At 40.1% G+C, this 144,179-nt stretch overlaps 1 protein-coding gene across 1 annotated transcript; it reads left to right on the top strand.

The window, feature by feature from the left end:
* Positions 1 to 28,128: 28,128 nt before the first annotated feature.
* FBLN1 (fibulin 1) lies at positions 28,129 to 110,713 on the top strand. The gene is made up of 17 exons (XM_082485801.1): positions 28,129 to 28,430; positions 43,623 to 43,722; positions 51,592 to 51,727; positions 57,749 to 57,920; positions 60,423 to 60,482; positions 62,673 to 62,774; positions 64,055 to 64,192; positions 66,376 to 66,513; positions 68,885 to 69,028; positions 69,885 to 70,013; positions 70,519 to 70,644; positions 71,222 to 71,341; positions 72,206 to 72,337; positions 72,894 to 73,017; positions 86,592 to 86,734; positions 88,732 to 88,863; positions 109,506 to 110,713. The coding sequence occupies exons 1-17, from the start codon at positions 28,355 to 28,357 to the stop codon at positions 109,643 to 109,645; spliced, it is 2,112 nt and encodes a 703-aa protein (XP_082341927.1). The 5' UTR covers positions 28,129 to 28,354; the 3' UTR covers positions 109,646 to 110,713.
* The last annotated feature ends 33,466 nt before the right edge of the window (positions 110,714 to 144,179 follow it).

Raw genomic sequence — 144,179 nt, forward strand, 5'->3', positions numbered from 1 at the left:
TCACAAAACTGAGAGTATTAGTCATGTGTGATTCAAACAAGTGAGCTCTGGCAGTATATACCTATGTTTGTTGAAAAGGTATGCAATATGTGAAAACCTAACCCCTGAGGGGAACCAAAATTTCATCCAGTATCTCTCCCTGTTGTTTTTTGGTTTGTTCCACCCTGCTCCCCAATAAGCTCTACATAAGGCCTTCAGTAGGTATATTTTATATAAATAAGAAAGAGAAGTTGGCATTACTAGAACTTCATTTGTTAGACTGTCCCTGTCAAACGATGGAAGAAAACATAAAGAGTTAAAGACACACACAGAGGGAGAAGGCTGTAAACTTTTCCTTCCAGACCTATGTGACATTCTATGATCTGGAAAGAATAGGAAACATATCTAATCAATCAACAAATGGCAGTATGGTAAAAATGGAAGGATCTTTTGTAACAGATTAGTAAATGACAAATCCCTAGAGCTTTCAGAAAGCCACTGAATTAACATGAGCACTAATATTGTTAGTAGTAAAATATTTCTGTTACATAATATATACTTTGATTTTTAAAAGCTCAAGAATACTTCATTCTCATTTTAAAAGTGTTTAATGCACATTTTTAGTTAGCAAAATTGTGTGCAGACATGAAAAATATAGGTAAAGGGCTTGTGTTTCCTGAAAAATATTAACATATGATGTGGAGTCAACAAAACCCCGGGTTTTTTTCATTCCTGCTTGCCACCCTGTACTAGGATGAAAAGCTTTTGTTAGTATCTCGTATAGAATATAGCTATAGTTTTCTGTAAGATGATGGGATAGAATTTCACTGTTACAAAGGTTAGTGGCAAGGTTTGCCTTAACTAACTAAATCATCTATGTTTTCAGATATCTAACCAAAAAACAGAATGGAAAAAAAAATAGAAAAAGAATTAAGTGAATAATAATTGAAAAAACTCAGAAACAGCAAAGCATGGCTGTATGAAAATCTGAGCAAATTCAGAAAGTAACAATTGATACTTGTAATTTTTGCACTTTTGAGCCTCTTAAGAGGTAACTTAGGAACTAAATAGTCTGGGTGTGCACAAGAAGTTGGGAGGGGACACAGCCGGGGCAGCTGACCCCAACTAACCAAAGGGGTATTCCATACCATATGATGCCATGATCAGCATATAAAGCTGAGGGAAGAAGGAGGAAGGGGGGGGACGTTCGGAGTGATCGTGTTTGTGTTCCCAAGCACCTGTCACGTGTGATGGAGCCCTGCTTTCCTGGAGATGGCTGAACATCTGCCTGCCAATGGGAAGCAGTGAATGAATCCCTTGTTTTGCTTTGCTTGCATGCGTGGCTTTTGCTTTACTGCCTTTATCTCAACCCATGAATTTTCTCACTTTTACTCTTCCAAGTCCCTCCCACATCCCACTGGGGGAGAATTGAGCGAGTGTCTGTTTGGTGCTTAGTTGCCAGCTGGGGTTAAACCATGACAACACCTTATGCTTGGCTCTGATTGTCCTCTGCCAAAAAATTCTAAAGTAGAGAGAGGGGCATTTTGGAAATAAGAAAGGAAAAAAAGTTTGAATCTCAGAAAAAAAAATAGTTTCTGGAATAGTTTAGAACAATGGAGACCATGATTGCGTATCCTTGGTCTGCCACGCATTTCATGTCTGACCACAAGAGCATTCTTTAAGCTTTCTCCACTTTAATTTCCAGTCTGCAAAGTAAGAATAATTGTGTAGAAAATAATATAAACAAATACTTAGATTGGATCTACTTCTACTTTCTATGCTCACTTGAAGTTTGAAGACACTATTTCACAGCACTACTGTCAAATTGTAAGATTACATAATTGCATTAAATTATAAAGATAGCTAAAGTGGAAGAACTGCATAGAACAAGATATACTAGAGATTTTATGTCACCATAGAAATATATAAAAATACATAAGATAAATGGATAGGTACAATGGACTTCAAGTTGTAGTGGGCAACTCATAGGCCTGAGTATCTCAGCTAATACACACATACATCAAGTCATTACAGGTTTTATATTACTTGGACTTACTAGTTCTGTAGTTCTCGTGCGCATCTTCTCAGGTTTGCAGAGACTTACCTGCCTTCTGTGCCATGTTTCTGTACCAACTGCTTCCGAAATGCAGCCAACCTTGGAAGTAGAGCAATTGCATTCACAGAATTGCAGTCTAAATCGGTCTTGGTTTGGGCTAGCTCAGGTGTCTCCAGTCACTCAAGCTTTCTACAAACAGTATAGCTGAGGACATAGACAAAGTGAATGAGACATCTTATGTATTCCCTGATAACATAGAATCATTGAATCGTAGACATAAGACAGAAGGCAATGAAACTGGAAGGCAATATGCTTAAAATTGTAGAAGGAAATGTTAGAAAGCAACACATAATGTAAGGAAATAGAATCTTTGAGATGGTTTAAGAAAATCTAAAATAATTTGTTTATATGGTTAATGAGAGTCTATTGAACTACTTTGGGCACAGTGTGAAAATTATGTGAATAGTCATGTTTTGGGGCTTAAGCCAATTGTTAAGAACACCATCTGATAAATCACTAAAGTGTTAAGAACATGCATGGTTTCATTCAAGGCAATGGCATTCATGCTTAAAGATGGTATGCATTTAAGTGCTTTACTGACTCAGGACCTAATAGTTCATTGTTAGAAAGATAATATAACTATGCGCAGGTTCTTTTGAAGGTGTCTATTATGTCTTTCTTTTACTTTCCCCTAAAACAAATAGTATAAGTTACTGTCAAAGACAGGATATTAGGATAGATGGACTGATAGATGGTCTGATCCCATAGTTAGTTCACATTATTATGTTTTCCTGTAACTAGCAATTTTTAATGCTAGGTTTTTTTCTTTCCATTTTCTGCGATGCATAGAGGGAAAAAGAATTATGAGCCCTGTCTTCTGCACGATCTGCCTGACCTCTCTAAAAATAGAAGAGGTGTATCTACTAGGAAATGTGAGTTATTAGAAATATACATAATAGGAACAGATAATGGAGATTACCTTTTTTGAATATTACATAGCATCCACCTTTTTTTAAGTACATGGGAAAATCATTTCATTCTTCAGCAATGATGTCACAAAGCTTGTAGCCCAAATGGTGTTCTCATTCTTGGCAAGTAACATTAAACAAAGAATATATGGTTTTCAAATGCTGCTCAGATTCAGTAAAAAGCATTTATACAAACAGAAGCTGTTGTTGTGTCTAGAAGCTGTTGTTTATCTTTAGAATGGAGCCATGTTAATAGTTTGAACATGCTAAAACGTGAGGTCCTAGATGCACGGAATAATCAAATTCTGATCATCTGACTAAATAGCACTGTCATACTGTGATCTGAATTAGGACTATGTGCAAGAGAAAGAGGAGATTCGAATGCTGAAGCCTCAGGCCCTGAGTAAGTTGTGCACAAATTAGATACCATAGAAATCTTGTTTATTCTTGCTTTCTGTGGAAAGCATAGTTGGGTTTCTAAGTTTTAGCTGTATTTTCTTGAATGTCTAGAGAAAATACGTATAATAATCATGCTGCATCAATATACAGGTTTACTGATCTGATTAAACTGTTGTCTTTCTTTCCTGGAATCTTGGAGATGTACATTTCTCGTTCAAAGTGGTTAATGTCCACGTCTGAAATTATTAAATTCAATAGTGGGATCTCAGTGCTTTTGGTGTCCTCTATTTTCTGGTAAGTGCATATAATTTTATCAAAGGATATGATGGTACTGAGTGTGAATATATAGAGTTAATCCTTATATTCTTTTTACAGAGAATAACCAAGGACTGAAACTTTTGAGTTGAGAATCATCCCTAATAGTAGATACAAATATACAAATAGATATGAAGTAGAATAAGCAGCGTATTCTTGTCATTTGACTGCCAACATGAATTTTCAGTTTTAGCTTTTCTGGTTTTACCTAAACATTTGCATTTCATTATAAAACAGTGTATAGTTCCATTTTTGCATGGGCCTGCCCTTCGTACTTCGGATGGAAATCATTCCCATGAGGGTGACACACCACTGGAACAGAGTGCCCGGAGCAGTTGTTGAGTCTCCATACTTGGAGATGTTCAAAAGTTGTCTGGGCATGGTCCTGGGCAACCAGCTCTAGGTGGCCCTGCTCTGATTAGGGGGTCTCCAGAGGTCCCTTCTAACCATAATCATTCTGTGATTTTATTTCTTGCCTCCAAAAAAAAAGAAGGGAAGATATGTGTTGGTGTTTAGATGAAGAATTCTGTTTATAGTAGCATTCAGAGCTATCTTTGTGAAGGTACTCAGCATGTCACAGTGAAAAACTTTGAAAGTTTCCAATGCAGAAAAGTTAATATGGTTCTCAATTTTCTTCCTTGTCCTTCAGTTCTTCTTTACCTGTTATTTGTTGAGGGAGCAGAGGTAAATTACTCTACTGTACTTGATGTATCTATAGTTGGGACCTGATAAGGACTGAGCAAAAGAACAGGGGAACAGCCTTACTCCTCCTAATTGGTGGGTGCAACCAAGGAGAGTATGATATTCTAGCCAGGCGAAGATTTGGTAAGTGAGAATAAGAAGAATACAGAAAATAATTTACAGGTCTCCTTTTGGGGCAAAGGGTATACGACTGTTCTGTGTATCATTTTATCTGGATGGCTCCCCTTTTTTAAAACACTACTACAAAATTTATTTGGCGCTGTTTTTGTGGACAGAATTAATCATTCTACCTTAGTTGGCAATCCTTAGCCAATTTCAATCACACTTGACCAAATGGGAAAGGTCTCAGCAAGAAGTTCCCTGAAGTCTGAACTTAGGTAATGGAGAAGGATTCATTCAAGGTCTAGTTGTTGAAGAAAAGCCTGAAGCTGTATTCATCGCCAAAAAAACTACATGGCAGAAAAAAAATCTTAATTTCTTAAGCCACAGGAAACACTTCAAGTGGAGTTTGTATCTTTTTAAACATCTGCTTCAAATAATGACAAAAACCATCAGGAACCGAGTGTTAGTATTGATATTTTAGTATGACTTGTCTTAATATTTACCCAGTGTCCAGGAAAAATGAGAACAAAACAAGAAAGGAAGTGGAAGATTGGAGGAGAAAAGAAAAGAAATGGCAGCTATATGAAGTAGGTTGGTTTTTTTTTCCCTCTAAAACATTTATCTATGTATCTAAACATCTTTTCATCTCAATATCACTGTGACATTCAGTGGAACAAAGAGGGAACATCTATATGTCAGTTATGTACCATACAGTTGTAAAGCACAACCTCCAGACCATTTGGATAACTGTATAATTACAAAGGCAAGTAAGACATTATAAGCCATTTCTGAAGTAATACACAAGCAACATAGATTGTTAGTTTCCATTGCTTGGTTTCTCATTGCTTTCATTTGTTCTTCCATGTTATTAAATTAGTCTCAAAAGAACTTGGACAGAGGACGGAGAAAGGAAAAACATAAAATAACAAAAAAGTACAAGGTAAAAAATGAACTAAAATGAAAGAAAAAGGAAAAAACAAAGGTTAAATTAATACTGTAATAAAAGTAACAGTTACCCATTGAGAACAAAAAACTCTGATGGAGTAAAAGTCTTATATGCAAAACCAGGAAGTTTTAATCCCTTCTGGGAAGAGTTTAGGGTTCCAAAACTTCCTCAGTAGTGTTTTCAAAACTTCATCAGCACTGTTTTTATGGATCATTCTACCTTCATAATGAATCCACCCGTATACATATATGAAGTGTAGGTTTTACAAAGACTCAGAAATTATACATTCTTGGTAGTTGCAGGGAAGCAGAACCCATATTTTTCTCTCATATAAACTAGAAAAAGCACTCTAAGCTGCATAAGTGCTACCAACAGACTGCAACTGAAGCAATCCTATGGGACAGAGAAGGAAAGGTACCATTGTTTGGGAGACAGGGAAGGTGGTTCTTTGTCCTCTGCTGCTGTGAGACATTGCTCTCTCCCAGTTGAGGTAGAATATTGGAATATGAAGAGCAAATCTATGACTCAGTGGATTCTTGCCTTATCAAGAATATAAAAACCGTATCACTCACAATTTGAGGCAGCCATGGAGTTGGGTAGATGCCACACAACTTGCTGTTTAAGATGGTGAAAAAAAAAATTAAAATTCCATCTGTCTTCCGTCTTTCCAGATGATGTGTTTTTTCTTACTTAATGACAGAATCCAAGACCTGGTTGCTTAATTTTAGTTCTTACAGTAGGCCTATTACATACAAAAATGTATATTTGCCAATGTCACATTTCAGTTTACAGACCCACTCCCAGCGATTAAGAATTAATAGACTTTCTTACAGCATGATACAAAAATCTCTTTTATCATCTGTAACATAATCTTCCTCATATAAAATGGAAGTTAAGTAATCTCTGTGGATTATGTTTTCTGTTTCTAAGAATCTCTGAGGCAACTGCATGTGAAAATTTTGCAGTTTGCTATGCCAGTTACTGATGTATAACTAGTATTTTTTGTAAAATTATGTGCAAAATAACAATGAATGATGTTTGCTTCATATATATTTGTGTCTCATATTTGGAGTCTAAGAAGTTCTAGCTGCTAATTTAGCTTTGCCCAAGGTTGAGAAATTTGTGTTCTTTTGTCTCAGCTGCTACCTCTCATGTAATAATTCTCTGGCATCTAATTAAGTAGTGACCTGGGATCACATAAGGTCATTCTTATCCAAGTACCTATTGTCACAAGCCTTAATGGAAGTTAATAATCTTTCACACATTTATGTGTCTATTGAATTTGGCCCAGGCTGTGAAAATAATGTACAAGAGACAGCAGTGTGAACACACTAGGAAGACAGAAGAACAACTTAATTTAGTTTTTAAAAAGTATTTTAGACAATCTAACCTGCTTTTTGCCTCCCTTTTTTTTTTTTTTTTTTTAGCCTTTAATGGTTGTCCTGGAAGACTTTTTATCTACAAACGTGATAGCAGCTCAACTAGAAATCACGCAGAAGAGTTAAACGTAAAAGCTAATTGCAGTAATGCAGTTGGAGTAACACAGAGCAAGAATCAACTGCAGGCGGGAAGTTTTAACATGCTGAGGTAAAAATCGTTTTGCAAATTTGCCAGTCTGCTGCATAGACTGGTCTGATAGCTTGTCCCCTTACATTAGCTCCCTAAGATGTAACACAACCTGACTGTACCCAAGGAGGCAGCAGTTCACAGTGGGAAGTGTTTGCCATTCATTGGTAAGACAAGTCATGATCATTTACCTATGGGTTTCCTATTGTGTAGAGAATAGTCTTTATCTGATGCTGTGATGCAGTATTTGTACTTCAAATTACAGTGTTTGGACAGACAAGGGTGGGGATTTCTAATGGAATTCTTCACTTTTAAGAAGTTTCTTCTTAAGGAGAATCTTCTTTATTTTTTGAAAATTCTTGAATCTCACATTATGTGGTGCACTGAAGAGACAGGTAAATTGAATTTCAAACTTGCACTGGAGATAAGCCTCCCATATCAGAGACAGCTAAGTATTCCCAACAGATCAGTTTAGCTAGAAGTGCAACTATAGGTGCAGAATTATAGCTTAGGTTTTGTGCTCACAGGGTGTTGAAAGCAAAGGATTTCATTTCCCCCACCCAGTTCTTAAATCTAGTTACATAAAGGTTATAGGGTACTGAATGTCTACTTGCTCAACAGCAGATTGGGTGGGGAATGGACATTGGCCTGGCTATTTGAATTATTTGAAGTTGAATGGATGTTGGGGTTTGCTGCTATTTTAGAGAAAAAATGTGTTTATACTAAAGATGTTTTTTGTTTGAGATGCCCTGCAAACAAATCAAACCTACAACTCGTTACAGTCTCATAAGATTACAGCACATTGTAAGTTAAACCCCCAAAACCCACGCTTTTTTTTCTATGCAATAGTGTTTAGTTGTAACTATTATAATTATAACCACTAAAGGCCAAAAATTTCTTCACTCATGTGCACAGCTTCTATTGCCAAAGACCCAGCAATTGCCCCTAAAATATTCTGATTTTCATTTCATTGCTATAGCTGCCCCTTTCATCCATGCTGACGAAGCTTACGGTAAGAATGCTGTAATTGTAGCATGCTCCTTGCTGTCTCAAGTAGTTTTCACAGCCGTATTTTCAGAGTGTTTGTGAAGCTTACCATATGGTTTCCACACTTCAGTGCTGACCAGACTCTGGCTATTACCAACAAACATGAACAACACTTTGTCAGAAACTCATGTTCTTTCCTCCTTGCATCAGTTCATTTTTGCAAAAGATCTGTAATAAACTAGTCTTCACTAAAACAGGAGAAACTGAAATCAGTTATTCTATATATAGAAGCTGCTGCCCACACCCAGGATGCTAATCTGTGGCTGCTTTACTAGTGCTGTTTGTCCTTGTACGCCTCTTGAATTTACTTTACAGTTACTTTGATGAATGACTTATTGATAAAAGGAAAAAAAGCTCAAAATACTCAATAAGAGGGTACTAAGCAGTTCAACTATTATGACAAGACAACTAATTTATGTGAGCACTGCCATCTTTCTGTTAGCGTGTCCTCCATTTGTGTGTTCACCTCTTACTGTAGTTTTCTGTCCTAAATTTTAATAAGGACTATTTTGGCATACATGTGGTTTTGTTTGACCTCTAAAAAGAATTATGTTTCCCGTTTTTGTCATACATGGTGGAATTTTGAATATATTTAGGTGCTAATTCATGTTGAATTCAGAGATAATTAAATGCCTTAACAAATACCTTTACAAATGTAGCCACCTTTAATATAAATACTAATTAGATATGTATCTACTACTTTGGGAATGCTATGATCCAGGCAATATTTTTTTACCCATCTTTGAGTTTGCACCATAAGGAGTTTTCATGGATGGGCCTAGGAAACTGGTCTTCCTCCAGACAGTAGAAAAAGAAAATATTTCTGTTTAGATAGAGCTTTCTAGGGATTATGAACCAATGTCCTATATAGAGGATAGAGGGTAGTACAGCTGGCTGTGGAACACTGGCTGTGGGTATCGCTCAAAAGAGTAACTTTAGTTGATGCAGTTATCTTTAAATCAAATGCTATCATAGGGAAGGAACATATTCACAGTTAAATGCTGTATTTTTCTTTGAAGGTTTTCTTAGGTACTTTAAGTAATCTTTCGTTTCGTTGGCTAGAAAGGGTTCAAATAATAACTATATGAGTTTGCTTCCCAGACAACTTTAGCTTTCCAGGTTTCTAGGTTTTCACAATTAATTGTTTAGTTCTGTTCCTTCTCATGAATTAAAAAAAAAAAAAAAAGAATTAATCATCTGACTTTACATTGTTGGTAAAACCTGTGATTTTGGCTTACTGAACGGTACATTCCAATGAATGTAAAAGCCAAGCAATCCAGTTTACCACTGATGTCAATCAATACAGTTTCAACTGCTGCTTTTGCACACTAACAAATCTAATATTTTAGCAGTGTAAAGACTAGAAATAGCATGGCTATCTCCACTGCTAAGGCTTCAGTAGTATAGACTGAAGATAGCTGAGCCATTTCTCCACCCTGAAAGATGTTAGTGTCTTCTGTTTGAGCTGACTCTGTGGGTTTCAGAAGCACAGAATGGCAGATTCTGCTTTGTGAACCTTACTCACTGAGTAACAAGGTCTCCTTCATGTGTTCTCAAACCTGAATGGAAGTTTAGAAGATAACAATTCAGCTGTACATCTGTGCAAAGAAGTTAAGAGCAGTAAGACCATTCTACACCTTTCTCAACTTTGGGATCTGACATGCAAAAGTGAAAGGTGCAACATACTCATTTGCTCCCCTTCCAGACCAGGCAGCCTGAGCATAAATGAGGAGGATTAGACGTAGCTTTGGTGAGCTACTTGCTGAGTTCAGCTACTATTAGCAGATGATAGTGCAAATTTACAGCTAGCACAGCCCATAAGTCCGTTTGTATTCCTCAGAAGTGCCAAGATAGCAAGAAGGAATTTCTGATTTTCTGAACCATAATTATTTCCCCATCAATCTAGCATAAGGCATTACCTCGTCCTTTATACCTTGGGCCACTAGAACTATGGCAAGGATGCATTGTCTGACACTCCTTAAGTCACTGCATTTCCTTCTTTGCCTTATTGCCCCCATATTTGTAAAAACATTGCCAGTTTGTGTTTGGAAATACTAATTTGTTAGTGTTTATAATGTGCAGTCATCTGTTCCATGCAGAATTATAAATTCATAATTAAAATGAGTGGAAACCTAACTAAATATGATCTACATAAGAGACTCAATATGGCTTCTATAAAGGAAAGTTCTGCCGTACAGACCTCTGGGTGATCTTTCAGAGGATCAACACATTTGTGGATGACATTGTTCCAGGTAATATAGTTTGTGTAGTTAAGTAATGCATTTAATGAAGTCCCTCATTGAAAACTTTTAAAAAAATTAATCAGCCATAGAACAAAAAGGAGGGTCCTTGCATAGCTAAACAATTGATTAAAATATCAACTAAGAAGGCTAAGTGTAAAAAGTCAGTTTTACAATGGACTAGTCAGCAGTGGTCTGCGCTAGGATCTATTTTATCCAACGTACTCAGAAATAACCTGGAAGCAGAGGTGAACATTGAGATTAAAAGTTTGTGGAAGATACTAGGTTATTCAGGGTAGAAAGGAGAAGAGAAGACTGTGAAGAAGAACTTATAGAACTGAGTGGCCGGGGAATAAAAATGGCAGTTGAAATTCAGTGTAGATAGTCGTGGAGTGATGCATATGGTGAAAACAACTCTAGAGTTGTTGTATATGTAAAATTGAACCAGCTGTTACCACTCGAGAGCAAGATTCTAAGGTTATGATCTTTAGTTTCATAAAACATTGATTCATTGCTCAATTACAGTCGAAAAACCAAATCAACTGTTAGGCATTTTCCAGATTGAAAACAAAACAGACAACACCATTACGCCACACCATTATGCCACCATGTACATTTATAGTTCAGCTATGTTTTGAATACTGTGAACGTTCAGATCCCTTGACCTCAGAAAGGAGTATATTAAAACTGGAAAATGTTCAGAGAAGGCAAAAATGGTGATGAAGGTATGGAGTTTCTATAGAAGAGATGGATTAGCAGGCTAGGCATTTTTAACTTGGAAAAGGGTGATTTAGAGGGCTGATGATGGATGCACAGAATCCTGGCTTTCATGGGGACAGTTGATGCAAATCAGCTGTTCGCTGTCTCTTCTCATACAGAAACTGAGGACCATCAAATGAAGCTGGCTAAGCCAACTTCAAAAAAAATATGATATCGTAGTTCTTTATGCAAAGGGTAGTAGACCCATGGAAACTACTCGCCAAAAGGCATTGTAGATGATCATATTTATGTGTATTTTAGGGGACAGTGGACAAGTACTTACAAAAGAAATCCACTGAAGATTACTAAACAGAAAAACTCCATTAAGCTCAGGAAATGGCGTGACCTGAATATAAGTGGAGATGGAGGGACTATTGAAGGGAAAGTCAAGTCTGTTTTTTCTCTGCTGCTCTTCACTGAACATGCACTTAAGACTGCAGTCAGAAAAAAAATACTAGGCTAAACGGACTCCTGGTTTGAATCCATAGATGTATTTCTGATCTTATATGAGCCTTATTTCTTTTGCTCAGCTGCAAATGCTGAGCACTCATGCTGAGAATATAAGAACTGCAAATAATGTGTTTCTTTTTTTAAAAACAATAAAGACAAAAGTCACCCAGTTAGAGACTGTTGGGCATGTGGTGGTCTGTGTTATTAGGCTATTTTGATATCTAAGTAAGAATTTAGAGCTGATATTTTTGTAAAACTTTAAGGGAGCCTGGCTTCCAAATCTGACTGAATTGCAGTTGGGTTTAGATATTTCATAGTATATGTTGCCCTTGAAAACTGGGGCATAAACTAACATATAGGCAATATTGGAGAGTAATGATTCCGGTTAAAATTATGTTGGCTTTTGCACTTTAATTAGGGATCCATTTCTTTTCTTATTTAAGATTATTAAGCTGCCATAAATACTTTCCATGCAGGGTAAGTAGAAACTCATGTTTCTGTTTTAAATTTTTATCCCCAAAGCCTAAAAAGACAAAAACCCAAAGCGTTCAAAACCAAGCTAACGTTAATTATGATTTTCTAGGAAACATGACTGTTCCATAAATGTATTCTGTTGTTCATTCAAGCAGAACAGTGCTCTTCGCATTTGCTGATTCACTGAGGCTTCTATAACACTCCAGAATGTGTAACCCCTTAGAATGTCTTTTTCTGAAGAATTAGCTGGGGGTGGGGGGAGTGGGGGTAGTTCAGCTAAGACTCAAGAAAAAATTAGGTGGTTCCTTAATGCGTATATTTCTGAAAACCTCAAACTAAACAGTTTAAGATCTAGAAGAATATTGCTGTCCAAGATTATATTAATGCTTTCAAATATTCCATCTGAGAATTTATGTATGAATGGACATTCCCAAAGCATATGCATTAGATTAACGTTCAGTCCACCACAACTACAATGCATAACATTTTCTTTAATGAATTCCAGGGATTTAAGAAGAGTATATTTTACATTATTGACTTCAGCTTAATGCTATTAACAGCAGTTAATCCTCTTTTTTGTTCAACTTCATGAGATTTATGCAAGTTTAGGATTTTGAAAATAATATTGTTACATTAGCATAAAAATACTAATGAAGGGATAAATAGTGAAATCACTATTTACTGTCTATCTAGTGAAAATTCACTATCCAGATGCTACCATGCTGTCCATTATTAACATGCCTACTCAGTTCACAGTTAAGTCTTCTAGTTAGCACACTGTGACTCTGAATTCCACCTGAAGACTCCTGCTGACTGATTAGAAAATTAATATATGGGCACAAGTTAGAACACAGGAAGTTCCGTTCAAATACACGGAAAAACTTCTTTATGGTGAGGGTGACAGAGCACTGGCACAGGCTGCCCAGGGAGGCTGTGGAGTCCCCTTCTCTGGAGATTTTCAAGACCCGCCTGGATGCAGTCCTGAGTAATGTGCTCTGGGCAATCCTGCTTTAGCAGGGGAGTTGGACTAGATGATCTCTAGAGGTCCCTTCCAACTCTGAAAATTCCGTGATTCCGTGATATTTTCATATATATATATATATATACACAAGTATATAGTATATATGGCAATCTAGTACAAGATTTCTGACAAAATTAGGAATTTTCTTATGCTTGTATTATTGCTTGCAGTGTATTTTAAGCCTCAATAATCATAATCTTCTGTAAGGTTAGCACATCACTTTAGTTTGTAATGTCAGGTTTAAGTGGAGTAAAACAATATCAGGTAGTAGACAACTACATCTGCACATTTACTAATAATACAGTGAAAAATTTGAAATTTTTGATTTGGAATAAGAGTATTTTTTAAATTTTGAATGAAGGAGGGAAAAGTCCTTAAGAATTTTGCTACCAACATCAGTGCATCCAAGACTCAAGTCTAAAAATACAAGCAGTCTCGATAATAATTTTGTTGTTGTTTTTTTTTTTTTCTCATGCTCTAGCTCTAATAAATAATGCTATTAGCCAATTTGCTTGATGGCATTTAGAATTTTTAATATTTTAGCATATTACTTAAATCATAAGACAGAATGCATCAGTTCCTGTGTATTGGGCCTTAGTTCGGGAAGATGGTTAATGTGGTTCATCACTTTAAACAGGAATCATCTTGTTTGATTAAGAGCATTGTTCAGGTACTTAAAAGTTACAGCTGTGTTTAAATTCCTTGCTGCATAAGAGATTTGTTTCTTAAAGCAATGAATGCCACTTTTGACATAACCAAACAATTTCTATCTTGCCCACAGATGATATGTGTTTGGATTCAGGCAAATTGCCAAAAAAGGCTCCACTGTATTATCTTTCTCATATTGTTAAAAAAATTGCCCTTAGTACATCAGAGGGCCTGGTATGGGCAAATGTGTTTGAAATTCAGATTCCAAAGTGGTTGCAAATGGCTAGTTTAGGAGCAATGACAATTTTAGTCTACAGCAGAAGTTGCATTGCCTTGTTTTCTTTAGCCCTCTAGGGAAGATTTGAGACCGGTGCCTGTGTGGATATCTTTTAATACGAACTGAATGTAGTCTGAAAGTTATACTTCTGATCAGCATAGTAGATTTATTTTTTCTGTTCCTCACTGAGAAGCCAAACTGGCTGTTTGAAAGGAGACACAGCCGGTACAAAGAAAGATTTGCTTTTAAATTACTTTGGGATGTTACAGTCTCCTTCTTCCTCTCTTAGTACTTCTAGAAGAATGAAAGAATTATAAAAATGCTATAATGTTGATTTTCATTCTCATCGTGATCTCAGTGTTTGTATTTAATTTCCATAATGAATTTAATGTATAACTTATAACTAACAGTAACTATCAGTAATGCTTTGAGCACACTATGGGCATCATAAAACCAGAAATAGCATTTGTTCCTTTTGCCTCCAACTGACATTTTTCATTCTGACCCCTCCAAGGTCCGTGATAAAATCATGTTCCACTTCTGCTAGCACCTCAGGTGGGGACCTGTCTAGACTCTTACAGACTTGATCCAAACAGTCACAGAGCTGGAAGGGAAGGCCCCAAATTCCAGTGCAGCAGAGCAAGTACTTCAATGAGTTGCTCCTGTCCCTTTGTATACTTGCATTACTGGTTATAAGACACCAGCCTTTGGTTATGCTGGATATATGTGGCTATCCCTTCAAACAGCTGTACTTCATGTACTTCCAGTGTTCGGTCACATTGCATGTACATATTTACAATTTGATGGGAGCTGTGTAGCATATGTTGCTGTTTACCTGGTCCAGTTCAACGAGAAAAAGAATATTACTGCACTCTGTGGTGATGTTGCCACCGCAGTGTGTTTTGTTGTAAGAATCTGCTTTAAGTCTTCATGCAAGCTTGTTGCATGCATTGAAAATCTCTGTGGTGGTGCCTGCTTCTGTCCCAGTTTGGTGTGGAGATGTGTGACTATGTAACATAAGATACGGCAGATACAGCGATTCCTATCATTTTCTTTTTCTTGCTTCCACAAGCCAAAATTGCCACTCCTGCCATTGTTCAGGGTGGATACCATTTTGTTTCCGTACTAAATGTTGAAGATAAGACATTCTGAGCTCGCAAGGGTACTTTGGATACTTCCTTCAAGATCTTGAAATATCCTGTAAGACAGATTGGTGAAAACTTACTTGTGGCCTTTCTTGCCTGTTTCGCACAATTGTTATAAGAAGACAGCGGTTTGGTTTTCTCCATTTCATCTATGTTGTTAATCTGTCTGAGCTCTTTTGTTCGGAAACTTTATGTGAACCCGTTATAGAAACCAGGGATTAAACGAACAGAAAAACTACATAATCTTTTTAAACCAACAGGAAGATGACTCCACATTAGAATTCAGGTGCAGCTGCCAGTTGCACTAAGTGAAAAATTTACATCGATTTTCCTTTAAGTGAAAAACTCAAATGTTGTTGAAATTCAATTTTAAGCTCCATCTCCCCTTCTCCTGAGCTGAGGCTTCCAAAGGGGATACAATACACCTTCTTCAACGTTCAGTGGTTGTCTGGCTCCCACAATACATCACAGTATGTCAGTGAGAGTGAAGACTACCATAACAGGAAAGGGAGTCAGACTCTTTGTAATTATTCTGATATGTAATACTAAGCAGCTACAGATCCAGCAATAAAAAGCTACCACCTTGAAAAAGAAAATAGTATCTCACACTGGTTTTCAAAAGAAAGGTTTGAAATAGTATCTCAACTGCAATATTCAAATGCAGATCTTAATATTCACAAGACATTAAATTAAGAGTAAAAAGAATTTACACATTAATAAATGGTATCCTAGAATGATAGCTATATGGTTGATTAGTATATGTGTACATACCAACTGCCTGCTAGTTTTCATTTTCTTTGAAGGACAGAGTATGGCTAAAGTCATCTCCACAACATAAAATGTTTCACATAACTTGTATTGGAACCTATTTCCTATGAAGTCAAGGAGAATTTAGTCATAGACTTCAATGGACCTAACTCTTGCCCAGAGGCTTATATAGCCATTTGAGACAAAGCAAAGAAAATGAAAGAAAAACCCTACTGTTACTCTGATTCGCAATTAGCACCAGTGTTAATGAGTAACATGAGACACAGGACAATGGATAATAAGGCTCACAAAATACTGTAATTTGGAGCATGCCAGAATTTATATGTTCAATTATATTGTTACATTGTATTGTAGAAAAAAAAGCATTATATATACACTAATTCAACACTTTTAATTGAGCACAAGTACTAGTATCTTAATTAAATAACTAGCAGATAGTAATCCATATCCGGCAATTTCAACTGATATAATGTGTTAAGAATTATTAGTTGACTTCAGTGGTCTTTGGACCAAGCTTGCATGTACATGTACAAAACTGTCTTGATTTTGTAATTAGATGTTTTTATTTTTTTAAAGACTAGATTTCAAATTAAGTATGGTCTATTTTAACCCCGTGGGCAGTAAGTATTTCCGTTGATTTGTTTAGTGCAACTGTAATGTAGTTAGCTTGATCCTTCTACCCTTGAAATCAATGGCAAAATTCCTGATGATTCCGTCAGTAAAACCTAACCACAATTCCCACTGCTCCCCCTTCCCTCTCCAAATATCTTGTTTATTACAGAAAATTAATTTTAAAATGTTCTTTAACTAATGATCTGCTGAAAGACATTTAACTCTTTCAATTTAAATTTACTTTTTAAACATCAGAAGTTAAGAAACAGGTTGCTTGCTTTGAGAAACAAAGTACTTTGCTTAATTAATTTATTTTTCAACCTGTGCATATGCCAAACCTATGGATAGAAAGTACATTTTTACATGGTATATCATATATTGCAAACACTAAGAGCATTTAGAAAGACCTGTACTAATGCAATTTTCCTGTTTAAATGTATCCTCTGTGTTTTGCGTGGTATTAGTTAAAGCTTATTATCATACAAACTAAATGAAAGAGCCTAGTGAAATAGGCAGTTGTCAGATCCCACATGATGAATTGTAACTTCAGGCATCTCTGTTTAAATCTCTCTGCTAACCTGTTCCCAATTAGTGACATCTGGGACCAGATTTTCTTTTATTTGAAGCAGAGGCTTTAAGAAGTTTTGTCTCTGGAAAAAAAAAAAAGACATAAAAAAAGGAGACGGGAAATGTAATAACAGAAAGAACTTTAAATCCAAGTCCTATATATGATTTTACAAGCAGTGTCAGAATATTTTTAAGTATTACAGCTAAGTGTAGTGCTTTATACCATGATGCGTTAAAGGTCTGATTGGTATTTTTCCAAGTCTTAAGTTTCAAAACTTTGGCTAGGATTTCTTAAAAGGCTTTTCTTTTTCTTTATTTTTAATAAAGAGATGAACTAAAATATCTTTGAAGAAACAGTAGTAAACTTCCTATACTACATATGACATACAGAAATATGTAGGATACTACACCTTTTTTCTAATATTTGGAAATCCTCTTCTGTTGTAAATTGGCACAGTTTTGTTGAAATGAGTGGAGCCACAAGGATTTACACAGTTGAGAATCTTGACACATATATATTTATACTTGCTTTGCAATTTTGGTTATGATATCACTTCTGTTTTTCTTCATGCCATGGATGACTTTTCAGACTATGCATCTGTTCAGTCTTTCCCTGAAATTGCGGCTGGAGTACAGGAGTCCTGAGGCAAAAACATCTAACTTACTGAAGTGTACGAATTGTCTTTTAAACAAGAATTCTTAATTTTCAGAGGCACTAAACATTAACCTCCTGTGGAAATAGGGATGTGTTGATCCAAAAACCAGGCCAGAATGAAAATGCATGCATATATATGTATAAAAATACACAAACAAGCAAAGAAATACATGCTCAAACTTAGCATTTTTGTGGTGTTTCACAAACAATTAAGGGTGCTTTTCATATGTGTTAGTGTTCAAAGAGAAGGTGATATTTTAAGTAAATTTAAGTATTTTTGTGTGTGTGTCCCAGAAAATACATATCCTGTTCTTGTGATAACTAAGACTGCTTAAACAATTCATTGTATAAATGTAACTATACCTGCTATAGTGACAGCTCCAATCCCACATTGCAAAGGAAACGTCAGTCCAGTGTCCTATGTACAATGGAAAACAGCTATTCCTTTTACTTTTATTTCAGTCCTCTGAAGTAGAGAGGAGCACCATGAAAATGCCTCCAAATAAAATACAACCTGGGGGGTAAATGGGAATGCCAAAGCCAAAAGTGGTACAAACTGAGTAAAATGCAAGACAAGCTCACTCATATTAAAAAAAAAAAAAAAAAAAAAAGGTATACATTTTGAACAGTGTCACATGGGACACAGAGAGGTAGACAGACCGAAATCATTATGTGTGTATTCTGGTTCTCAAGCGGTATAAGGCCTTTGCAGTCATAATGTATAACTTAAAATTGCTGCAGGCTGCTGTATGTGTTGCTCAGCTGTGTCTGTTAATAAGAAAGAGATTGTAAACAAGACCTTTTTGCATTACTCTGAACAGAACAAAGGAACTTTAAAGTGACTTTATTAATCAGTGTGTCACAAAAGCAGATAGTAACTGTGGCATACAATGGTTCCATGACAGGCAAAGCAAACATCAAAATGACTCTAAAGAAAAAAAGAAAAAAAAAAAGGCAAAACCCCAAAGACTACCAGGTATGAAATAATTAAAACAACAGCCTGAGATGGAGGAAAAGCACAAATGACTTGTTCTTTGGCTGTATTCTTAAATGTAAGCTTTATAGACGGTTCTTCAGAGATATGATAGAAGCCTTCTCTAGGACCTCTATTAGTTAAAGAAAATTAATTTTAAGAAGAGGTATTTTGAGGTTCTGTCATCATATTTCTGGATGTAAGGGGACATAAGACCATACAAAACCATTTAGAAAATACTGTGAACTGTCAAAGTAAGCTTGAAAGAACCCATGCTGAAAGCAGTATAAAGGCTGATAAAGTCTTTCTGATATGTACTTTTTTGACTTTTCTATCTTGCTAGCATAATAGTGAGGACTGTATACAGTCACATACACAATTAAGTCTCATGTCCATCCTGGCTGTGCTCTTAAGACCAGACTTGTCCTTCCAGCAAGAAAGATCTCTAGTTAATCTTCCATCTCAAAAGCCCTCAATCTGATAAGAAGCTGTTAGCAATTTTGACGGCTTAAAGCTCAAGTATTTTAACTGGCGTCTAAGGCAAATATTAAGTATATTGTATAAGGAGGAGTCATGGAATGTAGAGAGAACAGATGAAAAGGGTTCTTTAGCCCATCATCGAAAAAGGGTTTCCCCTTGTTTTTTATTGACGGGAACAAGTCTTACAACACTCCAATAGAAGTATTACCATTTACTTCGGTGGTAGTTACCTGCAAAGTTATAGCTATTCTTAGCTTTGTTGGTTCAGAGCGAGCAATCAAATTTCTTTCACCTAGGAACAGAACAACAATACTTTAACATCTATTGGAAAACTTCCCAGAGTTCAAAAGAAAAATTAATCTAAGTGGCTAGAAAGTCTTATCAAGGGAACACAGAAATTTATTCAATGACCACTAACATCTATCTGCATTCAGTGTGTTTAGCAAAGCACTGTAAATATGAAAGATCCTCAGTATATTATTATAGAGAACTTTCCATGGTTGGGTTTTTAGGGGGCTTGTTGCACTATGACAATGGTGCTGGATTTTCTGTTACGTGTTGAATGCAGGGTTTCTCGTTATCTACCTGGTGACAGTTCGGGACCCAGCTTTCAATCCTTTTGTAGTGGTCAGGGAATGGGCAGAATGAAGTTGCACACAATGCATCATACGAAATATAATGCAACCAAACCAGTTGTGTTTGTAATGTATAGCTAAGTAGTAGAATATGCAGTGTAAAGTCCTGTTATGATTGATACTAATGCCCTGGCTTCAGTAAATGAAGCAAACAAAATGTTTTTGGCTTTTGATATGGCTGCTGCTAGGTGGAAGATATCTGAGGAGCAAGGCACCTTATAACTAAATGAGTATAGAAATTTCAGTAGATTACTGAAGTAAATTGCGAAGTGTTGGATGGAAGGTGTGCAAGTATTATCTGTATGTCTCCATACTTTGTGCATATATGTCCTTTAAGTGCTTTTTTTTTTCTATTCACAGCCATCTTTATATTTTGATGCGAACAAGCAAGCTGAAACATACCAAGCATAGTAATGAATGGTCTGGTGCAAACATATATTTAAATCAGCCTTTATTCTGATAGCTTCAGGAGATACAAAATAATATACTAATATTTCACCAAATTTCATATATTTTAGTGTATTTATAATGAAATCTTGGACCAGAGGGCAAAACACTTCATCAGCGTTCATTTAAGAAACATGAGTTTCCTTCTGGAACTAAGAATGAATTTTTTAATTTCTATGAAAGCAAAACTGTCAGTGAAACCATTGGAAGATGTAAGTCTGCATAGATGCTTTCACTTATGAAGTGAGAAGGTTTGTTTTACTCCAGGGTAAAAGTTTGGGGATAATTTATGATGCTAGTTTTGTCTTAAGGATTTGGCAAATTCTCAAGAATAACAGCCTTAGTAATTGTACAAGGTCAGTTCAACTTGCAAGCAGTCTGGATCGTGGTCTTAACAGAGGCAGGTCAGTTTCTTAGGCAATCTGGATTTTCCTTGTAGGGAAGAGTTAACAGCAGTATTGGCCCCACTGAAGTCCATGGGAATTTTGCCAATGATTTCTGTAGAGCCAAGATTTCATTCGTTTTTAGCAGAGCTATTAAATACAGTATATTGCATAAACTGAAGGAAAAAGTGAAAGCTACAAATAAAGTAAGTTCTTTTTCTGGATTCATGTTAATGATTCTGCAAATGCTTTTCTTACTAGCTATGCTTTATGAGAGTTAAGACACAATTTATATTACTCCCGAATACACCTATTTAATGGGAAATCTAAAACCTTGAAAGAATCCTGTTTTCTGACTTGCAGTGAAGCTATTAGTTATATGCACAAGTTAGATCCTCATAATGACTGGCCTGTATGTTTGTGGAACATTTCAAAAGTAAAGTACAAATTATGGAATAACTATCAAAGCAAATGTATATATCTGCTATTCAGCTGGAAATTTGGCTGTCTGTACTGTTCTAAGTTTAGAGAAAAGAATATGAGAGCTATTCTGAACACTAACATTATTCTAATATAGACGACTATATAGGTTCTGCTTTTAAACACAGGAAATAGAAGTTAAGCTAAAATTGGCCTAAATTACTTCATACCACATTCACGGGAAGTGAATGCCTCAAGGTTGCTAGTTTATAACAGCTAACTCTTATGCAGCTTGTTTAATTTTATGGAGCTCAAAACATTTTACAAATCAGGTTATTCTCATAGATAAAATGAGGCACAGAGAGGTAAAGTGTCTTGCCAAAAGACATCTCATAAGCCAGAGAGAGCGAGCTGGAAACAGAACCTCTGTTCAAGACTGCTCAAACTTGCTGTTTAGCAGGCCACATTTCTCCCTGATAATTAATTCCTAAATAGTTAGGACTTGCGGGGGGTGGGGGTAATTTTTGAGAGGTGACTGAGCATGTGTTTTCTTCCTCCCTTTGGTGTAAGTTGCTGCTGTCTGTCTCTCACATCCTCTTTTTTATACATTGCACTAGGGACTGATCTTCCCTCTCATAGGAATATCTCATTGACCCAGTCCCAAACTCTATGACTAGATCTAAGAACAGTTGTGAGATCACAGTTGAAAGAAATAAGAGTGGGAGAAAAGGGCTTTCTGGAATAAAAAGGGTAGTACAGGGCTGGTTGGTTCGAGTGTTTTTTTGATGGAACCTAAATTCTGTTGCTAGCTCTGCTTTAAGAGCTCAACCAGGAGCTAAAAAAGGAACGTCAGAGTAGTACCTGACACACAGAAAACTCATTTTTCATGCAAAACTTAAATTATACTCCAGCTCTTCTCCAAAGCCTCTGAGACAGTCTTCTCAGTCTCCTTATCTACGTGGGCTGTGGCTAATGAAATGAAATGAAGATGTCTGCCCTGAGACCTGGGAGCCACAGGGTATGTGCAGCACGGAACAGCTTAACCCATTATGCTAATCTGGTTATTTTTCCTTTTGCAGCTGTCCAAAGATATTCTGATCCATCCACCCTTCCAGTTAAGAGCCCGTGTCTACCAACTTCATGTATCCCAGATGTCAGCCAGTTTCTTCAGGATTGTGCCAGAAAATATGGTAAGTTTATAATACTTTTCTTCCAAACAGTTTGCTACACTACAGTAACTTTTAAATTAATTTGTATTAAGGTGCCCTCCCATAGCCACCACTCTGAATTGTGTAAGCATTGTGTAAATGCAAGCCCTACTCCCTGTGTGTAATATTATTAACATGTGTTTGTAGAATCAGGCCACCAAAGATGATCTTAGGTTCCTGGGACAAAGATATTACAGCCCAAGGCTTTATAGTCTAAAAGATGTGGTACATGAGTAAATAAAGTTTGGGAAACTCTGTTAAAGAAACTGAGCCTGAGGAAAAGAACAGAGGCTATCTACGAGGATGAGGGAAAAGGAGGAAACCCAGTATACATGAATTTGTTGTAGAGCTTTATCAGTGTTCATACTCTTTCTGCTGACTGTCTGCTTATATTATACTGAGTTTAAATCGCAGTTTTTACTGGTAAGATAAAAGTTTTCTGGCAGGCTGGGACTGTTTGCAGATGGATAGAATGGCTTCTCTATTAGACTTATGCAAAAACATTTGTAAATAATACAGCAAATTCATAAAACAATAATGAAATAGCACTGAATGAAGCAGATTTTAGGTAACCATGAGGAAGCATAGCAAACTGTGTGTTCCTGATTTTAAGCTATTAGATACAACAGACTCTGGAATCTTATTTATGCAAACCTGAAATGTCTTATATTCACTTGTATATTTTCTCTTTTCCAAAGATCATTTGGTCACATACTTTAATATTATTTTTGTTTGACAGGGATGGAGCTCAGATTTATCAGGGATGTCAGGAAGGGAAATGGCCTTTTGCCAGAATAGCCATTTACTTTATTGATGGCTTTCCCCCACCCTTTATAATGAGATTTTATTTTTGTTTGAACAGTGAAAATAACCATTGGTACAGATGCTAATTGACAAATTTAAGAGTCACCCTCTGAGAGCTTGCAGCTAAAATAATGACTGATCCCTGCTGTTGTTAGATTCGTGGAGGCCCCAGGCAGAGTCTAAGGCAGATGCCATTGTCCCCTCCAAACCATGTGTGCATGACTCACACTGTTCTCCAGCTTATCCAAATGGAGCCCAGCCTTCCTAGGTCTCAGGTCCTGGAAAACACCTTGCCTATTCACACATAAGACTAGCTCTGCCTGCAGTGACATGAGAGAGTCTAGAAAGGGAAAGGAAATTTATGGGACGGGAGAGATCTGAGAGACTGGGAGGATACATCTCTAGAAGGAGAGGCAGGAAATACCCCATGAATGTCAGACTGAGTTATTCCTGAATTCTACAAGTAATGCCACAAGGGAAATGACATGGATCATCAAAGCATTCCTTTATGCCCAAATAAACTCCTCCTTGTCTTAGAAGCAGACCCTATACATATTAATAGAAAACCAGTGTGTGTTTAGAGTGTCCAAGATAGCTATATATATATTTTTTAATCAGACAGGAAAGAAAAGAAAATGTAGGCAACACTTACAAAATGGATACAAACTCCAAAATGGGTAAAAAAATCTAAATGCTTAGAAGCAATTATGTTGAAAAGGGCTTAGGGTTATGAGTCGCAGTCTGGAATATTTACCTGATCCATGCAAAGAGGAAAAAAATGTTCAGAGATTAATGTACAGTGAAAGGCTTTGTCTGTACAAGGAAAGCTCTATAAAGTAAGACAAGCCTTTTCTACTGGTCTTTAGGTATTTGAAGCATAGAGCCCAGGTAGATGCCCTGGTTTGGATACAAGCATCTGTAATGCTACCTGTATGGTACAAGCAGCTTGGGCTATTGGCATCCACTTAATTATATATGTGCATATATGTAATATTACTTATATATGTACTTATATATGTGTAATATTATTTATATAAAGAGCAGTCCAAATTTAGGATAGTTATACATTTCATCTGACATTGTAATTATTCAGGAAGGAGTCCTGAGCCAGCTTCTCTGCCTGACTTTAACTACCAGATGACATCATAAGCCAGATGGCATAAAGTCAGTGGCTAGGTCAGCCTTCTTGACTAGTCTCAGAGGCACAGTTTCATACACACTAGGAAACAGAGGAGGCTCTCACTCCTCCCGTCTTCCCTTGCTTAACTAGGGCCTGGCACCATTAAGGCTGGTATCCATTTGGTGTGGACAGTCAGTAGTTTGTGATCTGGGAAAGAAGATGAGCCTGTGGTGTGGGGGAGAAACTGGCTATCTAAGGGGAGGTTTTATTCCAAGCTAATCCCTGACAAGGAGATGTTAGGTGCCTATGAAGTGTCCACAAGCCACACTACCCTAAGGAGCTTTGATGGTCACTGATGATGCACAAAGCACTGAGTACATAGTGACAGTAACTTCAACATAAGTACAAGTCCAGAGATATATTAAAAACTGAACTAGATTGATTTAGACTCAAAATAAGCAACAAATTGTTATCTGTAATACCATTACAGTTTCAGAAAATAACCAAGGATTATGGTGCATCCGTCTCTGAAAACTCTGATAAGGTTTTTTGTGAAAGGTGTGTTCTAGTTCAATCAGAAAACCTGCCCATACTATTCAGAAGGATGGGCAAGATAGCCAGAATGGTGTCCATAAACCTTAAAAATCCATTTCCAATATTAAGATGCTAAAACCTAAAAATTTCCCAAACTTCCAATATTAAAATGATTATGTGGCACAGTTGTTGCCACATGTCTTGGACAGAGGCCTTCCTGATTATTCTAATTATTTTTTAATTCATAAAAGATTCAAGTAGCGTTTTCTCCAGGAAAAAAGTCAAGTGCCAATTGTATTTTGCACATACTAGTGTCTGGAGTTAAGCTGGGTGGATTATTTGTATGACCATAGCTATGGATTTGCCTACTGTAGGCAGTAGGCCTACAGTAGGAGATGGTAAGATCCACTCAGCCTTTTCTTAATCCTTGTGTGTCCATAGCAGTCAGTGAAGTCCTCTTCTATTAAGAAAGAAAGAGGCCTTTTTATGCATCTTTGGTGTGGAATGTTACTTTAAGGAGAGCCAAAAAGTAGCTTCATTTTTTGCCATAGGGGCCAAGGAGTTTCCCTTCAAATGGGTGGATTTCATTTCTAGGTGAATGTATTTTCTTACTTGCAACATCCTTCCTGAAAACAGGGAAGATATAGCCATGTCTTTTCCCTCTCTTTTGCCCAACTTCTAGGACAGATGGGTGGAGGAAAAAAATATCAGGATTTGGGAGCTGCAGTACAGCTCCCAAACAGAGGAGCTGGGAGGCACAACAGCTGGGACTATGGGGCAGCTTTGTTCAGTAGGCAGAGGTTGATGTCCTTACATAGGCTTATTCAGTCCATCTCACGAATTCCCGTTCCCATGAAAACCAAGTAGCCAAATGACAACTGTGAACCTGCTGCCATAGATGGTAATGGATTTGTTAGAGTAATTCTAAATTCTTTGCCAGTTTACTTGCGTGTATCTACTCTCAACAAGACCCTTGGAAATGACTTGTTACGCTGTCATTACTCATTAATCTGAGCTTCTACAAATGATTTTTATTCTTCTGAAGTAAAAATAAAATCCTCATTAAAGAATTTGTTTGTTTTAAAAGCTACACAAAGGATTACAGGGCCTTTGCAAACAGATGTAAGAAAAAATGTGGTTATGCAAAATGTTCCCTCTCATAAGTCTTTACTTTCCGTTGACTTCCAGGAGCTTTGAATTGAGCCCAAAGTGCATGGCTTAGCTCACTACAAAGCTTGGGGTCAATAATTAGAATCACATGTACTCAAGGCCACTGAATCTGATTGTAGGTGAGCACTGATTTATTCTGGAAATGTGTATTAATGTTATGCAAAAAAACCCACCCCGAACCAAGGCAAACCCTATTATCAGATCTGCAGATGACCATAGCCATGATAGTTTCTAGAAATATTTCTTAAGCTGTTACTTGAATTTGCCTCATTTCTGGTAAACGGCTTGTGGTGGCAAACTAAACAGGAACAAAGAATTCTTACTCTGGAGTAAGAATGTCCACACATGGTGTTAATCAGGGTAACTCCATGTGTGGACAGGCTGTTACGTATGACTTTACACTGGTTTAGTCAAACTGGTGAACTTCTTTCTACCCACCGTTAAGCAATCAGGAGAGGGTTTAAAGTAAAGTGAAATAAGCCAATATTGAACTGAATCCAAGGTTTCTATAGAGGGTTTTCCACGGCTTCAGTACAAACTTCAGACAAGGTGTGATCTTTGTTAGCTGCCTCCTGCAGCTGTCTGATAGGTAAAAAATGGTAGCTTGGAGGTTGTGATGAAACACTGCCAAGGTCCCACTGTAACTGATGTAAGATCCTTGTAAACTGAGTTAGGGCATTTAAAGAAGACACAGAGATAGACGTGCACATGTAAAAAAAGGAAGCAAGAAATATCTCTAAATAAAATCAGCCTTCTATCCTCCTTCCCCTTTTCTAGCTGCCCCTTCCCAATAAAATAGAGGAAAAACCCCAAACAAACCAAAAAGAAACAGGAGTTGAAAAAAGATGACCTGGGCAGCATATGATAATGGCATTAAGAATATGGATAGGGGTCAGTTCTTTGATGTCTCTTCCTGCAGTAGAGTTAGGAGGCACCATCAGAAGGTTGGTGGAGCCAGGTTCAAAAGGAACAAAAGAAAATGGTGCTTCACACAGTCAGTGGTAGACCCATGAAACCTGTTACTAAAGGATATTTTGGATGGTAAAGGTTTACAAGAACTCATGGGGAGACAGGATAAATACCTGGAATAGAAATTCAGTGGGGGCTACTAAGTGCACAGAAACCACATTCCAATGCTCCAAACTCAAAGCAGCTGGAGGCTGGGAGAGTAGTTGGGAGAATTATCACATGTGTTTTCTGTGTTCATACTCTTCCTTTGGTGACCACTTATGATCATTGCTGAAAACAGGCTATTGGGCTAGTTGGACCCTTGGACGTATTGGCCATTTTTATGTTCTTGTGTAAGAAAAGAAAAGAGCAAGTAACCTGGTACAGAAGAGAACATGCACGCTTTCAACTCTTACTGCCTTAAGTACTTTTTCCAGTTGGACATTTTGAGGAGAGATATTAAAAAGTTGAGTTATGGAGTAGTTACAAGAAGGATAGCCCAATCAGAGTCCATGTGGCACAAGTACCAAGTAAACACAAAATAACTTCCAACTGTTTTTCTGAGTAAAACCGAGGGCAAAGTGTAGAGGGGTGACGAACTTTCCATTTGTTTCCATGTGTATTCGCTTGCAAATATCCCCCACATTATCTTAAGATCTTGGCAACAGCATAGGCAACTGGGTGCTTTCAACTCCAGCTCTTCCTTTGACCACTATCAGTGTTTGCGTTCCTGTTTAAATAAGATAAGGAGGTTAAAAAAAAAAAAAAAAGAGAGAGAGAAAAAAAAGATGGGAAGGGAGAGATAGAGCAGAGCTGTGTGCCTCATTTGGGTTGAAATTCTCATCCTAACTTTTGAAGAGGAGGGGGAGGAAAGAAGGGAATCTTTTTTCCAGTGAATTTCGTTGAAAGATTCTAGAATACCTCTCCTTTTAAAAATCCTTCTTATTGACAAAAATTGTGTTGGAGTAAAATCCACGGAAAGACCAAGAACAGGGGTTGAAAAATCTCCCCTCCAGAGGTTAAACCTTTCTTTCTCTTCTAGGTGGTTTCTTTTGTTTTGTTTTTCTTTGCTTCGCCTTTTGTTTGTGGCTTTCTCCTACTTGGCACCGAGAGAAGTCGCTGCATTTCTCCTTCACGGAACCAGTCACGCCGTCCCTAGGTTCACGCTGAGTAGATCTGTAAAGTTTTCCGAGCTAAAGGGAGTCACTTTTACAGCGTGCGTGGGGGTGGCGGGCAGAGAGGTTAGGGGTATCCGAACCAACAGGGTCTCTGCCTCCGAGCGGCGGCGGCTCTGTTCTGCTGAGCACTTGCAGGCTGTGTAATTAACCGGGTAGGCAGTGAATTAAATCTTTGTAAAGCCCACTGAGTGGGGGGTTCCTGCAAGCTCTTTTCCAACCGGTCTCAGGCGGCTGGGATAACATCAGAAACAGCAGCAGCAGCAGCGAGGAGAAAGGGGGGAGCCCGCTGGACGCCGCAGGAGAGCCAAGCCCCCGCTCGGTGCGAGCGCTCCCGTCGGCGGGGAGCTGCGGGCGGCCGATGGACAACCACCGCGGGGCCCTGCCGCTGCGGCTGCTCTTGCTCCTGGCGCTGGTGCCTTCGCTCCGGGGCCAAGGTAAGTGCGGGGGAGCGGCGCCGAGCCCAGCCGGTCGGCGGGCGGGCGGCCGCCGCGCCGCGCTCCCCCCTTCGCGCCGGCGGCCGCGGGCCCGGCTGTGCCCCCGGGGCTAAGCGGCGTGGGGTCCCGGGGTCCCCTAGTGTGTGTGTGTGTCGTTCCCCCCCCCGTGCCTCTGGACGTCCCGGGCAGGCTTTAAAGCGGCGCTGCCACGTTCAAGTGAGCAGAAAGGCGTGGCGTGCACCGGCTCCGTTGCGGCCGCCCGCTGCCACCGTCGGCTCCCGCTCCCCCCCCCCGCCCCGACCCCGTCCCGGGGCCGCTGCCACCCGAGCAGGTTAGCGCTGCTGCGGAGGGTCGATAAGCTCCGCCAGGACGGACTTTGCCGCTGGGAGTTGGTGAGTCGATCCGTCGCGGGGCCGGGCTGCGCTCTCCGCCCGGTACTCCCCCCCGGGGCCGGGTGACCGCCCGGGGGCTCCTAGCGGCAGGGCCGGCTGGACCAGCGGGTACGGCTCCGGGGCTTCTGCAGCTCGGTGTCCCGGGAATTGCGATATGTCGGGGCTGTGGGCGCTGCCGCCCGCCGCAACAAAGGCACCCGGTGGTGGGCGTCGGGTTAGATAGCACGGGGCGGAGGTGATGTGTCCCGACATCGGCGGTCGGGAGAGGTGTCAGGACTGATCTGCTGGGGACTGAATTATGCCACCCCCAAAATGGGAAACGGGACCAGCAGTTACTTGAAATCTCAGGGGAGCAGGAAGAATAGCGAAGCGGAGGGTGCAGGCTTTCTGAAGAGCAGATGTGAAACGTTTATGAATGGTATTGTGCGATGTGGTGGCTTTTGGGATTAGGGATCTGGATAAGGGCCATGAGACTCCCTTTCCATACTGTGCATTTTTTTCCTGTTCTCTTAATACTATATAAAAAGATGACATTAATTTGATTTAATTCAGTGTAGTAATCCAATGCAAATGGAACTGGTAAGATATGACAAAGAAACTACTTTTCATATGGTGATAATGAATTTATCATAGCTAACAGATAAGCGACTTTTTCTATTAGAGTAACCCCAAGGGGGCCATTCAGAGTTGAGGCTTGATTATGCCATACTCCAGGCAAACATTTACAAACATGTGGTCTCTGGCCTAGGCCTAACAATGGCAGACAAAAGCCAGTGAAGTAAATTATTTGTTACTATCACAGTATTTTGGCTCTTAGATTTTCATGTAGCAGAGCACTTGTCACAGATATCCTTCAAAATATTTGCTTTTGATAGAATGATGTTAGCCACTCCTTTTAAAGAAGGAGGAACAGAATAAAGAAGGTTGGAAAAGCAACATTTTGTGCCAGAGTCCCAAGATAGCTCCTACTTTCTCTCAGACAGCAGGGTACATCAGTAAAACTGTGCCTTTGATGTATCAGGGTGAACAGACGTAGTACTTTTAAGCATTTAACATTATTGTAAAACAAGGAGTAATTTCATTTTGTAATCTTAGTGTATATTTAAACAGCTGCTGGACTACTTTTTAGAAAAAAGGTAAGTAATTAGCTATATAAGTTCAGGTTTTCAGAGTTTTTTGTTAACACAAACTATAGCCAAATTTGGCAATAAAAGGCATATCAGTTTTTTATTCTCTAATAAAAATCCATACTCTTAATTTCAGCTAGAATTTCTACATCCTTAGAATTTTGAAAACAGTACATTGGATAAAATTAGATTTAAATGTCTAAAAGCAGATGAGGATCCTTGCTTAGGACGCTAACTTCTGACTAGTAGACTTCTCAGGTGAAATAAGTACTAGTAATTGTAACTAATAATTTAATAACTACTAGTAACTGTAACTGCTGTAAGAAATATTTTCTTTCTGCATTATTTCACATGGCCATCTGTGTTTTGCAGGCAAATGAAGTAATTACTTTGTGAGATCATGTTGTTTAAGTGCAGGCTCTTTGGGGCAGAGCCGGCGTTCTGCTGTGTGGCTAGTACTAAGGGCCTTGGGGCAAAGAGGAGCTCCTAACTGCTTTAGTGATACAGTTGCCAAGTTACTAGGAAACATATTTCTGAAGCACAGCTTCCTCCTAAGCTTGTTACCATCAGTTTTCTTAATTACTTTTTCTTACTAATGAATCACCAAATCATCAGTATCTAGTCATTAAAGTCTGCATTCTGAAAAAACAGAAGGGACTGCCTTCACTGGAACTGCCCGGTGCACGTGACTATAGATATGCACGTCATTCTCTGCAAAAGTAAAGGTCTTACAAACCTAAATTTTATAATGCAACTTTGGTTTATTGTAAACACTTAATTTTTTAGAAACTTTTTTTTTGCTTATGATGTAAACTGCCATCTATTGAATAAGATGAATTATGCACATCATTATGTCCAGTCAGTGTATGAATAGTTCATCCTCTAGCTGCGTCTTTGGCATGTCTTGGTACTACAGGCACAGACAGTTTAACTAACTAAACATCTGGAAACATGTCTTTTCAGGGTGAGCTTATAGTTTGTAATAAAAAAAGTGTTCCACTGACCTTGTGGAATGAGTTTTATTTTAGGATTATGATTTTTACATGTGCTTTTATAGCAGTAAATTTATAAGGAGTATATGGGTGGAGGTAGGACTTATAAAAGGCTAAATCTGTGCTTTCTTGCCTGCTACCATAGATAAAATCTCTTCAAAACTCACACACTACCAAGAAATACAGTTCTAGAATATGAGTGCTGTCTCTAAATTAGTTTTCAGTTGAGCGTCTTTTTAATAGTCCATTTTCAGACATGACATTTTATTGCAATCAGGGAAAAGCAAGATGTTAAACTCGTGTTTTTCATCTGTGTAATTGAAAGCAGACATGTTAGTGAAATCCAAGACGAAAATCCATAAACTAGCTTATCAAGTTACTGCTGTATATTTATACTGTTCTGTCAGATTTCAGGCATTATCTGATAGCAGGTCAATGCATTTTCAAGTTATTTATTTATTGTTGCACTTTAGCCCATTCTGCAAGTTTCATACCAACTTTACATGTGTTTTTAATAAATAGTTGTAAGACCAGCTTGTTCTACAATACTTTTATTAACATTTTCTAAAATGAAGGATGAGTCTTAGACCTCTGTGACTTGACAGAAATAGAGTTACCTGGGACCATAAAAGAATTTAAGTTTGGTTTTGTGAGTTATGAATAGATCTAAAGAAGTAGGTGGAAAAATCAATTCAGTAAACAGAGAATATGGGTTTACTAGATGTAGTAAAATACCTGTAGAGAAAAAAAGGGAATGAGACAGTGAAGGTCAATAAAGAGCAAGCTGAAATCCAAATAAAAGAAAAAATCAGGGCACAGGCAAGAACTTTAATGGTAGCATAGAGTGGTTTCATATGAAAGAGATAAATGAACAAAAGCTTTTGTGAAAAAGGTAGCAAAAAGTGATGGTTGACAGTGACAGAGAATAAGGAAAATGAGTAACATTAAGAAAGAACAAAATAAGCAGATCATTTTAGTCATAACAGGCAAAAGTTTTTATAAAGCACTCAGGAAGTGTCAAGCATATGTATTTATGTGTCTATTCGATGGAAGTAGGCCAGGTGTTAAGATTTTGATAGTTAAGTCATCACATGTAATTAAGCTAGGAGAGTAGATAACATTGCTCCAAGATAAAATGTAGAAGTGGAGGCAGAAGATTGAGAAGACTTCAGGGTGAGAAAGAACAGAAAAATTGTCCACAAAAGTCAATGAAGGAGTTGTCAGGAGCAAGAGGGAAAACAGTGGAAGAAGGCACAAGAAGCAAAAAGACCGAATATGAAGGAGGGGAAGGGTCAGCATAGATCAGTGAAGATCCCTAGAAGAATGTAAAAAGTTACAGGGTGTGATATTTTGTGAGTAAACATCAGGTGATGTCCTGGGTAATTTGCAGTGACAGGGAGAGTGTGTACAGTGAGGGAAAAATTGTGACAATAACCTGCCTGTTTATCAGACTGGGTGATGATTCTTCTCCTGCTGAAATCATCTCTGGCAAGACACTGGGACAGTCCAGTAAAAGTGTTGAAAGTCTTCTCTGATCAACAGTTTTAAAGAAGGATCTCCAGAGCTAATGCTTTCCTGAATACACTGGCACGTCTTCAGCTGACGCAGTTAATGAAGCTTCTTGCCTTCACTTTTTTGAACAGGTAGCACTTTTTTCCCTAGCACTCATGATTAGTTTGTCTCTGCTTTGTACTTAGTATAATCTACTTTAGACTTCTTAAAAGTTTTGAGAAAATGCCCTTTGGATTTCAAATATGTGCAGTTGGATCTTAAAAAGAAACTGAATTTCTAGATTCTCAGGAAGTCTTATTCAAATTCTTTTCAGTTAATCAAATTAATTTAAAATTTTCATTCAAAGAAATCTGAATGACATCTCTGAGTAAGTTTTGGGCACTTATCACACAAGTATAGGAAGTACATTATTTTCTGGATTACAGTAGCACCCACAAATGACCCGTGCTGCACAAGCATGTAAGATGTTCCCTTCTAAAGGGTTCACTTTGGGGGCTAATAGTGTCAATATCTGGATTGAGACCTTAAGCATATTAATAAAGAAAAATATATAAAAAAAATTGTTCATATCAATGCTGAAGTGTATGGATATAGAAATAGTTTGTCTGGTATATTCCAGCATTTTAGGTTGCTTCCTAGGATTTACTAAGCACTTGAAGGATATACTGTACAAATGCTACCAGCTGTACATGCATTTGAAATACTAGAGTCTTCCAGCTTTGAAGCTCTTACCACTGACTAAATTCCAAGCTCAGAGTACTGAGTACTTCTAATATCAATACTTTGGCAGAAAAACTGGAAGAGCTAGATATCAATTTGCAACACAGTTTACACAATTTCAATAATGAGGAAAGTCTCAAGGGAGAGTTTTAGTAATGTTTTCTCCAAAAGAAAACCTTTCCTAAATCATTGTTGTATGAATATGTACAAAAAATGGATCTTTATTTTCTCCCTGCTCTGTAAAGTCTGCAGTTCCTTCTGTGTTCATTAGTTACTTGATCCTTGTCCCATTATGCTATAGCTTTTATCCCATCTACATAGTGTTTCCAGACTATTCTTTAAATATCGCAGTAGTAGTCTATCAGAACCTTTCATCATCGTCTATCTCTTTTTGTTATTCAGCAATAAATATGCCTATACAGTAGATACTTGTCACTTAAGCAGTATATAAAAGCGTAGTTATTCTTGCTAATTTTCTGGTCAGATGAAAACAGAGAAATCCCAGTGTGAAAATGTTTTTCCTGTAGCCATTTCACATGAGCAAATATAGAAATGCTTGAGCATATATACATTTGATACTCTGAGATGTGCTGCTTTGTCATATTCTCATATACATTCTATTTCAATTGCCTTTATTTAAATATATATATATTTGGACTTGATCCAAAGTTCTTTAAGGTATGTCTAAAGACTGTCATTTACTACAGTACTTTTTGAATCATGGCCTTTATATGAATGAACAGGACTAACAATAGATTAATTGTAACACCTGATAGAAAACTTTCTAATCACACATTTTTTTAAGATTTGAAATGTGAAATCAAGAGAAGACAAAAACTTGTTCTTAAATGAGAAAGAAAAAGTGCCACTTCAGGCTATCAACACCCTGTGAAGTGATTTCATTATTTGCACAATTTTTTCACAGAGCGAGGAGTGAAGGACAAAATTTAGCGTGTTCTTGTCAGAAAGAGCAGTTCCTGTTCTTCCAATTATGAATCTTTTTTGTAGGTCCACCCATATCATCTTGGCGGGTCTGGGTTCTTTAGGCCACCTATCTCCATCAGAGCTGCAAATGTACCCTCTTTTTTCATGTTCTTGTGAGTATGTAAAGTCTAGGACAGCCATTACTTCTACTAAGCTGTTTATATGGTGCTGACTCAGTGGGCTCCAGTACTAAATTTCTCTCAATTTCGTCATGTCTTCTAGAAATCGTCAGAACAGCCTTCAGTCTTCTAGTCGTAGTATCTTTCAAACTCCAGCCTCCTTGTAGAAGACCAAAAAATAACCTAAATAGAAAGATGAAAAAAATCCTGTTAATTTGGAAAGACAGAAAAGACATTCACATGAAGTAGCAGTCCTTAGATAAGGGTTGTTGAAGTGTGTAAGAGCCTGTGTGTAAGAGGTAGTGACAAAGGAAATGGGTTTAAATGGGCTTTTGGGGCAGACAGTGGGGTAATATATTATTAAAAATTCTCTGTCATTAGGGTCATTGAAGCACAAGAGCACATTGCCTAGAGAGGTTGTGAAATCAGCCTCACTTGATATCGTTATGAACAACTAAATAGAAATCTACCTGGAACTGACCAAATTTAACAGTTCTGCCTGAGAGTAGTAGGTAGGACAAGATAACCTCTTGAGGGTTCCTGCATCCCTGTCTTCTGTCATATTTTGGTATGTATATAGGATGCCTTATAGTTTTCCTGTGATAGGTGGAGTCTTCATTTCTCTTTTTTTAGTATCCAGTTGCCTTTTTTGAAAGATTTTTTTTTTTATTAGAACTTAGACAAAATAAGAAACCCCACAGTAAAGCACTTACTTTCCGCACCAGGGAAAATAAGGCATGTTGTAAAAGACTGTTGCCTTCCTCAGACCTGTCCTTAGCACCAAACACACCTCATCACCACCTATTGCCATGAACAATTTTAAGAGCTTCTTTTATTAACTGCAAACAGACACCTCATAAAATGAGGTTTGACCATATCTGAAAAATTCCCCTAATTGTGTGATGGCCATTGCTGGTGCTACCAGAGCCACATTCCCCATAAATGAGTGTTCTCCAGACCTAAGAAAATTTCCAGTAAAACATTGGCTGTTTCAAAACCAACCACAAAACGCACTAACATACCAGGCATTTCCTTTAGGGTGCTGCTACTTTAGTGAGTGTGCTAACTGGGTTTCTTCAGTGATTTCAGCTATCCTGAAATAATCACACTCAGCTGAGAATTCATCTGAAGCTAAAGCTTCAAGCCCTTTAAGCCTGTTGAGGGAGAATGTCGTATTTCTTAGCAGCACATGAATTGTGAGTGATAGTCCATCCGTCCATAAAGATACGGTATGACCTCCACGCTTGGAAGGAAGAAGCACCATTGTCACAGGGCCCTCTTTGAGGGCAAAGAGTAGTCTAGAGCAGTACTGGAGAAGGACAGCTGGAGATGAACACAGCCTTTCAGGTTGCAACATATGCACTAGAGACTGCCTTCTGGCTTGTGCTGTTGTGGGGAGTATAAGAGAGGGCATCTTGGCTCCAAGTTTCATGCATTTATTATGAAGTTCAAGCTGATATATTCTTTAAGGGAACCTGTAAGAATCACCCAGTGGAAGGACTAAGAATAGCTTACTGTCAAAATGTGAGTCATGCCACAGCTCAGCTGTGTCTATTCATCTTACCCCATCAGTATATTACAATATTTGATGCATGGTTTTGAGGTAAACAAGAATGTGTCGCAGAAAAAGAAAAGCTCCTATTAACTTTACTTGTTTCGCTGCATATAAAATGGAGGAGATGCATCTTCATTGCAACTTCAGTTTGAAGGGATCTACCAAATACGACATCTCAGATGGAGAATGGCAATGCTTTCCTGCATCACTCCATTACTCCCAATTCAAAGCATTTGTTTCAGGGAATCATGAGGCCAGATTTTCTATTGTGTGTCTTTCTCTTCCGTAGTTCCAGGTCTCCTTCACCCTTTCCTCTGCTGTGTGCCCAATCCCCAGGCTTACACAAGAGATCAACGTGCAACAAGGCTGTACTTATCATGTTAGTCTATTACCAGTTGGACCTTTGAAGTCAGCTGGATTCCCTCTTGTCTAAACACATCTCTGCGTCTATTTGATGCCTTAAATAGCCAGCCAGAACGTATTTGCATTGCCAGCAAACAGCATTTCCACAGTTTGTTGTAAGGACAGCCAAAAAATCAAGACTACAAATCCTAGTTGCCAGCACTTGACTGCCATCTCTGCTACAAAGGCAGCTGACTTGTCCACCTAATATTAGCCAGGTGTCATTGTTTCAAGAACAGTTGGTTTGGCATAGCCGATCAGGCTAGGCACACTTTGCTCTGAACCTATAGCACGGTGGAGCCTTGGCCAAAGGGATATGCAGTTGCTCTGATTTTGTGTCAGGAGAGTGCAGATGAAAGGGAGGTTGGAAGACAAAGAATGTGACTCTGAATACTACGAATGGCCAATCTGTCATTTTGAGGATCAAATTCTGTATGTAAACTTGGTTTTTTTTTCAGCTGACAGTTAGATGGATGAGCATCACTCGTAAGACAGTTTTCTTGACAGGACAAGAAAGGTTTTGTCAGAAAGGTACGCTGTGAAAGTTGAAAGTATTTTTCTTACTGGAAACCTAAACCAATGCAAGTCTGTTGTAAGCATGACTTCCAAAAATTCTGGATGACATACTGTTACTGAAACGTGTTGGACTAGTGCTGAGTTTTCACAGAGTCCATCTGCTGCCTGTGTCTGCATATGCTAAGAAGTGATAATCGTGTTGTGTTTTCTCACATTCCATAGTGCTGAGTTTCTTACAGAGTAAATTGAGTGAAGGGCAAGACCTGCACCACATTTTACAAACTTTATGAATTAATGCACTTAAAAGTTTGATAACATCTTAATAAGGAGGTGTGACTTTGACAGCTTGACCTGGGCTCACTTCCAAATCCATAATTATCTATAGCTGGTTACGTGGTCTGGGAATTTGATGAATTAGATAGTCTCATCAATTATTGCACTGAAGAACTGGAAAGCTTTACTGGCACTAGCTTGATAAGCCCACCTAGGTTCAGGTGTAGCTTTCGTTTGATATTATCATCAGCTTTATAACTCTTCCATAGATCAGCACTGAGTAATGAACAGCTATCTAATCCTGGATTGTACATAGGCTTTTCCATCATCAGCAGCTGTACGGAATAGCTGCTATTGTAGATTGTTACTTAAAAAAATCTGTCCCTTTGTTGATCTAGCTGGAATGCTACTGCCATGCAAATTATCCAGTCCTTTTTACTTCTGCTTATTTTTTGCACAATTCCCAGAAACAATCCAGGGTTTCTCATTCCAGGAATCATGCTTTTGGGTAACATTCTTCAGCTTATCTTCCTTTTGCAGAAAATATTCACTGTAGCAGCTGAATAAGCAATTATTACATCATAGAAGTCTAAGGTTATACAGATTTTAACCACATTTCTTGCTTTGAACTCCCACACAGTATGGCAATTCTGTTAAGATTAGCAAACTACCTTTTTTTAAAACAACCATATGCTTGTACGCATTTTGCCTATGTAAGCATAGTTCATAGCTAGCACATGAACGCATCACGTGCACAAAATGTTTTAGTTTGTGTGACCTTTAATCGCTTCTTATCTGATAGGTCTTCATGACAGCTTTTGCGAAGTTAGAGATCTTGAGTTCCAGCTGTCTTTCTACTGTGCTCTTCCTGACACTCCCGAAATCTCTGTCAGAATACTACATATACCACCTTAACATCAGGGCAGGCATCCTTGCTGTTATCGTACTAACGCGACTCAAGTTGGATGCCCTGCTGCACATACTTTTTTACAGGGGCAAATTAGTGACGAAGCTGCATTTGATTTTATCCAAAATAGACTTGGATTTTCTCAATTAGTCAATTATCCTGCAAAATTACTGTATCTGAGTGAAAAGGAACTAAAGATGCTACCATCTTAACAGATCTCAGATTTCTTGTCAAATTTTTCTATCTCATGATACCAAAAAGCCGAACGATTGCTTCACAAACTGACAAAATGGACCGGACAGTGTATTTCTGCATGTTACAACTTTCCTGTAGGGTTTCTCCCACCAAATAAAAGGCCATGTTTCAGCTGAACACAGACAGTATTTTCAGCCTTTCCCAGAAGTGTTTTGTCTCTCAGATGCCTGAGATTTCTCCAGCTGATTTGCATGAAACATTATGCACTTGGCAAAATGGTTGAAGGGGCACCAGGTTCAGAAGAGCAGTACTGTAATTCCTATTTGGTCATCTTTGGCACTTCAGCTCTGAGGGGTGCCACGAGCCCATCAACTGCCGTAAGAGACACGCGGTCACATTCAGAGAGAAAAAAGAACCATCACTTTCTGCCCAGTAAGTGAGATTCTTCGAGATGTTGTAATCAGAGTAGTTTCTACCATCTGCTTTCCGCTACCCTTTCCTTTCAGACACCCTGCATTACAAACTTCTAGTTATGAGAAACTGAGGAGAGGCCGTGGCCCCCCCACGCTGTTAGTCCCCTGAGGAGAGTGTAAGGAGGCACAAATGGCCTCACTATGAACTGCTTGCCCAAAGATTTCCGACTGGGAGCCACATGAACAGTTGAATCCACAACACTGGAATAAAAAAAAAAAAAACAAAACCAAAACAACAAACAATAACAAAAAACGAACGCTTATGAGACAATCAGTCTGTCCTGTTTCTAAATACTCATTAACATCTCTTGATGCCAAAATAGTCTGAATTGATTCCAGTGCAATCAGAAGTTGACACCCAAAGCGTGAGACACGTACTTTCTGAGATTTTGAAAGAGTAGAGATTTGTCCACGAATAACCATTTTTAAAAGCAAACTGCAAATCCGAGCTAGAGAAAATGTTTTTCACTGTTTTATTGTTATGTTTTAGAAGAATGGCCTTGAGGGTGGAGTCCTTGCTTTACTGCTTGTTTTTCACTTCCCTCTATTCTCAAGAGATTTTTGGCAGGATCTTTGGAGGATATGAATTGTGATGTCACCAAAAAAAATGAGCCTGGACCACAGTTTTCCCTCAACAGACTATCCGAAATCCTTCTTTGTCTGGATGCACTCCTACAGACGAGATTGCTTAGCTTGGCCTGCTTTGATTCTTGAGTTATTTGGTTAGAGTAGAGGTGTGTTGCCAGCGCTGGGAGGGAAGAACTGGTGTCCAGAGCCAGGGATTGTCCTTCTGGGGAGAAACTTGGCTAAAGACCCATTTTTACAAAGCCCTGTGAAAACCTGCAGCCAGCTCTGCACTTCAGTTAAATGTGTGTCATTTTTCAACACGGTTAAGATTAATTGCAGACAACAGCACTAAAAATACAATTACTTGTAACACATTGTATGAAATTTGATGGATGTAATGTTTGTTAGCATTACACTGGCAGACAGAGAGCACCAGACAGGGTCCATATTCCCAAAGAAGAGATCAGATGCAAATTCACATCTTTCACCACAGGCAGATATTTATTTACAAGACTGATTTTCTCTGTAGCATTATAAACTACAGTTAGCTTTCAGACCCTGGCATGAATTCTGGACACACCGAGGAATTCAAGAGAAATATTGCCTTGACTTCATAATGACAGAATTTTGACCATTATTTTGGGTATGTAAGTAAGACTAGAAGGGTGACCTGGGTCATAGAGTACAGAGCTCTGTTATAAACTAACATTTAATGTAATTCCGTTTATAAGTGTAATGATTTTCTTATTAAAAAAATGTTTGGTTTACTTGATCCCATAATTTTGATTATTGTTTACTGCTGTAATATTTGTTGACAGAAACCACATCCTTTCACAAGCTGTACTTATCTAGGCTTAAAACTGTCTATTTCTTCCAATTTCTCCTTGTGTAATAGGGCTTTGATTGCCCTGCCTTTCTTTACACATTTTCCATTTTGATGTAATCTTTCCTAAAGAGGGATGGCCAGAATTATGCTCGAACTTTGTATCATAGAAATGATAATTATCTTAAAACGACTGATGCATCCTAAAAATCACATTTAACTCTTTCCTTTTTGCTTTGAATTGTTGGATTATAATCACTGGTCAGGAATAGAGGTTGTTCCCTGAAAACAGCTGAGTTCCTGGGGGGGGTTGTCTTCTCTACTTGCTTTCAGCTGCTTTTTACTTTCCTACATATGAAGATCTGCCAGTTGAGGTACTCATGTAAACGCTGTTTGATGTGTGTCAAAGTAAGTGCGATCAGGAACAGAACAGGTTAGGAGGTGGATACATGGACAGATGGAAGAAGGCTGTAACCCTCATACATCAGGAGCACCTGGAGAATGATGGCTTTGTAACTGACATAGGTGGAGACAGATGCTTGTCCTTACTAGACTCTGCGGGAAGTGATTTGTGAAGATGGATAGTCTTGAATATAATCATATAATCATAAAAATCATAGAATGGTTTAGGTTGGAAGGGACCTTGAAGATCATCAAGTTCCAACCCCCCTGCCATAGGCAGGGAGACCTGCCATTAGACCAGGTTGCTCAAAGCCCCATCCAACCTGGCCTTGAACACCTCCAGGGATGAGGCTTCAACAACTTCACTGGGCAACCTGTTTCAGTGCCTTACCACCCTTAAAGTGAAAAATTTCTTCCTAATATTTAATCTAAACCTACCGTCTTCCAGTTTAATGCCATTCCCCTTGTCCTTTCACTACATGGCCTAGTAAAAAATCCTTCCCCGGCTCTCCTGTAGGCCCCCTTTAAGTACTGGAAAGCTGCAATAAGATCTCCCCAGAGCCTTCTCTTCTCCAGGCTGAACAACCCCAACTCTCTCAACTTTTCCTCATAGGAGAGGTGCTGCTGCTTATTTAATTTTGCTCCCTTTAGATGTGATTGGAGCAAAATTAAGAATGAGACAATCATGTGCAGCATTTTATGATCCAGTGGAGAGAGATGGTCTGGGAATGACCTGGTGTGCACTCACTGTTCTGCCACCAGCTTGCTGTGTAAGTTGAGCAAGTCATTTCATCCTTCTGTACTTCAGCTTCTCCATCAAAAAGAAGTAAATGAGATTTGCCTTTCTCTGTGCAGCAGAGACCTACAGATGAAAGGATCTACTGTATTTTTCATTAAGTAACCAGTCAGAATCATTTAGGTTGGAAGGGACCTCTTGAGATCATCCAGTGTTTGAACATTTTCACGGTAAAGAAGTGTTTTCTTCTGTTCAGAGGGAACATTGTATAGTATAATTTGTGCCAATTGCCTCTTGTCCTGTCAGTGGACACTACTGAAAGGAGTCTGGCTCCCTCTTTTTCATCCCCTCCCATCAGGTATTTATAAACATCGATCGGATTCCCCTGAGACTTCTTTTCTCCAGGCGAAACAGTCCTAGCTCTCTCAAGTCTCTCCTCATATGAAACATACTCCAGTGCATAAATCATCTTGGTGTCCCTGCACTGGACTCACTCCAGTAAGTCCATATCGTTCTTGAACCTGGGGTCCCAGGACTGGACACAGCACTCTAGGTGTGGCTTCATTGGTGCCGAGCAGAGAGGAAGGATCACCTCCTTCAACCTACTACTAGTGCTCTGTTTAATGCAGCCCAAGATGGTGCTGGCTGCCTTTGCTGCAAAGGTGCATTGCTGGCTTATGATTAGCTTCATGTCCACCAGGACACTCAGGTCCTTCTCTGCAGACCTGCTTTCTAGTTGGTAAGTCCCCTGTGTGTACTGGTGCATAGGGCTTATTCCTCCCCAGATGCAGGACTTTGCATTTCCCTTTGCTGAATTTCATGAGGTTCCTCACTGCCCATTTCTCCAGCCTGTTGATATCCCTCTGGATGGCAGCACAACCATCTGGTACATCAGCCACTCCTCCCAGTTCTGTATCATCTGTGAACTTGTTGAGGATGCACTCTTTCCCAGTGTCCACGTCATTAATGAAGATGCTGAACAGTGTTGGAACCAGCGTTGACACCTGAGATACACCACCAGTGACTTGCCTCCAACTGGACTTTGTGCCACTGATCACACTACTCTGGGCCTGGCCATTCAGCCAGTTTTCAGTCCCTATCTCTGTCCACTTACTTAACCTGTACATGGTCAGCTTGTCTATGAGGGTGTTACAGGAGACAGTGTCAAAAGCCTTACTGATGTCAAGGTAAACAATATCCACTGCTCTCTCCTCATCCCCCAAGCTAGCCACCTCATTGTAGAAGTTATGCGGTTGGTTAGCATGCTATCCCCTTCATAAATCCAATCTGAGTTCTCCCAATGACCTTGTTGTCCTTCATGTATTTGGACACTGTTTCCAGGAGGGTTTTTGCTATCACCTTCCCAGACAGAAGAGGATCACCGGCCTGTAGTTTCCCAGATCTTCTCTCTGGTCCTTCTTGAAGACAGGGGGACATTTGTTCTCTCATTCTTCAGGAACTTCTCTCATTCGCCATGACCTCTCAAAGATAATTGAGTAGTCAGCTCACAGTCCCTCGGCACTCGTGCACTCATGGGTGCAGCCTGTCAGGGCCATCAGTCAAAAAACTTATGAAACAAAGAGAAAACTTTAGAAAGCTGCCTCTCTTGATAATCAGGTGGGTTTTTTTACACAGATTGCATATTTGTTATAAAGGAGCTGTTCAGTGTCCAGGCTACAAGATAATTAATAGGAAAATGTGACTCATGTTTTATTCCAAGTTCTGATACACCTGCTGTGCAGTGAACTTTTGCACTTGGAGTATCAAGTAGTACTTGTCAGTTCATTAACAGTATTTAGTTTTATTAAATTAGAGACTTTTGCAAAAATCGTACACTGCACAAGTAATTATCTTCAGTGTGCTTTTCCCAGTAGTTTCAGGGTTCGTATCAGTTGGTATCTGTATTGATTTTTCTGTGATATGTTAAGTGATCAAAATACCACATACCTTTCTGTTTTTCTGTAGAATACCTTTTCATTTGCAGACATACTTTTGAGTAAAACAGATTAATTGGATACTAACCTCAGTAAAAAATAGTTCTACAAATTAACTTTTAATGAGATTCATCTGTTTTTCATATCAGACGGCTTATCCTGTATTCTTCATGATTTTAAAAGGTTGCTTGTTGCTGCTGCCGCATTTGATAATAAAGGAGTGCAATCTGCCAGATCCTTTATTGTGCAGGACTCTATCTATCTGAAGTGTTTTTTGCTGGACTATCAGTCTCTAGGCTGTGGAAGGTTAAGGGAAACTGCAGTTTGCTTCACTGAGGAAGGAGTACTTCCAGCACTTGGGCTGATTGCAAGGTGCTAACGGATGTGTCATTTGGCCATGGCTGGCTTTTGGATGGGTGCGCTATTCGCGTGTAGAGTGGGGAGGGGAAAACAAACTGACCCTCTTTTGTTGTGTTTTGTTTTTAACTGGCAGATGCAATGCTGTTTACTAAGGTCGTATTAAAGATATTGTTGTGTTTTTCTTTCTTCCCTCATTTCTGCAGATCCTTCAATGGAAGAATGCTGTGACAAGGGTATTGAATGGGCAAATAAAAACAGAATATGTGCTTCTCTACCGTTAATATCCGAGTCCAGAGAATGCAGGTATATAGTTCTGTATTATATATTAAACTATAGTTTATATTTTCATGTAAAACCATGGGAATGTCAGGTAAGAAAGCTGATACAGAAAATGAAGCACCTAGCTCTTAAATCCAAGTTTTTCAAATCCGCATCTAGCCTTGGGGAGTACCTACTGACTACCTACTTTTCTTCTATTTAGTCCTTTAATTTTTCTTCTGTTGGTCTAGTGTAGAGTCACCCAGCTCTAATCTGCTTGATATGTACTATCTCGTAGTCAGGAGTTTTTCCACTATACCCTACTCACAGGGCTTGAACTCTGCCTACAGTCAGTACATCTCAGTATGACTCCACTACTGTCAGCAAAGCTTCTTCAGTTTATACTGATTATCAGTCTAGCCCAGCAACAGTCCAGATTCTTGGGCAACAGTTTATTAAGAAACAGAACAGATCCTGTACATGAATAATCTATGGGTTGAATACATACATACGTGTGTATGGAAGGCAGCCTTTTAAAACTGTTCCTCCTGTGTGGTGCAACCCAGATAATCGTCTTGCAGTTCTTAGTTGAATAGCTGTGGGGGGGAAATTAAAGCTTAAGTCAAGGAGATTTCTAGTTATGTAGAATATCTGACTTCTGTCAAATGTATTTGACCGTACAAAATAGTAACCTTTAGTTAATAAATAGATATATTAATTCTACTGACATTTAATAGGATACTAATGTCTATTATGTAATCCGGAAAATGAAAGAATGAAGTTAAATGTTCAAATTATTTACACAGTAATACTTTGGTTAGACTGAATCTCTTAGATGGTTGGGGCATTCATATTTTTTATGTCAATGATAGTTTGCATTATTTTTGTTGTTAAATGCACTTTGTTAAATTTAAATAGTGGAGCTAAAATTTTGTGTAGTTTGAGGGGCAGTTTCACAGAGGACTTTGTATTTAAAACATATTACATTGCTCCCCTCTATCTTTTCAAATGGATTGCAAAGTGATTTAACCTTGGTAACTGTAGAAATGTTGGATTGATCTTTATTACGGAAAGAATGTGTCTTGCAGGCAAGTCTGTCTATGTTTTCTGACTTTGGCATTTATATTGGCATTGAAAGCACTCTCTTATGCAGAAGAATTGTCAGATAGCACTTAAATCCCAATTTAGGAAATACTTGGAGAGTCAGAAGAGTTACAGACAAAACAGAGGCAGGAAAAACAGGAAACCAAGTTTATTGAACAATCTGTGAGCGAGAGTCTTGATGATTTAATGATCATTTTATTAATGTGAGTTGCCATTCTGCTGTAAATGTAATTTAATCTTTTAAAGATTGCCATTTTAGAGAGTCTTTAGGACTGCATAGGAACTGAAAAAAGCTTACTAATACTTCATCTAGCTTTAGTGCATAACTGATACATAATTAAGAAAATTATAGTGATGTAATGGTAAATAAGAAATGGGTAAAGGCACATATTCTGTGAGAGGCATGAGTACTTACTGAGAAAAAAAGAAGTGGATAAATGCAGTTCAGTGGCATGTACGATAAATAAACATCAGTCCTGGAGCTTGGCTTCACTCTAAAAATGACTAAGTAAAATTGGCACCTTTGACCACTTTCTTTAATGGCAATATTATTCTACTCCAGTTATGATTGCAAACTGGCATATCTGTGAGAGGTACAGAAAAATCACTTTTATGATGCCATTTCAGACACAAAAGTAAGGACCAACTTCTACTCCTAGTTGCTGGTGTAACTGCAGCCAGAATGAACAGTGAGGAGCATGCTTCCCTTGGCAAGCATGTGAGGGTAACGACACTGATTTTGTGCATATATTCCTACGGCACAGAGGTACAAGCAAAACCACGTTCCTTACACTTGCTCAGGTCTAAGCAGGTGAGAATATGCACAGGATGCCTTATTGGTCACAGATTCTCAAAAGAACTTGCTTCCTATTTAGACACTTATATGCAGTGGGAGCTGCCGAGGTACAGATATTTATCATTTATGTGGTTATTTAAACCCCAGCTGGGATCTTTTGACTGTCCAGTGCAGCACAGTGTTGGACAGTGTAGATCGTCTGACTTTGAGTGCTCTAAAAACACATCACCTCTTGGGTGTACAAATCTGTATTACTTCATGCCAGGTGGAGCTGTTTGCCCTGCGTATTTCAGCTTGGTTTTGCAAGGTTAGCAGTCGAATGCAAGGGAAAAATACATTGTGAAGTGAGCAGATTTGATGAAGTTACTGAAGTAAAAATGATTTTGTGCGGTTACATTGCAAAGACTGTTCAACACAGAACAGATTGGATTTGAGTGCTTTACCCAACATGCTTTACAGGAATTTACATGCTGGTTTTGAATCCTCTTCTTAGAATAGTAGTAACATAACGGCGTCTCAGATTCAGTCTTTCCCTCAAAGCAAGCCCACTGCTTGAGTGTCTTTTGCTTTTCTTTTGCTCGTATGAGGAACAAGCTGCCTTATTGAATTAAAATTCCACCCCCTTGACCTTTTCCAAACCATTTAAAGCACATTCATAGTAATCAAGAGAGGTTTCCATGCAAGCACTGACATTCTCGGATCTGCCATGCATCCTAGAAACAAGCTGACAGTTCTGGGTTTCAACATCTTTTTAGGATCCTTCTCCCAAAGTTTCTTGTGGTTCTTGAGGGACTTGCCATCTGTGCGACCGTCAGTTGTCACAGAATCATAGAATACCAGGTCGGAAGGGACCTCAAGGATCATCTGGTCCAACCTTTCTTGGCAGAAATACACTGAATGTGGTACAGTTCAAACTGCAGACGTGCTCACTCTCTTGTCTGACACCACAGGTGAGCCAGCCCTCTGTCTGAAGTTCACATGAATACACAAGATCTATCTGGCTACTGTTACCCAGTCGCATTCAAGTTGAAACAAGGCTTCTGGCTCAATGTCCAGTCACGTCTGCAATCTCTTACTGTGGTTGCTTGTCCCACAAATGAGTATACCTCATTGTATTATCACTCAGGACAGTGGTAGTATTTTTCTCTGTGTCCCCATGACTCAGTAAATATGAGTGTAGGGTTTTAATGAATAATATCTTTGGCTGTCATCACAGCAGCTTTTTGCCCACTCATCCATTTTTTTGTGATGTGGTTAAACTCACAGCAGCTGGAAACAGCTGCCATTTATTTTTGGAACTCAACCTGCCCAGTAAATCTTCTTCCTTTCAAAATGAAGCTTCCCCTGCCCAGAGCTCTTAGCAAGTGAACTTAATTCCGGGGCCAGAAACAGCATATCTCCATTTGAGAACTGCATGCCTTTAGCACTGTGTAAAGTCTTTTTGGAGTTACATTGGGAATAACATTATTTATTATTAGTGTCGCAAAAATGCATAAAAGAAGCAGCTACAGAATGGTCTGCTAGGTGCTATGCAAAAACAGAACAAAAAGGTGATCTGTTCCCAAGCAGAGACAATTGGCAGCACTCGGATACAGACTCAGACGGGAACACAAGGAAGTAATAAGACAAGAGTGTGTGGAGTGATAGGCACCAGATGCTTAACTGCTGATAGATGTTTATTGATGTATGCCATTGTAAGTCTGGAAGAGCCTGAGATTTTGGACGTCAAAGTTGTGACAGTTTTCTGTCTGAAAAAGCTGTTTAAAGCTATTTTTGGAGAAGTTGTCTTTATTAATTATTATCTCTTCTCTGTGGCCTGTTAAGTGTGCCTCATAGTCACTTAAGATCTTTGGCTTCACAGTCAAAGGGATAGAAGAACAGTCTGCTATGTTGTCAGGGTTTTATTGCCACTCATTTAGGATAGCTTGCTTATTCACTTTGTGAATAATGTCAAAGTCACTCCTTTCTCTGCCACAAAGTTATCAGTATTGTTTCTCTGCATACTGGATGATATCAATATAATTTTACTCTTTACCTTCAAGAAAACTTTTATTAAGTAAACGACAAAGTTGTTAATAGATTGCAGCTGATTAATTTTGAGGTTTGTTGAATCAATTATTTTTACTTGACTCCCTTGCTAATTTATAACATGTGTTCAAATCTATGTATTTTCCTTGTTGAGGCACTCTTTATTATTTTCATTTGTCATATTGTCTCACTCATAATACCAGATCTTGCTCTTGCTTTTAATTTTACTAAGTTCATTTCTGTTACATGTTAAATAGCAAACTGAAAGGACTAAGGGTGGAAGACCCAGCTGGTTTTTGCAAAATAATTCTGGAGTGGGATCATTCCCTTTTTAATTTTAATTTTTTTTTTCAAAGGCCTTCCACTGTGCACATGAATAGCACTGACATAGTTTAAAGACAGGCTAATAAGTAGAAGGAAGGAGGCAGAAGGTAATGAAATTAGGCTGACAACAAAGACATTGTTTTCAGAGTGAAGTTAAATTGTAATGCTTTTATGAAAAGAAATGAATAATAACTGATTAAAAAATCTGTGCTGGTTTAGGAGTGCATCAACTGGGAAGGAGAATAATAAATATGAAAGGATTGTGGAGGTAAACAGACATGTAGCTTTTTGGTTGGAAATTTATTCCATGAAAATCTGTAACTTTGGTCAAATTTTAACAAGAAGTAAAAGTGAGAATATAAAACATGATTTCTTAACTTGATTTATAATCAAATTACCTAGTCATGAAACAACTTTAATTGTACATCTACATGTGCAACAGAAAATAAGGATTTTTTAAATGTCTGAGTGATTTCTGATCACTAGTGAGCCATGAATAAAACTCATCTTTCAGGGAAACCACGAAATGCATGATTTTACATGAAACAGCCTGAGTAAATGTCAGTTGTGAGGCCTTATGCTGCCAGAATTCTGTATTTAGTGTTTTAAGATTTCAGCCATATTGTAAATACCTATTTATTTCAATAAAGTTCTGTTGCACTGTTTTAACTGAAAATCAGAATATTTCAGATAAGGAAGCAGTAGCCTTTGGCTTTTTTAATTATTAGGAGTAATTAAAAAAAAAAAAAAAAACCACAACAAAACACAGGCAAGTACCCCTCTACTTTTCTTCTTTTTTAGAGACCAATATTGTAAGCAGTCCATAGACATGAAGTTATAGGAAAGCTACACAGGAAGAGTTGAAAGGTTTTACCCGAAAAGACAACTCTAGATGCCCTATTAGCCATTAGAGATGGCTCCTTTACTCTGCTGTGAAGTAGAAAGTGGGTATATGTATTACATTAGGGTCGAAACCAGGGAGACACTCATAACTTGGCAAAGACAGGGAGAGAAACTCTTCATCTCAAAAGTCTTGGAGTCTGAAGAGCTTGTGGTGGTATGCTCTAGCCACCATTAGCACGTGGGCTGGTGTGCAAAGGGAAAAGAATGGTCAGCTCGGCAGGCTAAATTGCATCTGGAAGACCAGCACTGTGCGTGCAGATTTTTCTAGTGTTTTTCACCGCCATCTTTCAAGGATTTCTACCTCTGTTACAGCCACACAAGTGTTTACAGTCTCAAGTGATATTTGCTACCGGTGCAACTTCGCTGTAGGGTTTGGGCAATGAAGTGTGATTTTATTGTTGTTGTTCTGAGAATGAACAAATGGTATTTTAATCTAGTATTCAATTGATGTTTAATTCCTTATTACAGTTGGGGTGGGCCACATGACTTACGAATAAAGCTGTGGGAAACATTTTAAGGAACTTTTTTGTTTTGGTTGAAATTGCCAATTTGTCAGACAGTTTCAAAGAGATGACTTGTATTTGGAAAAAAAAAAGAAGCCACACTGGAAGTCAAAACAGATCTAGAAAGACTGCTGTTGTTTGTTTGTTTGTTTGTCTGTGGCTAAGATATCTAGCTCCTCCACAGGACTTGGAGGGATAAAGTAGCTGGAAAGCCTCAGCTCCCACACTCTTGGGCTTGAAGTTCAGGTTTTACAGGCTTCCAAAGTCCTGACAGTCAGACCACCCCAGAGCTGGGCAGGGAATGGAAATTCTCCTTCAGAGGAAATTTCAGCAACAAAAAAGCTACATATTCTTCCAAACTGGAACTAAATCAGATCTCAAAAACTTCAAATTTTCTGCCAAATAAAGTTACTGACCTGGGATTAACTTCTTGCTGTGAGTTTAGAGTCTATTTTTGAATAATTTGTTCATGAACGTACCTGGGTTTTGTTCCTATGCATTGAAATCTCATAGCTGTTTTTGTCCAAGTGAGAACTGCACAGTCAGACCATTACAAAATCCAATAAATAAGGATTGGGAATCTTCAGGAATGTAGCTTGACAACCTCACCTCACCAGTATGCACAGAGGATGCAGAATCTGAGCCCAGTACCCGCACGTCCCTTGCTTTTAGTGGGCTGGACTGGACGGCCTGGCCTTGGAGCTGAGGGAGCCCCTCACGCCACATGGGAGCTGAAAGCTCATCCTCTGGTCATCGAGAGCAGGGAAGCTCCTCCAGAGGTGATGCATGGGAATCCACTTAGCTCAGATGACAGTAGAAGCAGCTTGTAGTTCAGGGGTGCAACTAACCCACCCCCCTTCCGTATACTTGCACAATATCCAACAGTGTAAATAAAGGATTTTTAAGGGTAAAGGGCATTGGTTTGCTGAATATCTTCACATAATTTTATGTATTTCTAGGTAACCCTTGGAAAGATTTTACTCATCAGTTCAAATAACTAGGGTTGAAGGGGAAAAAAAATCGGTGAATACTCTTAATAGCAATGAGAACGTGTTCAATCTTGCTCATCTCTAAGATGTATAAGATTTGCCATGTTGATGGGTATAAAAGTGCATTTATAGGGTTTTTCTGTGCATTTCTTACAGAACTCTTAACATATCAGGTTATGCCATTTAGCTGCCCCTGTTATACTATAAATAGAATTTATCAACTTGGATTGCCTTTGTGTTAGTTTCCTTTCCCCCTAGCGACTCAGATAACATTATTCGGGTTATCGCAGAACAGATGGTTATGTTTATATACTTGTATGTGTAGTCTGATTTGTCACTCCTCTAACTTTTTTCTCTGTTTCCCAGTGTTTCTTACAGGAGGTAGTAGTGGAAGCGCTTTAAACTGCAAGCTCCACCCACAATGCCACCCAACAAGGCAGAGTTGCACATAAAAACAGAGTGGAGAGAGGGGAGATATCTCCTTCAATGGGCTTTGCATGCAAGTGGCAGTAGCACTAGGAGTGGAGGATTTTAAACCCTCCTCATGCAGAATTTTTTCCAGGGGAAGGAATTTTCAGTTTATTCACTGAAACTGAGATAAAATGGAATGATTTTATGAGCAGTGGAACTAACAAAGCCGAGTTTCCTGCAGATTTTTATCCTGTCTCCTCTCCACATCTTCCTACCCTGTAACACTGTTCCCTCTCTTGTCCTTCTTTGCCTCTTGCTTGCAATACACTGTGTTTCTCACTATGACTTTCCTTGGTATCTTCACTTCTCCCCATATCTCCAGTTGCCCCACAGAGCACCAGTCTGAGCTTCCTTCAACACGCTGTACCTGACAGGGTAGACTGGTCATGGCATTGCAGGCTCTCACTATGTCCAGGACCTGACTTCTCCCTCCCATCAGTCGGAGCACCAATTTGGTTCGGGCCATCCTCTCTTCACCCACCAGCTGTCACAAAATAAGCAAGAATGCAAGTCCTGGAGATCTTGAGCCCTGTGACAAATGTGGCTGAAGTTACCTATTTGCTTAAAAAAACTGTTAGGCTAGACTACAGGGTAGACAGGCAGTTAAACTGTATTAAACATACCACATAGACATTCTGCCTACTCCTAGAGAATATTTTTACGTTGTAACTAAAATGTGTGCCCACAGGAATCTCTTTCCATGGCACTAGTACAAGTGCTAATTGTCAAAACTTGCATTATCTGTTCTTGACCTATATATGACATCCTTCTCTTATTGCTTCCATCCTTTTGTCAGCATGACCCAGGTACAGTGCTGCCGCAGCCAGCTGGAGAAGCAATACTGTTCAGATGGGATTGAATTTGCCAATGTGCATGAGGAGTGTGACTCACATATTGGTGAAAATTCTACCTGTGAAGCTGAATACTTCAAGGTGAGACATCAGAGCTACTCCTGTTCATCTTTAAGAAATGGTATTGACTGTCTAGATTGGTGTTAAGGGTTGACCCCGAAGGTCACCATAGTCAGTTTGATGCACATAAACAGTTTTTTCCCACCTACACCTCATGTCTCTGTTAAGGTTGTCCACTTTGTGCAGCTTTGAGAGAAACAGTTCCTTGTTGAGTGAAGCAGACTGATTATTTTTTAGCAGAGGCAGAGGGTGGAACATAAAGGGTGGGAAGTCTTAACAGGTAATATGCTAGGAAACTACTTTGGCATGAAGAGAAGACATCAACACTGTGGTAGCGGATAGCTGAGAAACTCAGATGCATTTCAGACTTTAGCTTTCATTAGATCTTCATGGCCAAAGGTCAAACTCAGTGGTTTTCAGTACTGGTGGTCCAAAGGGGAAGTTAATCCTCTCAGCATACTTATAATTCCAGCTTGTGTACATGTCCTTAGTTAACATGACTTTGATTTACAATTGAATGAGACGTCTGTAAGCTTGTGGTAATAGCATTTGATATTAGAATGAAAATGTCTATCGTTGGCGTCTTTAGTCTGTGCCCTGCCCTCCGCCTTTATTACTGTACTTTATTAATGTCTCTCATTTCTTGAAAGGGAGCATATTCATACCATTCTGCAGAGTGGTTTTGGATGAAAGTTCCACCATTAAGATCATGACCTTCACCATGTCCAAGTCATGAACAGCTCTGGTCCTATTACGGATTTCTTTCAGTGCTGATGAAAATAGATAACAGTGATTTTAATTCTTCCCACTGCTCAAAGATGCTTTCACTTGTTCATTCACTTAAAAAAAAAAAATAAAAATCTACTGTACAGAAGATGGCAGGCAACATCTGAGTCACAGATTTCATTTATCTTCAAAATGTTGCCTTGATCGTGTTCCTGGCAGTAGGATGCCGCTGATGCCAGGGCTGTGAAGTAATCCACATTCTTGCTGTGAGTAGAAGGAAGGCAACATGCTGATGAGGCTGGCATTATTGGGTTGTCACAAACTTGTCTGCATGTGCAGCATGATTTTGTCCCATGGTAGAGCGGGTTCCACAGAGGGGACATATGGCACCTGTTGAGCACGTTCAGGGTGTGCCCTGCTCCTAGCATGGAGATTCCTCTCTGCAGCCTGTACTACTAGAAGCCTGTCCACCCTAAGCTGGATGTGGCATGAAAAAAATATTTAGCCCTCTGTGTCAGTACTTTGAAGGGCTATGAACAGATGAACAAGGACGGTGATGGCGAGTACTCTGCGGATTGTGCTTGCTACCAGACACAGGTTTATGACAACAGCACTATTTTAAACACATGCCATGGGACAGCTCTTAAACAGAGTGCAATTGTTAAAGGAAACCCACTTTCCCATCAATTTTCTGATGTTTCCCTATGTGGGTTTGTCAGTATGAGGAAGAAGAGTTAATGATGTTGTTTTTTAAAATGGCCAGACTTATTTAAGATAGCACGTTTTCATGGTGACAGCTGTATTATTAAACAAAGTGGACTGGGCCTGGGTCTCTGGCCCTGAGAATAAATGGTCAGCACAGCTTATGCATGTCACATAACTGACATCTTTCCCCTGCAAAACACAGTGCATGAGGGCTGTTGGGAACACACACTGGCCTGTGCTAACCCCAAAATATGCTTCAGCATTGTCTGAGGCGTGTTAGTTGCCATTAGAGCTTGCTAATATTTAAACATTACAGATGATTGTGGGACAATGCCGGAGCCCATATTCTGTCCCTGTTTAATTTACTGGTAGAAACATAGTGTTCTTTAATCTGTGAGCAACATTCTGCCCCTCCACTCCTTAATAGGAATATCCTACACTTAATAACTGTACTGAGGTAGCTGTAGGAGTATCTGTAGATAATCTCTTTGATCCATGATGGACATAGATGATTTATGATCTAATATCGGTGAACAATTATAATTTCTGTTGTTGAATACATTTTTAATCTGATGACCTTGAGACATACAACGTATCTGCCAATTGTGCCCTGCTGCGGTAAACTTTTATATTCACACCAGGCCCATCTCACAGGGGCTTGAATCTCATTTTGCCTAAGTTGGTCCATTTTAGTTTAGCTTAGGTAGCATGGAAAAACTTTTGGATCCTCTTTGTCTCCTTCAAGGAAGCAGAAAGAGTGATTTAGTAATTCAATTAGTAGGATTAATCGCAGCACTTTGCAGCAAATGAGGCAGATAATCTTTCTTCTGAATCCAACGCTTGCGATTGGAAAGAAGATAAAAAAGACCGTATTTTGAAAACACTTGCCTCAGCTTTTACACTTAAAGGCAGTAGGCCTAGGTAATAATGGGCATAATATTACTTCTCTGTTTTCTTGGAAGCATAGCTTTTCTTGCCTTGAAAAAAAGGATGCAAAATTAATCATTAATCTCTAAAATCTTCATCAAAAGACAGTAATCAATTTTCAGATACAGGAGACGTAGAAATGGTTTTATGGAAGTTTCTACCACAACAGCCCTGTAGAAAGGAGGGAAGCTTGTAGAAATTTTACCTCCTCTAAGGTGCTGAAAGGTTTTCCCCAAAATTTGTCATAGGTACTTTCTTTCTCCAAAGATCAAGATAATAGCCTTATCTCCCCAGTTTTGTCAAGAATACTTTGGTTGTGTATATTAGGTGAGCACAAAAATTGTATTGCTTTGTGCCATTGAACATATTCTTTATTTTTGTTCAGATCTTCAAAAGTACTGAAAAATTATGCTGAGTTATTTGTATTTTTTTCAGTCTGTTTTTCATAGTATCTACTAGTTAGTCTGGATTTCAGCAAGTGAGAGACCTCTTGTGGACAGATACACAAAAGCAATGTTCACCCTTCCAGACCTGGTAACTTAAACGGTGATAAATAATAGAGAACTATTCTAAAATTCAACTAATTAAGATATGTTATTGATGAAAACAGTTTCAGGTGCTTCCTAATCACACCAAAAATAAATCTTCAAACTTCTCATATGTAACGATTTATTCCTTTATTCCTTCCATCTTTATTCCTTTCTATGAGAAGGCAAGGCATAAGAGCAGTTGAGGGATTGTAGGACTTAAGTAGGACACAGCTTTCTGTCCAAACATGAAGATCAAGGCATGGCTTTGAAGCAGAATGGGCTTTTGCTAATAACAGGGGAGAGGCAAAGGAAAAAATGTTTGAGATTATTATCGGGATCACTTAAGAAGCAAAGGCTTACAGGCCGTGAAAGTGTGTAATAACAACACAATCATTAGGTTCTACCATCCATGAAGGCAGTGATGGTTCTAGCAAATGGGTGGTCATGACAGCATGCCTCCAGGCAGCTGGCAACATTTGGAAAACAGCTGCAAACACATCAAGAACTGAACTAATATGGAGTCTAGACTGCACTCCGAACTAAAGGATCAAAGTCTTTCAGAATAGGCTAGTAACCTGGAAAAAAATTAGTGTGAAAAAGGAAACGTTGAGATTAATCTTACCAGGATAGTGATATTTATAATGAGATACTGCTTTGTGTCTCAGAATACCAAGGTGCTCCATGAACATGGGTTAAACTCGCCTTTTCACTCTATATTATTACCATTCCACACCGGGAGGACTGAAAGAAAAGGTGACTTTCCAAGCTCACAGATGAGATATGTGGAGGTATGTGGGTACACAGAATCCTGGGTGTGCCCTGAGCACAAGGCCATCTATCAGCTTCTCCGTCATTTTTTGTTACTTGAACAGGAAACGTTAGCCTTTTAGGACTGCCAGTGCAGAATCTTGTAGGGTTAATATTAGAAGCCACTTACTACAAACGTCAGTTAAGAAAACATCTGACACTTTCCATCTCTGGATCATTTTGCTTGTGATACAACAACATAAATTATTATCAAGATGCATCATGCACAGTTATAATAAATACAGGTTGAAACAAATGGTTCAATGCATACAATTATGTTAAATGAAGATACAGTTTCTTACAGACATTGCAAGACTTAGCAAGCTCTGTACTTGAAGGTTCGCATTAGCTGGAGACAGAGGTCTTTCAAGTGGTGGCTCAACCTGGAAGAAATAAAGAACATAAGGTTATTCAACTCTTCAGGAATGTCAAGATTAATAAGCACTCTTTAAAAAAATATCCAGAGAAACTCTGTAACTCCCAATTTGGGCATTGTGTGACAAGACAAAGAAATAGATTGAGGCAATTTGTATGCCTAACAGTAGAAGCTAGTGAGGATATCCAGAAGTATATAATGTCAAAATCTGGCAAGGCTTTAGCTGTATTCAATAACTTAAATAAGATTTGGATGTCAAAAATACTCAAGCTTAAGTCAAACAATGAATCTTTAGTTTGGTTTTCATTTCTGTCTTCTAGTTTATGGTTGTGTAAATTGGAAATCTAACACAATTATAGACAGATATTGAAAACTTTGAGAAAGATGCCTCAGGAAAATGTTAGACATGTTAGGCAGAATAAATATTCAGAAATGTTGTAATTCTTGGAAGACATCATCAAGTATTAATTTCTAAAGTAATCCAGAAAAGCCAGAAGAGATAGAAATATCCTAGACATATTAGTGATGAAACCAGAGCATCTGCCACTGGATGGAAGTAGTTGGAGAACCAAGTAAAAAAAGTGGGTAGTGAGGAACCATCCCACCAAACAATAGTTAATAAGGGAGAACATGTATTTTAACGTCATGACAGGCATGAAAACAACACGCCAGCACTGCCCAGGAGGGTAGAGTTCCCACTGTACAGCATTCGGCAGCAGGGAAAAGGTTAAGTTGTGTAATTAAAGACAAAGTAGCACACTTACATACTTCAAAATGCTATAAAGTAAAAATAAGACTGAAGAAACAAGGGAAAAGGATTTTATCATTTTACTTCCATGCTGCTCTAGGTTTTAAAAGAGCCTTTCACTGCAGTACAGAGAGAGAAACATAACTAATAAGGGAAAACTTAGAATATAGGTGGGATATACATCTCAGAGTAGGGAAAGAAATGTAATAGTTGCCTTCTTTTCAATAGGTGTGGTGCTTAAAGCACCAATTACAAAAATTTAGTCCAACGTTTAGTTATTTTATATTCCATCTGCTCTGTGGTGCAGGCTATTTTCTTTAAGCAAAAAAGAGTCTGGAAGAATAATAAAATAACAATAAAAGCTTAAATCTGCTTTTACATGACAGTAGCAATTGGCAGACACCAGTTCCAGAGAACCAAGCATCTTTGCTGCTTTGTAACAGCAAGGAAGGAAAAGTGAATAAATCAGCAGCATCCCCTCATTTTAAAATTAAAAGGAAACCTACATGGGATTAACTTGTCCTGTGTTCACTTCTGTGGTGTATTCCGGGGCCATAGTTCAGCAGGTCTGGGAGAGGGGGATCTTGTTTCATTGCTGGAAGCCACGTCCAGACTGTGATGCTTTTAAATAATGTTTGACTATGTAGTCTGTTTTTCAGGGCAGAACACCTTCTTGTTGTGACCTGTTACCACTAACCTTGGATGAATCACATTTGTTCGCTTGTTTGTCTGTTAGTTCAGAGAGGGGTGTTTTTTGCTGGGAAGTTGAGTAGGCAGTTATTTATAAACTGAGTCATGCACTTCATTGATTGTGTCCCAGTTTAATTGAACTGGACACAAAAGGGAAGCAGAGGTGTTAAGAGTTCCCACTGTTTGCTGGTGTTTGAAACTGGGCTATGCAGGTAGGGAGCAATGAAATTCCACATACATATGTGGACCGTTCTGGTCCTCCACATCACCCTGCACCCACATTCCCACATACACAATATTTGCGAGAACTGGATCCAGGTTCTGCCCTTGACTTTATGTAGGCCAGATTGCAGAGCTCACTGAACTCAACTACAGATTAAAATACCTGAGTTCTTAAAAAGTTTGCAGAAAATTTTCTATCAGTTTGTCAAGGTGAGATAACAGTATTGGCGCTACTGACAGAATGTTCATTGAAGTGTCCAGGGCTAGGATTTGACCTTTTTTTAAATTATTTAAAATTTTTTTTTAAACAGGTATGTTGTTACTGTTGTTTGCTGGGAGAGGCTGCCCGAGTTCAAGGACAGAGTTGTGAACCAAACCCGAAGATAGGATACCAGTGTGGAATTGCCTTCAGAGATTGCTGTGTGAAGGGTCAAGAAAGCACTGATGTAACCATCAGTGACGATGCTCCTAAAAAGGAACAAGGTATTTTATGTTGCAAATTATAAGAGCGAGACACAAAATGATGTGGGGTACAAGGAACGCTTGTTCTTTAAATTCTTTCTGCTGGAATTTCTGTAACTTGAGATCGCCTCTCAGTGATTTAACGATGCATGTTTTGGAGCTCATTTTTTTGGCTAGCGATAGCTGAAATGTTGTGTACCACAGAAGGCTAAACGAGCTGGGAACTGGTCGCTCAGTTCCTGGTGGCAAAACTTAACTATAAGACAGACTATTTTGGCCACTAATAATCTTATCTTGGAAAATGAGTATAAGCTATTAATTTTTAATAGCATTTTGCCCACTGATAAATTCTTAATTAAAAAGAAAATTGAAAACCAAATATTTTAACTGGATTTAAAAGCCAGGTGGCCTTAGCCAGCTCTGCAGAATTCAGATGTTGCCTTTTGTGTGAGAGGCAAATGCTCACAAAGTGGGGGCATTTGAAATGCATGAACTGCCTGGGAGAACTGAACATTTCTGAGAAACGTGGTACCTGCATTTCTTTCCAACATTATCAGAAGAGAGGGACATCTAGATGGCAGCAGCTCCTGACACCCTTCTCTGTACCAAATCCACAGAGCTGAACAGAATGAATGTGGACATGCTGACCCTTACAGACCTGGGTTTATTTGTCTGTTTGGTTTTTTTTTTTAAACTTTTTAACTCAGCAGACAGACCTTAAACTGCAGAGAAGGCGTGCTCTATAGTGTTGCATCTTTCACGGGCAGTTGAGCACTGAAAACATGCAGTCTGGCTGGCAGATGTGACAGATTTTGAGAGACATCATCCTAATCAATCACTTAAACCCAAACCCCACCACAAAAACTTGCATTGGTCTGCTTGAGCCAGTGTGTTATCAGACTTGTTTCAGGGCTTTCAAACCTGGTTCATGTCAGTGTACACCCTTATCAAGTAAAGTTTAGAAATGCCCTGCCAGTTTCTTTGTGTACGACTGTCTCAGCAGGGGAATTCCCCGTGTCCATTTGCACTGGGTGAAGCAACTGGACTGGTAGCTACCTTGTACTTAGACCGCTCTGTTAATAACAAAAATTTGCAGACTCAGTGTACCTACATGACATGAGAAATATATCAACACCTGAAAATCCAGAATTGTGAGCACAGCATACAGTATTTCACCACTTACCGGTGTGGGCAAGTTGCACGCATAATAACCATTATGCATATGGTTAGTATGGTTATTATGGCACGCATAACCATTATGAATTGCAAAACCAGGTCTATGTCAACAAGCAGGGCAGGACAATGCTCTCATTAAACTAAGAAACAAGCAGCTGGTTGAACATATGTCGAATATCGCAATCGACAATAAAAATGGCCTGTAGAAAGGTAGGGCAAGCAACATGAATAGACACCTTTGTTAGTCGTGAAGATGAGATCAGTCTCCCTTTTGTGAGGCAGCTTCTTGGACTAGCACCTTGCATTTGTGTTATGCAATAGCAAGGCATGCAAGGCATTCTGCTGCAGAGGGTAAAGCAAGCGGACTGCCTGTATGATACTTTCTTAGTCACTTAAAGAGTAATCTCTGGTACTCTGTCCCCGGAGACCTCTACAAAATCAGACCACACTTGGGCAAACTGATTTCATTAGCTTCTGTGTGACCAAAACCTACCCCTAGGACTCAATGTACCAATCCAGCCTTGTGGCGCTGAACAAAAACTTGCTTTCACAGCCGTGATGTATTATTTGCTTGTAAGTGACCGCTGGTTGAATAGGCTTATGGACGGCCACTGAAATAAGGCTAAGATTCCTGTTCAATAACCAGAGTATTTTGAGATTGTGCTTTCACACATCTCACTACCAACCTACCATTTCCCCTGCATTCAGAGTGGTGGGATTGGAGGAAGTCCATTAGCTAGTCCCTTGGGCAAGCAATGGCTTCAGGTAGTGGATGTATTCAGCCCTTTTATGTCCTCCCTGTGGAGAGAACGAACTCTCAGGACACATGCACGTAGCAGAAAACTCTCCGAGCTAAGGTATATGAAGTACATTTGAAAGAATGCCATAAGTAGGTGCCCAGAAGTTGGGTGTGGAGTTCTTTTTGGAATGAAGTCTAAATAAATAACTGAGGTTAATCTGATTTTCATTAAAACTCTGACTACCCCAAGCTACTATAAAGTCAGTGGAAGCCAAGCATGCCTCAACAACATGTCTTATGAAAATGAGGTTAAGCTCTGGTAAAGAGCCTAATGTTAAGAACCTGCATTTGAAAATCTTAGCCCATATGTAATCTATGATCACAGCGTGACTTTCATATTGAATCAGTCAGATGGAAAATGCCCCATGGCCATGTGCATTTGAATGTCAAATTCAAGCATGAAATAGCTGTAAAATATGTAAATAATGCTCTTTAATTTTGTCCTGGTTTATTCAAAACCCTGGTCTGAGTCCCATCCCAAGCAGGCTGCTTTTTGCTGTGAGAAGAAAAGTGCTTTCTCCTCTAATGCCTATCTATCCTCTTTTTAGTTGAAATTTCAAAGGAGGAACTAGACCAAGAAGATCCTTATCTTCACGATGGCTGCAGAGGTAAGTCAGGTGACTAGTCCTGTTAGCCAGCTCTTTTGTGATTGCCTCCAAAAAAAGTGAAGCAAACTTAGATCTAGAGATTAGCCAAAACCTTTTGCCTAGGCTAGTTATGGGTAAAAATAACAGAATGAAGATCCTTTCTAAGAAATCATAGGCCATTAAATGATGCCTCAATAGTTCTTGAATGCAAGGAAGGCATTGTCTCCCAGAGTGGAGTTCATCTTACCCAACTGAAGTTTATACTATACATTTAATTTTTATTTACTTTCTAGCGGGTAATACCTCAGAGGTGTTTCCCATTGAACCCGTGGAGTACTCTGGATTCTTCAGAAGATGGGGATCCTATATTGGATATGTGCATTCTTTTATTCTCGTCTTGGGATGGTCAGGGTGATTGAATATGAAACAAAACTTGTTTCCTTTTTGAGATGCATCACCTGAAAAAAAGGAAGAAAAGGGGCTATTGTCCTCATTAGTCAGGCTGCTCTGCCTCCTGGGAAGAATGTGTTACTGGAATATTGTTCTGCTAAGTATTCTGATTTATTGCTTGTCACATGTGATTTACATGTCTATAAACTTAAACCAGCAGTGATTTATTATTTTCTACAAGCATTTCAGAACTAAGTAATGTATTTAGGATAAAATCAATTTAATAGACTTATATTCCAGTTGAGAGATGATTTACTGTGCTGCATGTTGTATAGCTATTACACTTTACAGAGGATGAAAACGTCTGCTAGGTCATTAGTTAGTCAGAGCTAACACTGGCTCTCCTCCTTGTCTCCAGCTGCTAATTACAAGAGATGACATAGAAAAATGTGTTATATATTTTCCTAGCATTATTTCTTTTTGTAATCAGTTGTTGCATTTGTCAGTTAATCAGCTGCCTGCAAGAGATGGATTGGTATGGCTAATTACAAATTAGACCTTCTGTCTACAGTGTATTTTCTGATAAACCTGGCATGCCAGAATTACTTGTGATTTTCTGATTGTCACCAGGGGAAACCTGAATTTCGCAGGTGGTGCAACTTCCAGCAGTTTGTTTTGGAGCACCTTCATGGTATATGAGGAAATTTATTCTGTTGTTCCAACACCTCCATTATAGGTTTTACTGTGGCTGACAGGAGCTCACAGTATGAGCAGAGGTTCAGAAAGCAGTAGCTGTCCATCCATCTCAACCACAAGACTATGGTTCCTCCTAATGTCATTCCCTTTGCCAGTGCTGTGCATAGACCGAACTTTCTGAGGTGTAGTAATGGTCCTTTAGAAGTTGTTGCCATTAAAAAAGTTATATTAATTCACTCAAAAGTTTAAAGTATTGTAGCTGCACGTGCCCACATTGATTGTGCTTATCTCAACCCTTTTTTAATGCCCATCCAGCCATTCTGAAAAACGGAAGAAAACAGGTTCTATTTGCACTAAGAATATCAATAATCTTCCAACAAATAGTTGGAAGTATATAACCTGTTCTCTATTGTGAGAATATTAAATGCTTTTAATGTTAATTTATTTTTAACAGGATCAGAAAAAGTAAATTTTCTTACTGATGAGCCAAATTTTGTGTACATTTCCGATAGTATCCTCTCTTCACATCCTTTGTGACTCCTGCACACACCTCGCTAGCTTCTTAGTACCCCACTAGTAAGTCTTGATTCCTTTAGGTTCTCTGAAGCCTTTGTCACCCACAATACCCTCTTATCCCTTTTGTATTTCCTGCCTGCTGAGTAGGAAAAGAGCACATGCTATAGCTAATTCAAGAGTATGGTTCTAGTAATGGTGGACTAAAAATAAAGCCTAATTCAACTAGTAGAGAAAATGTTCCATTAACTTAAGGTGATGTGTCTTGTCTTCCTTATTTTACAGTAATCACCATAAAAAGTTTTAACTTCCCAGCCAAAACCTAAGGAGGTATCTGAGCTCATCAGCATTTTCCCTTCAGCTTCTAACAATGATGGGCCATGAGCAACTCCTTAATTTACTTTCTTCTTGAATTCATTTTTAGAGCTAAAAGAATCCAGTGATTACAAACACTTCTTTTCAGTGTGTAGCCCTTTCCTTCTTTAGTATACGCGTGTGTTTAGTTATCTCCTTTTCTAAATAAATCAGCAAGCATCTTGTAAATTAATGGTTTGTCCCAGTTCCTGTGAAGAACCTCTTAATTATATAAGACTTCTTAAAATATCCAATTAGGTGGTGGTCCCTGCTCTCAGCAGTGCAGAGACACAGGATCCAGTTACGTCTGCTCCTGCTTTGTTGGGTATCAGCTTCAACCAGATGGTGTCAACTGTGAAGGTAAAAGAAATAAAACCATTGCCTCAATTATCAACATCCTTGTTTGAAAAGAGCAAGGACAGATAAAAAAAAATCCAGAGAGAAGACATCAGAGTATGCTTATTCCAGCTGGGGAAAGAGTTGAAATCGTGAAAATTTTATTTTAACGGAATGTTGGAATGAGAGTTGTGGGAAGATGGAGTTAAGAAAGAATCAGTAAAAGAGCTGGAGGATTTAGAGCAGAGAAGAGGCAGAAGTTCTTTAATTTATTGTTGTGAATAAAACCAAAATAAAATACCTGTTCTCTTTTGTACTAGTAGATAGTAATTGATAAGGCAGATGAAGCAGAGTAGGATTCTTCAGCTTGTTAAGGACACAACTAACAGAAAGGATTGAAAGTTTTGGATATTGTGAGTGGCATGGGAATAGTCACAGGGGAAGAATTGTCAAGTTTCTCCCAGGACAAGAACTAAAAGGACGTCAAATGAAATGGGCTGGGATAGAACTCATCGCACTTGACTTCAGACATGTGCAATGTAGACATTTGCTTCTGAGCTAGTCTGCCTAGGCTCATTCTGTTGCTGACTGAGAGAAACAAGCACTTCCAGGGCACAGTTCATCTTGCCTGTTCTGCATAGCTATTCTAGGATGAAAAGCGTTACTCATCGTAGCTCAGAGACAAACTTCAGAATATGAAATAGGTATTGATGATTGGACAAATTAACACTGGCCTAGTGTGAAATACAAAAAAGAAGAATTTTTACATTTGATACATGTGGATGTCAAATTTTCTTATGCATTCAAAGAGAAAATGAAAAAATTCACAAAAGAAATGTATATCAGTAGCTATAAAGTAGCAAGTTGCACCATGAGGCTGGGGGAGTCCCTAAGCCATATGTTGGTGGGAGGCAGAGCAAGGGAAGGATTTCTGAAAGTTTGCCTCGTTCGTATAGTGACTATAATCATCTGCTACCGGTCTCAATCAGATCACGTTGGCCCTTTGCTGTCACTCAATTCAACTTCCTCCTCTTTCTTAAGTATGGTGAATCAGCAGTCATAAGCCCTGTTACTAACGGGGTCAAAATGTCTTTATTGGCTCACGCTCTGACAACAGAGATGAGTAGCCACGTTGTGGGGGTGTGTGAGTGTGAGGCCAAATCCACACCGTTCTTTGTATCCTGACGCTCAAAGTAATGACTGGTTGGACTTGTGCCCACGGTAGCCTTTGACATCTCTTCCCACTGATTTTGTGTTTCTTATTTACTCTTTTTTTTTTTTTTAAATCATTTTGCATATTCTAGATATTAATGAGTGTATCACTGGGACACACAGCTGTGGGATTGGACAAACCTGTGTCAATACATTAGGATCCTTTCGCTGTCAGCGGGACACAAGCTGTGGAACTGGCTATGAACTAACAGATGACAGTCGTTGCAAAGGTATGTCCCGTGCAGAGAAACTGAAATCTTCCAGACTTAAGTAAAAAACATCACTACATCCTCATGTCATGCTCTTTTACTTTTGGTAAATACATGTGTAAGCTGTAGTTACACAGGGACACACAGACAGTGCTAGTTCTTCTGGGACAGTGGTTTCCCACCTGTCAACTTGCAGATACTAGATCGGGCTGTCTGTGGACTATTACAAAGAATTCCAGAAGAGGTAACTACATTTGTTTTACACTGGCAATTTGTGTTGTGCAACAGGAGCTGATCTGTATCAGTTGATTTTGAAGGCCCAGCACTCACACTCTACATATTTTTCTGGTGTTTCTTTTGACTAGCTCTGGTCTGGTCTTGTGAATGGGTTGATCATTTAGTGTGAGTGGAGTGCCTTAAGTCCTGCTCCTGGAGCATGTCTAATGGTTTAGTTTCACCCGAAAGAATCAAGTTTGCACACTTGAGAGTGTGAAACGAAGTTTTGCAAGTGGAGTGACTAGGTGATTCAATTTGAAAACACTAAGGTAGATACATCTTTTAAAAAAAGTAAGCCTTTATCCTCAGGAGGTTTAAATTTGCTACAAAGGGATTAATTTCTTAATCACAACATTCTTAAGGATTTAAAAATGAAAAAGGGTTAAAACCACTGTTCTTGTCTAGCTGTGTTTGAACACAAGTGTAATAGTGTTTTTTTGACTAAGGATACGACTGATCTCAAGTTCCATCTAGCTCAAAGTATGCTGTTATGTGCATCCATAACTTCATGTGACATGCTGCCTTTGCAGAGATATAAAGTAGCAACAAACTCCATTTGATGTGGAATTGGTTTCCACTATGAGAAACTCTGTTTATAAACAGAGTAATTTCATTCTATTGAGTAAATTAACTTCACCAAAATTCAGGGTAAAGTTTTATTGTAGGAACTGATCGGTGATGAATAATAGATTGAAGAAAAAAGCTGATGAACACACTCCAATGCCAAAACTTGCAGAACATACAGACAGTGTTTTTCAAAGTATCATGGTCTACCTTTGATCCCTTTGAAGTAAAATTTCTGCTGATTTGAATGACATCAGATTTAGGCCAACAAATATCTTACCAGCAAGTATTAACAGTCCTTCTCTGGAAAAAAAGGAGTACAGAGAGTAAATTACACATGCCATTAATGTTAAAAATTTCTTATCTGGATAAGATGTGTTATTAATATTAATTATTAATGTTATATTAATAGCAATGAAAAGAGAAGATGAATAATCTTCATGTGTGATTTTTAAATGCCAAGTAAAATGACTGAGTTGTGCAACATGTAGAACCCTGCTGAACCCAGTTCAGTATTAACCCATCCTGAACTTAAAATGGGCTCCACAATCATTATTTAAGTCTCACAAAGCTCTAGGGATAAGCAATTGCATCTACTGTTGTGTCAACTGCATAAATGGGAAAGCTGAGGCATCCTATTGCTAGAAAGTTTCTGTATTTTAATAGCTTTAGGAGATTTCATCCCATTGCAAGGTGGCAAACATTAAATGTTAGTTACTTTTATGTGGGCAGGATTACGTTTGTGAATGAAGCCTCATTAGCCCTTGTCTGCTTTATCTGAACCATAATTTATTCACACATACTTATTGTCTATTCTGAACTGGAGTGGAATATTAAACTGAGCAGGAATCGTATTTATGTGCATTTTAAAGCCCAATAATGCAAGGATATTGCAAGCCTTAATATGGGTGAGAATCAAGGCCAATTAATTCACTTATGAAAGAAATGAACAATGTATGAATTGGATCTAAGGTTAAGATTAAAATTGCACTTGGACATATAATTAAATCTTACTGACTTCAAAGCTGAGCCCATGTATAAGCACACTGCTGAACATGATGCTTTTAAGTGCTCTATAATAATTTTGAGTCATTTAGTTGTGAGAACTAAACTTGTAATAAACACACACGCCCCTATATATAATGTTAATAACAAAATAATAAAAAAACCTTATTCTACCTGGTTTTACTGAGATTCTGTTTGAGGTAGTAGGTCAGGTTGATCCTGGGTCACTGCATTGAATTGCATGAAGGTACGCTGAGGATTAATTGTGTCTGACATTTTTAACTATGTCTTATGTTTTACATGTGATGTGAAAGCTTCTGTGAAACTCCTGCTAACGACTTTTTTTTGTGGTGTACCAGATATTGACGAATGTGAGACTGGTACTCATAACTGCCCCCCCGATTTTATCTGTCAGAATACTCCAGGATCTTTCCGTTGCCGACCCAAGCTACAGTGCATGAATGGGTTTATACAAGATGCGCTAGGCAACTGTATTGGTAAGACATATTCTTATCTCAGGGAATACTTAAGTGTTGCTTCTGAGATAAGTTGTAGTTTCTCTGGGTGAGTCCTGAGCTTCTCAAGTCATTCTTCGTGCATGCGTGCGTTGTTCTGCTATGTGTTTTATCTGCTCCTTTAAAGACAGGCTTGGTCCCACAGGTAAGATTTACAGACGAAAATAATTTAAATAAAAGACTTAAATACTGGACCTCTATTTTTAATGAGATTTGGTTATCTGAAACACTTAGCTGCATTTGAACATTTTCTTTAAGTCTTTGGGTATTTTATCTGAAACAAAATTCGTAAAAAAATTGTGATATGTTTTATTTCCCTCCTATCCAAAAAGTTTTAGCTAAAGGTTTGTATAAAAAGCTAGAATTTATGACATGCTCTGTAACACACTTTGTTGATAATAGTATGCGTGGGTTTACAGGTATGTAGGTCCTTCCAGACCTGTCCCCTGTTAGTTATAGCCTACCAAGAATCTTACTATATATGAGAACGATGGGGCAGTTATAACACACTGTGGAGAGGAGGTTTTTTTTAAAGACTGATTACAATCTGTCGGGCTAATGCCTTGTTTCCAAGACTCCTACAAAACAGAATTATAACCTTTATATAAATATGTTAGAATTACTGTTTTCCAGCAGACTCTAAATGGAATTGTCTAATGTGACCTACAAATCTATCAGTTATTCCCTTGAGTAGCATTTTCAAGTCTCAACTTAACTTTGAATTCCCCCATCGGCGTAGCGTGTCTTGGACTTGTGGAACTGGCTGAGCGGCAGCAGCTGCCAAGTCTAGCTCATTGTCAGCCCCTCGTTCTCCTGACCATATCATACCCTGTAGTGCCGAAATCTGACACTGGAAACACCGAGACTGAAAACAAAATTGCAGCCTTTACAATGAAGGGGGCCAGTACTTGCGCACCACAAACCATTTCAAGGCGTATGTCTGCCACAGCTAGCACCAGGTCCATGGCAGTTAGTAGTTAGCTTGCCTTCACTGGCATTAGTAAAGCCACATCAACTTGTAGCAGCAATAGTTATGTCCCCTAAAATGCATTTGCTCAAAATATTTACCGAAGCAATTTCACAGGCTGATTTTACACGCTGTCAACCAAATGCTGACCTATGTGATGTTGAGGGGAAAAAGTATGAAAGCTTTCCTGTCTTGCCAGTGTCTTTGTAAGTTGAAAATTTTACACTCTAGTGAGTTGGGATGGGCCTGGCTGAAATGTTTCACATTATATTTATATATCCCCTTCCCCATCTTCAGGCAGCCAACATTTTGCAAGCTGGATGCTGTACTTAATGTCATACCATATCAACTGGAAGACAGTAGCTCTTCAACAGTTAACAGTACCGCTGTGTAAAATGATGATAATATCCCAGTGAAACAGTTGGAAAAAATTTAGGCAGAGGAGTACTCACTTGAAGCTGGGCTTTGCTGAAGGTTAAGGGATGCAAGCCCGTACGCTCACAAACAGTGCTGCTCCCGTGAACTCTCGGGTCTTAGTTACATTAACATTTCCAGGTAGGAAAGGCTGCCTCAATACCTCCTGTAGCCACTGATTCCCAACTCTGTAACTCCTTTCCCCGAAGCTAATAGCACATGCTAACCTTGCATTACACCGAGTTCCTTACCTTCTTGGCTCGATACACTGTACCAGGTCATACTCTAATACATCTTAGTCTCATCTCGTTACATTTTCTGAGATTTTACTTTACAGTGGGTTCTTACCAGGGAAAGGATATCTTTGTCACAAAGTGATATGATGTCCAGCTTGTTAAAAAACAGACGTGTTTGATGGATGGTAGAGGGCTGCATAGTCTTGTGAATATATAGTTCACATTCTTATGTGTTTACATGGACAACTTACCATAAGACAAGGTAAGGTATTCGTGGTGAATACCTGTGAGCAGTAGTTTATCTCTGTCATTTGTAAAGATGGAGTCAGCTACTACCTCTATGAGCACGTACTACCAAATAGCTCATTCACTGTGAGCCACAACCCACCCGCTGCAGCATAACTGGTTGAGATGGTGAACTGAATTGTTGATCATCTTTTCATAGGTTTAGGGGAGAGTTTCAAAGGCTTTTAGACAAATGCAAGTTCTATACCAAATTTCCTCTGCATTTCAGTGGGATCTGGGCCTCTTATACTTCTCCTGATCTTCACCCTGGAAGCATTATATTGGTGAAGTTAAGTGGCATGAATAGTTGTATTCTCCCATGGGCAGAACTTTTCAAACTCTGAAGGATTACATCTTAACGTAATCCGCTGAAGGACTACATAAGGAAAGCATCTTACCTTAAACAACTTCAGACAGCAGATAGTTACACTGACTTCTTGTGCTCTTGTAGATATCAATGAATGCCTGAGCACCAACATGCCATGCCCAGCTGGACAGATATGTATTAACACTGATGGCTCATATACCTGCCAGCGAATCTCACCCAGCTGTGGCCGAGGTTATCACCTCAATGAAGATGGAACAAGATGTGTAGGTAAGTAACAGTTTGGAACAAGATGTGTAGGTAAGTAACAGTTTGGAAGAAAAAACAGTTTGAAGAAAATAAATCACATCTATTGTTTATGTTTACCAGTTTCTTGCACTTTGCACAAGTTTTTCCTATTCTGACAGTTAATTCTTGATCCTGTTCTTTCCCTCGTGGCAGTCCCAACAAATGAAGAATGGCAAGGATTCTCTCTCTGTCCTTCATATAACTTACGAAACCCTGTATTCTGAGAAGAGGAGAAATTATAATCACCCCCCAAAAATAGCATTGTCTGTGACTATATTAGGGTATTGGAACAGTACTGTGTGGTCTCAAATCTCCCCCATAGAGAGGTATAACACAAGGCTTAATGTCCCGCAGAAGCCATTCAAGTAATGTTGAAAGGCATATATGCCTTTGGCTGGCTTTTAACTAAGGTGGCATTTGCAAAAGGTATTTTTGCATGTGTTTTCATTTTTTGTAAATGGCTTATCAAAGCACTACTGACTGTGGGTCTTTGGCATCTTACTCTAGCTGAAGATCTGATCCATGAATATTGAGTGTGCATAATAAAACAATTTTGTACCTGATTTCTTCCAAAGGCTGTCTGATTTCCTGATTCCTTTTCCCTCCTGAGTCCATCAACATTAACAGGACACCCGAGATAACCTGCTTCAGTAAGAATAGCTTGGACTTCTGACTCTGATCTTACAGAAGCTGAGAACTAGATCAAAATGTTGCTTTCTATTTCAAAACATTTTATAACTACTATGAGTCATAGAAATATGTTAACATGTTGCTCTTCTCTCAACTTGCATGCTCAGAAATGTACTCGCAATCATTTCTCTCCTTTTTTTTTTTCCAGACGTGGATGAGTGCTCATCCTCTGATCAGCCTTGTGGAGAAGGACATGTTTGTATAAATGCCCCAGGCAATTACCGTTGTGAGTGCAAATCTGGCTATTCTTTTGATGTCATCAGTAGAACTTGTATCGGTAAGTTGCACCTATCGACTTAAATACATGCAGCCATGGCATTTTAAAAAATGATCCTGTGTAAATAATGTTATTGCTCTCTGCATAACCTCTTTCATCTGAATGTAAAATTGACTACTATGTTATTTGTATAAATCTACTACTGTATTAAAGAGCTGCTGGTACTTCAAAGGAAGCTGTATTAGTATTGTCAACATGTTATCTGTTATCCTGTTAAAAGGTAAGATTATGAGAGTGTGTGTAATTGTTTTCTGTGATATTTTTATATGCACCTACAGCAAAACATTCCTTTGGAAGATCAAAGCAACTTTCCTCTTTATAGATCTCATTCAATTATGCACTGGGGTGCTTCTAAATGAGCATTTTGAGCAAGTCCTTCCCTCTCTAGTATGAAATTTAGATCTGGAAAATAAAAATCAAACTTTTATGATCACATTTGTGTCCAGAATACTACTGCAGTGAAGCCAGCCAATACACAGACCTCTGTATATATTTCTCATTGCAGATATCAATGAATGCAGACGCTATCCAGGCCGCCTTTGTGCTCACAAGTGTGAGAATACTCCTGGTTCCTATTACTGCACGTGTACCATGGGATTCAAACTTTCAACTGATGGCAGGTCATGTGAAGGTATGTCTGTCGTATGCGTTTGTCATCTGATATGAGATACAGCTTATTGCTATTTAGCTATTTCCATTTGATTTTAGCTTGTAAGATTGCATTGGAATGGTATGATAAATCGACCCAGTGTGGTCTCTCTGATTACATGAATGCTGTTATGATTAATCAAGACCATGGTAGCCCACAGTTCCAATATATTGCCCTTTGACTGGTTCGCACAGGAGTGTATGGGTCTGCATTTACGGTATTTTGAAGGGTGATTCAGCTGAATCAGATTCAAGACCTTCAAAACCAGCCTTGCTGATATCCACATATAAAAATGTAAGTGTGGTCCTAACGACTTCCTCCAAGTCACACACCTTGAAGGACAATGGAAAATAATAGCACAGTGCAGATTAACCTATACTGCTAGATCTTGTTGAGAGTGATACACCCAAAGCCCCCTGTTTCCAGCTTACTCAGTGATGTGCATACTATCCTTTTTTAACTAAAAAAATTGTCTTCCAAATTTTTGCCTTAATTCTGTAGTAGGAGTGACAAATACAGCAAGAAATTTGGGGTTCAGGTATATAATTTTGCATTTCAGATTTGAATGAATGTGAGAGCAGCCCCTGTAGTCAAGAGTGTGCCAACGTGTATGGCTCCTATCAGTGTTACTGCCGCCGTGGCTTTCAACTTAGTGACATAGATGGGATTTCATGTGAAGGTAAGCATTATCATTTTGCAGATGGAGGATGAGTGAGCATTTCTTAATCTCACCATAACATATGTGAACAGTTCCATGTACCCATAATTGTTTCATTTTAACATTTGATTGTCTTGGGTATTTTTCTGTGAAACTATGAAAGTCTATTTAATGAAGGTCTCCCACCCGTGTCCTAGTCTAGATATATCTCTGCTTGTGTGGTGTCAGTTTTGCTGTTTACACTGAATTGCAGCTTGGCCAACTTCTGTAACTTGCAAGAAATGTTTGGGTTTGTGTTTTCTCCAAGGAACTAGCAGAATTCCTAGTCTTCAGCAACTGAAAATACAAACCCATTTATATGTTATGTAAGTGATATAAAATATTGCTAGGTAGTATTTTATATGTCCTCTTTTTGTGGGTGGTTCTGAACTAATGTGTAAGTAGGTTATCCTCAAATACAAGGAGGATGTGGGTGCGACCTTGTACACAAGATCCTGAATTTGGACTTAGGTTTAGAGGACTGGCTTGACAGTAAGACTTTGGTCAGAACACCTCATCTCAATTTCCTTTTTGTAAGAAAGGGGATAAAACTATTCCTCTCCCTCCCTTTTGTTAAGTACTACAGTATACATCACTGTAAAGTGCTTGCTCTTATCCCATTACTTTGTCTCTTGGGCCCTCATATTGCTTTTCATTTTCTTCACACCTCCATTTATTCCTGGCAGCCTTTATTGACTAGAGCCATCCCTATCTGATGACCTTTTTCCTTGCCCAGCAACTAGAATCATGAAATTGTGTTTGAAGCTCACAGCAGGAACACCATACATGTGCACTCGGTTGAAAGTCATGAACATGTAGTAAATTAGTGGTGTTTTCTTCTTGCAGATATTGATGAATGTGCTTTACCTACTGGAGGGCATATCTGTTCCTTTCGATGTATTAATATTCCTGGGAGCTTTCAATGTACTTGTCCCTCCACTGGTTACAGGTTGGCACCCAATGCACGCAACTGCCAAGGTGAGTTCAATAGCTGCAGGGAGACCTAACTGGACTGTGGACTTCTAAAAAGTTCTAGCAAGTTTTTATGTTTAAAAATATGCCTTTCCTACAACAATATAGGTAAAGCAGTAAACATCAACTTGAAATCTGAAGAAATTAGTATTTTATAATAAATATACAGGAGAATTCTCTTATAAACTATAGAATGCAGTAGAGAATACTTTTTATAACATTATTAAAGAATTCTAACAAATTCTGAAGATGAAGGTTCCCACTGTGAAAATGGTATGAGTCAGTTTAGCCATTAAAAAGAAATATCATGCTGTAAACATTTCAGCAAATATTTAGGTCTTGTCCACTTAGTGGCACTGCTGCTCTTCCTTTTCCTATTCCTGCCTGTTGTTCGGGTTACTTTTCTTCTTTTTTTGTTCTCCTGCCTTTCCCTTCCCATCCTGTAATAATGTTTAATTTTATCCCATGTTCTGTAGTACCTAATATGATACTGTCATCATCTGGCACCTGCAAGTAGAGGAAAGGCATGTGTTTAATCCACGCACCTTTTTCCATTTGGCAGATATCGATGAGTGTGTTGCAGAAAGCCACAACTGCTCTTTCAATGAGACCTGCTTTAACATCCAGGGGGGCTTTCGCTGTCTGTCTTTGGAATGTCCAGAAAATTACCGCAAGTCGGGAGATACGTAAGTACTTTCTTTTTCAAGGTTGAACAGTTTTGGGGTGACATGATCTCCTTTATATCACGCCACCGCCAACTGAATACATAACAGATTCTGGCAAATATGTACTTTGTTGGTAGGCCTGCCCTATGTTTTGCACACACAGGTCTGGTCCCTTTCTCATGCTCCTGTTTCAGTCTAAGAAAAAAGTATTCCCTTAAAAAATGACATCTGTCAGTGGTTCGCACTGTAATGATCTCTAGAGCCATAAGCTGATATTCTCTCTTGGGCTACGTTGCAGGCGGCCTGTTAGGAGGGTTACCTTCAGCTTCAAAATTCTGACTTTAACTTCCTTTCACACATAGTCTTTCCTTACTATTACACTGCAATGGAAGAGTTATTTTTAGCTCCCTCTCTGAAGTCTTACTGGTGCTGTTGCAAAGCATTGCAAGACTGTCTTACTTCTTAGAATGTCTTCTCCAACTCTGCCTCTGTTAAGCTGTGAATCCTAGCAAGGGTGATACTGCTGCCCATATTTGTCTTTTAACCTAGCTCAGAGTAAGTCTATGCATTCTGGTGTTGAAAATACAATATCGTAGAGGGGCAGCTGGTAGCTCATTTATACCCATCAAATGGTGCTAGCAAAGTGGAGAAGTTGCTGCAAAACTTCAGTTGCGTAGCTAGAGTTTATGGCTGGTGCAGATGACTGGTTTTCCTCCCGCCCTATGGCTTTATGGCCACCCTGTACTGCAGCAATTCTTCCCAATGCTGCTCCCCGGTCCCCTCCCCCATGTGCGCCATACCCAGGTAGGCATATGCTCCACCAGCTAGAGGGGGAAAGCTGATAAATCACATTTTTCATTAGCCTGCTATTGCTTTTCACAGCCAATGTTCATATGCCCACCATCTTTTAGATAAAATTTAGTACTCTGTGCCTCCTCCATAGAAAAAAGATAATGCTGACCTTCATCAGAGGGACTTTGTGGTGATTAGTTTCCATTTAAACCTTAAGCTGTGAAATGCCATATAAGTGGCACAACAGATGTATTTGATCAAAATGCTGTAGAGGGAGTTCATGTTATGAAACCAGATATTTATAAAACATGCTTGTATTCTGAGATATGTCAATAGTAATTAAATTTTAAATTATATTTTTCACATCAATACACAAGCAGTGCCTTGTGATGCAGATGTTTTCTTTATTTGTAATATTGTGGGTTCATTTGTATCCTAATTTAAAAAAAAAAAAGTCATTTGCAATGGGGCATTAAGCAGAATTGGCAGATTTCTACTCTTATGGACCTCCCTGAGTTGCCAAGTTCAGTTTATAAAATACATGTTGTACACACACATTCCGTTTCATTTTCTTTCTTATCTGTATTTTTATGCATGTGTTGAAATTAATGGCTATTTGAGACGTTTAGGGATCTTTTGGGGAAGTTGTAGAATGTCTGAATTGTTTTTCTGTGTCTGGGTTGTTGGGGCCCTGTAATGACTTACTCTGCCTAACTTGAACAGACTCACAGGGAGAGATTCTTCTGAAGGGCTATAATTAGGCTATGAGTCAGACACAAATCCTGTAGCTGCTCAGTGCAATTCTAATTATTTTAATTCCTTGAGTTATTATCTTGTTGGATTTATTAGGTTTTCCCCTCTCAACAGCTACAGACACAGTTACTAAATTTATTGCTGAAAATGTGTTTGCATAAAACAAAGAGAATATGAGTTCATTGTCTTTACTGAAAAAGTCCAAGTTAGTTCAATGGGGAGATAGCTACTCTCGTACTTAGCCAGCATACAAGTAGTATACCAACATGCCAGAATCAGGCTTTATGTGTTGGGTTACCTTGTGGCCATTGGGGAGCAGTTTCGTGAGACAGCTCTTTAGCAGCCTTTTTACATCCCAACTAATTTATATATTCTTGAATCATTTATTTTTGGCATATATAACTCAAGATAGCTGATAGCTAGCCTCTTTATTAGCTTCTTTATAATCTTCATTAGCTTTTGTATGATAATGACATTAAATCCGTTTTTCACCCAACCTTGTGCCAGGGCTCTAAAATCAAAATGGTTGGCTTCTCATAATATGGTATCTATTACAGATACCAATATCATCTCCTTTTTATTCAAAACACATTCCAGTTTCACCAACTTGGCGCTTCATAAGAAAGGCAACACATTTGCCATTCTCATCAAGTTGGCACCTCATGGTATTTTTTTGCTCTATTCTCCAGCTATCATTGGAACAGCTATCATTTAATAGGCCTCAGTCCTCCAAATCCAAGTTTGTTCATTCATATTTTCCCTTAAAATCCTTATGTACAGGCAACAGCCCTCAGTGATCCAGAAGCTTCCTTACCTAATACCTTTGAAGCAGAGATTTTTGCATGGCTGTTGCAGTGGCATGAGGTGAAGTAATTGCAAGATCATCCCATGCTACAGGCTGAAAGCTCAGGATGCTGTGTAGATACTCTGACTTTCAGGAGCAAACAGCCTGTGTAACCTTCCCCAAAGACCAGCAAAGTGCCTGGCATGGTCCAGTCCTTAATGGCAACAATTTTATTGAGGGTCTTATCTCTTTTGCTTGAATTCTGCATTTTTTTAAACTTGATCAGCCTATAGGCTTGGTATTTTTCCAAGGATAATTAAGATCTACTGCTACTCACAATAGGATTTAACTTGCTGTACTGCCTTGCCAAACACTTTTTGTTTGCAATTTGCATAACAATTAAATTCTCTTTATGCGACACTGAAGCAAACATTTGTAATATTTAAGCCAAGAAAAATAGTAGAAAAGATAAAGAAGTGGTTATGGCAGTGTGTCAGAAATGTGTGCTGCATTGAGCCAGATTGGGAAATATTTTTATATTCTAGACATGTCTGCCTATTATTAAGATTGCCTGTCGCTTCTCATTATAAGGGCCTGTTTTTAACTGCTTAGAATTTTGCCAAAACGTAACCAACGGCTGAAATTTTATGTGCCAGGTGTCTGACTCAGGCTCAAGTTTTGGCAAATTTCAGCCAAAGCAGTTCACTCATTTGCAACTGTGTGTTTAAGACATTTTGATGATTTTTTTTTTTTCTTTTAACAGTTTGCTCTCATGTTTTGCAGTAGAGATATGCAACTTTTTAGGAGATTACTTTTGCACTTTTTGTCATCATTGCCAAAAAACTTCTGAAACTTCTGAAATTACAAACTTTGTAAAATTGCATTTAGCCTTTTTTTTGTAAACTGTAGGAAATGAGGACCTTGATGGGTAATCTTAATCCAGCCCTGCACGCCAAAATAGAATCAGGTTTACCTGAAGTATTTCTGAGACTGGTTGTTGAACTTATGCTTCAATTCCTTGAATGACAAGGATTTCATAGCCTCAGTGGCAATCTGTCTTTGTGTTTGACTATCTTCTTCAGTGTGATTTAATTCTTGCTATCAGTAGAGAGGTCTTTCTTTTTTAGCCACAGACAATCCTCTTCTGATTTAGCAGACCTGAGCTGCTTTGCAGCTCTTTAAAACAGTCTAAAATATGCAGGTACCAACTCCACAGCCTGTTTGAGCCCATTCCCATATATGGCCACAGGAAAGAAGCCCAGTCTTCCCCATAATGTCAGCTCTGGTCTGTCCTGGGCCAGGTTCTACCAGCCCTGACAACCACAGTGCCCGTTTCTTCTGTGCTTTTGAAGGCCACCCAGACACTGTGGATAAGAAAGCTGTTTCTTGCATGGATGAGAGAAGAGCCGGCTCGGTAAGAAGGAAGGGCATACTTAAGAACAAGGAGGCTGAATGTAGGGATGGAAGGATCTGAAGGTATGATCAGGTGATGAGAATGAATATGAGAGATGCTTGAGGGATAGAAAGTAAAATTGGGTAAAACAATTTAGAGACAAGGGGAAAACCAAGCACAGGAGTCAGGAGCTTATGATTAAGGGTGATTGATGCCATATTTGGATGAAGACCATCAGAGCAAGGAATAATTTGGGATGGCTGCACGAAGATACTGAGAGGAGGGGTGTATGCTTTGGGACTAGGGCTGTGAGGTAGAAACTGGGAGAACCACGTGTCAGCCAGGAGGGGATGGAACAAAAAGAGGAGGATTGGCACTGGCTGAGTAGACGGTCCTGATGCCATATATTTGAGTGGGCAGGAAGGGCAGTAAGCAAGGAAAGGGGATAGGAAGAAGGAGCCAGGTGGGGAAAGACAGATGAAGGAGACAAGGATGGGACATAGAGGCTCAGTACTGAGTGCAAAGTGAAGATGGGTCTGAGAGTTTCCAGCTCTAGACAGGAGGAAGATGCAGAGTATTTGTGCATCCTGTCTACTGTACTGCTGTATACTGTATTCCCACCTGAGCCTAAAGTGGGACTCCAGATTCTCCTCTGATTAAGAAATATCTGGAAAACCAGCCATCAGTTGGTTTCATTCCCTTTAGGTACTGGTCTGTTTAAGACAAATCCACCTTTCTGATACAGCTGCTCTATTAACAGAAATGTAGAGATCCACGATGGGGTGATACAGCCCAGCTGATGGCTTATCTGGGCCTCAAGGTGTTGTGCAACCTGCTGAAAAGAAATACACACCGATGATGGCACGAGCGAGTGCCTTTGTAGTGGAGTGTATTCTAGGACGTCTGGAAGATTGTTACAGCTCTGGAAATCTACAGGGTCAAATTTCAGAAATGTGTAGTTCAGAGTTTCATAATAATACTTGGTTACTTGTTTGGCATGTTGAGATGGTTTCCCTGTATGAAGTAAATGACAAAGCCATAAATCCTGCTAATAAAAAGTTCTTTTCCCTTTAGCGCGTGAAGAATTGTTGTATACCACTCAACTCCTTTGGGCACAATGGAGTGAAAACCAGGCTCGGAAATTGACAGGAGGGAAGGCAGAAAATATTTTCTACTTGTTTCTCCGTTAGGAAATGTTTTATTTGTTATCTAAAACGGAATCTCTCTAGTTTTGGTAGTGTTCTTTTCCTTTATGAGTAACCAGTGTTTGGTACATGAAATTCAAAATAGTAATTCTCTGAAACCAGTATTTCAGCCACATAAATAAACCTAAGAGAACAGAGTAGTAAGTGAGCTAAAATAATCGGGAACAAATTCAGGAATAAGCATTTAGCAGCAGTATATGTTTAATTTTCTAGCCCACGCGCCGAATTGCAGAGCTTTGCAAGGACATCTGTAAAACTGCCCCACTGCAAAGCAGTTCATGTTTTACTTGGGCTCTGGGTTGGGTTTCTCTGGTAGCATCTCGCTGCCTCCTCAGTGCTCCCCTTCTCCCGCGGGGTCCCCTGTGCTGTCTCCCACAGCGACACGGCGTGGTGGCAGGGTGCGGTAGCCATACGGCCAGCTCATCCCTCCTGAGATGCCGCGGAGCTGGAGCAGCACCCCAGGTCTTGAGCTGCAGACTCACTAGCAGTAGTGTTGGGTTCCCGTGCCATATGATTTTCTTCTGCCCACTGAAGGGAAGCTTTTAAATAAGGTCTGGAGACTACACTGGGATTTAAAAGCTCATTGCTTATTGCCTTTGTGGTGCATGACCCCAGAATGAACTCTGGTTCTTGAAAGCAATATTATTTGCCATCTCTCCTTTGTGGTTCTTTGATGGAACAATTAGTGCACATTAACTAAACCTATAGTGAAGTGTGCAGCATGAAGTGTGCACCACCAAAGAATAAGATAAAAGATGATGAATTTTGAATAATGCTAGCTCCTAGCCGCAGGCACACCTGCCTCCACATATAACTTTCTGAATCAGCAGAATGTCCATTTTCAAAACTTAGGAAGCTGGGAACTTTGGGCTTTTGTTCTTTTAAAAAGATCTGGCTATTATTATAAAATGTATTTTACTTTCATAAAAGAATACATCAGGGCATCTCTATGAGCATGTAAGTGCTCATAAGCACGTACATGCTTCCAAAAAGATTTACATGAAGAAAACATTTCCAACTAAGAAATTAACTGTCTTGACTTGCTTCACGATTTCAGCAAAACCAAGTAGCCTCATGATTTCAACAAAACCAAGTAATTCTCTTTAATGGAGTTATTGATGACATTTCAGAAAAGAATGCAGAACTCGCTATACCTGAAAATATTCCAAGAGTATCCACACCTAATTAGCTGGCCATCCTGTGAAGACTTGTGCGTGCTCTTAACGCACATGAATAAAATTAAGAATGCATTTAAGTCTTCAAAGAATTGCTTTGTACTTTCGTTTGCAAGTGGTATTAAGAGAAAACATAGAACACATTAATTGAAGAACTAAGGGTGCTTTTAACTACTCTTTCTGAAAATGCTTATTTTGCATATAATGAAAATTTCCTGGAATTCAGGTCACCATGCACTGGCAGAAAGTAGGGCTTGCTTATGAGCCAGAGTTCTGTTGATACTAGATATTCCTGATAGGAGCTTAATTTTATATGTCAAAATAAAATAAATGAAATGGGCACTCAGATTTCCTTGAGGTAGTAAGAAGCAAAGCATGCTTTCATGCTGGAGCATTTCTTAGTAAAGAAATTAATAAATAGCTTAGGTTCCAAAACCTCAGCCCGTGGACTGAATATTGCTTTTCAGTGGAGAGACTCTTGTACGTAATTTAATTGGTTCCCAGTTGTGCATGAGGCAAGTGTGGAGCTAAATGCACAACCTGATCATCCCCAAATTTTGCAAAGTCAGCATCCAGCTGAGATCGTCATGTCTACCTCTACTTCCACACACCTGTCTGAGAAGGTGTTCAGAAGGTGGACTGAATATTGCTTTTCAGTGGAGAGACTCTTGTACGTAATTTAATTGGTTCCCAGTTGTGCATGAGGCAAGTGTGGAGCTAAATGCACAACCTGATCATCCCCAAATTTTGCAAAGTCAGCATCCAGCTGAGATCGTCATGTCTACCTCTACTTCCACACACCTGTCTGAGAAGGTGTTCAGATACCGACTTGAATGTGGTGATTTGAGCATATCTTTAATCTGAAACTCATATAAACTTTCCTTGTTTGCAATTCTTTAAACACTTCTCAAACCCACCAGGTATTATGGCATGTCCAGTCTTCATTAATGTTGTGGTAAACTGCAGCATTCTTGGATAGAAGTGACTTTAATGCCCATACCTGTCTGTGCCATATTTTACTGGACAAACTTCACTTCTCTCCATGCAGATCATGATTTCTAGTGCTGATGTTCGTTGTTCACTTTCAACCTGCATGGATGATCTCTTCCTAGTTCTCTGGATTTGACGCTGTAATACAGTGCCTAGGGATAAGGGAAGGAAACGGCAGAGGGCAACTTTCTCGCTCACCAGCATCATTCCTGGGACTCAAGGCTGCGTAAGAGTGGATGGAATGTGTAGGGTACATGCTGGATACATCAGGCCATTGGATCTTGTTTTCAGTGCTTGCCTAGATGGGTGTTAGACTGACTCGGGTTTCTTCTCCTGGTAGCACAGAGAAATGCTGTGCCACATCAGGAGTAAGAAGGTTTGTCTTCAAAGCGAATAAACCTTAATATACGGGCAGTATTGGAAGTAAGCTTTACATTCCTCTGTATGCTGTCAGATGATGAACAAATATAGTGCAGTATCTAGAGCACCTCTTCTCTCTCAGAAGGACCAGCCTCTTGTACATTTCTGGTTTTTGGAGTACTTGGCTCAATCTTAAAATCCAGCCAGACATCCCAAGTAGGGCACAGTCAGCTCACTAACCACTTAGGCTCTCTTCCTTTTTTTAACATGTGTCCAGTCAACCAAAGACTACAACTTGGGGGGAATAAAACCAACAAAAGCATAAAACTTGGTTCTCCCTAGGAAGAGCTTAGATGATCTAAAAGCAAATGAACTCTCACCCCCACTGAGGTGCCAGACTCAATTCATCTGTGCGTGCAAAGAAAGGGCAACGCTTCTGAAAATGGCAACATTTCTCTAAAAGCACCAACTTCAGACAAGTTCATCCTTATTTAATAAATGTCCATTTGCAATGTGACTGAGGTGTCAGGCTGAAGAATGGATATGCAAGTCAACATATCTTTTCCCACCCCCACTGCCCTTGCTCTCCTATCACGCTTGCTAAATGTACGCTAATCTTCCTCTTGTCTTGTGTTCTCACTTTTCTTGCAGTCGCTGTGAGCGCTTGCCTTGTAATGAAAATAAGGAGTGCCAGAGCCTGCCTTTGAGAATAACCTACTATCACCTCTCTTTTCCTACCAACATTCAAGTACCCACCGACATTTTCCGCATGGGCCCTTCCAATGCTGTCCCTGGGGATAAAATTCTGCTGTCCATCATCAGCGGGAACCAGGAGGGTTTTTTCACCACAAAAAAAGTGAACAACCACAGTGGCATTGTGGTCATGCAGCAGCAAATCACAGAGCCCAGAGACCTTCTTCTGACAATTCAAATGCAACTTTCCCGCCACGGAACTGTCAACACATTTATTGCCAAACTTTTTATCTTTGTCTCTGCACAGCTTTGATCCCTAACTTACAGGCATCATTGGCTACTTTTTCTCTTCTAAGAGTAGCTTTTTTTTCCTCAATTTCAATAAAGTTTTAGTTCATCTGTTGCATGCTGCACTTGCATTTTATTTGCCATCATCATTGCAGTTCTCCGCTTTCCCCTATCACAGAACGTCTCAATTTGGGGAGATCCTTATGTGTACTCTGCATCATTATAGAAAGCAGAAATTGGTGTCCAAGAGCTTATTACCTGAATATACCAAGGACTGAAAACTATTAATTTACTTCACACAGTAGTGGAGTTGTTCTCATTTGATTATACACAGCTGCATATGTTTAGGTCTGAATTTTCAAAACAAAATAGGTGTATAATTTGAGCTGTCTCAACTGAGACATCTTTAGAGTTTCATCACTTACGGGGCAAATACTGTACATTTTTTGAAAATCTATTAAAAGGGCATAACTTAGGCCCTCAGGACCTCAGAGGTGCCCCAGCACACAAGTCACTTCAAAATGTGGAGCCAGATTCTCAAGCTGTGCTAGTTGTCATTGCTCTGTTGTATCCAGTGAGCTGATTTCCACCAGGTACAGATACCAGTTCTAACCTTTAAGGATGGTAAAAAAGAGAATCTCCTCTAAAGAACATTTATTTTAGAGATTTTTCATCTTCCTTTCTGTGGAATTTCTACTGAACTGAAAACCTAATTATGGGAAAACAGCAATGAGCTTCCTAACAGCATTCAGCTAGTAGCAGAGACCTCCTTTCTGTTCTTCAGGCTATATCCTGAGATGCATCTACAGGAACATTTGAAAAAGATATTTAATTGTTCTCACAACATTTTTGTCTCTCCAACTTCCATATCAAAGCTGATACATTTTTAACTCTAAAGACTTTACCCACCACCACCAAAGAAACCCTAACCAAACCCTAGAAGCCCTGAAAGGTCAGCCACAATTCCAACATCCAAATCTTTCTTCTTTTACTTCTGTGACTTTCTTCCTTTACTTTTATGCAATCAAGAACAATGTAGACAATACAACTGGAATTTCTTTGGAATTATTTTGTTTTGTGAACTGGAAAAGGATTTCTTTTACTCTTCTGTTCTTGTATTGATAAATATTAAAAGCTCAGTCCCACAAGTATGATCTAAAAATTAGTGTTCTTTTACACCATCCTGGGTTTGGATATCTTGTGTCTGGTACGTAGGCAAAATAATCACTCTGTAGATTAAAGAAGAATAACCCATGTGAATGCACGTATAAAAAACATGCTTCACTACATAAATACAGACATCACAGGCAAGGTACAAGGTTAGAAACTGAGAACCTTCTAAACCAAGATCGCAAGCCTTAATCACCTGAACACAAGGAATTACTCTATTAGCTGTAAGCTGCGGACTCTCAGGCTCATCATCAGCCAAGGACTAGATTGGGGCATGATCGCAGCACTCTGCCAGAGTATTACATGTTCCCTAAGGCAAAGTTTATCCCAGCTGGCTGACAGGAGTTCAAGTCTCACGAGGAATGCCAATGTTTAATAAGTCTGTTGACACATACTTTTATAAAGCTGCCAGAAGTTGCCAGTGGGGATAGAGTCCCAGCTTTAAGTACTGAAAGCACAAGCCCATGCTACTTGAGCTAATGGGGTTTCTTACCGCCACAGAAGATGCTTGTATATAAATGCCCTCTGGCTACCAGTTCATTATGAGGCCATAATTAAGTAGGATAAAGATTCAAAAATAAACTTAATTTTTGCAAGCATTAATATATATTTGTTTGGCAGGAAAAGAAGGGAGCGTGAGAATTTGGCCCTCGGTATTGTAAAATGCTACCATATTAATTACATTCAGCAAGTAATTCAAGAACACGGAGCTCAGAGTCTCCTCGATTAGAAGTTTTAATGCTGCAGCGTAGCTTGAACTTTCAAGAACATGTATGTAATTATGTAGCGCCATTTACGTGCATGGTTCTTTCCGAGTGAAAATGAAATCACGGCTCTTGGTCCAAAGAATTTACTCCTTGAATCCAACAGAGAATATGAAAAGGAATGACACCAGGACCCAAGAAGAAATAAAAAATTATATTCAGGAAGTGATTATTTGCAAAACAATCAGAGCAACTGAGCTGTTTCTTAACTTTTTTCTCTTTTAAATGAAAAAGGCCTACAGGAGGTACCAGCTCCAAAGCTGTAATTTTTGTTAGAGGAGGAAAACTTGAAGGAAAGATTTGAATAAAGGAAGTTCTCAGCACTTAGGAAAAAACTTTTGTCAGCTACAGTCCACACTACAGGAGGATATGAGCAAAAAGGAAAACATCAGCTAATCAGAAGATCAAATGCAAAGATGATGTGTAAGGATAAAATTAAGAAGTATTTTGAGATCAGAGTACATCATTAATAGCAAATACAAGCATTTGAAATAGATGCTAGTTGTCAAAGAAATTACTGCAGAAGATGTCTAAAGATGTGTCATCAAAGCAATGAGAGAACAAAGTGTTATCAGCTGCACTTTGGGTATGCTGAAGCAATTAGCAGGGATATCAAAAGAGAGGAGATCAGAGAATGAATATTTAGGCAGGGGAAAATGAAAGCACAAACTCAAGTTTAGCAGTGTGGACTGAGCATGCAAAAAAAAAGGTTGTGGGATTTGTAAAAGGACAGACAAACGATGCAAAGAAACAGAGCTGATGCATTGTCTATCTGTCACATGTATGGATACAAACTGGATGGATCTAGAAACTAGTTTTAGTTAGGAACTAACACAAATCACTTGTGATCATTGTGATCCTTCGTTTCTGCATGCAGGGTACCTAATTCATGTCAGAATGCTTTACTCCAGTGAATCAGAAGTGAGAATTATGAATGTAGATCTTATTTAGGACTTTCTCTTAAAAAAACCTAATAGCTTTATTAGATGAGAATTTCAGAAATGTTTGTATTTCCCAAATTTTGTTCCAGCTGAAGTCAAGAGTAAAGCTCCCTTTTCTTCCCAGGAAGGAGCAAAGTCAGACCCATACTGAACACTTCGGACACTCCCACTACAATGTTTTTGCATACAAATTCTATTATCTAAATACAGCTATGAAAATTTAGTATGCTGTAAAATTTAGTAGTGCTGTATGTATTGCATCAGTACTTCATTAGTAATAATTTCCCAAAATGAGTTATGCAAGCTACTGTTTATTGGTGTCCCTAAAACCTTCAGATGATGCTATAGTTATTAATTAATGTCTTATATGAAGCAAAGAGAAGAATCTGTAAACACATTATTGGGAGTGAAACCAGTCTGACTTGGCTGTTGTGACCCCAGCTCAGCAGGATCCTGAGGAAAGATGCAGTGTTTGTTTGTAGGGCTGTAGAGACCAAACGTCTACCAAATTCATCTATACACAATAAGGGGGGCAAAAAAGGGAGAGAGGGAAACAAACACAAATCGTGTACATTTTGCTTCAATTCTATTTGTTACATATTTTGAAATAGACTATTTTATGCTGGAACTAGACTGTGTAATTTAGCTGATCCTTATTGCATAGACATGAGGATCAGCTATCTTAAGTCCTTTCTTAATTTGGCAGCTGATGTTTAAAATAAGGGGATGGAATCTGTTATTGTAGGTCAGACTATTATGTCCATATATCCAGAATTATTTGTTCTAAAATGACCAGCATGAGGCATTTCAGCAGAGAGCCCTATTCTGTTCCCTGGGAGCTGACTAGGAAATAACAAGATTTTGTACCAAGATAACACTGGGAAGTAAAAGGTCTCTCCTGGCCTGTGTCTCCTGGCCATTCTCAGAACATGAACTACAGAGTGAGAATAACGAGCCAGACTCAGCTGGTGTAAATTAACCCAGCTTCATTGCCTTCCTGTGGACTATGCCAGTTCACATCTGTTGAAGCATGATTTCCTTAATGTTGATTCATATTTTCTCTTTTATCTTTATTTTAGCTTCATACAATATCAGCGTGTTTGGCTTTGTTTTCTTTGATGAGCAAATGTAGGTAGCATATAATAAGAAGTTACTGATGTATTTATTATTAATAGACCCATAAAGTCCCTTTGAACATCTGAAAAAAGATGGCTTGTAGGTGTGGACTTGGGTAACACATTCTGAAAAGAGCAAGAACCATTTGTTTCTAGAGGTATCTGACAAAGTAAAACTTCCATTTTTGTTTCCCTTTTACTCAGTGAATTTTTCTTCCTTTTAATCTTTTAATTCCCCCCCTCTGACACTGCAGTCTTTTCTTTTTTCCACTGAGAAATATGAAGAAATGGGCAGGTCAAAGTTGAGATCATTTGTGGGGCTTAGTCACATTGTAAGTCCCAGCATAGCCCTTTCATCTCTCATGAACACAGACTGGGTATTGTGTGAAGTTCTTGAACTGTAAGTGACTTTAAATTCACTCTAGTGGACAAGGGTGAGAAGAAGTCATTTAACTTTTAATAGACTTTCAAGGACGAATGAGCAGCTGGCTGAGATGGAATATGAAATGACCCTTACCATTTCCCCAAACTCAGAATTCAATCTTTGAGGTTTTAAATAATGTGGTTAAGTTTTTTCCTCCCCCAGATTCCCTTCTTCTCCGTTTTCTCAGTTTAGAAGGAAAGGGGTGTGTGTGTGAAAAAAAGGCTTAAGAGAGGATTTTCTGGCTCTTGCCACACTGAAAGAAAGTTGGCCCTTGAGGTATTTCCTACCAGGTTTCCAGAATGGAAACAATTTATATGACTGATACCACATGGAGTACAAAAGGGGTTGTCCAAGTAAGTGTAGCTCCACTGAAATTGGTGAGACCACGCCAGTGCCCTGCAGCTGAGGATCTGGGCCTAGTCTTTTGGTCCTGTTTGTACTTGGAAAGCGACTTTACATGACATCTTATGCACTATAATTCTCTTGATTTTTAAATGTCTGGCTTGAAGAACTGGTGTCGTGGTTTGTCCTCAAACCAGGACAACTGGGTTTGAGGGGGTTTTGACTGCAACTTTTAGCCAAGCCAGATTTCTCAACAGTCCAGCAGTTCTGATGAACTGCTTTTGTCTAAGTTTTTGAGGTGAAGAATGAACATTTATATAAATTATAGTTTCCAGCTCCCCAGATTGGAAAACACAAAGTAATTAATTTTCAGGACATATATGCATCTCTCTCTCGTTTCTCTTAGTGTCAGACTTGAAAAGACAGATACGATCCGTTGCATTAAGTCTTGTCGACCAAATGATGTCAACTGTGTGTTGGATCCAGTCCACACAATTTCCCACACTGTCATTTCACTGCCCACGTTCAGAGAATTTACAAGACCTGAAGGTAAGTGGTTTGTTCCTTGTTCCATTTAATAGACTACAACATATAAAACCTCCACCGGAAATCCTTGCCTAAAGCCAGACTAGCTACCAGTGCAGTAAAATGTTTGCACAGTTCCAAATTATAGTGTACTATTCATTTAATTAAAACCTTCAATATCCAGGAGTTTTAATTTTATGGGGGAAAATAAGTCATTCTGAGCTCTAACTCATACAGCTTCCCAGTCTAAGGAAATATTGAGTCTGAATTCCCATGTACCGCATTTACTCACATAATAGGCGTGTGCTCCGTGACTTTTTTCTTCCCTTTTTTTGCAGATTTTGCCATAGGAAGTAGGTGCTCGTTATATTTCTCTCATCTGTTTATGGTCTGTTGTTCGCTATTGACAGGTGGCTTCTTCCAAGAATATGGGCTTTATCTACATGCAAACGTTAATCACAAAATACATTATATTGCATATACTGTCTAGTACTGTGATTTCCCTATTTTTGACCTATGAAAAAGATAAGTGTGCTTTTTTAAAATATAGAATAAAGGAAGGGACATTCCAAGGACTGGCCAGAAAGCTTTTGAGCTAAGATTTTCAAAAAGCATCCAAGTTGAGTGGCTGTCCAGTCATTCAAAGTGAACTTTCCAACCCCGGATGGTGCACTGTCATGGGCACTCGTGTATTTCTTTAGTTTCTTTGGCCTCTGCAGTACCTGTTAGTTTTTAAGTCCTGCAGTTTCGTAAGGATCACACTCACTTTGCTTAGTTCACATATAAACTTCAAGAGCCAATTTTTGCTCCTTGGCATTTGTATTCATGTTCTGGCAGCTTCACTGGGGATTGTCTACACATCCAGCGGTGGGATGACTGCCTTCAGCCCTGCTTCTCTGAAGGATGAGCCACTCAGCAACTTACTGTGTGGCACAGACAGAGAAGAAGGAAAGGATGACTATTTTGGAAGGGTCTTTAAAGATCTTAAATCCCAATTTCTGAGGCACCCAGAGTCTCAGCCTTGCCACCTAAGAAGCTTGTCCTAAACGAAAGCCAAAACTAATTTTTTCACTTCTGCACCAGGCCATACAAGTAGGGCAAGAGACATCTCAATCCTTGTTCATATACGAACAATTTAACCTCCGATAACTTAGATGCATAGAGCTGCTGGAGATTGCGTCAGACCTGTTTCAGGCCTTGGCTGGCCCTACTTCACAGGGAATGGAAGAATGCCTCATAGCCACTTCTACTGCCATACACACCCCTTCAGCTTCACCAGGTGTACTGGCAGCAGAGCTAAGGATTTGGCCCAGGATGCTTCCCAAACCGTTCCCTCATTAGTCCATCCTCATGATTTAATAAAAAGAGATGAGACCTAGCAATCTGAGAGTACTACCGAAGCCCAGAAGACGTTCCTAACCTGTAAACCTGTAATTCAGCACATGGCCTTGGGTGAATTCTTAGAGCCCCATGGTTTAGTTTCATCATCTGTAGGGCAAGGATAATAATGAGAATACTACTACTTTCCTCCCTCACAAGAGGCTCGAAGAATAGTCTTGCTTTTTTTTTTTTTTTTTTTTAATCTAAACCCCTCCTCCAATACTCAGAGGACTCTGTAATTTGTAATGGCAATACTTTGTGTATCTGCCTAAGGGAATCAGAGTTCAGGGGTTTACCTGTTTGGTGCCCCTACACTGCCCACCCCATGGATCCTCAGCGTGGTCCTCTAGGTACCTGCTGGGAGTCCAACTGTTTTCTAAGAGTGGTCTTTCTAGACTCTCAAAGTAACAGTAATAAAAAGTTTCGGGGCTTCTTGGATGGTGCAGGAGGACAAAATAAATGTATCCAAATCCTTCCTTCCCGACGATGTTCTTTCTTTCCGTTATAAACGACAAACTGGGGGTGGGGTGGTGTCCTCCATCAGCTTTGAGGACAAGTAATTTTGGATCAAATTCCGTCAGGTTCTTCAGTGGTGTTTTCAAATACTTCTCAGTACGTTCTGTGATACTCTTTGTTTGCAGAGATTATTTTTCTTCGTGCCATCACACCTACGTACCCAGCCAACCAGGCAGATATCATATTTGACATAACAGAAGGAAATTTAAGAGATTCCTTCGATATCATCAAGCGTTACATGGATGGTATGACAGTGGGTGAGTAGAGTGTTTTCTGTTTACTTTCTTCTCTCAGTAGTATTGTAGAACAAGGTCGAAGAAATTAACTCAAGTAATTAATTCCCACCTTGATTTTCAAGCCTGTATTGATTTAATATTCTCCAGTCCAGTATGTGTAATTTGAACTAATACCACAGATAATTTTTTAGTCAAAATACCAGAGGCCTAAACTTGAATTTGAGAAGTACTTCAACTTTTTTTCAGAACTGGATCTAATTACAAATGCAAATGGCTTAGCTTTAAAATGATGAGGTTTGCCCATTATAATCAAGCAAAGTATAAAATATGTAGTATGTCAGCAAAGAGACTGTGAATTTAATTAACTGTTTTTTCTTGTTTAAACAGCATTGCACCAATTTTTGGATAATAATCAAATTTTTAAACCAGGACTGAATTTACTGAAACTGTTACCTGTTTTAATATTTAATGACAGGCTGGTTCAGTTTTAAACAAATACCTCTGTTGAGAGTAAAAGGGATCTGTCAGGTACTGTGGTTTAGAAGAAACTTCAGAATGGAACATACACGTTTGATTTATAGTCTCAACTTGGCGGGGAGGAGACATGGCAGGAGGTATACCTGTATATACGGGTCATGCGCTAGACCTGCATCTCCTCATATAGCAGGGAGGGGCTGCAACACAACCTGGGGTCGTACTTTCCGGTAGGTTTCCTTCAGAGCGGGGCCCTTTTGGGGGCTATCATGCATACTGTATCCAGTATGTAATGTGTATAGTGTATCTAGTATATATACATACACGCATACAGGTACACATTTCCAGTGTATACTGTGGCTTGGCTCTCGCTTGGGGACCCGGCATACCCAGGAGTAGTTGGCAAATTATGTGAAGGTTGCAGAGCAGGAGCAGATCTCAGCTGATGTACTGCTCTGCCCAACGTGAGTGCAGTGGCAGGGGAATATGCTGTGATTCTCATGCTTAGAGAATGAACGTGCCAGGTGTTAAAAAGTAGTATTTGATTCCTCTTTATTAATGTTTATTTATGAAAATAAAGAACTGCTGTTCCCAGCGAACATTTGTGCTTCAGTATGTGAGTGTGCAGGTTCTGCTCAGGTTTATACATGTGCTTCTGGGCTTTCTAGCAGGACTTGTCTGGATGAAAAGAAAGTGCTGCCATACTGATGGTTTGTGAAAAAGTCATATTTAGCATGATCTGAAGGTGGCACTGTTGCATTTCAGAAGCATGATAGTACAGCGTCAGCTGTGCAAAGGTTTTATGAACTGTAGATAAAAATCATAAGTCATTAGGTTTATATTTCTTTCTTTATCAAACAGAAGTATACATGTGAATGCTGAGAAAGAGGGAGAGTCTGTTAAAGCAGGATGATAAGATTACAGATTTCAGGTATTGGGTTGATTCTTTAGAAGAATATAAATGTTATCAGATCCCACAGTAGTTACAGTAGTTTGCTTTTCGTGCTGTGTTCTTCTTTCTGTCTTTCTGTCTGAAATAAGAAAGAAGGATGTGTTTAGAAGTTTGACTGGCCAAGTTATTTGCCTGAGGGAAGCGTTTCCATTTTGAATAATAGGACTGCGTGTCAATGGTATTTTAGTTGGTAAACTGGATACCTGCCTCACAAGGTTAGGAGAGAAAGGATATTCGTATACACCAGGTTGAGAGGATATGATATATGCCTAAGTACATTTCCAGCTCTGCAAAAGAATTGGGCAACTCTTTCTTGACCTCAGTTCCCCCATGTGCAACATGGAGATAATAAAACATGCCTACTACTGTCTTAATTAATTCTTGTATGTAAGAGTCTTAATTAATTCCTCTATGTAAAAGTACTTTGAGATTAATGGATGGAAGCTGCAAAGTAAACTGCCTGCAGCAGAATTGGAAAAGGAAAAACAAAACAAAGCCCCAGCTGATATTACCTGAAGGGGAAGAGGTTCAGGACAGCATGTTGTATGGGTGAAATTAGGATTGCAAATAATTCTGCCAGCAGCGGTTCTGCTGCTCTCATCATAATATCATTTTTCTTGTTATTAATAATCAGAATGTTAGGTGTTCCCATAAAAGTGCTGGGAAGTTTTCAAGACAAATAAATAAGATGGGATCCTAGTCCACAGGAGTTCACAAAGTGAGTCCTTATTGTAAAGAAGAGGGAAGGGTTTGTATAAGGGTGCAAAAAGACAAAGGGCATAGACAATGTTAGAAAGATGCGGATGCCCCATCCCTGGAGGTATTTAAGGCCAGGCTGGATGGGGCTTTGAGCAACCTGGTCTAGTGGAAGGTGTCCGTGCCCGTGGCAGGGGGGTTGGAACTAGATGATCTCTAAGGTCCCTTCCAACCTAAACCATTATATGATTCTAAGATTTATTGGTCATCAGGAAGATGTATTGCTGATCTCATTAAGTTATAGGAATGTAAGAATTGTGGGGATGTAACACAGGGTCTTTAGCAGAGCAAATGCCCAACTAGCCTCGTAACCAGTGTCCAACATATGGAGCAGTAACAGACAGATATACAGAAATCGTTCTCCAAATATGCTATTCCAACTTGCTGCAGTCATCAGTTTGTATGCTTCTGGGAAAGCACACTTAGGCCATCATGCTTGATGACCCTGATGGACCTATGCCTCTTGAATCTGTGTAGTCTATTTTTCAATCATTTTTTGCTGCCTATATTGTAGAGGAAAAAATACATTTACTCTGACAATAAATCATAGATGCATGGGTAAAAGGAATAATAAGCTGTTTCATTCTGTTGTAATATTTCAGAAGAAATGACCAGAGTATTAAAGCTACTTTATCTGTGAATGGAAATTAGATAACCAGATATCTTTTCTCAACACGACAAATTTTCTTTACAAGAGAAAAAATAAAAAACTTCTATAGGAGTTGTTTGTTGTTTTTTTTTAAAAAAAAAAAAAAGAAAAGACACGGACTAGCTTAAAGAGAGATGAAATGCATAAGAGCATATGGAAAAAAGCAGGAAAACAGTTACTAGTGTTAGTGAAAGAGCTGAGTGTAATAAACCTTGACTTGATGTCAGAGCAGAGGAAACCAATGAAGAGATTGAAAGAAAGGATGGTGGGAAAAGAGGGGGAGAAAGGACAGATCAATGAAGATGCTCTTGCAGGAAGTCCTTCATTAGTAAAACAGGTTTTTTTCTACGTTGTCACAAGCAAGAAGAGAGGTGATGCCTTAAGAAGGACTTGCATCTGAACTGTGTTTGTGTGAATGGAAAGGAACAAGATGGTCTCAAAAGTGTAACACTAAAAAAAAATGTGAAAAGGTACAGATTTCTAATGGTAATGGTTTACAGAGTGGGAGGAGCTGTTAGAGATGGAGTTATAGCAGGAAAGTGAGGACTTCAACACTGACAGAGAATTGTGGACTGAAGAGAATCACGTCATCGGTTTTAGCCATTATCCCTTTAAGTTGACACTGAGGCATCAAGGAGAAGATGTTAGCGAATCTGGGAAATATGTAGGATTGGATGGAGAGTGGCTGATCAGGCTGGTTTGTGATTTGTTGATGGAGAGATAGCAGCTGAGGTCAGAGGAGGAGATGAGAGTGTGTAGGAGCAGGTTGTGAGGAAGGAAAAAGAAGAAACTAGAAACAGAGGAAAGAGCTGCCCCAGGGAATGTTAGAAAAAGAAAGAATGTGGTCTCCTAAAGGAGATGTAGGAGAAGCAGCCACAAAGGTAGGAGAAGAAAGAGGCAAGGACAGTATTACAAAATCATGGAAAGAAAATATATCAAATGGGAATCAATGATCAGCAGTATTGGACATGGAGGAGCCAAAAGAAGTAAGAACAGACTCCAAAACTAGCTATGCTGACCTACAGAAAATATCTTCCAGTGGAAGAGAAGGAACGAAAGCCAGCCTGCTGGAGTGGCAGTGCGTAGACTTCATGCAAGCTGAAGAGGAAGGATTGTGTAAAAAGTTGCCTCCAATTTTTCTACAATGTTGTATTAAAAAGAGATGCGAAACCCCATTCTTTCCTGGTTCAGGAAGTGCTGTTGACTCTCTGTTGCCTGGTGCGGTTACAGGCCAAGATGGCACTGAATCCAAAAGATACTGTTAACAACTGCACATTACTTATTAGCATGGGTGGGAGAAAAACAGAAGTGCAGACCTATCCAGTTTGGGTTTTTTTTAAAGCTTTTATAGACTTTCCACTGCATTCCTCTGTTAACCAGCTGTCAGTGAAAAATGAAGAATGCATTTTCAACCTGTACAAAAATGTCCTATCAATGCCTAAGGTATTATCAGCTACTATAAAACATTTTCCCCCTCAGCTATACATTCATTTCCTTAGGTGACTGTAATACCACCTTGTAGTCTGGTAAATTTCAGGAAGGTTTTAAAATTTCTTAATGCAGCCAAAAGTGGGTTTGATAGGCTAAAGTCTTCATTATCGCATTTGATACTAACCTGAGCATATATTCTTGCCTATGGCAGGGGGGTTGGAACTTGATGATCTTCAAGGTCCCTTCCAACCTAAACCATTCTATCATTCTGTGATTCTGTGATTAAACAGAATGGCACTATTCTTATCAAAAACATCCAGAGCCGATACAATTATAAAATCTCACTTGTACCTATAGAGATTCTCAGGAGTGTTGTGCTGGAGCTTGAATACACTGATATCAACAGTTCCTTGCAATTTTACAGATATGTACTGCTGCTCCCCATTGTTAATTGCAAGGATTTCACTGCTATCTCTGTCCTGACTTTCCAGCCTCTTTCCCACATGTTCATGATGTTACCTTTGAACCATTACAGAAAGTGTCTCAACTACTGATAGCACAACACTGGATTTTTTAGTAGTCTAATTTCTACTATGGCATCATGATCGTTTAGTATGTTCCAGAGGCCGGAGAGAGACTTTTAAAAAACGATCAGAAGGTAAACAAAAACAGATGCCGTAAGAAAGTGTGCTTGTGGGATCCCATATTGGTTGGGGGCAGGAGAAGGAGACTGGAGGTTTATTTGACTTATGGGGAAACTTGTCCTTAGCATAGGGGTGGTAGTTCTGTATCTTATAAGTCGTTTGGCCGTTCCCAGTGTGGTAAAGTCTGTACATAGTCTGCCATGCAAATGTCTGTATGGTCTGACATTATATTCAGAGTCACTGGATTGCAAAAGATTTGGTTCTGAACTTTGTCCCTGGACCCACGCTGCAGCGCCGGGCAAGTACCTTCACATTCCTCTCTGCTTCTCCCTTATCCTCTGTTGCTCCAGACTCTTTATCTTGGGGCCAGAGGCTGGCTGGCTCTTAGCGTGCATTTGTTATGGTGTTTAGCATAATGAGATCCCCGGACTGATTTGGGCTTCCTGGCATGGCTGTGATGCTGAAAGTAGCAGTTCACCTACAATTGCTTTTCTGTGGGGAAATGGAGTCCAGGTGTAGGCAGAGTCAGGACAGCGTCCAGGAGAGCTCCGCTGTTCAAAGGGGTGAGGATTTCAGCACACACGTTCTCTCCCCTTGTGGATACTCTTACTAGAAACTAAGCAACAATAGCCACCTTTTGTCATGACTATAATGTCATTAGCATGAAATGACAATGGTGTCTGGCAATACAAAACCAGTGCTGTCCAGTCATTCACAGTGAGCACACAGAGCAGGGACATAATTCAGCAGGTTTTTCAACAGGCTCTTGCAGTCTTACATTAAAAAAAACACAGTGCCTTTCAGTATCTTTGTTCTGGTTTCATCTGGGCTTGCCCCTTTCACAAGAGGAGCCCCTCGGTGAAGAATATTTTGTGAGTTTTTCTCTATGCCAGGTTGCCCTGTCGAAATTAGTAGCTACGCATTCGAGACGAGGGTGCCCAGAAGCCATTTGGTAAACGGGATCCTAGATTTATTGCCTGAACCTGCCCTTTCGCGATGCTGATGACTGCGCTGTTCAGTAGTCAAATCTCTCAACACCCTCCCTCCCCTCCAGAAAAAAAATGTCAGGCTGGAGAGCTCTTCTGGAGGCAAACAAGCAACCCGAGCAGGAGGTGAATTTTCATTTTGTATCTGAGAAATGCTGAAGGTGCTTTTCTGGTGAGAATGAGCCTCGTGCTCGAGCGGAACAACCTTCCTAATGCCAAATTTCACTCTAGCACATCGCAAGTATCTGGTTAATCAAACGCTCCTCCTTGATCAATGTTCATCTCAACCCCTCGGGTAGGAAGGTGTAACGTGTTACAAAAACATTCATACAGACCACCTTCGGTTACAGTTTCCATAAAGCCAACAGACAAATAAATCACACTGCAACTCTGCCGAAGTTCTGTGAACTGTGGCGTGAAGTGTAAGACCTAAACTTGGGAAAGAAATGGACTGAGTCAGGGAACAGCTAAGGGGACTGCCGAAGGTCCTTGGTTCGGATTATGTAGCATGCATTTTCTGGTATTAATTTTAAACTGTGGGCTGAGATATTACATAAATGAGCAAATAAAGCCAGATGTAGAATGCAGTACACTGTGAAACATACTGTAGCAATTCCTTTGAAAGGTGTCTGTCTGAATTCAGTCTTCTGAGGTGCTTTGCCCTGGTTTAGAGTAGTCAGAGACCTGCTTTTCTGAGGATCTCCAAGTGTGAAATAATTGTGCGGCGACTCATTCAGCTGTTTCTGCGCTTCTGCTGCTGCTGCTCCTGAGTTTATGTGTTGGTAGCAGGCTTCTCATTCCTGCAGTCGCGCTTACACACCCTATAAAACTGGAAACGGAAGATAAGAGACTCAAGGCATATCGTAAATCTTTCCCAGTACGATGCACAGATGCATGGCTCGCTTAAAAAACAACCACCCTAACTTTTATTTTTAAAGGGGTCAAATGTGGTGAAGTGACCCCTTATTTCAGCCTTGTTTTGCGAATTTGGTCAGGGATTAACACACATTAAAATTCAGAAAGCTTCCCTCATCAGAAGTTCTGCTAACAATACCAGCAGAGCTGTCGCCTCTAGGTGATGACTGAGAGGCTATGTAAGGGCTTTCATGTCAAATCCTCAGGATTAGGTACTTTTTCTTGCATGGTAAATTGAATCATGGAGCCATATCGTGCTGTGTGCCATGATGTGGCTCTGTGCCAAGAAATGCTTAGGTTCGCAATAATTAATTGCCCAGGTGTCATGGATATGCTACTGTATCAAAGCTTGGCTGAAACTGAATAATGTGGTTGTGGGACAGGTAGGGTAAACTAAACCACTCTCACTAAATGGAGAGATTGCATGTATGTGATGGTGTGCTGTGATGGACGTTAAGCCCCCTGTAAATAAGATAGTGGGAATAAGTATCAGGAGGCTGATATATGTGATTTTGCACATTTTGGACATTCAGCCTTTCAAGATTCTCCACCTGTTTTTGTAATATGTAAGATTCTTACACTACATAAAGCATGTCACGTTCTCAAAGGTGGAACAGGAAAGATTAAAAAATATATGGTGGAAACTATTTTTTAATGAGGCTACTTCAAGTACAGTTATTGCATTTTAGGCATGAGTGATTTCGCAGCATTGTCAACATTAAAACCCATTGCGAGGTTTGGCTGGAAGGCAAACCAGAGATCTAAAAGCACTTCAAGTTTGCCAAACCAAGATAAGAGCACATCTCTCTAAAGTTATTTGGTATCCTTAATAAAGATCATAGTATTTGTAAACTAGCCAAACCTCAGTAAAATCAAAGGTTGTTTTTAATTCTTTAATAATACCAAGGCTCCATATGATCCAACATGACAGATAATAGCTTTGAAAATATTTACCATTTGTTTCTGGCCAAAAAATGTATTAATACCATGAGGCCTCTTTATTGCCTCTTTATTTGATGCATTTCAGCAATCAAAGCTTTCTAGAGAAGCCCAAGTGTTAATGAAATTAAACTTTGTTGAGTGGTTGAAGGATAGCATTTATAATAAATTGAATCCCAAATTTCTGATCTGTTGAATAAGGCTAATCAGAAAGCTCCTTTTTCATGCTGAAATGTAACTCCTGTATTGTAGTTCCCTTTTTCTTTTTCCTTCAAAGGTGAAATGAAAGGCAAAAAGAGAAGCAGATTCCAACAGTTTTAGCTAAACTTAAACTGAGACTTGCACCCTAGGTGAAAACTTCAAAGGCTGGAGATTTTTAGATGTGATTGTTTGGACAGTCTTTAAAAGAGAGCTTTGTCTTTACGTGGTTTATAAATGATTACTGTGGCCAACAGATATTGTGAGCATGGAAGGGATCTGAGCTGTGGCTTATGGTCGCAGGCACAGGCCCTCCTCTTTTCTTCTGAGGGGTGTCTTGCCCTACCTCCGATCCCCTTCTGCACCTCTCAGAAGAGGATACAGTACCGCTCTGGGCTGCGCTGTTGGGTAGCGGTTATTGAATTGCCCTGGGGACACGGGCATTTTTGCTGGTTCCTGAGATAACATGCCACTGGCTTCATCACTGCACCAACTGGCCCAAGTCATTGGGACTCCTGTTTATGCCTCTGGTGCAATACTCACTGTTGGCGTACCTAAATCACCGTTGCCTTTCTGTTCCCTAATAGGGAGTTCTGGGATTGTATTCAGTGATCTGGAGCTTTGTCGGTGCTCAAAAGGGAAATCCCCCTCTCATGTGTACCTCTGAACAAATGCTACAGCTCCTGCCCTGTTGCCAGCATTAGTGCTTGTGTGGCAAGCTATATTTTGGGTTTGTTTTTTTTTTCTTTCAGGTGTTAATCCAAGGGAAGGGGTGGAGGATATAACAGGACTACTATTTTTGATCAGCTTAAACCAACAGTGAAATTGCCCTGAGTGTCATGTAGCTTATGAAAGTGCGATTTTATGTGTCCAAGCTGACTTCTAAAGCCTTTTATAAGCACTTGGTTGCTCAACAGTTGAAAATTTGGCCATTTTTAAGGATTTGAATAAAGACCTGGGAGGTCCATGGTTGAAAAGTACATGGTTTTGAAAATACTTTCCCCAGGTACTTCAGCAAAGATACGTGTAGTCAGCCACATTCCTGTGACGCAGTTCTCCACCAGCATGGAAACCTTGTTAACATCCAACTCTAACTTGATTCTCCAAATCTAGTATTTTGTGAAGTGTTCATCATCAAACTTGAATGAAGGTCTAATTCACAATGTTATGAGGGCAATACACTTCAAAGCAAGAGGAAATCTATTTCAGTACTTGTATTTTGATTAATGAATTTTCTGAATCCTTTAACCATATTTATGTTTGTCAGGTGTGGCAGCTCAAGGATTAATGATATCTTCAGAGCTATTTTTCTGTATATGATTTGATGCCTGCAGTGACGATTACCAAGAAATATTTCATTTTCTAAAGAGCAGCCACTTATTAATAAAACAGATTATATCAGAAACTATAGAACACCACATAGCAGGAGCCTACACTGTTATTGTCACAAATAATCAAGAGAAATATAGATAGCTTTCACAAAAAAAAAATAAAAATGAAAGCACTATTTAGCTTTTGAGAGATGGAAGAATCTCAGGTGTACATTAACTTTCTGAAGTCAGCAGACATCTGGTGGTCTGGGAAATGCCTACAGTTTGACAGCTAGATTGTGCCTTTAGGCACAGTCATGAACTAGAGAGGACTGGAAGAACATAATGCTTGTGAAACTGCCTATGGAGGCACAGCCCCCTGCTGTGAAGGGCAACAAGAAGGGCTTCTAGAAGTACATCAACAGCAAAAGGAAGACGGGGAAAAATGTGGGCCTGCTTGTGAATGGGGCAGGAGACTTGGTGACAAAAGACATGGAGAAAGCTGAAGTATTCAATGCCTTCTTTGCATCATTCTTTACTGGTAAAACTGGCCTTCAGGAGTCTCGGGGCCCTCAGAGCAATAGGAAGGTCTGGAACAAGAAATACTCACCTTCGGCGAGGATGATCAGGCTATGGAACATTTAAACAAACTGGACATACACAAGTCCATGGGAGCTGATGGGATGCCCCCACAAGTGCTGAGGGAACTGGCTGATGTCATTGTGAGGCCACTCTCGGTTATCTTTGAAAGATTATGGTGATCAGAAGTTCCCATGGACTGGAAGAAGGCACATGTCACTCCAACCTTCAAGAAGGCCAGGAAGGAGGATCTAGGGAACTACAGGCTGGTCAGCCTCACCTCAGTTCCTGAGAATGTGATGGAGCAAATCCACCTGGAAAACATTTCCAATCATAGCAAAGACAAGAAAGTGACTGGGAGTACTCAGCAAGGATTTATAAAGGACAAATCATGCCTGACCAACCTGGCAGCCTTCTACAAAGAGATGAGTGGATTAGTGGGTGAGAGAAGAAGAGTGGATGTTGCTTATCTTGACTTTACTAAAGCTTTCAGCATTGTCTCCCTCAATATCCTCATAGGCAACCTGAGGAAATACAGTCTAGATAATTGGACAGTGAGGTGGATTGAAAAACAGCTGAACAGCCAGGCTCAAAGGGTTGTGATCAGCAGCACAGCTAGCAGCCAGCCGCTGGTGGTGTATCTGAAAGATCAATACTGGGTCCAGTTTCTTCATTAACGACCTGAATGATGGGACAGAGTGCACATTAACAGGTTTGAAGAGGAAACAAAACCATGGTGAGTGGCTAATACACCAGAGGGTTGTGCTGCCATTTCAGAGAGACCTCAACAGGCAGGAGTAATGGGCTGACAGGAACTTTATGAAGTTCAGCAAAGGGAAATGCAAAGCCCTGTCCCAGGGGAGCAATAACCCTATGTGCCAGTACACACTGGACCAGCTGGAAAGCAGCTCTGCAGAGAAAAACCTTGTCCTGGTGGACAGCAGGTTGATCATGAGCTAATGACGTGCCCTTGTGCCAAAAGCAGCCAATGGGCTGCATTAGGAAGACCGTTGCCAGCAGGCTGAAGGAGGTCATCCTTGCCCTCTACTCAGCACTGGTGAGGTCACCACTGGAGTGCTGTGTCCAGTTCTGGTACAAGAAAGGCATGGACATAGTGGAGAGGCCAGAAGAGGGTGATGAAGATGATTAATGCTCTGGAGCATCTCTCATATGAGGAGAGGCTGAGAGAGCTGGGACTGTTTAGCCTGCAGAAGAGGAGTCCCAGGGGGAATCTGATCAAAGTAATAGGAGGAACTAAAGAAGACAGAGACAGACTCTTCTCAGTGGTGTGGAAAGAACAAGAGCCAATGGGCACAAACTGAAATACAAAACATTCCATTTAGACATACAAAAATACTTCTTTTCTTTACTGTAAAGGCGGTTGAACACTGGAACAGGTTGCCTAGAGCTGTGGAGTCTTCATCCTTAGAGATATTCTGTGGTGGGTTGACTCTGGCTGGACACCAGGTTCCCACCAAGCCACTCTATCAGTTCCCCTCCTTGGCTGGACAGGGGGAGAAGAATACGACGGAAGGCTTGTGGGTCAAGGCAAGGACAGGGAGAGATCACTTACCAATTACCATCACAAGCAAAACAGACTTGACTTGGGGAAATTAATTTATTGCCAATCAAATCAGCGTAGGGTAATGAGAATTAAAACCAAATCTTAAAACACCTTCCCCCACCCCTCCCTTCTTCCTGTGCTCAACTTCACACCCAATTTTCTCTACATCCTCCCTCTGAGTGGCGCAGGGGGATGGGGGATGGGGAATGGGGCTTGTGGTCAGTTCATCACACATTGTCTCTCCCACTTCTTCCTCCTCACACCCTTCCACTGTTCCAGCATGAGGTCCCACCCATGGGAGACAGTCCTCCACGAACTTCTCGAACTTGAGTCCTTCCTACAGGCTGCAATTCTTCACCAGCCTCTCCAGTGTGGGTCCCCCACAGGGTCACAAGTACTGCCAGCAAACCTGCTCCAGCATGGGCTCCTTTCTCCACAGGGTCACAGGTCCTGCCAGGCACCTGCTCCAGTGTGGGCTCTCCATGGGGTCACAGCCTCCTTCAGGTATCCACCTGCTCCAGTGCGGGGTCCTCCGTGCGCTGCAGGTGGATGTCTGCTCCACCGTTAACCTCCATGGGCTGCAGGGGCACAGCCTGCCTCACCATGGTCTTCACCATGGGCTGCAGGGGAATCTCTACTCCTGCACCTGGAGCACTTCCTCCCCCTCCTTCTTCACTGACTTTGGTGTCTGCAGGGTTGTTCCTCTCACATATTCTCACTCCTCTCCTCTGACTGCTGTTTCACAGTAGTTTTTTTCCCCTTCTTAAATATGTTATCAGTGATGCACTACCACTGTCACTGATGGGCTCAGCTTTGGCCAGCAGTGGGTCCGTCTTGGAGCCAGCTGGCATTGGCTTTGTCGGACAAGGGGGAAGCTTCTAGCAGCTTCTCACAGAAACCATCCCTGTAGCAGCCCTGCTATCAAAACCTTGCCATGCAAATCAGACTGAGCACAGCCCAGAGCAGCATGCCCTAGGGGACTCTGCTTTGAGGAAGGGGTTGTATAGATGGTCTACAGAGGTGCTTCCTGCTTTAGCAGGGGAGTTGGACTAGATGATCTCTAGAGGTCCCTTCCAACTCTGAAAACTCCGTGATTCCGTGATTCCTGCCTTAACTGTTCTGTAATTCTGATTCTGGATGGTGGTGACGTTGAAAACATGACAGGACTGGATTGCTACAAAAGGGAAAACTTTTCTGCTTTCACTCTGCCAGATGCAGTAAGACATTCCCTAATGTGCAATGTTTGAAGCGTTATATTTTCAAAGCTAGGCTACAGTAAGCAACTACCCAACAGTTGATTCACTTCTCATCTCCCCCTGCACGGTATCAGTCAGTAAGTACTCTAGTAACTATATTGGCAGAGTAATTAAGCACCGAAAATCATTACTTTGGCATAACCTTTTGGAATAAAGAGCAACCTTTAGGAATGGAATTTAATTAAACTTTAATGCATGCGGAGCCCCAAAGCTTTTTACAGAAAAAAAATTGATAAAATAGCCTGAAATATATGTTTTCTGTTTGTGACCAGGATGTGAATTATTTTTTTACCTGATTGATGAACTTTGTATATTTGTAATGAATACTGAATAAGAAATAACTTTTTTTCGTACAAATATTAACATGACTTCTTTAGGTTGAGGTCTACAGAGCCAAAAAGCAATTTGGCTATATAGTTTTGGCTTTATACCATAGATATGTATTTACATGTTGTAGACAAAGATACTCTGGTATTCAAGCATAGCCTGCAACTCATTGTCTATGGTTTGATCCAAGGAAGCATTTATTCATGGCTGGACTTCTTTTCTCTTTCTCATTTCTGGAATGATCCTATCAACTTTGCCTTTTAAAATAGCCACTGCAATGATAATTTCCCTAGTCCTAAACTTCCTAATTGCCTGGACATCTCTTTTGAAATTATGACTGGGCTCATAAGTAACACTGATGCATCTGAGATGTTTACTCTTAATTTTGAAAATCTTGGCCAGCAGTATAAAGCAAGAGGCCTTGAGGAGAAAAGCAAACTTGAAATTATAGTCCAGGATCTTGCATTAACATGAGGAGATCAGTCTTCTTGTATTGCTTAAGGGAAACTCATAAAGATGCCTTTCCCCTACAAAAAGTTGTTCACCACACATTACCGCTAGTGTGCTGGTGTTTTGGGCTACTTTCCTTTAATAGCCATACAATGGTTTTAGGTTCCAGGAAGCTGAGATAACCCCTCAGTTTCATTACTGCAACATCCACGTCAGATTAAAGAAGTTTGCTACTACGAGGGGCGAGCCTATGTCTGTCCTTTGTATGCAGTCATACATACCCATGGCCCGGCACAGACTAGCAGGCTTTTTAAAGGCTTTTTTTTATGATTCCTGAAGATTCACCGCTTAAAAAAGGGTAGTTACTGTTGTGTTGTGGCAGCTAGGACTATTCGTCTCTGACAAGGCTGTAAAAAGGCTCAGAGTGTTTTTTGTGATGAAACAGAAATCCAGGAGCAGCCAAATGTAGGACTTCAGAACATAGGCTGAGATTATTTGGAAGTTAATATAAAGCCCAATAAATTACCCGAGTTTCAATTGAGTTTAGGCTCCAGCTCCACAGCTCTCATCACTTTCACTGGTACTTGAATTTTTCCAAATTAATCATTCCATGTTCCAAGTATCCATTTAAAGCACAAGGAAAATAGGTAGAGGAAAAACTATTAGGTGTTTTTTGTGTCATTGAAATCTCTCTCTTGTAGGTGTCACTAGCAGCTCATCCCAGAAGTTCCATGTGAAAACAGACAGCGCTACCTCTCACCATGTAATAGCACATTCTCTTGACAAGCCTTCCTGTGATCTTTTTCAAAGGGGGCACATCTTGTGACGGACTTCAGCTTTCACTTACAATCAGATCTGTAGACTCATAAATCGAGGATTAGGCAATTTAGGGTAAAAACTGATTTGCTTGGGCTCTTACGCATCTCACATGGGGTTTTATTTACCTCACGAAGAACAGAAATGAGTGTGTTCCTACCAAATGTCTTACATTCCTGCATGAGAAAGCTATGCGTTTTTCAGCCCTAGTATGTATTCCTGCCTCTCGCCTGTTGAGCCTCACACCCTGCTCAGCTTTTCGACCCTGCTCTCCTGCCTGCCGTGCTGGCGTGTATGTGATCAGAAGTTGCCTGGGGATGTCAGAGCTAGGCAGCCAGTGAAACGGGGTGTGCATCAGGGGCAAAGAGACATCATCACACGTAAGAATTACCAAGAGGATCCTAGGAGATTCTTCAGCTTTCCTCAGTCCTTAGACTCTTTGCTGTCTATGGCTGTATTTTGCAATGGAGCTGATATTAACATTCTTATGGAATTCTTATATTCCGCACAATAATTCATATCACATTTCATGTATCAGGTTGCTGTTAATTCTAACTAATGGAAATATTCTTTTTTTTTTTTTTACATATGGGTAGTAGTTCCACGTGCAGTAAAGTGAATGAAAACTAACTCTCAGCTGTCCTATTAGTTTCTGATTTGCGAAAGTTAATTTTAATAACGCATGACCAGGACACAGACACAAAAGAAAAATAATTAATAGTGGTGTGTGCATATTTTGAAGGAAAAGTGAACAATGAGCTGTGCTCAGACTTGTTTGTCTGCCTTTGGTATTTCAAAGGTATATCCCATTTTTATTATTTTAAATACTTTTTGCAGTGCGTTTAATTTAAAATAGATCTCAGAATGAATAAAAAGATGCGTTTTGTTCTATTTAGGACCGGATTAATACGGTTACTATAGAGTAATGGTTTGGAAAATTGGATTGTTCTTCTTTTCACCACTTCATGCTCTCCCAGTAACTCCACACAATCCATCCCAAGTTTAGTCAGTGTGTGGTCAGATTTTAGCTGACCACAGATCATCCAATTAAACCATGTTAAAAAAAATCAGCAAGTTTTCCTAAAGAAATTGTTTTTTCCCAGTAAAACTGGCTAAATTAGTACCTGCCTGTAATGTCAAGGGTTATGTCTTGCACTAATGAAAAAGGGGCAATACTGTTGGATTCAACTGATAGTAAAAAGCCACATGTATCTTTGTTAAATTGCCACCTGAGAAGACTCACAGAAAGGAGACAGTGTGCTTGCTGTGAGCGCTAAGGGGGAAATAATAAGGTAGTTTTTTACTGTCCTTTGGCATGTGATGACCAGAACAAAACAGTATAGCTGTAACCCCGTGCATGGGGGAAGAGATGGGAAAGTGGTAAGAGGAAAAGAGCTCTTCTGGTTGCTACTTATCACAGAGCCTGAAATGCGGTTGAGGGCATTGATCACACTTTTGATAAGTGTGTTTATTGTATTTTCCTGAGCATAGCCCACAGGTTATTTGGAAGAACAAATTTTGATTTGGCAGTAGTTTTGATTGTTTATATATACACAAATACATATGCCTGCATATGCATATGCAGGTAAGGCAAGAGGAGGTTTACTTCAGCACATCCCCTCTTCTTCCAGCAGTCATCAGATACAGCTCCCAGTAATTAGCCTTCCCTGTTGGCTCTCCCTTCAGCCTCTGATTCCTTGCCTGCTCCGCTAGCACTTCTCAGCTTGATTTTGTGGGAGTCCTTAAAAGTTTAAGTTATCTGAAGCTCTCTTTTTGAGGAATAGGTGCAACTTATGTCTGTACGGTGTTCTTACGATGATATGGATTTAAATATTTGACTAGACTTCAGAATCAATCCCTGTGGAAAATCTTGCGACCTTTACCTCTGGAACAGAAAACATAACATAATGCATGTCTCTACCAATCCAAAACAGCCATTTCTAACAGCAGCGTGAAAATAAGCTTCATTGGTCCTGCTTTGCTTTCTGGAAAACTGTGGAGGTCCTTCTTAGAGGAACTTTCTCTAGAGAAAATGCAAATGCAGTGTTCAGCAAGAGGTGTAAGGAAAACAATGATTCAGATTCATTGCAAGTGTAATTGCTGCAGATTTTGTGGTTGGCAGTGGGAAAAAAAAAGAAGAAAAGTGTTTTTTTCTAAAAAGTATTTTAAAAAGTTTTGCAAGTGCTCCTTCGGCATGCTGGGCAGTGAGCTTAGCACAGAAGTCAGAAACAGGAGTCTGGATTTCTGGAGAGAAAGTGTTAACACATGATAAAGCGGGGACTTGTCATCCAAAATGGGTTAATGTGGTAACAAAACAGCAGTGTTTCTCCTAAGTTCAAAATGAAGCTTCTTAGCAAATCAGCTGCATAATGCAAAAATACAAGCAGAAACCAGACACAGAGGTGAATTGCCTGAGGGTCTCACATATTTCAAAGCAGAGAAATGTAATGATATCTTAAAGAGGTATAGACAAGCCAAGGAATACCTGTGGCATCTGATTACAATAATAGAAATTCTGCTGAAAGGCTTAGGAAGATTAACAATATTAACCTTGCTATCTTGTTTATCCCATCTTCTTTGATAGGCAAAGCCTCAGTAATCCAATGACAGTGACTCTAAGATACTGGTTGTTGTCATTATTCTCACTTGAAAATAAGTGTTATGTATTATTTAGGCTAATGTCTTCACTATACATGGTGACATAAATTTACTTTAGACAAAATCAAAATATGAAACATGAAAGAAGAAGAAAGAGGGCAAGAGAGCAGCTCAGTGTATTAATTACAGGGCTTTAAAAGTTCTGGGCCATGGTCACACAATCACTACAGAAATAACTGTGACATCCAAAAACTTACTGCCTCTCAAGCCAAGGCTGTTTGCTTACACAGATCAGCAGGTGGAAAGGATTGGCACAGATCCTGTTTACAATAAGGGCAGAGTGTGCAAGAAAAAGAAGGCTTATAGCTGTTTTCTAAAAGGAGAAGGTCAGCAAACCATGAAGATACCCAAGCAGATTTGGGACGTGTCATAACATCTCTGCTCAGTTAACAAAAAAGCAGAATCAAACAAAGGTGAGCTGATGGAAAGTAGTCTGCCTGGCCTGTGACACATAGGTTGAGTCTGTGTTTGGGTCACAGATTATGAACTGAAGAGTATAAACAGCAACAACAGTACATCAGAGTGGAGGGTAACAGCGCTTGCTTGCATAGATGTGCCTGTAGGGAAGACAACACAGATGCTTGTGATTGCCTGGCACATGGGATTCAGCAGCAGTTCGAATGTCCTTTATCAGTAATTCACCCTGTTTTGATATAGGCAAATATTCTCCTGGTTTTTGTGTGTGCAAAATGCTAACCTAGCTGAAATCTAATTGTGTTGGAAAAGGATTTGGATGAACTTGTTTAAATAAACTCACCCCACTTAGAGTCTGCAGCTTTGGTCCCAGAGAGCACCAAGTTCCAGTCTGCAGTTATGTCCATGTCAAATCTGAGCAGCTCCATCCAGCTACTTGGGATTTAGACTTGTAAAAAAGAGATCAAAAAGCAGCTGCTTAATTTCTACATTTCCTGACTTTTCAGTACATTTAAAAATTGTAACCTTCCTATTACTATAAAGTATGTTTTTATACTTAATATTCAGCTATAAGTGCTGAAGGATGCCAGACCACAAATCTGGACCCAGCAATAGTCTGCCAAAAGGCAGAGTGGAACAGCATGTTTATGCAAATGTTGCAGCAACTGATAAATCCACATTGCTTAAAAACATCCAGAATTATTACACATGGCATCTTCAAATGTGTCCTGTGCTAAATGCTTTCGAGGTACTGACTGATGCATTGAGTCACGTATGTGAATTACACGTACCAGGACCGAGTCTCAAGCTTTTTCTTTAGACATCTATTTGTGAGAGTAGGCACGAGGCACTGCTGCCCTTGTTTGGGTCTAGAATAGCTGCCCCTCCCTCGTACCTGACATGAAAGGCACACAACATTAGAGAATCAGACACAGGTAGCATCAAAAGGCAGTGACACATTATAGCATGTAGCCTTCCATAGCATTTCTGAGACAAGTCCTAGGACCACTGCCACACGATCACTGGGAATTGGATAAATGCTTAGCAAGGTTTCAGGCTCTGGGCAGCTTTGCTATTGCATGGTTTCCACCCACGTTTGTCCTTGAGTTTGCCGGAGAAGAATGCTCAGGTTTTCCATTTTAGCACTCTTCACCAAAAAAAATGGGAAGCTCTCGATAAGTAAATCTGCAAAGAGCTGAAAACCTTTCATATGCATTTGTCCAGTAGAATATTTCAAGAGTTTTTTCTTACTTCCTTTTTTCTTCTGGCCATTTAGAATGACTCCATCCTTATACGCATGCTGTAGTGTGAACTCATCTGACTGCATCATCCTATTTATTTAATAAGAGAGGAAGGGAAATAGTTCTTTTGCACTGATGGTCATTTTAGGACCATCTAGGAGGTTGGCACAACAAACCGGATAAATAAATATTGTGAGAGTATTGTGTTTCTTTTTGTACATTCCTTCACTTTCTTGCTTCAATATAGCTGTCTTAACATGTGCAGCATTCGCTTCTCAGACCATTATTAGGCTTGATTTTAAAACCGCAGCAAAAGAACTGTGTGGATCACAGCGTGTTTGCCCATCCCACCTTGAAAATAAATGTTCCGTTTTTTCTGCCTGTCAGCAGAATGCATCCAAACAAGAATGAGAAAGGTACTAATTGCTTTGAATGCTACATCAATAATGTATGGATAGATGCCATACTGTGGCATAAACCGTCTTGAGTGGAATTATATCACATCAGAAAAAACCCACAATTTGCAATCCCATTTCTAGACTGGAGCAGATTCTACTAGAGCAGGGCAAGAAAGCGTAGAACACTATAAAAAGATTGCTAAATGGAAACAGGAGCTTTTGCCATCTGAGGCTTGGTGATCACGGCATGAGCCGCTAACAGGGTGGGTTAAACAGCTTGCCAATACTGAGTGATTCCAATGCTACGTGTTTCCGTGGTTGTCAGTTAAAGCGCTGCCTGCAAAAATGTGATGTGTTTTTAGCAAAATGCTTTAAATGCTACCCTAAAGGGAGGGCAATTTTAGCAAGGCTTTTCTTTTTCAATATATCATCTGCCAAGCCCAGTCATTTTTATAAGGTGCAGGAGAGTAGCCAAGAAAGCTAAAAAAAAAATAAAATAAATATATGTATGTATGTATGTATGTACATATAAATTGTAGGGGGAAGGATGCTTAAAAAGTGTATTCATCAAATATGGCAAGCGAAGTGAATGTGGTGAAAAGTTTGCAATTTTACTGCATGCTGAAGATATTAGTTGGTATTTAAACAGGACAAAACTGTAATGTCATCACTGCCTTAGAAAAAGGTGCTGACAGCCTGCATAAGCAAACGTTTATCCTTCCCATCAGATCTCAAGCCAATGTGTTCGTAGGGGACTGCTGTAGGAGTTCGGCTGGGACTCCGGGAAGGAGCTGGTGTGCTGCCCGCCTGTGACACATAACCCCCAGCATGCAGAAGGAATAAGTCTGAAATAGTCCTTTCTTAAACTGAGTATTTCCTTCTGAATCAAACACCTTGTCAGATAAGTCAGTTGTCAGAAGGAGGGGTCTGAGGAGGGTGTCTCCGCCAGACTCCCTGTTCCTGCTGGCTGACCTCAGGTTTCTGTGATTTTGACCTGTTGGATACATCCTTTCAGATGTGAGCCGTTAGGTAGCTCCCTACCCTACTAACACCGAATCTAGAAAGTAACTGTGAAGGGAGAACGTGTTTACAGTTTGATCCCGAGCCTTTGGAGTCAATGACAAAGCTCCCGACTTTCTTTTGTGTAGGTCTGAAGCTGTAATACTCGTCGACCTGTGTTATCGGGTATTTATAGGGAAAGTGTTGATTTTATTGCTGTATCGTAATTGCCATTACAAATAATTTCTACTGTTCCGAATGAAAAGCGGTATTCAACACGGTACCAGAAATTGCATGTCATTCCCAGGTGCGCGTGCTTATGTGCTCCTCGGTGCAATGTGTGTGCTGCCTTACCTAGGGAAAGTCTCCTCATGTCCTACTTAAAAAGCAGTGTCGCAGACTTCTTAATCACTCTGAATAATAAAATTCTCATTTCAGAATATACAGTGTTTCTGCCATTAGCAACATTTTATTTTAGTGCTCTTTCTGGATCTTCTGCAAGATACTTTGATTCAAAAGTTTTATTTTATTCTTATTTTGCAAAATTTCTTGCAAAGCCATTTATGGATCAAATAGATAAAATAACTTTCCATCAGTGATACTGAAAATGAAGGGGAGCTTTTCTCTTGCTGAAATGGAGCAATGGAGCTCATGCAAACCCTTCAGATTCCCCTATTAATCTCAGCAACCTATTTCTATCCCAACAGGTGTAGTTCGCCAGGTGAGGCCCATTGTTGGACCTTTCCATGCCATCCTGAAACTGGAGATGAACTACGTCATGGGTGGAGTGGTATCTCATCGTAACATTGTCAATGTTCACATCTTTGTCTCCGAGTACTGGTTCTGAGAGAGCGTTTAAAATCCCAGACAAGCAAGCAGCTCCAACCTAAATCATTACCACAAACTATTATGTCATATACTTGTTTGTAAAACCCAATAGTGTTTTTTTTTTGTTTTATTTTTAAATATTTGGTTTATAGTTTAAGACAAATAACAAGCTATTATGTTGATTAGACATAGGGTGGAGCAAATTAAGTGAGCCTGATGTAGTAGTTGTCTGTATAAATAAGTAGTGTGTAAAAGTGCTCAGCTGCCTAGTGAAATTTAAAACTTTTCTGAATGTTTAGGCAGATCTTAACTATTGCTCCTGGGCCAGATAACAAGAGCAACTGAGGACATGGAACGAAGTAGATGGTCAGAGTTCATTGGGATGAATATATGGTACCTTTGGATGGAAGAAGTTTGGTAAGGATTAGTAATTTCATCTCAATATTAATTACCTTGAAGGAGTCAGATTGTCAGAAAGTGCCAAATATTCACTTTTGGTCCCCAGTAGGATAACTCTGAATAGGCACCCAGAATTGCTAATAATTTCTGAAAAGTTTAGCCTAGATATTTAAAAAGCGCCATTCAGCTATGGCTGCAAGAGGAAGTGCAAAAAGAATTAGAAATAGTAAGAGATTAGCAAGTTATTGCACATATTAAAAAATACTCCTTTTTTTGTACTTATTATTTGATTGTAAGATTATGTTTGATTCTAATTAAACAAATACCTCTCATTGAAATTAACTGCTTACATGGATAAGGCATATTGCTTAAGTTTCAATCTCATCTGTACTCAGCAATACAGAGGAAACTCAGATTTCTATTTCCTATCTGTTATAAAGTAATGCTCCATACCTTTTTAAAATGGGTAATAAAATCAGCATGTTAAACTGTACACTTCCTATGCACCAAACCAAGACATATGTAATAATATAATGAAACTCTCACAAATAAATGAATGTTTAATGTATTTTCTGGGCATCAAAGTAACATATCTTTTTTATTACCAAACAGAAAATAAATAGCTCCATGTTTCAGTTTGTTATGTTTGTTAAGATATGAGGAAATAAAGAAAGTCAGATGGGAAATACTCAAACGTATGCTATGGTTTCTGCTTACCAGAAAAATAACACAATATACAGAAATATATCTCCTGTAAGCAGATGAAGTCTATGTATACCTTACACATTCCCCACTCAAAACAGTCTACCATTTCATCGGTCATTATTGGCACTGGGCATCTTGTCTCTTCCTTTTATACAAAAGCCGCTGAAACTTAAGGGAATCTTTCCATTGACCTGAATGATCTTTGAATGAGACTAATACAGACCCACCTCTCTGTTCCTTGCAAATAAAAGACCATAACAACTTTACAGTGTACATACAGAAGTCTTCGTTACATTCTCTGTGGCAGGGAAGCTTTTCTGCCTGCAGCATTCTCACTCCTTAAATGAAGATTTTATGATAACAATATTCTCATAACTAGAATTTGACTAAAGGATACCTTCTTGATGGTATTTGTTCCCCCCACGCTTACAGAACACCCCAACCCCATACATAGCCTGGGTTTCAGGATGCCATCAGCTTAAAACATGTTCAGTGTTGTTAGTGGCCACCTCTACAGTCCTTATCATTTCAATAAATATTTACGTACTTGTGTAGAAAAATGCTATGAAGCAGGTAATAGTTATAGCAGGTGATCTTCATCATTCAACTAATTAACGGAGATGTTGGAAGATTCCAAAGTGCAAGAGATACTGTTGACTTTCAAGGATTACTAGCCTATGTAATTCTGATTTAGATTGGGAAGTAAAACGTTTTATTATGCTAACAGAGGATGGAAGACTCTCCTTAAGTCGTCAAGTTCTTTTTCTTGCCAGTGTAGGAAAAGTAAGTAGCCTTAGTACCAAAAATACAAAAACTGTTTCCATCTGATTTTCTAGACTGTAATTTTTGATCCTTCATTTCCTCTGTAAGTGGTATTTAGTTGAAGTGGAAAGAACGTTGGGACAGCAGAAATCTAATTTTAGGATCAAACTGATGAATAAACTAATTTACAAACTTCTTTTTGTAAAGGAGACGCCACACACCACCACACACACCCCCCTCTCCCCTTCTACTGTCTGCATTTTTGAGTAAAAATAGGATAGAAGAAGGATTACCACTACTTCCTGGAAAATTGTTTTCCTACATTGTCCCAAATAATCTTGGAAAATTGCAAGCAGCTTTTTAAATAGTCCTGATGTCATATGAGAACGTTGATCCAGTAGATGATTTTATGTTTTGTGTATAATAAAATTAAAGAGTGCTTAGTGCCACGGTCACTGTGACATGTCTTAACTTTTAATAGATCAGCATAGAAAAAACAGGTAATTCAGTAATGACAGGAAAGATTAAATATTTCACTCATCCAAACCTGTGACAGTAAGGTTTCATTTGTTGCAAATGGGACAAAGTAAAAATATTTGTAATTTGTATTGGCTAATCATTAAAGCTGATCAAATGGGAGAACATGCTTATGAAATTCTCACTGAGATCCACTCACTTTGAGGGCTTTTCTTTTGCTGTGCTCTCTTTGGATTGATTAGATCTAAGTTCAAACCATTTTAATGGCGGGGAAACAGAATCACAAGTAAATGAGCGTTTAGAAGAAAACAACGAGAACAAGTATAGACTGCCGAGTGTTCATTAGTCTGCTTTTTAAGAGTCATTTGCTCAGTCATACACAGAATGATATCATGTGCCTTGCATAAACAATCACACACACCATTAAAAGAATGACTCATAATAACATGCAATTACAGATACTACAGAGGATCAAATTACCTGATAAACTATCTTACTTGACACTAGATGAGTATGGAGAGACAAAAATGATTCGAATGAGCGAAGGCTCACAGGTGCTAGCCACATTCCCAGCGGGAGGAGCAAGGGGTCTTGGGTTGTTCTGCCAAAAGCCAAGTGTCCTGCATAGATGGGAAGACTTCTTGTGTGCTACAGGGTCTGGTCCTAGGACAAGTCTTACAGCAGGAAAAATTGCCTTAGAGTTACTTCCAGTGGGATTAGGAGTTTGCCTGAGTAAGCATTCAGTGTACATAGATGGTTCTGAGTAATCGGGGCCGAAGCCTTAGTCAAACAAAATAACAACAAACCGGGAATGTTTCAGATAAATTTGCTGATAGACTGATCTACTTCTTCAGTTTAAAAATCACTTCTTGATGGATCTGTAATTTGTCAGCAGATAGAGAAGGCAAAATAGCATAGTGTACGTAATCCTAGCAGAGTTACTCCTTTTACAGAAGAAGGGTGCAACAGCCAAGGACAGTGGCAGTGACGAACAAACAAGTTTCGTAACTGTTCAAATCAGTACATTCCGTGTATGATAGCTGTATAAGCTTGTGCAGTGATGACAAAAGTTATTTTGTGATTTGAAGAGAAGTACTGTGTGCCTTTCCAGGGTAGCTGTCCTAACTACAGTGTATGGTAACTCTTGGAAGCTGCTGGTGACTGACTGTAACACTCCCAACATAGCAAATTGCTTGTCAGCACTGTGAATACGTCCATTATTTGGAGTTCGTGCAGCATTAACGTGTTCCGGTCTCAACCACAAAATCACACTACGCCTGAGTTTGGCCCACGAAAAATATTATAGTATCCACTTCACCCATCCAGTTCGTGACTGTGTCAGTGCCTGAACACATGCAATCAATCAGTGCTGCGAACACGGCCCTGGTGAAATCTCCTGCCTCGTGCAATGTGGGGTGGAGTGAAAAGTGTGGCACAAGCAGACTTTTGGAGCGAAGTGAGTTACACCAGTGTGACCAACACATGACAGACCGCACTTCTTACGGAAGCGGGTTCAATGCAGTTGTGTTCTTACATCCATGCTGGTATAAAGGAATTAAAACAGAGACGGTTTCCAGATCAAATACAATAACTCTTTGTAATGATCTGTCGTTGAATTAGCAAGTGTATGTGGGTGACAGCCCATATTTCAAGCCAGTTAAAAACATGCATACTGGTAACTGAAGTGAATGCAATTATTATTTAATTTCTAATTCTGAAGAGTGGCACAATGCCACCAATTGAACACCAGCTGCCTTATATCAGGTAGTACGTAGGCACCACCGTGAAGACAACTCCTTCCAGGAGAGAGTATCAGAATATGTTTAAATACGCTCTTTGTTCCACGGAACACAGAGAACATGCTCTTCTCATCAGTGAACGGGATCTTGCTACCTTTATTTTTTAAATGAGTATTTGTATTTTTGGCCTTTTGTGAAAATGTTATTGATGCGGAAAATAGTAGGTGCCAGCTGCGGCAGAAAACAAGATCATGAGTTCTTAGAAACTTTTTCTGTGAATGATAGCCTCTAGCGGTTCTCTTGCAATGTTTCAGTGGCTTGGTTTTACTGTTCCATAAAAGGCTTTTACACAAATGCTGACACATGACTTTTCTGTATTCTGGGGTGGTGTTAATCCTTATTGCATAAGAAAATTGTGTATATGTATGCATTAGGTGTAACTTGCTAGGTAGGCTCTTTAGAACAAGAAATCCTGATGCCTGAAGAACAATTCACACCTGCTGGAATGGAGATGTTGCCATGACCATACTGGCTTTATCTTACCCATCTGAACTTGACGGCTCGTCTCCCATGTTTCTCACTCTTGAAGCCAGTGAGATCACTAATGCCACTGGATAAGAAACCCACCCCAGGGATGCTGTGTGTGGGATGGGCTTTCCCAGGTAGGTTGTCCTTCGCGGATGTTAAACAAAGGATCAGCTCCCTTTGCAATCAGGTATGTTACATACAGACCCATTTTAATGTCGTGTATATTCCACACTTCCCATGAAATTGCAGCAAAGTCTACCTTCTGTCCAGTCAGGAGTAATTGCTATCAAAAGATGAGCCAGGGGAAGCTTATACTGAGTTTTTCCTGTTAAATTCCAGGTTTAGAGGCAGTTGGATAAAACTTTATTTTATCAGAAGTAAGAGTGACACACTGAGTACTGTCTTGTTAAATATGCTGCCAGATGATACCCTTTTTGAACACGACAATAATCTCAATTGACAGTTTGAGGCATTTACTGGCCAGCTGAATCCAAGACATTAAAGCCTGACCTGGAAAACGCCATTATTGCTGCTGCTGGAAGCGCCAAGGGCAAGCCCAAGCCATAGGGAGGACTGGCAACGGTTGGCTGTGGTTGACACGGTTGGGCACGGCACGCGTGCAGCAGAGCTCAGGCAAGGATGGAGGCTGAGGGCCCTGGTGCAGCTCCCAAACAGATGCACGCAGGCCCCAGCTGAGGCTTCTGGCAGCCCTTCCTCACACCACTTTCCCCACAGTGACCAGCTCAGCGTCACGGAGCTGCCCCACATCAAGAGCTGGCCTGGAGGAGCAGGGGGACAGCAGCTGCTGGGGAGGGTTACAAAGAAGGGCCATTACAGGTCGGTCATGCTAATTAGAGCTTGTCAGTGCATTCAGGGCTGTGACAGGACTTGGTACCCTCGCAGTTGCCATTACGGGCAAATAAATCTGAGGGTAATGGAGAAATTGAAGAGCAAGAAAAATATGTGGAGGAAGTTATGAGAGACCAGGAAAGTCAGAGCGACTGCTTTTATAGGTGACTGAAACAAGAGTGACTTGCACATTGGCAAGAAATAGCTTATAAATTCCCTGTGAGAGACAGTCAATAGCACTACAAGGATTTTGAGAAAGGAATATCAACTACTTTAGCTTACCTCCATGTGGAGTCAAAAATCAGGTGTCCTGTGGGGATGTCCCTTGCATTTGCTATGCTGGGTGTCACACGGCATGAGATGCCGCGGCATTTGAGAGCCCGCTCACAAGTGGGCAACGCGCACCAGTCTCAGTGGCCGGATGCTCCCTGTCTAGCTCCCCGTGGGCCCTGCACCCCTTGGCAGCCAGGCTCTCCGCAGGCTGCCTCCATGGGAAGTGCCAGGGCTCACAGCCCACCACCCGCAGCAGCCCGTGTGTGTCTTGGGGCTCAGCGTCCGACCTTGCCATACGTGTCAGATGAGCACAGATTCCTCCACATCCTCTCCAATAGTAATTCTCCTTATGGCATGTCTCCGTGACTTATTTCAGAGAGCTTTTGTGAATGTAAGATACTCTTCACTCTTCCTCTACGGAAGCGGCCGAACAGCCGAGGGATGCCGGCTTGCTTGCAGTAAGCGCGTGCCTTGTCTGCATTTTGTCTTTATCTAAATGAGATTGTGAAGTGTTTGGAAAATGATCTTGTCTTTTGTATACGATCCGTGTGCTGTATTAGATCAGTACAAAAGTAAGAGTTAAAATTAGTTGTCCCCTCCACCCCATATCTGTTTTATTTAACTTTTTATGCTAGTGAATTGTGAGGATACTATTTGTAAGAACAGCAGGAAAAATATTAACGCAGTGGAAAAACGGCACTGTTATCTACTTTGTGCATAATGATGTAGTGCATCTCAAAATAAGCAAGCGATGCTAAGGACAGCAGTCACTTATTTTGGGGGGTTCAGAATGAATCCGAGGTAGTTCCAAGCAGAACTTAAGACAAGGCTGTTGGAATTCAGTAGAATCAAAATAAATAAATGTGCTCCTTATTATTATTTTCTTTTTTCTTTTTGAGAAAATCAAAATCTGTTTATAAAAGCATTCTGCAATTTTTTTCTACTGTGGGCATACGTACTGTCTTGATATTATGTCTTCTCCTTTGAACGGCATTTGTTTTCCATAGCAAGGTTTGAGTTTGGGTCCATTGGCTGCCACTTTGCTTTTGGTTTTTAGTATGTTTAACACCCAGTCAGAACTAATTAAACATATTCCGTTCAATTTGTGGAAAAAGCCATTCTCTCTGAAAGCAAACAAAACCCCAACCTTCTCTTCTCTAAGTTGGGATTTTTGCTGGCTCTTTAAAAGATGTCAGCTGAGGTCTCCCAAGGATGCTCATTCCAAGAGCGTGCAGTCAGTCACCCTCAAAAATAGCACTTGATTGTTCTCTCTTGGCCGAGCCTGAAGCGAGCGCAGTTCTGATAAAAGTGCCAGAGCCACTTCTGGTTGGCCAGCATGCGCTTAGCCATTACTTAAGAAATACCGTTTCTCCTAAGGAGAAACAGTGAGAGAGACCAAAACCTGATTTATACATCAGGGTCCCGAGTTTGGCTGAGGTTTCAAACCTGCCTGCTGCCAGTCCCGTGCCCTCCCCTGCCCTCTGTGCACCTCTGCTTCTGCCCATCACCACGGTCGGGGCTCCCCGGGCGGCCCCGCGTGCCTGTGGAGGACGCCCTTCCCTCAAATTACCCGTCTGGTCTGACGCTGAACGGTCCTCCCCGCTCTGCAACGGCAAGGAATGCCAAAGCCCTTCCCAACATCACTTCTGCTTTCTGAGCGTCTTTGTTTCCTGCTGCCTGCGGTGAGCGCAGGAGGTGTGAGGCTGCGTGGAAATTGCTGCTACTAGACAAGAGAGACATAAAGTACACCCACCAAGTCTCCAAAATCATTGATCTGATGAAAGATTTTTCATTCCTGCTGTGGCTAAGAATGCGCTATCTGTTCTGTAATGAGCCTTTTTTTTTGCTTTCACCTTATCCTATTTCATCTTTTTTTTTTTTTTTTCCTCTCCCTTTCCCTTTATTGGATTCTCTTCTCCCTCTCTTTATTTTCAATCCCTGCATCCATCTTTTTCTTTTTCTTCTGGCACTGACTGTTTACTTGTAACTGAGCAATTGAAGTTAAACATGTCCCCCAGACCCAGAAGAGAGATCTTGAAGAGCTGCAGAAACAAAACCTGTCCTGGGGTCACTGCAGACAGAGGCAGGCACGCTGTGCTTTCATACCCCAAGTGTTTTGTCATGGCACTCAGTATCACATCTAGATTATGCCACAGTGGACACCTGCGTAGAACAGTTTATGGCCACCCGCTTTGAAATTTATCTCTTACAATTAAGTCCATGTACGTCATCACTTCAAGGTGCAAGAGCCAATGTGAAGCATGGGACAACAGAGAAGACTTCCAAGCCGTTTTCTGGAAGGTATTGCCATTTGGGATGGTATTTTGTCACTGCCAATGGGAAGACAGAGGCCACACAGGGGGATGCTGAGCTTCCTGCATCTGCGGCAAACAGAATATATGAATCAATCATGCTTCAACTACTCTGGGTCAGAGGATCCAGGTTAAATCCCTGCTGACTGTGGCTAATGCAGAGAAGCAACTTGAGCACAAGATAAAAACATACTTTCTTCCTTCTGCCTCCAGATCTGTTTTTCTGAGGGTTTCTCGGGAGGGGGAAAGGGGTAGGGGAGCTGCAGATGAGAGAACCGGGTGGTATCTATTGGTATCCTTCAGACCCACATGGCCATTTGTGGGACCCGCCATGCCCGCTACAAGCTTTGGTCATGGGTGACACTTTTGCCAGTATTGCTGAAGCAAAGGGCCGGTTCCTCATCATGGGCCCAGACTAATGAATTGCAGCAAGAGGCACTGGGCCAGCGGCGTGGGGAGCCACCTCGTGGATCCTGAACCACTTGCAGACACAGGTTCCCCGCACTAATTCCCATGTCCTACTGGTAGCATGTTCTCACTGGACACCGAATGGCATGGCCTCTCCATGAGCTCATGCTACAATCAGGTTCTTAGAAGACATTTGGACTCCGTCTGTGTTAAAAGGCAACTGGTAGAGATGGCTTGTCCCATCAGAAGACCTAAGACTTTGAACAACAGCAAAGTGTGACTTGCCCTCCCCTCCTGCAACCAGTGCTGGTCGTTCTCTGGGTAGGATGGGGTCCAGAAGCACAAGAACAGCTCTTCTCTGGAACTGTGCTTCATCACTGAACTAGGTTAACTAAATGTCATGTAGGTAACTCTGGACAACTTGGAATTTTTATGATTATATCATTGAGATATCCCCAGCTCAGGCTGAAATGATATTTGGTAGTGATAAAAAGTGAGGATTAAGAATCTGGGCTGTTTGATGCTATTCTGGTAACTGGGTATATCATATCCAGACCCTCCATGCCTTCACTTGCACATCTGCTAGCGGCTCTAGTAACCTCATAACTTCACTGAGCCACCAACCACGAGAAGCAAGGAGACAGGAGTCATGACTCGTTCCCTTTTGCTTCATCAACGGCGACTGGGCTAGAGGAGTTCCTCCGCTCTGCGGCGAGAAGAGCAGGTCACCAGCCAGTGCCTGACAATTCACATTGCACCGAGGTGCAATACGGGATTTAACAGTATGCAAAGCCTTTGAGAACCCATGAGGGCAAAGCACTGTTATTTTATGATCACATCAAGCTTAAGTCTGGCAGTGGTACTGCTCTGATGGAAATGGATTCCCTCACTCCATTTGAATTAAAAAAAAAAAATTAAAATCAAAGAAAAGCAGTTGTATCAAGTTGTAGCAGTTATCACCATGGGTGATAAATATCTTGGCCTGGCAGAATGACCTTTGCAGGTTCATTATGGAGACGGTGATTAGCTCTTTTGTTTTGCCAGTAGCTGATGGTTCTCACATGAGTGAGGTGTGGTGCAGGTCACACAGTGGTGGTGGGGGAGAGCTGATAAAAGAGAAAAGCTTTTGGGTTCCCCTGCTCAGACTGACCCTGGCAAAGGCAAGAGCAACTTTCTCTGAACCTGCCCCATAAGTGACCTCGGACCTGATCAGAAGGACCACCCTCAACTCTGGATGCGAGGTAAGTTAAATTACATGCTGCTGAATTGTCTTAATACTGCCAACATTTTGGGCAGAAGCTGTAATAATGATAAAAAAGCACCAGTGTAATGGATACCATCATAACTCTGTAACTACAGTTTAGGTTTTGAAAATTACAAATATGTGTTTAAGTAAGGCTAACCAGAAAGTACTAGATGGTGCTTTAACTGTGGCCAGCTGTCTAGTATTTAGAAACTAGAAAAGAATGTTTTTTTTCCCTTCCAAAGTGGAAAAATTCCTGTACATTTGTGCATATTGAGCTGGTGACCATTTGTCTAGCTCTACCAGGTAGCATCAGGTTATTTGTGGTATCAACAGATGATGAAGTACTTTGTAAAACAACTGCACAAAGCATAACGAAAAATGGACTCTGTAGCCTTCAACTTATGATGCACTTCACCTCTTATGGATTAGAGGCATCATTTGTAGCTACTAAATTTCTTTTTTTTTTTTTTTTTTTTATCAGACCCCATCAGTTCACAGGTCATGGTAAATTTTGCTTTATTTAACAGTTTCATTTTGTCTTGAATTATACTTCTGATGCTTATTTCAGTGACATCTCTTCAACTCATGCAGACAACTCAGTTCTTTCCAACTCATCTACTTTTGGCTGCTGATCTCTTTGTAAATGCTTATGACTATAATGCCTTTTTACCCCTACCCTGAGTAAGCTTCACACCTGAGCCCTTATTCTACCCTCCCCTTCCTTAAGTTTATCAGATGCAGAACAGCTGGGAACATGGAAAGAGTATTTCAGCTGCTGCTGTTTGTGTCAGTAAAACTGAAACGAGATGTTTTGTTCCCATAAGCCCATGTGCTTGTAGAGCTTCCGACTCCATGTCAGAGACCCAGTGAAGAAAGTTATTGGGATGAAACAGGCAAATAGACACAGGAAAGCATCTATCTTAACAAGCCAAGAAGCAGGCATTAATGCAGTCTGAAAACTTGTGGGCTTCCCTGAACTCCTCTTAGGTGAAGGTTAGACCAGAATCATTGATGGTTCAGGCTTGACCGTGTTTTTGATGTCTGGCCAAACACAGTTAGCTGATAGGTGTGGGTGGCTGAAAGATTGCTCTCATTGAAGCCACTGACAAAATGAGCTTCTCTTTTTTTTTTTTTTTTTTTTTTTTTTCCCTAAACCCACAAGATTTCCCAGATTTGCAGAGGAACAGCTTAATGAGACCAGGTCAGAGCGGAGCTAAAACAGAGGTCCATGTCTAGGCTAGAGGTGAGCTTACCTAGGCAGCAGCAGAAGGACTCTAAATAGGCGCAAGGGGTCAACTGAGGTTGGATCCAGAGATCTGCACTTCAGTGCAGATTTTTTTTCCATATGATTAAAATAACTTCAACACAGTGGGTTTACATCTAAGTGGTTGAGTGGCTGCCAGATAATATCACTGCAACTGCTCAGAGGAGAAGAGCGTTTGATAGCAACCTGTATGTAAATCAGATAACAAGTTATTTACAGACCACAAACTCCAGCATATGAATGAGAGGTGCTATCACTTGGCTGATTCTTGTCTGGAAAAAAAAAAAAAAACAATTAGACCACCCAGTCTGCCAAAAGCTGTACCCAGGGAGACCTCTGTGTGAAGTACATCTGAAAGTCTCAAGGGATCCATCTTTGTGGATCTATCAGTAGGAACTACTAACAACAGGCTAGGAAGTTTAAATCCTATTATTTTTCTATTATGTATGGAAAAAGCAGAGTTTTGTTTTTTTTTCTCCCACAGAAAGCATATAGAGATTATGGCTCAGGATGACTTATTGATGAAACCAGAATGAAACAAATCTCTATCTTCTTTTAAGTCATTCTCTATTAGTCTCAATTAAGTTGCATCTTTCCATTAAAATAATATTTTTGAAAATATACATAGAAAATACACATAGACACATTTTACAAAAATAAAATATAATGAACAGAACGATACAGTAAACCACATAAACTGTATGCTACACATTAAATAAAAAATATCAATGTCTTGTCAGAGGAAACTGTCATTGAAGAAACTTGATTGTATCTCTAATCTCTGTTGTGCAGTGCATCTTACCAGAGGTCCAGCAAGGATCTGTAACTGAATCCTCTTTAAAAAGCTGTTGAACTGAATTGACTTCAGTATCAAGGTATCTTCATGGAAACTGGTGTGAGCTTTAAATACAAAACTCTAAATCACCTTGTTCTGCTCCATTTGACTGGAATCTCAGGACTTCAGTCAAAAAGAGGAGTCTGAAAAAATAATGTTATTCTATTGACAGATCTCCAGACTGGGAGGGAGGCTGCGGGCTTGATTTGACAGGCAAAAGAAAAAAAAAAAAAAAGAGTTAAAAATACTTGTTTTCCTATCTTTTTTAATAGTGGTTGGGAAATGGCTGGAAGTCTAAATGGTTCTCTGTGTTCCCAGCTCAGGTGAAGGGAAGAGGGTTCACTTCTGCTCTCGATCACAAACACTTGGAAAAGTAAACACAGATGAGGTAAATGCAGTGAGAATAGTGCTCATTCTGAGAGACAGGATCTCATAACAAAAAAAAAAAAAAAAAAAAAAAAGGATAAACTGTAGCTATAACCAAATTAGCCATGACTAATTTACAATGCTGTGTCGGCGACTATCAGATGCAGATAAGTTCAACAAATCATCTTCAAACCACAGGTGCCTTACTCAAAGTTTTAAGTCCCACACATGTGAGATTAAAGGAAATCCAAGAACATAATTATTTGCAGTATGTTAAAGAGTTTACATCAGATTTTTTTGAAGGAGTTGTTTTTAAAAGCAAGTATATTATAGCCTGTTTACAGGCCAAATACCAACCTGGCAATTATGTTCTGCTTGTTTAATTTCCTCTGCAGTTCTAATTGCTCACACAAGCCTTCTTCCTCCTTGTCCTCTATGGCTCTTTAGTACCTGCTGCGCTCTTTGGCATTTCTTTGGAATATCGTCTAAGCCACTGTGTCAATGTAAACAAGCACCACTCCGGTCTGCAGCTAGTAAAAGCTGTATAAAACTTAATTCACACTCAAATAAGGAGCACTCAGGTAATCGCAGCCCTGGGTTTGGCTCATAAATGCAAAGTGCTAAAATAACTGACTAGCATCTGTCTCTGAACTTACACAATGTGTATGTCTCGTCCGGACAATATGCTTTTATTCTCTTCTTCCGATTGCAGTTCATGGCCCGAATTTGCTTTCCTGAATTCAATGGAGCATCGCCATTAGTTTTGACCAGAGAATATCACTAATAACTGAACCTGTTTCTCTATGTCCCTCCTGTTAACTCCTGTTTTCTTTTTGTTTGATTCTCCTCCCTAAATGCATTAGACCCTCTATAACACATCAACCTTATTTTTTATTTGCCAACATGGAAACTCTTGGGGGTAACAACCCCAACAAATATTTGATAGGTTCTGTGGATCCAAAACCCATTTTCCACATGGCCAGATTTCTGAAGATCTGCAGATGCCTAGTGAGATTGTCATAAAAGTCAAGACAGATTAACTATCTGTGGTATTTAGGTATGTCAATACTTTTAAAATCTAGTCCTTAATCTCCTCAAAATTTGGCTGTATAACAAATAAGAAAGTATGTGCTAAGGTACTTACAGAAAGGCTTTTTTTTTTTTTTTAAATACCATTCTTTCCTGACTAGAACATGAAAATAAAATATACTGGACTTGCTAGAAAGTAATGTTCTACTTTCCCACTGCCCACCCTTAAATTTAAACCAGAGATTATATATGTAAAACTTGAAGCAAATAGTTGATGGTATTGGCCCTTCAGCTGGGACTGAGGAATTAGAAATGCTGATATTCTATAAGATACCACTAACTGTAAACCACCTATACAGCAGAGCAAATAATTGCTTGTTAAACAGTGGAAGAAAGTCTATTGATGGAACGACAAGCAGCCTCTTTACCTTCAGCTTATGGTCAATAAATCTCATTTGAAAAGTAATACTGCCCACTTAGCCTTTCAGCACCAACAGACTGTCATCACATTGCTATATCATTTCTGGCCTCACAGTATTTGCACTGCTGACCTATTATTAGTCAAGTTATATTCTCATCCATGACTAAGTTGGTTTGTCAGAAGCCAGTGGGTGGAATTGTCCCAGGTCACTGTGGAGCTCATTGATGGAAATAAAAGCACTTTTCTGTGGGAAAGAAAGCAAGCTGAGAGGGATAGGTCCACGTGATGGGGGCGCATCTTGTCTGACTGCAGCTGGTGAGAAATCAGATGTGCATCCTGACATGAGGCTATGTAGCCTGAGATGTTTAGAAGCAGTGGGTTATAACTGCACACTTAATTGTGTTACATGTCTCAAGGAGTTCAGAAGCAGCTCAGGACAGCTCAGCTTTATCTTCACATTGCCCTTGATTTTCTCTATGGCCTTGAGCAAATAGACTTTGTCTACACTAGCAAGCAGTGAAGGATAAAAAGATCAGATCTGGAGACTTGAAGCGGTTGAAGGTAAGGAGGTGATGTTCACCCTGCACATGTGCAAACCCTACAGGGTTGTTTTTTCCAAAAAGTGTCGAGTCTGATCCTTAGTACTGAACATCCATGAGGCTGGAGCACATTAGGAGCCCTCTTGGTATGCATCTTGATTTAGTTTCATCCAGGGTGAATCCAGCTGTTGCTCTCTGACCTCTCCCCTGTATAAACTAAAGCACGGTAAGTGGGGTACAACCAGGAGATCAACTTCAAAAGTGTGCTAAAGTACAAACTGAAATGCCAACGCAGATAACCGTTTCATTTCTGCTGTCTCATAGGGATATTGCTATACTAGATTTGTTTATGTGACCTGTTTAGCTACTATGATAACGATAGTAGATGTGATAGTGTATTTTATTTCAGCATTCACTTGACAATACACAAGCGAAGATTAAATGATGTTTAGTAGGTGAATAATTAGCAGAGGTTAGATTGAAAATCAACAAGGAGGAGGTGGTTCTTCACACAATTGGTAATTAAGCTGTGGGGTTCCTTGCTACAGGATGCTGTAGATATTAAAACTTGACAAGGTTATAAAAGTGGCTGCACGGATTCCCAGAAGTAAAATTCACAGAAGGATATTTTTTCAAAGACTTTTCCTGTGTGTTGGGAACTCTGAGCTGCGAATTACTGGAGGATTGAAGCGTGTCTTTGGGAAGAATCACTACATGGTTGCCCCAAGTACCCAGTATTGGCTGCTGCCAGAGATAGGGTAATGGACCTCCAATCTAACATGTCATAAAAATTCTTGAATTAATATTTTTTTTTTTAAAAAGGCTTTTGATTTTTCAAATTTAATCATTCAAATAATTCATTTCAATTTTTCAGGCTTTGAATTATTTTTATTTGAAATATATCTCTTTGGAAATGATATTGTGGTTCCCCAGGGAGAGGGGAAACTGGATATTCCTTCTTTCAGAATAGCTGAGGTCCTTCTACAGACCCGGTGCTACAATAACACCACAAGTCTTCCCCCAAAGTTGGGAAGTGGTCCATGATGGGAAAGGAGACAAACTCTGTTGTCTCAATGATGTTGTGGTAGAGTACTGAAAACTGAACATTGTTACTTCAGCCTCAATGTTTTGAGGACTGGGCCTTCATGTTTTTACACAGAACTGTCATTTCCTCAGAACTCAAATGCTTTTTATCAAAACAAATCTGTTCAGTCCAAATTTCAGTATCCCACCAAACAACAGGCAAAAAAATCCCTTACTGGTTCACACTGAAGCTTTTAATCTGCCACTGGTGGAAAGCCTCAGTGCACACCTATGATGCAGTATAAATCTACATCTTATATGGACACAAACAGTTAAGGTCACTGTTGGCCAAGCTCAGACTTTTCCATATTCGTCAGGGGATCAGATGTTCTGGTGGCTCAAACCAGGCCTGAAAGAGCAGCTCCATACTACTCAGAGGGGTTAGAGGCTGTTAGGCTGTTAGAGGTTTCCTTCTCAAAGCCAGTTTGAGAATCTCCTGCTCCTCAGCAGTCTTTTCAATCCCTGTACAGCGCTTTGCTGTCCCATCACTATGGTTGATGCAACTCTTTAAGCACTTGTGTTGAAACCCGGGAATTTTAAATTTTAATACATGGTCTGTATTAAAGAAATCACTGCTTTGCTGTGGAAGGTATTTTAACCCAGGTGCTTTAGCAGTCCAGTATATAGGTCATTACCTTAAAATAAGCACAACACACATCACATAAGCACAACAAAGCAGCTATAAATAATGGCACAAGGGTGTAACAAAAGGAGAAAAAAAAAAAAAAAAAAAACAAACAACTTTGCTTTACCAAAGAAGTAAGGTACACACGGTTTGGTGTGCCTATAATTCTTTTCAGACTTTGGCCTCAAAGCAAGCAGCCTTCCTCCATAGTCCCATGTACAGTTATGTTCTTTGTGCAATTCAAAATGTGGACTTTTTATCAACTGCAGGGTACAACCTGGTTGACATCACAGGAAATACAGTTTGACCCCATCCCTATAGACTGGCTGAGGTCTGGCACTTTTTTCCTTTTGGATCTGTCTGTCTCAAGCTGTAAAACTTTTGCTAGAGGGTGGTGATTAGGAAATCCCATCTATAGAAGTGAAGCAGCTGGTACTGATCTATTGTATCCCAGGGATTAATAAATTCTAAAAAAAAAAATTAAAAATCCTGTCATGTCATGAACCTCCTAGTTTGTAAAGCCTGAGTAATTTTTTTTTTTTTTTTTTTTTTTAAAACCTGACCCCATCCTTTCAGAGTAGTTAATTTCTGCAGAAAATTCAGAGGTAAGTTAAACCACTTTCTAAAGCTACCTGAAAGCGCATTGGTTTTCTTTATCAGAGGTATGTTTATAAGTATGGAGAACGCTGCACAGATCAAAACCACCTTGTGCTGCAAAATAAGGAAATACATGGTAATTCACAGGGAGAGGCAAACTCCTAGCTCCTCTTTTCTGCTATATAGGAGGAGCTGGCAGTGCAGCCTACCATTACGTCTGCTCAACACTCCTTGTTTCGTGATACTCTCTTCAGCACTAGGATTTTGCTAAACTTAGTGGTTGGGCAGAAATTTTCTATGCCTCAGGTCAGTTTTTGTTTCTTAGCCAAAACAAGCCTGAAGTTTTTGAGCACAAAGCCATGGCAAATCAGAGTGACTGTAGACCTGAGCTGATGGGTGCCAGAAGAGGGGGTTTCTTAGCCAAAACAAGCCTGAAGTTTTTGAGCACAAAGCCATGGCAAATCAGTGACTGTAGACCTGAGCTGATGGGTGCCAGAAGAGGGGGTGAACATGCATCCTGCCACAGAGGAGCATATGATGTGCTTCCTGTTGCTAATGAGAACTGTTGCAGTTCTCCTATATGAAAGTAAGCATGGATTTCTCTCTTTTTTTTTTTTTTGTGTGTGTGTGTGTGTGTGTGTGTGTTACCTGACATACTCTCAGCAAAAGCTCCCTAGTTCCCAAGTGGGATGGCCTTTCTGTCAGGCAGGCAACTTTTTCCATCTCCAAGAAAATCTACAAAAAATACAAGAAACTTTTGAAAACCAGCAGCCTGCAAATACTCAGTTCATAGGGATAGCACCTAGCCATGACATGTGTTTTTTTTTTTGTCAGGTGGAATTTAGGTGCCTATCTATTACAGATGAAACCATCAGTTCTCACCAAGGCTCTTTGGTAATGAACCATCTTATTTTTCATCACCAAGTGCACTAGAAGCTTAAATCTGTGCCATGAAGCACGTCTTGAAGTTTCAAGCTGACCTTTGAAATTCCTGCCTCCTGCCTTGGTCGTGTGGGAGTCATGGGTCAGGCATCCCCAACATAAGGACATGGACCTGCTGGAGCGTGTCCAGAGGAGAGCCCCGAGGATGATCCGAGGGCTGGAGCACCTCTCCTATGAGGAGAGGCTGAAAGAGTTGGGGCTGTTCAGCCTGGAGAAGAGAAGGCTCCGGGGAGATCTTATTGTGGCCTTCCAGTACCTAAAGGGGGCCTACAGGAGAGCTGGGGAAGGACTTTTTACTAGGGCATGTAGCGATAGGACAAGGCGGAATGGCTTTAAACTGGAAGAGGGCAGGTTCAGATTGAACATTAGGAAGAAGTTTTTCACTTTGAGGGTGGTAAGGCGCTGGAACAGGTTGCCCAGAGAGGCTGTTGAGGCCCCATCCCTGGAGGTGTTCAAGGCCAGGCTGGACGTGGCCTTGGGCAACCTGGTCTAGTGGGAGGTGTCCCTGCCTATGGCAGGGGGGTTGGAACTCGATGATCTTCAAGGTCCTTTCCAACCTAAACCATTCTATGATCTCTGCAGCCTCTCAGTTCTGTGGAAAACCCAGTTTGTCGGGTGTGCCAGGCCATTCTCTTAGGCCCTAGACAAGACTAATGATATACTGCCTCTAGGATAGGCCGCGTATTCTGAAGGGGATCTGGTTGTAATTGTTATACAACCTTTGAACAAAAAGAGATGATAAAAAGATGAGAAGAAATCTTAGAATGGAAAATGGGGTTTGAAGGAAAAATGCCTGTAGCCACTGGTGTTAAAATACTGATGAAATTAACTGTTTGTTTTTCAAAGGAGAACACTTATTTTATACAAAATTTCCCAAACCCAAGGCAATTCTCAGTCCCAAAGGTTGTCATGTAATTGTGGTATGGCACTTAAGCTGTTCTGCTGGAAGAGTCTGCCTTCAGCTATATTGCTTGAGAAAGATTAAAGGTATCCTATCTAGCTGCAGTGGCACAGAGCTGCGACAATAATACTGTGGTTACTTTAGCTTAAGCGATTATATTTTGAAATGGGAATAATAAAATTCAGTGCAGAGATGGAGAAAGCTTTGTGGTGACTTTAATTATTCAGTTCTAGTTGTGTAACTGGATTAAAATGGCATTGCAGAATAGTAGCACTGTACTTGACATCCCATTTTTTTCTTCCTTAAAGGGTTTTCCATGTCTAGAGCTGTTTACTTTTTCCTTCTGATAAGATTCAGAATGCCAGTTTGGATGGGTTAGCTACATGTTTCAGCAATATCAGGATTACTTTGTTTTTCTTTAGCTTTTATGTTATATTGATATATAAAATGTAAGATGCCAAAAAAGTGACTTTAAAACCATAATACATGTTCTTTTCAGCACCAGATCTGTACAAAAAGCAGAATAGTGTGTTTATTGTTAAGAGCTGCTTGTAAAGGGATGCACACAAAAAGCTGTTTGCAATGCATGGAAGGAAGTCTCATCTGGTCTGGCAGACATAAGTACCATCTATTGGGACTTTATCCATCAGCAATTAGCATATCTCCACACACATCTCCCTTCCAGGCAGTATTATGATGCCCATTTTCAGGTTGAGGTTTAGATTTTGTGAAATGGAGCTGTGCAGCGTAGGCAGAAAATGGCCAGATGCTCAAAGGAGTGAGCACAAAGCACTGAGATCTGTAATCTGGAGTAGAGTCCTGGGAGCACAGGAGGGATGATGCTGCGGTCCTGTTGAGTTTCACTGCTACACTGCAGTGCATTTACGCATGCATTTATGTAGTATTTTGTCTCCCCAACATCCCAGGGCATACCAATGAAGGGCAGAAACAAGAGCCAGACTATCCAGCTCAGTCCCTTGCAGATATAATATAATTCTTACAATTAAGGAAATTCACTCTTATTCAGCCAAGGCAGGTAATGGAAACCAGGTTAAGCAGGCCACTATCTCTGCTTGCGCTCTCTGTATCACAGCTGCTTTCCTGCTTTTCCCCTTCCTACTCCCTTGCTGCTCCCCCAGCCCCAAGGAAATGTTGGGTCTCCACTTTGTGTGTGCTGGCTCCTCAGCTTCCACTGAGAACGGTACTTCCCTGGGCTGAGGTTACCTAAGCATTTCCCAGGTACCTGCTTACCGAGACAGAGAACCAGACATTTGGTCTGATCCGCTGTCATCAAGCTCCTGAGCTGCCTCTGACAGAAAGTGCATGAAGAGGGGTTCTTGGCTGGTGATGTGAGGCAGGTTTAGGAGCCTTGGTCTGGCCAGATTTCTTTAATGAGAAATTGTGTCATACAGTGTAGCTAATGCTAGAGTTTTCACTAAACCAAGATTGGAAAGAATCCTAAAGTCAAAACAATTCAAGGAACAAAGCTTCCCTTTCTTGTGTAAGGAGTTTAACCCACAGGCCAGTAGATTTAGTTGACAAAAGGATTGGAAAATCTGATACATGCAGACAGACGCAGACATGTATAAGAGACATAAAGTACTTACCTGTAGGCATAAGGATTATAATACAAACATACTGATGTTTGTCCTTGCAAAGGTGGGAATGTCAGTATAAACACTGAAGTGCTGGTTTCTATATCATGTAATGATCCATTTTTGACCCTTGATAATGTACAGGGCAAACTTACTTATCCGTTCAACTGATGAGCACAGATGTAATCTCCCCTGTGATGGCATGGTGTTTCCTGGACAGGCTGCAGGAACGATTCAGGTGTCTGAAATTAGCTGAGATATTTTCAAGACTGTTTAAACATTCTGCCTGGGCTCTGGCTGCCCCTCCAGAAAGGTGTGTGTCTTCCATAGCTCCTACATCACACCTGCCAGCCCGGTGCGGGTATCTCAGCTAGTATAAACCATCTATTATGGCGCTGCACATCTGTGTTCAGGCACCTGAATTGCTCCCCTCAGGAGCTCGGCTGGAGCCCCTTTTCAGAGAGAATTATGGCCAGGCAATAGTGGATTTTCACCATTGGGAAGACCAACACACGGTGGAAGGAAGAAAAAAATTATAATAGATTACATAGGGATTGCCTGACTAAAATGCAACCAGCTGTGCACAGGAGCAGGGAGTTTTGTTACTGCTAGCAGGAAAGGGAGTAAAATGCCCACTTTGTTAGTTGGGGGAGACCCAATTTGTGAAGCTCAAATCTTCATTCAGACCAAAGTCCAGGGTTATTTTGATCAAAGGAGTGAGTACAGCCTGCTGCAGAGACAAAAACAATGGACAGACTGGACTGGCAGAGAGTGAGCTGAAACTTCCAACCACCACCTTCTCATTTCTTGGAGCACTGAGCCTGGATACAGCTGTCCAGGAGTGAATTCATGCACAAAGAAGCTGCATTTGGGAGCACTGAAGCTCTGTTAGGTAGGCAAAACACTAAGAGTAGATTAGATTGTAGTGTGCTGAAAGAACATCTGTTTTGGGGATCTGCAGAAGGAACAGAAAGAAAAAGACAATATAATATGCAGAAGTTAAGTTTTTGACAGTATTGCCAATTCTTTGAATTACTGGATTTCCGATACAGTTGTTATTCAGCCATCGGTGAACTTTCCTGCTGCTGGCAAGGAGCTGTGTCATTACAGGAGGCGCCAGGAGTTTCCATACAATGGATACTGCAGCGGAGATGGGCCAGTTCAATGGCCATACTTGATTTAAAGTGGTGAAACACACCAAAGACAGCATTTATAGTGTTGTAAAAGCAGCATCTGCATTGCTCAGGGTTATTTAAGAACTATCTTTATTGAATCACTCATCAGGTCAGCAACATGAATTTAACAGAACAAACCCCTCCTGCTCACCTCGTTTATCTCTCTGCACAATGTACTTTTGTCCTGAAAAAAATAAAAATAAAAATCAAACCGGTCCTGACAACAACAGTCATTTGAAGAAATAAAAACGCTGACAGGACAGAATTGCTCAGCAGCAGATACCAATTTTGCACTTACAGTTGCAGAGGCTACAGAGAGCTCCGAGTGCTGCATTCCCAATGAGGATAACATCATTGATTTATTTCATAATTTCACCTGCCTCTCACTGATAGATGGCTGCTTATTTTGATCCCTGGAAAACAGTTCTGCACAATAACATAGGTGCATTGAATGCTCCAAAGGTCAAGCAGCTTGAGCATGGGAAAATATTTGTGAATGAGGCCCGAAAAAACTACTGAAAGAGGTGATTTCTGGCTCAAAGATTAGTCTTCATTTAGAGACTGAGAATTTATTGCTGCCCAAACCAGCATTATCAGCTTTCTGTCAGCAACAATCATCAGGATTTCCTTTCCCAATCAACGTGAGCTGTGACCTCATCGTTGCAAAGGTGAAACCCTGACAGGGATTAAAGGCTAATAGAGAGAAATGAGGTAGCAGGGCTAAACAAAGAGGAGATTGTTACATGGCAATAGCGAACTCAGGCAGAATGTTACAGCTGAAACATGAACCACCGAGCCAAAGGGGAAAAAAAGAGTATTTTTAAGAAGAGCCTGAGTAACGCTGGGCTGCTCCGTCTTTCAGTGGAGAAGGAAGGCAGACTGCCATCCCTGCCATCAGAGATTTTTGAAGCGGGATTAGCGTAGCCTTGTGGTTTGTCAAGTGTTTAATTGCAATTCTGCAGGGATGTAGCCTGAAAGACACTGGAAACCAATTTAGCAATCATGCCTATCATTATATACACCAAATTGCTCCTGTGCACATATAATATTTAGTAGTCTGGAACAGAGATGCGGAGTCTGGGGGCAAGGTTTAGAACATGAAAAGTGATGAAAGGCAAATACATGTCTGATATTCATCAAAGCAATTTAATCCATGGCAGAATAGTGAAAAGAGGTAAAAAGGATTTTGTGTTGTTGATCTGTGAGTTATTAATTTTTTTCACTCATCCCTTCTCTTTCTGGAACCAACAATTTGGGATATTTACTCTGGGGGGACTCTCTTCTCTTAAAGGTCACTCTTGGCTGCTGCAATATCTTTTCAACTTTTCACTGCAGACTTGATTCAAGTCCCAGTGGAAGCGGTCTGTACCATAACTTCCAGTGTGCTCTGGACCAGTCCCTTTGGCCAATGTGCTCTCTGTATCAGTCCTTTCCAACATATCCCTGGTTTTTCCAGCAGAGTAGACCTGTGCTGTAGTCGAGATCCAGGAGTTTTGGAAGTTCATGGCATCCAGGTTACTTTCTGCATGTTTCTAATGTCTTCAGCCCATCAATATTGGTCACCATCTCCTTCTCCTGTGTGCTGGGCCCTCTTTAAAAGGGACCAGATAATTTGACCTCTCACTGGAGCACAGAAATTACCTAACAGTGCTGAAGGTACACAGCACCTTACTGCATGAAGTCTCCAGGTTGCAATCATTTGTGAGTGTGCAAGAAATCAAATCCAACTCAAACGTACAAGAATAGGATTGAATTTGATGTGGACCTGTTGTATTTGATATGGTCTACTTACATCACATGTAAATCTGGCACAATGATTTCAAGTGAATCTTAAGCGGGAAGGCCAGAGGAAAATGTTATGATGATGATGATGAAGTATATGTATCAGGGTCATTGCTGATACTGAGCAGCCTTCAGAAATTACTCAGAATAAAAATATATCCAGCCTAACACGCTTTCAGGCTTTCTGTGAGGAATCAACACATCTTTAAAACCTCCAGGGTGCTTTATTCCTTCTATTTTAGAGATTAATGCCAGCCACAAATACAACAAGGTTAAGCCCTTCTCTCATAAGAAATAACCAACTCAAGCAATCTAGTTGATCCACAGCTCCCAAAAGGTGGAGCTGCAGGAACAGCCTTCAGCTGCTTCTGAAATGTTTTTAAGCTTGCTCCAAAACTTGAAGTCACGTGTGGATAATCCCCAGCCCACAGGGAAGCATGAAGATGCAAGGTTTGTATCTGCAGAGAGTAGCCCGACTGAAATTTGGTTCCTAACCAATGATAAAAATACACGGCAGCTTTTGGAGGCTAGGCAGTCAGTGCCCTTTCTAAGCTGAATTGGGTGTCTGTGGCATGGCTGAAACTTTTCACTCAAGGGCATTAAAAGATTTAATTGTATGCAAATCTTAGAAATACTAGGATTTAGCAATGCTATGGCTTGAGATCTACTTTTTAATGCTATCAGGCTAAGAAATATGAAGCCTACTGCGGTAGAGTTATAAAAAGTCCTGTAGCAAAACCCAAAGCTATCCAACATTGAAAGGAAAGTGGCAGGATTTAGATTTGTTAGACAACAGTTTTCGGAGAGGAAGACACATATATCATGCTGGAATGAAAGGGAAATTTAAGTAGGCACAATATAATTACCTCATCTGGAAGCAGGCCAGGAAAACAGACGCGGATCTTTATTCTCAATGAAAACTGCATGGATTTATGCTTGGCAAACTAATTGCCATGAATAATGTATTTATTTATATGGTCTCTTTTGTTTTCAACTTAATTTTTAGTGACCAACCACCTGCAAACAAAGTTAACTTTTCTCTTTTCTTCCTATCTTCAGCTGTGATCAAACACTCATCAGGATCCATTTCAGTTGCTGCTTTCCTGCAAAGTTCTTGGATGGTTTTTTATTATTTATTTATTTTATTCATGCTATTTCTGCTCCATGCATGACTAGATCTCCAGGCACAAGAAAACTAAAAAGATTTCAAGATCTCAGCCTATGTAAATGTCAGGTTTGAATGTTTTTACCAACACCTGAGTTTGGGGGAGGTGGTTTTGCAGACTTTTACAACATGGTAATATTTTATAGACAAAACCAACAAGTATCACGTCACTTAAAATCATAAAATTGTTGAGGTTGGAAGGGACCTTTAAGATCATCAAGTCCAACCACTTGTTAACTTGTCTAACAGGAATGAACACTGGAGGCTTCACACTGGCATGTGGCATAAAGCACCTGTATCTCCCTGAAACTGCAGGCTGTGCTGGCACCTTAATTCCCACACAGTCCTGTCAAAACTCTTATCCTACAGAGTTAAGATACATTCCTTTGAGATCTTTCACCTGGTGTGTTTGAATACATTTTTATTTGTATTAAAATCAACTCTAAGGCACACCAGCTAGGGAAAATAGCTGTGCTTTCCTCAACATAACCTATTAAGGGCAGAGATCAGCATAGCTCTGCTACAACTAGCAGAGCCCTCCTTGTTTCCTCCCTCCCGTGTCTCCCCCTCCCTCCCTCTGCAAACACACTCTAATTTGGAGGGAGCTGGAACAATTTTTTTCACTATATATATTGAAGACAGACTCAGTGTTTGTATTGGCCCAGGGCCTGACATGGCATTTGTGAGGATGAACTACAAGCATGTGTACTCCAGCTAAGCTGGGCTAGGAAAATGTGCGCTACAACCAGAAACTACCTTCTCCTCCCACCCCTCCATTTCCAAACCAATAAGGCAAGGAGGAAAGCACACTTTAAGCTTCTCCTTTCTAACTTGTAGCCATAGCTTCCCCTCTTACATCCCACCACTCTTGACAGGCACACATTGACACCACTTCACAGCGCGAGGGACAGTCAGGGCTGCGTGAGCAAGCTTTGTGGGACGGCTTTTGCAGATGTGGGAGGGGAAGAACATGGAAATGTTCATAAATGGATGGCATCTTGGCTTTTTTCCCAATAATTTGTGAGGCAACACAGCTAAGCTTTCATGGAGGAGAAGATAATATGCCCCTAATACGGGTATGCCCATATTATATATGTCCTAATAATTGAGCATGTTCCCAACTGGAACAAAGAGGAGAGACTACTCCAAGGAAGCAATTATAATGCTATATCCAAATTTTATCCCTGGTGTGCTCCTGGCATAGCTCTGCCCCTAGCCCTGGCTAGCAGTAACTCACACTCAAACATTGCAGCAAGCAAAACTCCACTGCGTTATACAAAGACGCGTTCTGTAGTGAAGTTAATCTGAAATGGTGCGATAGAGTGGTTTGGCGTGTGAAGCAACTAATGAGCTGCAGAACTTTTTAACTTGACGGTCATCAGTTCTGATCTCACCCAAGCTGGTAGCAGCCAAACTCCCCCAGACAGAGACTCTCCTGTTCTTGGGCGTCTTTCACAGGGAATTGTGGCTTTCTCACCACTACCCCAACATCCAATACAAATAACACCTCCCTTCCTGGTAGCTTGCTTGAGATAGACTGGTCCTGTGCCAACAGAGCCGATAATTGATCATGTTTCAACAAGCCCCATCTTATGGTTCTACCTTTGCTGAGGGTTGTCAGTGGAAGCGCTAGAAACCGAATGCCAGCTGAGACCCAGACTATTTCTGTCCCTTAGTATGGGAAAAGCTGGGAAACTGCCCTGATGGTACTTGTTCTAGGGGCAAACCCAGACATTGTTTTCCAATAAATTCACAGACTGGTGTAAGGAGGAGGTGAAAATTGTGCTGGTATGCGTGAATCAAATCTGATTTGGAACATAGGACAAGGACCTGCTGGAGCGTGTCCACGAGGATGATCCGAGGGCTGGACCACCTCTCCTATGAGGAGAGGCTGAAAGAGTTGAGGCTGTTCAGCCTGCAGAAGAGAAGGCTCCAGGGAGATCTTATTGTGGCCTTCCAGTACCAAAAGGGGGCCTACAGGAGAGCTGGGGAAGAACTTTTTACTCGGGCATGTAGTGATAGGACGAGGGGATGGCTATAAACTGGAAGAGAGCCAGTTCAGATTAAACATTAAGAAGAAGTTTTTCACTTTAAGGGTGGTAAGGCACTAGAATAGGTTGCCCAGAGAGGTTGTTGAGGCCCCACCCCTGAAGGTGTTTAAGGCCAGGCTGGATGTGGCCTTGGGCAACCTGGTCTAGTGGGAGGTGTCCCTGCCTATGGCAGGGGGGTTGGAACTCAATGATCTTCAAGGTCCTTTCCAACCTAAACCATTCTATGATTCTATGATAAGGGCTTTCCAAGTACTAGCCACTATAGAGTGAACTAGCCCAGGTGCAGTCCCTGTGCATTAACAGCGATGCTCGGAGCTGCAGGAAGCGATCAGATAGTAAGAAGGGAATGGCAGTGGTGCATGGTAGTCACAGAGATGCTTGTCCTCATTTGAGGTCAATGTGTGCTTCTAGATGCCCAAGTAACTTCCATTTTCAAAGCCATTTGCTTTCCATCCAATGCTCAGCACGAAGGCTGTTCATCTCCTGGAGGTAACTCCTACAGACTACCTTCATTTGCAGTGTGACTGGAAAAAATGCTGCCACTTCAGCTCATTAAGCAGTTTGTAATGACCAGTTCACCCAGTGAAACCAAGTATTTCTTTTGCTAAACCAGCAAATTCATTTTGCACTTTTTTCCCCAATACTTCTTGAAACTGTATCGCTGGCACTTAGTATTTGCAGTTCCATACTTAAACTGTGACAATAAAATAGTCATGTGTTGTCATTTCTACCTAGATTATGCAATCAAGGACAATTTAGAATGCACTCTACTTTCCCTGGTTTTATCCAAACACTGCAGAGCTTTTAATGAAAGTTTTCCTCCGTCTTCACATCAGCCTGTTCAGAGACATTTTTCATCCTCACTTCAAAACCTGGACAATTTCAGAGAATTCTCTACCTGAGAAAAAAAATATTTGTTACTGGCTTTGGCAAAAATGAAAAAACACTTTATTTCATTCAAATTCAACATTTTACGAGGATAACATTGTCCAAAAACTTGAAAGTTTTGAAACAGATAGTTTTATAAGCTGTCAAAAGGTGGACATAGTCTGATTGGGGTTTTTTTTGTGATTCAAATGGCTTTACAATTAATGTTAGTGAGAGCTAACTGAGATAGTCCACCTGAGCATCTCCTCTAAGTGAATGATTAAGAAGGCAAAGGCAGACACATTGAGAAACTGCAGTTAATATGTTTCCCTGATACATTCCTCAGTCATTTACACATCCTCTTTTTGTTTAATCATTAAATCACTCAATCTTTTCTTTTCCGCTCCATGGGTGTCTAACTTATATTGTTGTGTAGGGATCTCAGAAGACATTTTTTCTTTCAGAAACCCTGCAGTGATTAATGAGACGTTTTTATAAATCCAAGGGGGGGGAAAATCAAGAAAAGTTTTTCCGTCTTTATACAAACAGGCTGGCTTCACTTCTTTTGGAATCTGTTCCCTTTACTCTTGGTAAAAAAACATAACCTACCTACCTACCTAGCTTACGGTGAAGTCCTCTTAGCAGGATTCTTATATATGAAAGACAAGTAGGTTGAAGGACAGAGGTTGAAATACAACTTTGAAAAGAAGGTATTTTTGAGAATCTTGGCTTGAGGAAGGAAGTTGGAAGCTGCTGTCAGCTCAACTGTTTGATTGCCAGAGGTCAATGAGTGATGAGGTTACGCAGGGAGTAACTAATATCAAGTAACAAGCTCTGAAACTCTTCTGAAGCTTTAAGCTTGCATTTACTTCTTTCATTTCTTCTGCATCAGTCTGAATAAATCTTATTAATTAAAAAAATCAACACCTGGAATAAACATTGATTTGTCATGTAAACCACAGTGCTCAACAAGTCTTCTTGCTGTTTCTGGCACTAGCAGAGTGCTGCGGGTCAGTGTGTGCCTGCACCTGTGTTGTACCTGCTCAGGGGATGGATGCTGTAGGGTTTTGTCCATCCACCCCTTCCTGGCAATATTTTTCCCTGGACCTAATCTTCTACAGTTTTCCCTTGACGGGCATCTTTCTGCCCCATGCTCAAACAGGTGTGGGCAGCCCCATGCTGGCCTGTGCCAGGAGGGGACAGAAGGGAAGCTGGTGGCATTTTCCCATTCAGGAGCTGCCTGTGGCTTGCTCAGGGTCCAGTTTGGGCTAGGTCTGTTGTAACTCCAGGCCATGTCACAGCAGTAAGGGTGGCCATTTGCCCAGCATGAACTGCAAAGTTTATCTTGCTTTCCATCTCTGACCTGCTTACCCAAAATCACCCACCCTGTCACACTTTGTGGGAAAGGTGGCAATGCCAGTTAGTCACGTCCTGCCCTCTCATGCTCCCTGCCCCTGATTCCTGTAGGTCCCCATCTTTTCCCTTGTGTTGAGGTGAGTGTTGAGCCACCACATGGTGGACCAGTATCGGGAGCTGATCTGTACAGAAATAATGTGGCAAAAGTGGAACAGTCAGATCAGGTCACCAACCCAGAAGGATGTGTGACCACAGAAACACTCGCAGCAGCACAGCATGGGAGGCGAGGAGGTGTGGGGCACCAGCAGCCAAGAGCGGGCAGGAGGAAGGAGGGCAGAGAGTCCTGGAGTCAGCTTTAAGCCTTCCTACTGGATCAGCACTCTGAATCAGCTCATTCTTCTGCTGGGTGACTGCTAGACCTCAAACAACAGAGCAAGAGTAGGAACCAGCACCTGGGGCAAAGCAGGACTGCCCCTTTCCCAGAGCTGTCAGCTCCAACATCAGTCTGCAGCCATCGTGTTCGCCTGGCTCAACTCCCTGAGCTGGATCATCGGCAACCACCACCAGCGCAGGAGGGAGGCCAGACAATTTCAAGGCAGGTGACTCAAGTCTTCTCTGGCTTCTGAGAGGTACGGTCTCCCACAGGGTATTTACTGCTCTTCCCCCCATCCTCGTTTACCTGCCAGGGAATGCCATGGGGCAGAAGCAGGGCTGTGATGCTCACTGGCAATCTCTTCTTGATGTTTGCCATGGCACCAAGGGCTGAAGGGCTGAAAGCACCCTGAATGGTAAGAAGGGCTGAAATGTGCCCCAGTTAGTGACACCCCAGTAAAATACCAGCGTATCAGAGCAGAGCTGCACTGCCCTTGCTTAAAGGAATATGAGAGGCCAGACTGTTGAGAATGAAGATATCCTCTAAAATAAGGAGAGGAATTTCTTAGAAAGGCTCTTTGCAACATATGAATATGCATCAATATGGGAGTAAAGCAGCCCTACTCATTTAAGACTGGGAGCATTGTTAACCAGTGAACGTAGTGGCTGAATGTGCCGCCGTGTTTAAATCTCGGCTACCATTAATGGGATGGGAGAAGGGAGGAAGAAAATACAAAAATGGCCCATTCATGACAAAACAAGTCATTATTTCTTTCTTGACAAACAATGGGGGAAAAAAGGAAAAGTGCTCTCTTGAGAACCTGTATGAATTTCCTTAAGAGGGTGTACTTTAGATGGAGAATAAGCTAAATTCTGTGAGATATTGAGGTTACCAAGGTAACAATGCAGTGTTTTGAATACGAAAGCAAACAGATGTATAAGCCCAAAGTAAATCATTAATGTGCATCAGTATTTTTGAGATGGATTGGAGTGACTTATATATTGTACTCCCTCTTTATTTAATATATCAAAAGTGTTCTTTGATTTAAAAGCAAACACTTAATAAGCCTCTTTTAAGACAATTATGCTCTCTTTTCTACACAGCACTCAGAAAAGACTGGTTATTGGTGCCATCTAATAGAACAAACACACAAACTTGATGGAGTCAAACAGAACAGAGGGGCCTTGGTACATCAAGAAACTTAAACACAGGCGTTATTTTAAGTTTGCTAATCACCCCAAGACTGCTCAGTTTCTTGCAAACTTGTATTCTTTTTAACTGCAGTGAACAATTTTTGGTAACAGTATTTAACTACATCCTTCTCTAATAACAAATGAAAAAGTGGATATAGATAGGTTGGGGCTGGTATGTCCACTGTTTTCCAAGCAATCATCTTCTTATTCATACCCTATTTTCCTTTTTTAATAGAATTAATTCAGTTCAGGAGACCTGTTCATAACTGGATAACGAATAATTTCTGAAGTTAAACAGTCAGTTGAAGAGATTTCTTACAGGATCATGACTTGGCCTTGAGAGGTACTGAACATCTAATTGCTAATGGTTGCTAATAATTGTGAATGACCATTTTTTTTCCCAAGATGCAACCATTGTTCCAATACCTTTTCCTGTTTTCATCACTATTCTAGTGACATACTCAAAGTTTGGCTTACATATTTAGCAGTGCTAAAACACAGTCATAAAAATCCTACTAAGATGGAACAGATAGAGCTAGAGGTACTTAGCTCATCGAAATTTAAGATAAACAACAGAGGATTATTTCCCAGAAGAAAAAAAATACTCTCCATATCTAACACTATGGAATGGAATTAAACTATGCTCTGTAGCTAGCAAATCTTTGTAACCACTTCCATTAGTCCAGTAGAGAAAAAAAAAAAAATTCTCTTCCATGGGAAGTATTAAATCTGCGGCAATCAATGCTGGAGTTTTTCCAGTTCATAATGTATGTGAATGATTACAAAAATAAGTTCTTAAGAATTTAAGTAGTGTTTCTTCCCAGGATTATTTTTTGAAGCTCCTATTTGCTGTATGTTATCTGTCTCCCTTCTGTCTTGAAACGTAAGTGACAGCAAGTTTGTAAGCAGCTTCTGTTGCAGGTCTGAAGAAGGACATGGGTACCTAAGAACTCCTCTGGTTTCTGCAACTCTGCTAATGGTCTAAGAAAACGTACCTTTTCTTGCAAATCTTGCCTCTTTTAGGCCATCCCAACCACAGCAAACTCCCACTACTTCCAGACGCAGAGGACAGCCTGCTACTGGAGCAAGTGGTTTCCCTGCAACAGTGATGCTTCTCTCCTGGGACATCCTGCTGACCATGCCGTGAAGCGACGTGCACGTATAGAGGAGAGACAGAGGAGAGCAGCTGCACGGCTAAGGCACGGCACAAGGAGGAGGGGAAACTCCACCAACCTTCCCTGGGAAGCTGCGAGAGGGGTGATGGTGCCACACCACATCACTGCTGACAGTTCCCTGAGCAGATTCTTTCCATGGGTAATTAGCTTTCACGAAGCATGAATGGGCTAGTTTTCTATCAGGAGACAGAATTTTAGCTGACAAATTAGACAGATTCCTTGAGGCCAGAGTTATGCAGCTTTGCCAGTCTCGCTAAAAATGTGATTTATAACAGATTCCTCGGTACAGGCACTCCTTGCTTCAGGAATGAAGGTGGACACCATGCTCAGATTCTTCGTCTAACGTGATGGTCTTAGAAACCTTTGTCTTCTGGTAGAAAAAACTGACTTTGTTACCAGCTTTTGATTTACCAAGTGACTCCTCTTTTGCCCAACTGAGCGTGATGGTGCTGGGAAACTACAGCCTGTATTCAGAAGTCAGGGTTGCACAAGTATAAATCACATTTTAGGAGGTAAGGGGATGTTAGTTTGGCAAGTTACACCAGATTTAGCTGGATGGAGTTTCTAGCTGGGGAAGCAACTCAACAGATTTTTGTGTAAGATACGCCTCTGGCTTTCAATGACGTTGGCATAAAACAGAAACAGGAGAGCAGAGATTGTGGCCCAGGGAGTTCAGGGCTCTTACCCTGCATTAATTATACAAGAAATATCTCATCCTGCTTTCCATCCTGCAGCCACCCTGCACCGGGTCATGAACAGCATGAATCCTGATGCCTGTTATCTCTGAGCATAGCCTCAGGGGTGTGATGAGCCTGCTATACCGATTCACCCTACAGGCAAAGATGGCTATTTCATCCGTTCGGGGTGAGCATGGGTAGAAGACAAAGATGAAGTCTAGCAGACATGAATGCCATATTCTGCTTTATTTCCCTTCTCGTCCTGCCTCGAAACCAGACAACACAGAAAGGGAGACAAACAAGACGTTTTCCCAAAACTAATGGGAAGACCTGGAGTCTTGCGCAGCTGCAGAGTCCCAGGTAACAAAAATGATGGGCAAGGAGAAAGAGGAAGAGGGAAGTTAGGAGGGGCCTTAGACTAACATAATCCCAGACCCAGTTCTTGCCAATATGAGGCTCCACCTCCAATTTACCACTCTGTCTTCTCCTTATTCACCCCTCCAGTGAAACCGGTATTGGTATCCAGCGAATATCAGCACTTGCTCAGATCAAAAAGCAGGCTCGCCCATCCCTGACAGTGTCTGAAACATGTCTGTGTTTGCACGGTATTAATAGTTAATATTTATTTTAATTATTAATTTATATTACTTAATAACTGCATGCAGTGTTATTGAAGTACCAGGCACGTCCAGAGGCTGGTAAATTATGTGGAGAGAGGCTAATAAAACCCATGTAGTCTAGATCTAGCAAGTGGATAATGTGTGGCAGACAGACGCAGACACAGTGGGCTGCTTTTAATGGTATGAGTTTTGGGCTTAAGGAGGACACTGCACAGGTGAACAGGTGGACAACCCCCTCCTTCAAAATTTGCCTTTATTTCCACGTGAGCTGGGAAACTCATAGCTCCATATCATTAGCATTACTGCTCCCAGTCATTAAAGAGTGTGGGGGTTTTAAATTTAGAAAATCAGAATCCTGTCATGTAAATGCAAATAATGACTTCTGCAGAGACTGAATCTTATAATCAGCACATGCAGAAGGACACTACCTCATTTCATTTATATTTGTGGCTACTTAAGGAAGTTAAGATGGTGGTTATAATAACCTAGGTATCACTTAACCTTAGTCTACTGACATGATCTTGTGGGAAAAAACATATAAAACATGAACGGATCAAAGCTTACACTCACATACTTAATTAGATGAACTTTTGGGACAGCCTTTACATACTACTTTAAAAGAAGCAAAATTTTCTTTTTTTCAGGTCCACAGATATGACAGCTTCACCAGCTTCATCAGATACTTCTTCGGTGTGTTATGGTTTTGAAATTAAAATGCAATAAAATATCCCCATATCCACAAATCTGAAATCTTCTGAAGATGTTACTTTAAAAGCAATATTTATTCCCTTTTTTCAAAGTTTGGTTTGCATGTTTCTTTCAAAGGAATATAAGGCTGGCACAGCACAATTCTAAGAAAATAAGATCTGAGATTTTTAACTAGATTTTCATGTGTTTCATAGTATTATATCAAAATTAGTACTCACTAATTTTCACTGCTCTTTTCTCCCGAGCATTAAACTGCTCTTGTAGTTGCAAAAATTGACAAAAACCTAAAGAAAAAAATTCTGGAGAATTGAAGTTTGAACCCATCATTTCTCAGTTCTGCATCTGTTAGTCAGTCTAACAGTTCCCTCTATAAAATGGGATATATTTTATCTTTAGAGAGAGATGAGAATGTATGTTGCAACTTCTGAGTTACCAATAGCATCTTCTAAAATAGTATTTCTTAAAGAGACATAAAACTGGCTTTCATAAATGCTCGGAAACCAAACTTTTTAGGTATTTGTTTCCTAACACCTAAGATACAAACCCCAGTCCTGTTGCCCTCGTTTTATAAAGCTTATCTGCTGACACAGTATCTTAAGTATGGAAAAATGGATAAGTCTTGTTTTTATGTGATTTAGTTAGATCTGAATCTTATTTCTGGGTAGGCTAGATGAAATGCTGGAAATTTACTTATCATCTCCTCTGATTTTAGTTTACAATAAAGATTCACAGATGCACTCATGAAATTATTTTCTTTTTCAAACATGGAATTAACAAATTAACTGAACATCTGCAGTGAATAATATGAACTCAGTATAGTCATTCAAAGAGATGGTTTTAGGTTGAGTTCTGCGGTCCATTATTTTACCTCCACTAGATGTCAGTCTGTTGACAGAGCTGGAGGAGTTTAATCCCTGTTTCATAGTAAGGAGCATGGTCAGGATCACAGCTACAATTCTTCACTTCCAATCACCAGCTGTAACCCCAAATAGGAGATATTCTGAGTCATTATATTGTTTTTTCTTGTTCTTTGCTCTTCTAGCTCCTGTCTTTTCCCTCCAGCAAATTTCTCAGCGTTGACAAGGTCCACCAATGCTGATAAATGGGAGCCGCAGCGAGTAATGCAGGATTCCCCGTGGGCATTTCCCCGCATTCATCCATTCATAACAAGCCAGGCTTGACACATCTGCTCAGGAGGACTACTTCACTTGTGAGTTCCCCAAAAATATTTAAGTGCATGCCTTTTTACTCCCTGACAGCAACCAGGTGGTGAGGAGCTTTTTGGTTATTTCTCTTCCTTAGGAGGGATATTTATTTTTATTTTCTCAGAAGAAGATATAATTTCAGAAAGTATTCTCACCACTCCAGCAGTATCTTTGTAAGACAGCTGAAGGAGCCAGGCTGGACTGCAGGCTTAGCAGATGAATTAAATTCCCCAAGCAGCAGAATCAGGATAATATTTCCAGGATCGTACACAGGATTTTGGAGGATTTTGCGCACAGATGTTAACGGGTGG

The sequence above is a fragment of the Vanellus vanellus genome (assembly GCF_965231255.1).
Source record: "Vanellus vanellus genome assembly, chromosome: 1".
NCBI classification, from domain to species: Eukaryota; Metazoa; Chordata; class Aves; order Charadriiformes; family Charadriidae; genus Vanellus; species Vanellus vanellus.

What these genes read in the sequence shown, in the direction of transcription:
- FBLN1 (XM_082485801.1), top strand. Translation starts at nt 28,355, where the DNA reads ATGGACAACCACCGCGGGGCCCTGCCGCTGCGGCTGCTCTTGCTCCTG. An exon ending in GCCTTCGCTCCGGGGCCAAG is followed by an intron (nt 28,431 to 43,622) that starts GTAAGTGCGGGG and finishes TCATTTCTGCAG; the next exon opens with ATCCTTCAATGGAAGAATGC. An exon ending in AGATGGTGTCAACTGTGAAG is followed by an intron (nt 62,775 to 64,054) that starts GTAAAAGAAATA and finishes TGCATATTCTAG; the next exon opens with ATATTAATGAGTGTATCACT.